The 114,495-nt window shown below is 36.8% G+C and overlaps 2 protein-coding genes across 8 annotated transcripts; both read left to right on the forward strand.

Moving 5' to 3' along the window:
* Positions 1-9,560: 9,560 nt before the first annotated feature.
* On the forward strand, positions 9,561-60,972 carry LOC117665445 (uncharacterized). Of its 3 annotated transcripts, none has more exons than XM_087877300.1 (29): positions 9,561-9,897; positions 13,762-13,819; positions 14,221-14,364; positions 15,437-15,583; positions 17,309-17,419; positions 19,743-19,910; positions 20,082-20,267; positions 20,605-20,727; positions 21,332-21,445; positions 23,194-23,515; positions 24,354-24,463; positions 25,415-25,532; positions 26,964-27,055; positions 28,910-29,060; positions 34,063-34,172; positions 34,444-34,567; positions 35,412-35,542; positions 38,059-38,168; positions 38,637-38,805; positions 39,628-39,732; positions 41,035-51,675; positions 51,922-52,073; positions 52,745-52,901; positions 54,063-54,215; positions 54,668-54,832; positions 57,011-57,108; positions 57,639-57,773; positions 59,433-59,547; positions 60,313-60,972. In XM_087877300.1, the coding sequence occupies exons 2-29, from the start codon at positions 13,775-13,777 to the stop codon at positions 60,469-60,471; spliced, it is 14,355 nt and encodes a 4,784-aa protein (XP_087733426.1). In that variant the 5' UTR covers positions 9,561-9,897; positions 13,762-13,774; the 3' UTR covers positions 60,472-60,972. The 3 variants fall into 3 exon arrangements, with proteins under 3 accessions (XP_087733426.1, XP_034273223.2, XP_087733432.1); XM_034417332.3 differs by lacking the exon at positions 9,561-9,897 and adding an exon at positions 9,952-10,108; XM_087877306.1 differs by lacking the exon at positions 9,561-9,897 and adding an exon at positions 9,992-10,191.
* A 2,508-nt stretch (positions 60,973-63,480) lies between these two features.
* Positions 63,481-85,133, forward strand: LOC117665444 (actin, alpha skeletal muscle B). 5 transcript variants are annotated; one of them, XM_034417325.2, is made up of 9 exons: positions 63,481-63,563; positions 67,249-67,391; positions 69,670-69,798; positions 76,715-76,825; positions 79,072-79,156; positions 81,218-81,379; positions 81,668-81,859; positions 82,416-82,597; positions 84,843-85,133. In XM_034417325.2, the coding sequence occupies exons 2-9, from the start codon at positions 67,263-67,265 to the stop codon at positions 84,984-84,986; spliced, it is 1,134 nt and encodes a 377-aa protein (XP_034273216.1). In that variant the 5' UTR covers positions 63,481-63,563; positions 67,249-67,262; the 3' UTR covers positions 84,987-85,133. The 5 variants fall into 5 exon arrangements, with proteins under 5 accessions (XP_034273216.1, XP_034273215.1, XP_034273217.1 ...); XM_034417324.3 differs by having other exon boundaries at positions 63,503-63,563; positions 67,254-67,391; XM_034417326.2 differs by having other exon boundaries at positions 63,537-63,552.
* The last annotated feature ends 29,362 nt before the right edge of the window (positions 85,134-114,495 follow it).

The following is a 114,495-nucleotide window of genomic DNA, read 5'->3' on the forward strand; positions in this document are numbered from 1 at the left end:
ACAAATCCATATAATAAAAAACCCACAGCTCTCTGCCCCCTCCCCCGCCCCGGCAACAACATCACAATCAGATCAGCCACTTGATCAATTCCATCTTCATTTGTGATCTGCAGGACTACTGACAAAACCATGGTTTTAGAACTTTTTGGAAAAACAACAGGGTGGGGGACAAACATACCGGGAGGGGGGAATAAAGAAGAGGCCACCACCAAGTTTTTCTGCTCAGTGTAGATTTTTTTTTTTATTTTTTTTTTTGTGAACCTGTGGTATTATATTGCCTCCACCTCAATTCACAGTAACTCTGCCAACTGAAGTGAAAGAACAGATGCCCCAAAACAGGCTGGAACAATCTAGCACATCAGTACTGCCATCTGTTGGTGATGTAATACTTTGCAGGCATTACTTTTCATACTGTATTACATTACATAAATACTGTATCTTCTTATGCAACTCCTCCTCTTCATTCTCCTTTTGAATGATATCAAATAAAGAGAGGCTGCTGAAGGAGAAGAAGCAAAGGGGAAAGGAGGCAGCAACTGAGAAAACTAGGGAGAGACGCACATTGTTTTCCTTCCCTGGAATCCATTTCCCATAGATGGAGTAAAAATTCAGCTGAGGAGGAGAAGAATTAGAGGTAGAAAGCAGAAACTTTAAAAAAGAGCTTACAGAAAATAATCAAAATAGAAAATAGTTTTATTAATAAGATTCTACAATAGTGGTGAGCATTTATAATTTACAATGATAGAAAAACAGAATAACAGAGTTGGAGGTCTTTTATTTGTAAACATTTTTTTAAAATAAAAGTCTCTCCCCCCTCCTCCCCATTCCTGTCCTGCAGTCCTTGAAGGGAGGTATAAAACACTAATCAATTGTCCTTATTTCCAATTTTTGTGTCTATTGAGTCTGGGCCAATCTGGTTGGCGATGGTTCCAAAAAAGAACCAGCAACAGAGAGGGCATCTGGCAGTTTAGCATCCAGTATCATCAGTATGCTGATGATACCCAGCTATACATCTCAGCCCTATACTGACCAAGTGATGCTGTTCAGGTGCTAGCCTGGGGCCTGGAGGCTGGATGAGGGGGAGAAACAAGTTGCAATTCCACCTTAGCAAGATAGCTGTTGGTCTTTGGCCCCCTTGAGGTCAGGAGAATTGTCTTCTCTGACTGTGAATGGGGTGGCAATAGTTTCCCAATAGTTCTGGTGCACAAGTTGGCTGGAAGAGCAGGTGGCAGCTGTGGCTGGGAAGACCTTAGCAGAAATTCACCTTGTATGCCAATTGCACCTATCCCTGGACCAGGAGGGCTCTCTTCTGGACACTCATGCCTTAGTCAACTCCCATTTGGATTACTGCAGGTTACATGTGGGATCACCTTTGCCTGAGGGTACCTGGCCATCCTACTGGATTAGATAGGGTAGGTGTGTCCCAGGTCTCCTCCCTTAAGTGTTGTCACCTGATGGGACTTTAGAGACATGCCTTCTCTGTAGCTGCCTCAGATTTTTGGAATAGCCTCCCATCTAGGATCCAAGGGATTTCTACATTTTTAGCTCCTGGAAGGCCATGAAGACCTTGCTCTTCTTTCAAGTATTGGATTAGGATAGGGTTGATTATATTAACTTGTGGTCAGTATGAGGAAGGTTGGAAGAAACTACTTTATTGTTGTCTGTTGCCTTTTTCTTTTGTACTCCCCTTTTGTTCTTTTTTTTTGCACCTTCTGAACTTTTATTCTAGTTTATTTTGTGTTAGCATTTATATCTTTATTAAAAGTTTTAATTACATTTACTCCTGTCCTTACCACTTTCTATAGAGCAGGGATGTCAAACTCGCGGCATCACAGTCATCATGTGATCTATCGTGACTTTGCTAAAACGGGGGTGGGCATGGCCAGTGCGTGACACATCCGGCCTATGGGCCACGAGTTTGAAACCCCTGCTATAGAGGAATGATCGAGAGCATCCTGTCATATTGCATTACAGTCTGGTTTGAAAGCATTACTGCTTCAGACTGGAAGGCGGTGCGGAGAGTGGTGAGGATGGCAGAGATTATTGGCAGTTCACTTCTGTCTATCCAGGACATAGCATATAAGTGATGCTTGACCAAGGTCCACAGTATTGTCTGGGACACTACACATCCTCTTCATAACTTTTTTCCTTGTTACCTTCTGGGAGAGACTTTGTGGCATCTGAAGCAGAACATCCAGATTCAGCCAGTTTTGTTCCATACAGTATCAACCTTGTGAACACTCAAGCTTCGTCTTTCTGCTACGTATTCAAGATGGACAGTGATTAATATTTATATGTATTTATATGTCAAGGTGTAGGTATATACATATATATGTATATAGCATATCTATATGTGTGTTATATATGTGTACACTTTTGACAGCAGGCAACAGAATTTCATTTTTAATGTGTGCCCACAGAAAACTATGAAAATAAAGGTTATATTAATCTTAAAGTTATACACACACACAACCACAGGCTAAGTAATGTATAAAACCAACATGCAGTTTGGCCATCCCTGACTATAAATGTATTAATAGATTACCATAATCTGTAAGGTTTTAAGTATTTGCAGCATATCAGGCTTGAGATGCCTTTATTTCTCTGTTCATTGGTATACACATAAAGGCTATAAGAAAAAAGGGGCTCCTAAAGTTGTAATTTTAAATGAAGTCTTAGTCTGAAAGTCTTAATTTAATGCCAAAAATAAACACTTTTCTGCAATTATTTTCTTCTTTGCCAGTTTCTTAATTGCATATGGAAAACAAGGAATACAGAAAGAGATCTGGTGATTACACATCATTGGAAAACTATGCAGGGAAAGAGGGAAGAGATAAAGCAATATTTGTGTTAGCATTTTTGGACTGTGCTCTTTGACACTATTTTTTGAAAACAGAATGGTTTTCAGAGGTTTGAATGAACTGCTTCAGAATCATCCCCCAAAAAAGAGAATGAGAGGGAGGGGGAAAGAGAGAGAGAGAGAAGGAGAGAGAGAGAGAGAGAGAGACAGCTACCATAGGTACGATATATAAAATTAAAAACCTAGTACAGCACAGCAGTGGTGAAATCCAATTTTTTTTACTACCGGTTTTGTGGGCGTGGCTTGGTGGGCGTGGCAGGGGAAGGATACTGCAAAATCTCCATTCCCACCCCACTCCAGGGGAAGGATACTGCAAAATCTCCATTCCCACCTCACTCTGGGAGCAGCCAGAGATGGTATTTGCTGGTTCTCCGAACTACTCAAAACGTCTGCTACCGGTTCTCTAGAACCTCTCAGAACCTGCTGGATTTCACCCCTGCAGCAGAGGTAATCCTTATTTTAGGATGTAATGAAGCCTATCAATCACAAATTGTGATGATTGTTCAGCAAGGCACCCACATGAACACCTAATTTAACAACCCCAATCCCTGTTCTCCCCATTGCAACGGTTAAGTGGAGCACAGGCTGCCTTAAGGATATAGGAGGCATTGGGAGGCCTAGCACAGGCCCAGGAACACATTACACCTACTGGGTGCCTGCAGGCCTTAGGCCTGCTTTTCTGCCACTATTGGACTGGGAAATATCCGGCTCCTCCAAAATGGTGCCCATTTATTGGAGGGCACCATGTGGCCTCCACTATATAGGGAAGTTGTGGGGTGGAGCAGTCAGCTGTCCTTTCTAAACATCTTTAAACATCGTGCTTTGGAGCGATTTGCACCCACACCATTTGTTGCTTTGCAGCCACACCATTTTGGATTGCAGCCACTCCTCAAATGGTGCCTACTTCTGAGATGGTGCTGCATGGTAGAGCAGGTGCTTCCAGAAGAGATATACCAAATGATTGAGACATGGTGAGGATGGAGAGCAGGGTATGGGATCCAGTAGGGTGAGAAGCAGGCCCAAGGCCTGTGGTGACCCAACAGGATAGGATGCGAGGTACAAAAGGCAGAGTGGCCTCTACAACATCTCTGTGGTCCATTGTTAGTGTGGGCAGATGGCAGAGTGCCTGAATTTTGTTCACATGATTGGGGAGGCACTGCAGCAGCCATAACTTTGGGCAAGGGTCATAAGTCCATGCAGCACCTTCGTAATTTCGAATGGTTGCTGACTAAATGGTTGGATCTTAAGGACTACCTGTATATAGAGGAATAAAAAGATAATTTAAAATTCTCATTCAGAAACCTGTCAACGTGAACTACAGGATAAGAAAACATGAAAATGATATACAGCTCACTCTTATTTAATTTAGAAATAGGAATGAAAGAAGGCTACTAACAGCACTAATGGATGGAATAGAACGAAGAAGCTAACATATAATCAAAATAGATAGTATTTGCTATATTTCAGTGACACAATGAACTACAAAGCACTAACTTCATTTTAGTTTACAACCTTCTGCAAACCTGGCATAAATCTTGTGCTTAGTTTTATCTTGTACTTGTGCTTCAGTACCATGCATCTCAGAAAATTGGATTAATAAATACTAGCTAAGTTAACAAATGGTAGTTCGTTGTTGGTATGCAATTTCCATATTTCTTACTCACCCTGATGGCTTGGATTACTACAAATTGGAATCTAAGTTGGATGCCATATATTCCATGTTTCTAACATATATGACTGAATCCTTAGCGGGAATACTCATGGAACCAACCTAACACAAATTTCAGTCTATGTTTAACAATCTATTTAGCCTAACTTATTTAATCATTGGTTGACTGAGTAATCTACAGTTGATTGGGGTTACATAACATATAAGTCATGAATTATAAACCAAAGTAATTGGCTTTACCGAACATTAAGCTAATCAACTACCTCATAGGCTTGATATGTTGATTGAATTCAGGTGTGGAATATAGTTGCTTTATTAATACTGCAAAATTTGTAACAAGATGTTTATCTCTAGGTGACTAAAACAGAAAAAAACTTACAAAGGTCTCTGTAAATGTGCAGGTAAGAATTGCCTTTATCAGGGTTCCTTACAATGAGTGCTGTTAGTAAACAGAAGCAAATAAACTTATGCAAACCTTTTTAGATCTCTGAGAAGAAATTGCAAAGATATAGAAGGCAACAGCCATTCATTATATGTTAAGTCAGGTATACTTTATGATCCAATCAAGAAGTGGATTAACTGGTTTTAGCAATCCATGTTCCAAGAAACCTGTTTCATATAGTGTTTTGCAATCCATTATACGTGTCACTGCCTGGAAAGAGAGCTTGAATACTTCAGCTGGAACAGAATATGACAGCAAAAATTTAATGGGAGACCAAGAAGTGTGAACATATTGTGATAGCCGCCTTGAGTCTTCGGAGAAAGGCGGCATACAAGTTGAACAAATAAATAAATAGTATTTTCACCTTTTGTTCTTTTTTTATAAATTCTGAAACCATTCCAAAGGTTTTGTACACCTTGCTTAACTATGACTAAATTAATCATGGCTTACTTAATCAAAATATCTGAATTTGCACAACACATTGAACAAGAAACTAAAGACTTGGCCCAAAGCCATACAACATCCTTGGCTAACATTGGGACGGCTAGTAATAAGAGGATGTACTGTGAAGTAGACTTACACAAACCTTTGTATTTTCATGAGATCTCCCTGCCTTTTTCAACACATTTTTTTCTTTTATCAGCAAACATAAAACACAAAACAGAAAAACAGAAAGATTGTCAAACATGCAACACTAATAACAAAAAAAAAGGGGGGATCTTGTGTACAAAAAAGAACCCACCCCCAATATTAATGAAATCTAACATTAAATATAAAAAAATCCACCCTGGCTGAACCCTGAAAGACACACCCAAAAAAATATGTTATCCTCCTCTTACATAATCAGTCTATAAATAATTATAAACTTTTCCATCTGTATTTAACAAAAATGCTATATTAGATACACAAATATCCTAGATGTGGAAATCTATTTGTTTAGTAATTAAATTGACCAGGGGCGGGTTTCAAAACCCATCACTACCGGTTCGCTTGTGGGCGCGTGTGCTCATGACACTTCTGCACATGCATAGAAGCATCCAGGTGGGTGGGCGGAGCCTCCCACCACAGCCGCTACCAGTTCACCCGATCCGGGGTGAACCGGTAGCAACCCACCACTGAAATCGACCCAACGTAAGTTCACAAGAGATTTTCCCTTTATTTACCAATACATGTTTATTCAACCAAGAATGTTTTTTCAAGTGTTCCTTCTGTATTAGTGTTTCTCAACCTCAGCTATATGTGTAAACTTTCAGGCTGGTTAGGAAATTCTGGGAATTGAAATCCACACATCGTAAAGTTGCTGAGTTTGAGAAACACTAGTCTATACTACCAGGGTAACAATAAAAGATTGGCCAGCTAACTGTCTCTTGGATATGGAGCATTTTTCTTAAATAGATGCTTGCTTTAACATCTGTAAAGCAATAAGCTACATTCATACAACATATTCTTCTACGGTTAAAATAACTTTTCTGGCATAATAAAATGAACTATACTGTAATTAACCACGCAGGCTGAATATACTGTAATTAACCACACAGGCTGAATATACATAACACCATAAACCAATGATAACCCTACCATAGTTTAGACAAGGACATTGCATGAAATTAGTCAAGTATGTTCTTACTCATTCAACTAACATATTCAGTACATTATCACCAAATATTATTAAACATCTGTAACGTTTTATAAATAGGAAATACATTAAAATTAAAGCAGGCAATTAGTGGCATTTTACAGTTACAGACAGAATTTAATTGTTATATATTTAACTGAAGAATTTTGTCTCTACAGTTTCAGTATTTTATGTTATCTATCATATTTTTAGTTTTCTATTAGAAATAATTTAATGGACCAGTTTAATGTAGGCTTACCAGAGATGTCTAGAAAAGGAATATACATCCTCCATGTCCCCCATCCGGAAAGCATAACCTTCAAATCAAATATTATTTAACTTTTGAGTACCTTGTTTATGAAAACAAATTGTTTTCATAATAGTAGCTATTCAAATCTTTGTGCATTGTGTGCTTGTAAATTGTCCATTTCTTTCTCTTGTCGATTGACAGATTCTACAGCCTAGCTTTATGTTATTACCTTACTCTAGGGTAGCAATTGGCTTCAATCAGCCCCTTCAATTGAAATCGTTCTAGTCTATGGATCACATGACTCATGCACTTTTATGGTGTAATTTGGAAAGCACATGGTTAATTCCATATTATCACTAGGATATGTTGCTGAAAATAAAAATTTGTTGAAAAAGTATTGCAATTTAGAAAAATATTTCTGATTCTGGAAAAAGTAATTTCTTATCTGTGTAAACCTAAATGCATATTTTTGTAGTTTTTCACTGTAATTTTTGTTGCAGATGCCAAGAAAGTTAAACAATTAGTATGTCTTCTTTTTCCTCATTTGATATCTAAATATCTTTTGGCTGTTTAGATATCTGGTAACCTAGATGAATGGATCAATAATATGTCTGTAGACAGAGGTGGGTTTCAAATTTTTTTACTACTGGTTCTGTGGGCATGGCTTGGTGGGCGTGGCATGGTATGGTGGGCGTGGCTTGGTGGGTGTGGCAGGGGAAGGATACTGTAAAATCTCCATTCCCTCCCCAATCCAGGCGAAGGTTACTGCAAAATCCCCATTTCTTCCCAATCAGCTGGGACTTGGGAGGCAGAGAATAGATGTGGGGCCGCGGGACCAGTCAGAAATTTTACTATCGGTTCTCCGAACTACTCAAAATTTCCACTAGTGGTTCTCCAGAACTGGTCAGAACCTGCTGAAACCCACCTCTGTCTGTAGAGCTAGTTAGGTGTGATTGTTAAGACATCAGGTTAGAAGCCAGGAGATACAAAGTTCTACTCCCACCATGAGCACCAAGACAGCTGGATGACTTTCAGTCAGTCACTTTCTCTCAGTCCTACGAAGGAGGAAATGGCAAAGCATTTGCCAAGAAAACAGCAGGAACTTGTCCAGACTCGGACATAATTGAACAAAAGAAAAAAAATACTAATAAGTGATTATTTGTAGCTCAGGGTTGACCTGAGGGGTCCTTGGTGCCCTCTGAGCTTGCCTGTTTTCTTCCAGACCAGTGGTGGGTTTCCCCCGGTTCGCACCGGTTCTATAGAACCGGTAGTAAAACCGGCGGGAGACCCCGCCCACTGACCCCAACATCATCAAAATGGCTTCTGCACTTGCGCAGAAGAGCGCGGTCCCGTTGCAAACCGGTAGTAAAGGTAAGTAGAACCCACCCCTGTTCCAGACGTTTCATTACCCAAATAGCACTAGCACTGATCAAGTTACCTAGTTTGGGTAAGGAAACATCTGCAAGCACTGCTCAGAAAAAAAAGTCTGTTCTGCATTTTAATTTGTTTTTGAAAGACTGTGAATGTATAGCAATAGCAATTTCAGTAGAATCGAAGTTTCTATCAGCGAACTGCACAATTTAGATTGCAATTTTACATACACTTATAGAACTACTTTTGAGTAAAAAAATGCGAATGCGAATAAATAGGTGCCACTTCGGTAGGAGATTAATAGTGTTCCATGAGCCTCTGCTATAATCATGCTGGCCACATGACTATGGAAATGTCTTCGGAGAAGGCTGGCACCCTCTGCTAAGAAACAGAGATGGCACACCGGCTCCTACACTTGGACACGATTGGAAAAGGGGATCCTTTACCTTTATCACCTCAATTTAGAAAGCATGAACTAAAGTGTGAGGCTGTTGGAAAATAAGGGGAGAAAAATGAGAAAATTAAAAAACACACACTAAAAAAACCCTTACTAATCAATAAAAGCTCAGCGTGCTTGAAGCATTTCGCAGTCTAAAATGAAGCACCATGGCTGTTGTTAGTTGTGAAGTGGTGTCCGACTCATCACAACCTCATGGACAACGTTCCTCCAGGCCTTACTGTCCTCTACCATCCTCTGGAGTCCATTTAAACTCACGCCAACTGCTTCAGTGACTCCATCCAGCCATGGCTGTAGAAGCTCCTTTGTTCCCTTTCTCCCTAATTACCTATCTAAAAAAAAAAAAACACTATTTCTTCCTTTCTCGAAAAAGTTCAAATACTAACCGTGTTAAAATCTGTCGTGCCACCCTAATCAGATTAATAGTCCCTTCTCCCCAAAGATCCAATAATCAGGAATTAACATTAATCCGGAAGTTTGTATTATTATTATTTTTTACATTGCCTTCTGCTGCTTTTGAAGTTATAAGCATTTAAAGGATGTCAAGCTAATGATGGGCTTTTTGACCTCTAAATCAAAGACTATTTTTCACTGTAGTGTACACCTTTAGCAGTCATTAAAAACGTTCCAACAGATTATTGCATTCATCAGGGCTTTGCGTGCACTTTTATTTATTAATAGTGGATGTCGTTCTTCTATAAACGGATCCCAGTTGGCGACGAATTAATATTGGAGGGGGGGAGAACCTCGTTGACTCGGTATATCTGATTTGCAGTAACCATCCTTTTTTTATGCCATCATAAAACAGTCAAAGCGATTAAATCGACACTGCATCTACGCGCCCCTATCGGAGCCGCTTGTTTCTGCGAGACTCGACCACCGCCAGGGGGCGCGCTCGTCCGTAAGCAGACGGCGAAAGAGCCGCCAGGGTGCCCCCAAGCCAGGCTCGCTGCTTGCTTCGCCGATTGGCTGAAAACTTGGTTGACGTCCTGACGCGAGGAAGGGGCCTCGCGCGTTCCTGCGCTGCTTGCTCTGGCCGCGGCGAAACCTGCGCCGGCACCATGGTCTTGCTCGGCTTAAGACCTGCCTGGACCGGGTCGGGCAGAGGCGGGGCTGGCGCTGCGGCTTCTGAGTAGCAGCCTCACAGCACTAAGGGCCGCTCTTGTTTAACTTTTCTCGAGGGGGCGGGAAGGGGGGGGAAGACCGTGCTCCGGGTTGGCTCCCTCCTGCCAGGTAAGCCTGTCAATCTCCTTCCGTCCTCGTTCCTCCCCCCCCCCTTAGAGAAGAGGGGGTTTTCTAACGTCCCAACCGGAAGTGTTTTCCCTGCGTCAAGCCCCGCCCCTTTGAAAGGGAGGGCTCTATAGCCCTGCCATTAATTAGCACCTGATCCGACGGGGACTCCATTGTGGGGCTTTCGGAGGTGCCGTAACGAAGCTTCCTTTAGGTTTGTTTCTCCAAGCGATGCTTTTCCAGCCGGACAGAGAGAGAGAGGCTGGCTTCGGAAAGCCGGGACCCAGGGAGAGAGAGGTTCGGTTGACTCATTTGGGTGGACTCCTTTGTAAAGCCCCGAGACTCTGTAGTGTAAAGAAAGCAGTGTCGTATAGACCAGGGGTCTCCAACCTTGGCAACTTTAAGCCTGGCGGACTTCAACTCCCAGAATCCCCCAGCCAGCTTTGCTGGCTGGGGGATTCTGGGAATTGAAGTCCGCCAGGCTTAAAGTTGCCAAGGTTGGAGACCCCTGGTATAGACATAATTATAATTATGAATACATGAGATGGATACAAATAAAAGGGGACATTAGGACAGGGACGGTAGCAGGGGTGGGTTCTACTTACCTTTACTACCAGTTCGCAATGGAGCCACGTGCATGCCTTCGCTTCGCGCATGCGCTCTTCTGTGCATGCGCAGGAGCTTCTGCACATGCGCTTAAGCATTTTGATGACATCGGGGTCAGTGGGCAGAAACTCCCACCGGTTTTACTACCAGTTCTATAGAACTGGTGTGAACCGGGGACAATCCACCACTGGATGGTAGGCACGCTGGTGCGCTTATGCACGCCCCTTTTACGGACCTCTTAGGAATGGGGTGAGGTAGACAGTCTAAGGTTAAAGTTTTGGGTTAAAGTTAAGGTTAAAGTTTTGGGGGTTTGGGGAAGAAACCACAGAGTCAGGTATTGCATTCCAGGCATTGCTGAAGTCATATTTTCTGCAAATCGAGTTTGGAGCGGTTTACCTTGAGTTTGTATCTATTATTTGTTCGTGTAATTGTTGTGGTTGAAGCTGAAGTAGTCATTGACAGGTAGGACGTTGTAGGATATTGTAACATCATACCCCACCTCCTGTATCCTTGAGCTAAAATGAATCGCACAAATGAAGCTCCTTTACAATGTTGGCCAAGTAGAATACATTGCTCAGCGAGTGTCTTCCAAGAGTACTTCATAGACAAAAGTCTGATCATCTGTCATATTTAGGTTTGCCACCTGATAGGACTTTTTGGGGGGGGGAGTGGACAGAACATTCCCTGAAAATGTCTTAAGTGTGCATGGTCTATGCGACAGCTGGAATCAATGAGACAGCTGGATTAAAAGAGAAAAAAAAGGTTTCTTCCTTGTCAGAACTGTTTTTGAGTCAATATTTGAAATCTGACCATGCAGGGTTTAATCTAATTTGTTTTTATTCTGTTAGTTCATAAAGAACTCACTTCGGTTTACAGCTTAAAATGTTAAACTCATCAACATCGCCATTAAGTTCTGTGCGGAGTACATGTGGGCAGCAAGTGCTTTCCAGTGGTTTCAATCATTTGCAGTATCTTCGGCATCATCCCAAGGGACACTGATAATTTTTATGTTCCTTAAGTGTTTGGCGCCAAGTTTTCTGAGACTGGCCTTGTTTTCCTCTTTTCTCCAGGTTCAGGAGGTATTCAGTGTAGTGCAATTTTTTAGAAGCCAGTCTTTAGGTGTATATAAGATATGGCCAACAAGCTGCATTCGACATTCATTCATTCACAATTCTCGATAGGTGTTCTAAATCTTGATCCTTGTGGTACCCCTTTACTAGTGATGTCACGATATGAGACATGGAGGATTCTTCTCAAGCAGCATTGTTAGAAAATTTTTAACCATTATGCATCAGTGTTTCAAACAAGCTTATAAGAAGGTTGGGCTACTGTACTGTTCCTTTTTACAATAAAGTATTATAACGTCAATATAATATGAAACAATAATTGCATATGTGTCTTTAACTAGTCTCAGTTGTTATAGTCATTCCACCCAGTCATTTGCCCTTCTCTGTGACACCTGTATGTGATTGATGGTAACTGATTCTACCTTAGCTTTGAAAAAAGGAATTGCTTACCTGGAAACATTTGGCTAGCTAATTAAATAAGTATTTTTATGGTTATCAGTAAAGCTGCTTATCTCAAAAATGTCAGTAGTGCTGGGTGGGTCAGGTATTTCTTTTGAGATGTTAGGTTATTTAGTAACACTTGACACTTATCATTGACACTTATGATATTATGATTATGATCATATGATTCTTGTTATTTACAAGTATTTGAACTTTCTAGTAGGAAAAGCTTAATGAACACTAACTGCAGTGGAGCTTTTAATTTTAAATCATAACATACTAAACTAGAATAAAATACTCTAGAAAATGTTGGAAGCAGCATTCAATGAGATATAAAAGAGTTGCTGTCTGCAAAATAAAAGTATCTTACTGTGTTTCTGTAGAACTATAATTAGATTTAATTATATTTAAAACTTCACTCATTAAATAGAGGGCCATTCAGCCATTTTACTGAAAGATTTACTTCCATGTGGTTACATTTAATTTGTAAGTATAGAAACAGAAGTGAGTGTGCCCTTTTTCTTTTTAAGATATTCATTGTATTAATTTCTCATTTAAGAAACAGGCCTGTATCCAATTGCTGAGGTGAAAATTGTTTTATTCATGGCCCCTAAACTTGGATGATTCTTCCAGGGACTATTTAGGGTGTAGGGGAGATAGTTGAAAGTACATAAGGCATTTTCTCTTATTATTCAGATCTGAGTCTTTAGAGTCTACAGGAGTGTTTAATTTGTAAAGTTTCAGTGTTAATTGTCCCAGGACACCATATTTTTGTGCTATGAAAAATGAACATGAAAGAAGTATGGAGATCAAATAATCTGCCTTTTCTTTCCATTTAGCAAAGTGAAGGGCTATAGCAGAAGTTAGTTTTACTTTGCCCCAAACATGTCTTGTTCTACACCACTCTTTTATGATATAAAACAACTTTATCGAGCCTAATGTTCTGCAGATATGTTAAAGTACAACTCATTTCATTCACAACCCCTGTGAGCAATTTATGTTGTTGATGATGATTGATGCTGTAGCCCAACACATTTAGCTTTATCCATGTGGTATTTAATAATTACTTTTGACATTTTATAACTAATAGCTAGACATCTAATTTCCTTAAAATATATGAGAAACATGCATTTTTTCTAACCATGATCCTAAATATTTTTAGGAACCCAGGAAATCTTTGATACTGGATTTATTATGAAATTAGTTCTCAAATGTACTACCAAGTTTTTAAAAATAAGTCTTTTCTAGATTGATATGAACATTAATTTATTATACTGAGTTATGGCAGAAACAATTGAAGTTCAGTTTTGTACTGCAACATGTATATTTTTATGTATCTGCACCTTTCATTCCTTCTTAAAAACAGGTTTACAATCTTTTAAAGCTTGCCTCATTACTTGACTATCAAGCTATGGTGGCTGTATTAATTTTTTTCATCAATGAATATTGCATAGTGTTGTGAAGAGCAAAATGAGGTTGCTTAGGGCTGCCTCATTGATGATAATTAATTGTGGAACGTACATGCTTGTTCTTCCCTTGATATCATTTTAGCAGTTCTTCTAGAACTTTTTGGTTTGTTTGTTCCACAGTAAAATTTTCTTGTTTGGCTTCAGGCATTATTATTATATAATAACATTTTAATGGATTTTTGGTTGTCTTGAATATTAAATTATTAAATTGTATTATACGGTATTTAGAATTTAGTTTGGACAGAAAATATTGCTTGAATAAACCAATGCTATTGTTTTTGTAGCCATCTTAAAATTATGTGGAGATGGGGCAGTGGAGATGATTCAGTCCCTAAATCTGAAGTAAGTATTTATTTTAAATCCTCACAATTTCTATTTTAATATTATTAATTCAAAATTTCTATATCTCAAATGTCTGACATATGGGAGATTTCAGAGTCCTTGGTGCTGCTTTTTATTCATGAGTGAAATGTAAGATTGATAAAGCAGCGGTGATCCTGTGTTTTTAGATTTAGTTTATTTTATGACTATCATGGATAAGAAATTTCAGTTATAGCATTAATGCTTGTTCAATAATTGTAACACTTATCTTTAAGAATTCATTGAATTCTTATATTCCTGTACTTAAATCCTGCTTTGGATTTGTTTTGAATAATGACAAAGTGGGATAGAAATGGTATAAATAATGTATTACAGTAACGCATACAATTTTGATATTGCAAAAATATTTTCTTTGTCACTAGGTTCATGGGTCTTCTCAAGTAGCAAGCATGTCTCTGGCTGATTTGACTGAACAGCTGGCTCAAACTAAACAATTGGTAGCACAACTCAAAGAACTTGTGAAAGAAAAAGATAATGACTTACACAAGAAAGATAAACAATTAAAGGTATGATGTGTGGGAGAGCTTCCAGTTGTTTTTGAGGCAAACTGCTTTTCTGAAATACTGTCTTAAATATTATTTTAGATTGGTATTTGAAATTGTGATAATAGTTAGGTGCTGCTTCCTTCTAATCTATTTTAGGTTTGCATAAGTTGCCACATTTGGTTGTCACTCAAAATGCAGAAATTTCTTATGTATGAACAGATGCTGTTGATGTAGTTAAAATTAGTAGTCGTTTTAACCATTCAGTTGTATCCGACTCTTGGTAATTTTATAGGCAAGCACTCTCCATGCTACTGTCAAGGACAGCTTCTTTTAGTTGTTGGATGCTCAACTTTGAATCAGCTTTGATGGTATCAAGCCAGTGAGTTCTTTGCTTGCCCCTTCCTCTTGTTCCACTAACCATTTCTAACATCATTGACTTCTCCAATGAATTTGCATGCATGACATGGTCAAAGTAAATCAGACATAATCTTGTGAGTTTGGTTTCTAGTGATGTTTTTGGTTTTATAGGATTCAGCACTTCTCTGTTGGTTCCTCTGGCTGTCCATAGTATACAAAATAATTTACGCCAGCACCCTACTTCAAAGGCATCAGTTCTTCTTCGATCAGCCATTCTTAGTGTCTAACTCTCACTCCCAAACATCATTATAGGGAAGACTATTACTCTAAAAAAGCATGTTTTTTGTATTTCTCTGCTTTTTGTATATCTCTGCTTTTCCAGATCTTATTCATGTTAACCAATGCCTAAGGTTAATGTCCATTTGATTTCAAGTATAGAATTGCCATTGTGAACAATTTTTGATCCAAGGAAGAAAAATTCTTGAACTAATTCAATTTCCTCTTTGTTGATTTTAAACATCTCATGTCCATCTGCAACTATTGCCATTATCTTTGTTTTTGCTATGGTTAAAATTATCCTCTCTAAATAGGTAGCTATAGTATATGATTTTAGCTGTCCTGAAAGTTATTTCAAAGGAAAACATACTTTTATATTTTATCTATTTAGATACTGATATACATGGTTGTAATATCTGCAAATTATATTTTGTTTTAAAACAATGTATATACTCTACAGGAAGAAAAAGAAGCTTCTGACACCAAGCTTTCCAAATTAAAACTTCAGAACAAAGCCAAAGTAGCATCATTAACTTCACAATTAGAAGAACTTAAGAAGCAAGTACCAGGAAATGCGGCACAAGATGGAAAATCTGGTCAAAAGAGAGTTAGTTCTATTTTTTAAAATAATATATATTATAAAGCAGCTTTCCCCAACAAGTTCTTCTACAGTTGGTGTATTACTTTTGTCCAGCGTGGTCATTAGGGGAAAAGGCCTGTGGAGACCCAGTGGGGGGGGGAGGGAAGGAAGGCTGTGGCACATGATGAGGTAAAGAAAAGACCAGCAGGTACCCAAAGGGAGGGAAATGGAGCATGGGGTGTCTTGAGGTGAAGGAGGCCTTTGGATGCCCAGGCAGGTGGGCCTCGGCCCGCGCTAAACCTCTCAGGGCCTCTCCCATCCCTGAGGCACCCGATGCTCTGTTTAACAACGGATGCATTTGTTTAATAGCTGCATCAGGGAGAGGTGTGTGTGTGTGTGTGCTTGTTCAGTTAGGCCATCTCATTTAATGGCTGTCATGACATATGATCATAATGTGCAGGCTCCATTACAGTTGTATGTCCAGGACTACCTGCAGTTAACTAACAACTGAAAAAAGAGATTGCTTGTTGAACTGCACGGTGGAAACTTTGTGATCCAAACTGTGAACAGAGTTATTTTGTATCTGATTTTCCAGGTGTATGTAGATGTATATATAATTTGAATCGGTACAACATAATCCTAGAAATGTCTTTTAAAAATAAGTGCCAACTTGTTTATGTATTGTCCTTTAAATGAGCTATTTGTAAATCATTTTAAGTTTTGTTTGACATATGAATATAATATCTTTTTGCACCCACCCTCAACTCTCTTACTTCATTGCAACCAGGAGAACAGTGGATGCATTCCAAAATATATATACTGAAGCAAGTCTGAAACTAGCACCACTTGAAACTGCTTTTAATTTCAGATCTAATTTAATAGCTATGTTTTGGAATTATTTTGTTAGAAATCATACTGCAATGGCAAAGGCCCTGTAAGATGGCAGCATTTAAGGAATCTGGAGTGTGTCGATCTTGTCCAAATCTTTAAAATTCAAGAAAATTTTGAATAAATCTTCCATTTCTTTGTCTCTCAAAATATGAGGTGGGATAGAACATCTTATATTTGAATTAAGAATTGCTGTTTACTGACCTCAAACAGTCAATCAGGTGCAAAACCTCATGTAGAAAGCTTCCACCATCCTAAGCCATCAAATAAGGTGACTGTGATTAACATTTTAGGATGCAAACAAGAACAGAATTAATTTTGTTCCTACTTGAAAACTGCTTTTGAACTTTTTGCTTGAGGTGAAAAAAAATTAAACTTTGATTTTAGGTTTTGCTGATTAGATAAGTTTGTTGTTATAGAAATGGCTAGTATACATTATTATATAAAAGTCGAGGTTTTATGCTATTACTTTATTCTGCACCAAAAGGAGTCAGAAGTCAACACTTTTTCTTTTCTTTTTTCTTCTGTCCTACACTTTTTTCCCGTCTCCTTTTCCTCTTATTTTCTTTCATTTTTTTGTATTTTATATTATACTTTGATAAACTAATAAAATTTTGTTTTAGGACACAAACAAAAGTATTCTGTTCTCAGTACTTTTTATTTAAACCTCAATTCTGCTCTGCATTTAAAAAAAATTGCCCTAGCCAAGTTAAAATTTAAAAAAGAACTCTGAAGCATGTTTTATTATTTTTTAATTGGAAAAAAAATATTTCTGTTATAGTACTGCCTGCTAGACATGTGGCTATTTTAAATATTTTAGTTTTTGTGTAATTTGAAGCTAAGTTTTTAAATGTATGTTTTCAGAGTGATCAAGATAGTGCTGCTGCAAATCGTGGAAAAATATTGGTACTCAGAAAGAAGGTTGAAGAACTAGAAACACAGAATGTCCAAAAAAATGAAGAGCTCCAACAAAAGGTAAATTTGTATGAGTTTATTTCTTTATCTTGAGTGTTGGCGCTACTACTTAAAGATAGCTACTACTGAAATTTGTCTAAAGTTGCTGATCACAGAGCTGAAACATTCATGTTTTCTATTGATTAAAAAAGAATAAGATGTTAGTATAATTTCTCTATATTTTAACCTAGATCTGTTATAACCCGTAAAGCAGAAAAAGTATGCTTTACATTATATATTTTGAGTAAATCCCATTCCATCAAAGTAATAATAAAACATTAAAATATTAGACGTTTAGTTATTGTGAAGCAGAATTGTATTTTTAAACACTTTAATTAGTTATGGAATATCCTTTTCTACTCTGCTGCTTGAAATGCTATAGTACTGTAAAACCTTTATTATAGTGACTGCCATTTTGGAGTCTTTGGATGGCACAGGCAAAATTTCCATCTGAGTATATCCTGAAATATTGGATAGATCTGTTACATCGATCCGCAATCTGCACGAGGCAGTTAAATTTATCTTAGTTTTAGGACAACTGCAGCAATGTGTGTCATTTGCATAATGAAGTCATTATTAATGTGTGATAAATTATGCCATTTGTGTCAATTGACATCATTTGCATAATTGATAGAAGTAACATCCTAATGTAACATTCAAGACTAGATACTCTCATAAGTATTAATATGGAAAATGAAGTATAGGTAGTACTCTTTTAACATCCAGAACTGGGACCAGGACCTCTAGTATTAAGCAAAGCGGTCGCTAAGTGGGAAATGTGACATTGCTTTCCTTTTCCCACTCTTTGGAATGCTCATCCTGGCCATGGGATAATTGGCAAGTTAGGAATTAATGTTTGTATTTACATTGGAGAGGAAGAGATTACAAGTGAGTAGGCAGACACATTATGCACATTAAATGCACATTAAAAGGAATATGTTGGTGTTGGCAGTTCTGAACATCCTTGGAGCTGGAGGTGCTACACATATAGCCAAATGTGTGCATCTGTATGCTTACTAACTTGGAATACTTTTCTCTCTAGTATCTCTGGGCAGTGAGGCGGAGAAAAAAAAATGGGTCAAGAGAGATTGTCTACAGCAGGGGTGTCAAACTCTATTTCATTGAGGGCTGCATCAGGGTTGTGTTTGATCTTGGGGGGGCGGGGTAGGCGTGGCCTGGGTGGGTGTGGCCAGCTTGATGTCACTCGTGTCGGGGGCACCTGTGATGGCCCAAATGCTCTGCCAGCAAAAGCAGAGTTTGGGAGTGCTGCCCACGGTCCTTGTGAGTTCCATTTTTGGCTGTGACCTCCTGCAACCCTCTGCCAATGAAAATGGAGCTTGGGAGGGCTGAACACATCCCTCCTGAGCTCCATTTTCACTGGCAGAGGCACTGCAGGCCAGTCCTTCGCTGTTTCCATGGCAGCCCCACAGGCCAGGTCTAAGCACCCTGTGGGCTGGATCCGGCCCCCGGGTCTTGAGTTTGACATCCCTGCTCTACAGATATTGCTTGGGGTTTTTTTTCCTCCCTTCCCCTGCTTGTATAAGCAGTATTTCTGCTTTGCAAAGGGAAGTGTTTGGACAACACTACCACATTTCCTTCTATGTGTATTATCCATTTTCTGCCTGCTTACTTTTTTGTAATCCCTTCCTCTCCAAACTCTCCTCTCTGGAAGTGGGGGAAAACAAGCAAAGGACAACAAACAGGCACATTATTAAGTGAAACAGCAATAATGTAAATGAGGGATACTGCAAAAGTAATAAATGTGAGCATTGCTCATACAGTTGTTTTTCAGTACTGTTGTAACTTCAAATGATTGCTGGAAGACAAGCAATAAGCAAGCTCTACCTGTAAGAGAAATAAATGATACTTTCTAAGTAAGAATCAGATTTCTTATAGTAGTGGCAATTTTGTTTATACGTATGTAGGTCAACCCAACTTTTGGGTGGAAAAAAAATCTGCAATTTGAGGTTTAATGGATGAAAATAAAAGGAAGAATATAATTTTAGTATGATAGGTATCTAATTAATTAAGTATTCTAGGCCATGTTTTTAGGACAAAACAAAACCTCCCAGGATGGCTTAAGTAATGAAATCATTATACCAAAATATAATCTTAATAAAATCCTCAAATATGTATAATTGAATTACTATTATAGGTCTGGCTGGAATCCAGGGCACACTTATGGGAATAAGCATATCTATTGGAGGCTCTTAGACTGGTTGCTAATTCCTTTCATATCTATTGATTGCTATGAAAAAGCTTGCTTTTTAAGGATGGAATGGTATAAAAAACAGCTGTTGATGCTAATAAAATATTTCTGATGGAATCATGGCTTTGCTTCCAGATTTCTGAATTGGATGCTGCACACCAACGGGGTGCTGAACTGGATGCCATGCTTGCGGAGAAGCAAAAGAAACTAACTGAAAAAGAAGCCTACATAATTGATTTGCAGCTAGCCTGTGGATCAAGTAATGATGCCAAAGAAATGCTAATACATAACAATGAATTAAAGGTATAACTAAACTGGGAACATATATGCGTGGCTTTATTTCCCATCAAGTTTGACAGTTTGATTAACCTTCTGAATTGACTGTACTGTTGCTTTCACAATAAACCTAAAAAATAGATGAAGAATACCAATCTTTTGTTTGTTTCCTTATTATTTTTTTCATGAACTTCAAAGAAGCAGATTTCCACAAAAGAGGCTTCATTGCAGAGCATGCAAATTCTAGTTCAGAACCTTACCAGGAAAGTTGGGGACAGTGAAGAAAGATGTAGCCTCCTCCAGGAACAAATTGCAAGTCTTAAAAGCTTTCAAAATAAAGAGAAGGAGCATTTTCAGGAAAGAGAAGCCATGTATACTCAAAATGTAAGTAGGTCTTCAGTGCAGAATAATGTATTTTCCTCACGTTGAGATGGGGGGGGGAATTAAATTTAATAATAAAAATTTAAAAATACAATTTGGGATTTGCCTGGCAGTGACAATAGGAATATGATGATTTTGACCCTTTTTCTTAGAGATTTTCTGGTATAAAGTGGGTGTTATTATTAAATTAGATGGGTGTTACTCAAGAGTTATTTCACGATCCATTTCATCCATGCTTAATTTCCACTGAAATATTATGAATCAGTAAGAACTGAATGTTAACTTATATGATTATGTGTGACTCAGCTTTATGGAAATATTTGGTCTGGTTGTTTTTTAGATTCGTATGTTTCAAAATATTATCCAGGAAAAGGAAAAAGAGTTAATGAGACTGGCCCAGAAACATGAACAAGAACTTTTTAAAGTGGCTGCCAAATCTGATGCTAGTGCTGATCTAGAACAGGTGGAGAAAATTTATTTTAATTAGTAGTATTGCGAATGGAATCCCAAATTGATTTTTGGCATCCCTAATTGTGCGGTTTTTTTGTGTGGTCACATTGCCAATTTAATTATGTCCAATCACCCTTGGCCAATAATTCTACTCTATTCTAATTTTACAAATGGGTTACATCTGAAAAAAGGTTAAATTTATTTAAAGGTATACATATTCTTCAATTGAGCTCACCTTGTGACTATATCCATGCATTTTTTTTCAGTGTTAAAAAAAAGTCTTGCTTGTGCTTTCTTCTGTTTTCCCCACACATCCCAATTTTGCAGTCTAGGCAAATTTGTATAGTATTTGTATAGTATTTAAAAGACAGCTTAAGGGAAATAAATAATTATATTTAATGATTTCTGACTTCTTTAATAGCTAATGGTTCTAGATTAGTTTGTGTACATATTGAACGGATATCTGATTCCTATGATGTCCTACAGATATGAAATTTTGTTCCTATAGAATAGGTGGCAATACAAGAAAACACTACAGGATGATGTTTTCGTTTTCAGAATAAAGTTGCTATTTTTCAATACTTAACAATGAATTTATATATATATATTTGTAATAGTTACTGAAAGCCTTAAAGCAGAAACTACATGAAAAGGAGGAAGTCATGCTTGGAAGGACACAGGTCATAGTCATGTTGCAACAAGAACTGGATGGCAAGGACCAACAACTGAAAGTAAGAAGTAGTTTACACAGTCAAACAATTTTTGTTGTGGGATAAATTGTTATAACATATTTTTTAAAAAGGTAAAGGTAAAAGTGTCCCTGCAGATTTTACTCCGCTTGTCGTTGCCAACTATAGGAGGCAGTGCTCATCTCCATTTCAAGGCCAATGAACCAGTGGTGTCTGAAAACATTTGCGTGGTCATGTGGCCAGCATAATGTCACGGAATGCTGTTACCTTCCCACTGTAGAAATGCCTGTTTATCTACTTATATTTGCATGCTTTCAAAGTGCTAGGTTGTCAGGAGCTGGAGCATGGATGGGAGTCATACTATTGTGTGGTGCTCCAGTCTCGAACCTGGTTTGCTGGCTTTCCAACCAACAACCCAGAGTCTTAACCGCTGAGTCACCACACTGCCCATTATAAAAAAAATAGAGCAGATGTAAATTAGAATGCAGTTTGTTAGTCACTTTTTATTGCATTTCCTTTCATTGCATTGATTGATCGTATGTGTCTTGTGTTGTTATGTTGTACTTTTATCCATAGTGGTTAAATGTTGAGGTAGTGCTAAAAGAAAAGGAAAACTCACGTGATTTTGATTAAAAAAAGATTAAAAATGACAAGAATAACAAGCTCTGATTTGGTAGTCAGAATCTGAACAGCTTCTACAAAAAGCTTAATTTATGGGTTTTTTTAATAATTTCCTTTTTTGAGTAGTAGTGGCTAACATTCTTACATTGCTAGTTTATGGGTGCATATCATAAAATGAACAGAACAATGATGAAAAATATCACATGGGGAGCATTTTAGATAATGTTTGTTTAACTATTTCTTAAACTTTTAATTATTTTTTTGCTATAATTTGGACGCTTATCTCTTCCCATATACTGCTGCTTTAGAAAAATGGGGGATTACTTTGGTGAGGAGGGAATCTGACCATAGTGCTTAATTTATTGTTCAAAATAACGTAGCATGTTCTTTATCCTTATTTGCAAACTTTACACAAATCAATAATAATGCATCGGTAAGAAGCAACAATACCATAAAAGATACGAAACAGAATTACTAAAAGCAGTTTAAAATGCCTGGAGATATGGATATTGTATAGTTGATATATTTTTCTTTATAATGTTTCCTTAAATATTAATTTCATTTTAAAAAATAATTCAAGAAAAAAATGACAGCGATATGTCAGTTTGATTGTGCAGTTGACATTTTTTAAAATCTCCCAATGCTAATTATAGCAAATACATAATTTTTAATTATTGCCTTCTTCTAAATGTTCTTCTCTCAAATGTAATAAATTTAATAAATATTTCGCTCAGCACAGAACAATATTTTGCTCCTTGAAAATAGTTTTTCTCCCCTTTATAATTTTGTGTATCTTACATGCTGTTTTATATATGCTATTGATTGAGTCGTTCACCTTTCCCTAGCATATTGTACAAAAGTGTTTTTATGTATTCAAATTTGTTTTAGACACCTATCTTTCAAAGTTAAGTGAGCTCTGTGCTTCATGAACTTTGAAAATACAAGAGGGGAATAGATTCCTTTCTCAGGAGCTCAGCATTTCTTATCTTCTACCAGTGAGAATCCTCAACTGAATGAAAGATTTTCCATGGGTTCGGAGAACTCTTTTTTATTTTTTAACAGAGGGTGAGGCAAGATACATTTCTCTGTGCTTGCACATGTCAAGGGAACCATTGTGCGTATAATTAAAGGAACTTGCAGTTTTATTGTCTAAACTTCTTTTAATCCAGGAAATGAACGAACAACTGAACCGCCTTGAGTCAGAGAAAGACAATCTTCAATCCAAACTGGATGCAGAAAAACACATAATGCGAGCCCAGCTGAGAGACATGATGGAGAAACATGAGAACGAAATGAGGAAAACCAGAGAGAAGTATAATGCTGATCATCAGGAGATACAAGAAATGCATGAAACAGAGCTTCAGGAAAAAGATCAAACACTGTTTCAGTTACAGAAAAAAATTGATGAATTAATTTCCAGACATGAAAGTAATTTGGAGCAAGGCATTGATTTGGATGCTATTATTAAGCAAAAATTGGAACATTTAGAAGGTAATATAATGGACAAAAACCCTTAAAACTGCTTGCTTACTACACTGAAGAGTTCATTCTGTTTTTATTAGCATTACAGTGACCTTTTGATAAAGAAAAATTGTTCTGAGAGCCACCTTTGTGGACAGATTTTACCCAGGTTTTCAGTGCAGTAGCACTAAAGATAAAGTGCTATTATCTCCTCTCCAGCATGTGTAGAGTAGATGGTTATATCTCTTTAAACAAATCTTTTAGTTTCTTAATTTCCCAGAGGGCATGATAGTGGAGCAATGATGTCAGAAGGTGACACCACTATTATATTTGGGAGAGTTGGAATTCCTTTAATGATTAATAGTTGTGTTATGTCTAATAGAGAATTAATATTTACTGTTTATTCTATAAAGCAGACTTTTTTTTGCCATAATCCTACAGTTTACTGACAAATTTAATAGTGTGATCTTGGAGGAGACCTTGGGGCTACCAAAGATGAGTTTTGGCAGGGCATATAGCTTATGGTGGAATGTAGTCTGGATTCCCAGGAGGAAGGGGCTGCTTTCTGGAGGGCAGAGAATCAGTGGAGCTTGGAAAGTTTGGTTAGCAGGAAGACAATTAAATGGCTCCTATCTAACTATCCCCAGAGTATATCTGTAGTTATGTAAATAGTTTAATCTGGCAAGATTTTGTCCCTGAGTAAAGTAAAGAACAATAAAAGAAACTATCTGGTATCTCACATTGGGCAAGTCTTAGAAAATTCTCTCCTAAGCATATGTCACTGATATGAAAACAATCTAAATAATATGTTATATTAATAGTTTTGCTGTAATTCTGAATAATGATTGAGTTTGCCTGTTTATTTAAGTGCAAGCAAAACTGAAAACAGAAGAGGCTAGCAAATCAGAAGCTAAATTCCTTAAGATGAAAGCATGGTCCAAATCCAGAATCAGACAACTTGAAGATGAACTTAAAAATGTATGTTAAATATTTACATACAATTTAATTTTATGTGCCCGCTTTAGTGATGTAGATGCTAAAGTTCTGTTTCAATGATAAGATATAAAGAAGTATTTTTCTTGGTTAAAAGTGCTTCTTCAGAATATACCCTGTTTCCCCAAAAATAAAATCTATCCAGAAAATAAGACCTAGCAGGTTTTTTCATGTGCACCTAATATAAGCCCTACCCCCAAAATAAGCCCTACTTAAGTGCCTGCACAGCTGGCCACCTGCCCATTCCGTCTGGTTGCTTGCAGTGTCACTGCTGCGAGTCAAGGGATGGTGGAGTTACCCCACATGCCCTGCATCGGCTTACCTCAGGGCCCCTCAGCCAGGCCATCCATGCCCTGATACCTGCCTCATGGCAGCAGCACCAGCAACCATGTGCAGCAGAAGCCCACATGGCCACCAGCTTACTTCTGTTTGCTCGTGGCCGCAACAGAACAGGAGGCTGAGTAATGTGCTGGTGCCACAACCGTGAGGCAGGTATTGGGGTGTGGATGGCTTGGCTGCGGGGTCCTGAGGTAAGTCGGGGCAGCTCCATCACCCCTTGCCTCATGGCGGTGGCACTGGTGCATCATGTGGCTTTCTGCCCCACCACGAGCAAGCAGAAGAAGTGAGCATCCTGTACATGGGCAAAAAATAAGACACTTCCTGAAAATAAGCCCTAGTGCTTATTTTTGGGCCCGAAAGAAAATAAGACCCGGTTTATTTTCGGGAAAACACGGGTACTATAGTTGAAAGGTTGATTAGTAAAAATAATAATTTAACTATGGAACTGATAGTATAATTCTGCTGCAACTTAAGGGATATGTTTATATTATGGGATCTCCAGAATTACACAAATGTATCAGAGACATTACCAGATTTTGCCTCATTTTGTTTTTTTACATATATGCTTAATTGTCAGAAATTGATATTTTTTTCTAGGTTACACCAATGAATAGCAGCATAACTGCTTTACAAGATCAGATTTCTGAATTAAAGAATGAAAAAGAAAAGCTGCAGTCAACACTGCACACATATTTGGAATATAAAACTCAAAATGGTAAATAATGATAAACTTTTACTGTCATTTTGAAAGATATCTACCTTAAAATGATGTAAGAAAATAATGTTTATAGTCTCAGTTTAATTGTTCATTTTGCTATTTATGAATTGCGAAGTATAAGTAAAATTTGTAGATACAATAGACACAGAAATGTTTATTGCAACAGCAAAAATAACCTTTTTCTGACTCCACATTTGAACCTGCCTTGAAGCTCAAAAGAGCATCTGAGCTTTTGCATACTATTTGCCTTAGTGAGTAGCTTGACTAGAATGCAGAATAAATAAATAATATAGACATTATACAATTCATGCCATGGCATCTGACAAACGTTACCTGAGGGAGAACAGCATTATATTACAAATTCCAACTTTCTCCTTAGCAAATCATTTAAAATCAGCAGTTAAACCTAATTAAAAAGAAAGCAATAGACTTTTTTTTTAATACCCAGGGCAGTTAATTATTGATTGTGTGCTTAACTGATTCTCCCTCATTTTTCCATTAGCTATAGTTGGTCCTGATGTTCATTAGTTACGGGAAGGGATATACCGTATTTTTTGGAGTATAAGACACATCCCCAAAAAGAGGATGAAAATCTGGGTGCGTCTTATACTCCGAATGTAGCCCCACCCAGCTTCTCAAATGGAGGTTTCAGAGGCTGAAAAAAGCATCAGAAATGAAGCTTCAGAAAAAAAGCCCCCAAACAGAGCTTCAGAAAAAAAGCTTCAGAGGCTTTTTTTTCTGAAGCTCTGTTTTGGAGGCTTTCAGAAACAGAAAAAAAAGTTTTTTCTGAAACAGGGTTTCAGAAGTTTCAGAGGCAGAAAAAAAAAGTAAAAAAAAAAGCAAGGCACAGAACTCACAACCAACGAACCTGTTGCTAAAATTCATCTCTGGGAACAGTTGATTGGGGGTATTCCGGGAGGCCAATCCACCCGCCAGTCAGCTTTTTTCTTATTTTCCTCCTCAAAAACTAAGGTGCGTCTGATACTCCGGAGCGTTTTATACTCTGAAAAATACGGCATTATTCTTTGTGATCTCAGAGTAGAGAGAGATGGATGATATTTTATTCATGCTTCCATGTTTCTGTACTTAAAGTTTGAAGTAAGACCAATGCATAATGTCTTTGATTCAGAAGGTGTTGACATTGAAAACCCCTATTTCAAGGTGTACTGTCCTTATTGATAGTGTTCTGAAGCTGTACCAACTCTTCTGGAAATAATTTGAGCTTGAGGTAGGGCTTCAATATCGACCCATTCTCAATGATGTTGGAATAGTTGTTTTTGAGTCAAAAGGAGACCTTTTTAAGCTCAACAAGTTTTGAATGTAAATGTTTTATACACCAAAACCTTGAACTTAAATTTTGTTGTCTAAACATATTACAAGAATCTGTGTATTATTGTATACTTATAATGGAAACATTTTCCATTACAGGAGAACTTTTGGCTAAACTGGAAATTTATGAAGAACAGCAGCGAAAACTTCAGGCGGATCTTGAACAAGTTACAAAGAGGGCAGCTTCTCAGGTCTGCCATGTTGGGAATATCTTTAATATAAGTATTAATTACTAATTAATTAATATATTGAATGTCTTTATAAGTGGTTAAATAACAAGAAAGAAATGGAAAGCACTTTACATTTGCCATACTGATGGGAATATTGTGTGATAAATTGTGAATCACTATGCTGCCTGTAGACATAATATTCTATACCATTCTGCAAATATTTGAACAATGGTTCTCAAAAAGGGGCGGAGGGCTAGGGTGGTTTCATGACACTTGTTTTCAAAAAACATTCTTAAAGAAAAAAAATCTTTCTTGAACTTTTATCTGCTTTTCTTTTGATCTTTCCTCTGGCTGAACAAGCTTGTTTCTAAGATCTGCCAGTTCCCTAAAGAAAGGAGTTTTGTAATAAAACAGCAAAGCTTTAACAATGGGGAACCAAACAAAGATACAAAAAGGAAACAAAAAGATCTCTCTATCCAAGGATGAGGAGGACAAATTTATGATATGTTTCAGGATAAAATATTCTCTTCGTCATAAATTTGATACACTTTGGTTGGTAGTGCTCTAAATATAAACAAGATATATATTGTATATGGAATATTGTGCAACTTCCTAAGGATTTTATTGAACTGCAAAAAAGCATATCCATAGAATTCTAGGGTCAGGATTAGTTCTCCTATAAGGAAAACTTACTTTTGGGAGGATTTTATACTTTAGGATTAGGGTCAGCATCATAAATAAAGCCACCCCAATGATGCCCTTGAAGTGATGTCCCAGTGCCTGGAGTAGGGCGGTATAGAAATCGAATAAAATAAATAAATAAATAAATAAATTATGGGAGCGACAAGGTGCTCCCATGTGACACCCCTCCTGCGCGAGCTGCACTGGCTCCCGGTGGTCTTCTGGGTGCGCTTCAAGTTGGTGACTACCTTTAAAGCGCTCCATGGCTTAGGGCCTGAGTATCTACGAGACCACCTTCTGCCGCCAATAGTCTCCCACCAGCCAATACGCTCGCACAGAGAGGGTCTCCTCAGGATGCCGTCAGCCAGACAATGTCGGCTGGCGACCCCCAGGGGGAGAGCCTTCTCTGTGGCGGCACCTGCCCTTTGGAACAACCTACCCCCAGAGATACGTACAATCCTGGATCTCCGGATTTTTCGACGGGCTTTTAAAACTCACTTATTTCATCTAGTTGGGCTGGCTTGATCCTATCTCTCGGTTTTAATTCGTAATTGATTTTATTGGGATGTTTTTAAATTGTGGGCCGAAACTATTTAATATCTTTTTAAATTGTTTTAAATTTTGAATGCTATGTTTTTACCTTGGCTGTTCACTGCCCTGAGTCCTGCTCTAGAAGGGCGGTATAAAAATCAAATAAATAAATAAATAAATAAAAATAAATGTTTATACAATTATGCATGTGTGGAAAAACTGGATTGGCAGGGGGAAAAAATCCTGTGTCACAAAACTAGAATTCAGAAGTACTGAATGAAATTAAACAGTAGGCGATTCAAAATATTTAAAAAGAATTCTACTCTATATTTGTCCAATAAAATAATCAACCATGGCACTATCTCTAAAAAGATACATTTGTATAGAATATGAATAATAATAGCAGTTAGTTATTTCAACAATATATTATTGTGATGTTTCAAGCGTGCCACTTACAAAGCTGGAAAGGTACTTCGTACACTCAATTTCTGCTTATATACTTAACATTGGCTTCTAATTGGTCAGTGTAAGAACAAAAGACCCGGAAGTTTTAATTTGGTCCAGGGCGATACTTTTTACTAGTTACTGTTTGCCAAATTATTCTGTTTATCAGTTTTATTGAACTGATTAATTATTCTCATGTCCTAACTTAATTTGGTTCAGGCTAGTGAATCGGGCAGTGCGGATGAATTGCAGAGTCCGCTTTTGGAATGGCAAGAAGCTGTATCTGAATCTGAGGATATGCACCCTGAAATCAGAGAGGAAAAAACTGCTATGGCTCTAAGAATGGCACAGATTGAGGAAGAGAGAGAAGGTGAGTTAATTTGCTTGAAATGTTACTACATCACTTGGGTGGATTGTCAAATATTGAAAGCTCAGTGACAGTTTTAGTCAATGTACTATATATGTATATGTATAAAAATATATACATGCATATATGTTTGATTTACTGTGACAATCTAGTGAAAATCATTTAATGAGACATTTTAGCAGCATCTATCTGCCTATGCCTAGTTTACCTTGCAGTCTGATTTAAAGAATTACAATTACCTGTAATTACTGCATAGCTAAAAACTAAGAAAAGCAGAGTACATGGAACAAAACTATTTGGTTTACCTGCACCAATATATCTAAAAAAATCCTAAACATTGTACAAATTGAAAAGATTTAAGTTCAAAGAATTTTTGTAGTGCCTTTTTGAAACAGCTGAGCTCATAAGAAGTCCTTTGCATCTCACTTGTGCATTGTGCAGACAAAGTATAACAAACACTAAAATAACCATAGTTTTAATCTAATACTATGTTCTTGTAGTGCTAGGAACACAAAAAGAAATTTTCTTTAAAACTTCTTTTTTTAATGTGATTTGCAATTCACATACATGGATTAAATATTAAAATTATTTAAGATATCATTGAAAGTTTTATGTAGGCAGATGATTTATCAATCATAGGTGCTCAGAATTTACAGAATTTAATTCTGTTGGAGTATTGTCTTGTTTGCATATATTTATTAAAATTGTTTTAAGCCTTATTCAACAAGCATTGGTATTGTAATAGAGATGCCCATCAACATTTGTATTTTTTTTTCTAAAATCTCTCATTATATACTTACATTAATTCAGCAAATTAACTGAAAAGTTTTATATGAGTTGATCAACATGGCATGTTATTTTGCTCTAGGTTAATTTTTAAAATGTGAATTAATATTTAAAGTGACTCCACAGTACTAATGTAAACAAAATGCTTATTACCCACATGTTGATCACTTTTTCTTAGTGTTAACTGACAAAGCTATGGAATACTTTGGTTTCAATTCCAAAAAATGCTTCAGAATGCATAGTCATTACTCTTTTATACCAAATGGTATATATAAATATGACATTTGTCTGCATCTCTTTAAAGTCTGTGAAGGGCAACTACAAAACACCAGCTACTATAAAGAGCAACAGACAAATACAGTGTTTGTTTGACTACCTGCTATAAAGTTCTATAGAATCAAACTTGAAGTGTTGTACAGCCCCTAAATCCCATTAGTTGTGTACTTGTTTTCTTTCCTATTAAATGGAATTGAAGTCTGCATTATGTCAATAGGTGAAGGAAATAGATAAAAATAAATCCTCAATGGATACAATATTTTATAGGGTAGCAAATTACATGCCATATATTCAATGTGCTAGACTTCACAAAATGTGCTTGTATGCCGAATCTTTGGCCATAACAGTTTAAGGGCAGATGAAAGACAACATTTTAAAGTTCTGTTTATATTGCATTAATATGATCAGTTATTTATCTTCCTATGTGTTTGGCTTGTAGTTAATTTTGCATTTTCTATTGGGTTAAGCATGACTTTTCTGTTTTGTTCCCCACCGTCATCCCAATGTGGTTAAACCTGATGAGCGCTTGATGTCCCTTTCCCCTCCACTCCTAACCTCCACTGCGATTTGGTCAGCCACTGAGAACATAGTTTCCCATCAGTTTTGTGCATGCAGGATTCTGCAGCCCCAGCAGCCTATAACATACTGTTGGTAGTTTTCCTCTGTAGTGTATTTTGCGGAAAATTTTCAGTAGTGTGCTATACCAGCTGTTTGTGGTGCTATTTTTTTTAATTAGCATAAGTTACAAAAGCTGTTTTTTTTAACATGCTTTCTTTCCCTTTGCAATACCTATGCCTCATTTATGTTAACATAATCATCTCATTTTTTGTACTAATAGTTGGCTCCATATTTATCTGATAAGCCATGATTTATAATAAATCATAGTTTAATATCAAAGAATGTTATTAAGCTTTCTTTACAGATTCTTTTTTTAAAAAACTTCTTTAAAATGAGTTATTGAGTCAATTGCCAGTTTGGGAAGAAGAAACTGAAACCTCTTTTAAACCATATTCATGTTTTTAAAGTGTTTTGAATCTCCAGTTTATTTTTGATTTTGTACTCTAGTGCTTAATTTTTATCTTATCCAAAGTTTGTAACAGCATGGCATCATTAGATGTGAATTATGATGTTCAGCTTTTTATCTATCACTCATTTAAATACGTTTTCCATCTGAAAATTGGAAAGATGAAAATATTCATAACTTGTACATTGTTTCTAAATTCTAAAATTTAGGTAATAATCCCACTCAATTTTTCTATAGCTATTTTATTCTATTTATTCTATTAGATATTGCATGAAGTGTTTGTTGGTACAGAATCACTGAAGTAAACAAATACTATGTTGTTATAGGATTGGGTCCAAAGTTGCATATGGTAAGAGTATTTGTAAACTGGATGATTATATAAACAGATGTAAGATTATTTTAGCTAATTCTCCATTTTGCCATATACATTCCAAAACCTTTGTTTAGATTATTGGAAAACCTTCCAGGGGAATCTATGTAACTCAGTCTACTCCACCAGTGGAAGAGATAATAATACATAACATCTATTATTTGTTAGCTGTGGAAAGAACCACCAGATGGAACCAGAGTAGTACATAACAGCGGATACAGCCATAGCATGATGCACTAGCATACATATTAGCATGATGCTAATACATAGTTGAGTAACATATCAGTGATCATAAGAGTTCACTTAACATTTGAAGAGGACAAAAATATTTCCATCTCTTTGAAATTGTATGTGTTGCTGCCTACTCCATAACCTGCACCATTTCAACTGGATGGTATTAAAAAAATCAAGATAGTGGCCACAACAGTGTGATTTAAACATTTATTTACATGCATTGGGATATATAAAAAAGGGATAAAACTTTCATCATGTCATTATGCCCTGGGAGAGCAAGGGCTACAGCAATAAAGAGAGAGAAAATAGCACTATGTGAATTGAGTTACCTCTAATAAATTTATTATTTTTTCTGATATTTTTTTGTTTTATTGGTGTGCCTGATTTTATCATAGAATTATAGAATGGTAGGGTTGGAAGAATCTTACAGGTTTTGGTCCAAGCCAAAGACAAGAATCCTTATACCATCCCAGAAAAATGGCTATCCAGTCTCCCTTGCAAACCTCCAGCAATGAAAGACCATATAAGCTGTTTTATTGCTTTACAATTCTCGTGGTTGGGAAATTCCTCCTTATTTTGAATTTGGATCTCTCTGGCATTTCCTATGTACACCTGGAGATCTCTAAGATTACAATCAGTGATTCCGAGATCGCATCTGCCACTCTTATTTAAGCATCCTAAGATATAACCCATGCAGTTCCACAGACTTGAATTAATTCAAAGCAGCTAGGTATTTTCTTACCCAACTCCTTACTTATTTTTATCCATACCCCCAACCCCAGGTATCATCATCATCTTCAGTTCATTCTGAACTTTAGGCTTCTTTCCATTTTTAAATTTGCCCTTTTTATCTTTTCGGTTATCGGAGAGCTCTTCATGCAACCATGCTGATTCCTTCAACTTCCACTTCCATTTCCTCAATATATCTAGAGCAGTGTCATTCCCTTCCCCCCATAATTTTTGTCCAGAAGCTTTCAGTGTGATTTGGTATCATGAATTTCCATGGACAATCATTTTTATGAGCCCTTTTCTAGGATTTTTTTTGGAACAAATTTAAGTACTATAATTAGTACTATGTGTAGAACTTAAACAAGTTTAGCACAGATCCTTAAGCTTTTATGTCTTCTATTTGTAGAAATGGAAAATAGGTTCATTTCCTTACCTTGAATTTTTTAGGATAAGTACGTGGTGCTGTTTCCATCAACAGAATAGGGAAGGTATAAGTTCCCTTTCTTGCCTACAGCCACCGTTCCACTTTTCAAATATTTTCTAGAGAACAAGTGATTTCTCTTCAGTAGATTAGGAAAGTCTTTGGGACTGCAGAGGTGAGGAGGGATAAAAAAGGGTTGCCATGCATAGGACTTCCTCTTTTGTAGTGTTGGATTTTTATCCATAAAATAATCTGTGAAGAAATGCAGAATATTTATTACATTACAAAAGAATCATTGACTCTCAAATTTCCAGACTCCAGTGATATTTATGAAGTCTATAAACTTGAATTTTTGTCACTTACATGTTTTTATTATTAAAAATGATAACAGTTGTTCATTTTTAGAAAAATTGAGTCAGTGCTTTCAGGAATGAGCATAATATGGAGCCAACTTTATCTTAATTCTTCCTGATTTTTGTCTGCTTTATATTAAAATTTCAAATGTTCGTTCTTTGCTAATCACACAAAACAGATGGGAATGTGCTTAAAGAATTACTCTCTGACAAGGAATGCATTTGTTTAAGTTACTGTATTATGAAATTATTGTGTGTTATTGACAAATGATTCTATTATTTTAACAATGTTATGGCTTGATGCCAGTTTGCAGTGTGTGATACAGTCTTGTGACTTCCTCATATTACTTGAAACAAGAGCTCTTTTTGGTAGTAAAAAACTAAGCAGAGCTTGTTTAGTTTTGTGAAATTATACGCGCAGATTAATAATCTTTGATTATGCATTTGTCACACACATAATCTGTATGGCAGACTTAATTTAAACATAACTTGATTATGAAAGTGGCTGCCCTTTTTGCCAGTATTCATATACAATTTTTTTGAAATCTAAAAATGATGCCCATGAAATCAGTACCCTCTGTGGCTTCTTTGGAAATAATGAAAAGCTGATTATGTATTGGTGTTCTGTAGTGGGGGAAATCACAAGGAGAATGAAGTTCTAGAGTGCATCTGTAACTTCATAAACCTATCTCTGTGTCAGTAATCCCCTTTGAATGTAGATAGGGTTTTTTTTGGTCTGATAATGTGATTGCTTTCCTGTGGCACAAAACTGATTGAGGATGACTGGTTCTTTCCTGGCTGCTCTGATCCAGCCATAGTCTCAGGGCAACAGGAGCTGGAGGAGGAATTGGCCACAGGCCAGGGGATTGGCAGGATGGCATTGGAGAGAAAGAAGACTACTCAGTCCAGCAGGAAACTCCAAGTAAGTTGACAATATATTGATATCTTAATGGGTACTAGATTTTTTTAGTGGATGTACCCTGGGGATATATGTGTTGCATTAACATGTGCAGTGACACACGGAAGGTAAATGTAAAAAAATTAATTTCAGTGCTTTTGAAATGCACGATTGCCTTATTAATTTATGGAAGGTTTCATTGGAAGTGGGAATTATATAGTAAGATGTGCACGTTAATTTTAGTGTGTGTATATTTTTCTTGCATTTAGTGTGTGTATATTTTTCTTGCATTTAGGAAGATTATGGCTTTGATGGAAAACAGTGCTATGAAGAGTTGAACATCACTTTGGATAGTACTGATTCAACTGAAGGAGAGAACATGGGAGGTTGGTGGCCAGAGTACACTTCTCCTAGTACAGGTGTGGCAAACACTAGACAGTTTATTAAAGCATGCACAATGTCTGTCCGTCTTTTTCTTTTTCAAATTCAACCAACAAACCATATTATGTTGTGTTTGTATCTATGTTGAATTTTCTTTTGGTTTGCCTTTTTGTTTCATTTTGAAGCATGTGCGTGCTGGATGAACTGTCTAGTTTTGGTTCAGAACTAGAATTCAGTGGTTGGTTGAAACATGGATACATCTTTGTGAATAAAGCTTATTGTCATTCATGGTAAGAAGGATTTATTTTTAAAAAATATTCTAGTTGGATAGTTCCAGGGATAGATGTCCCATTTTAGATAGAAAAGGCTGCAGTCGCATGCAGAGACATTTATTTTATAAACTCTGATTTAGGTTGTTGAAGTGAAGCATCTTATTTGTTTTGTCTGGCTCCCTTAAAGTTCAGTTAATTGCTAACACATTTCACCTAATAAATTTTCCTTTATAGTGCTAAAACTACAAATTCTGAAGAGAATATGTCTCTTACAATTCAAATAATTAAAAAAAAATATTTTATAATGTAATAGACATAAGAGTAAGTAAAACTTAAAATAGTTTTTATTCGTAATATTTGTGTGAAATGTTGAACAATAAAATTGAGAGTGCAGCACTTCATCAGTTATATTAATTTGTTGAAGCTTTCTAATTTAAGAAGGCTCCAGAGGTTAATCATGAAGCCGACCTTTAAAATGATTTTAATATAAGTACTTACAAAAAAGCATTATTCTCCCAGTCTGTTACATTAAATATGCATGATATTTTTATTGGATAGTTTGTGTATTTGGGTGACAACAATAACAGGAACTATTGTTTGAATTACAAAGGTTTACGGACTGTGGTGGAAGAGTTAGAATTGGAAAGAAATAATTTACAAGAACAGATTCTCTTTTTGGAGGAAAGATGTGGAGACTTGGAAGACAAATTGCAGCTCCAAGGTAGAATGGAAGCTCTGCAGGTATGTGTTAGAACTCAGGTGCCACATTCCACCACAATTTCACTGTTTTTAAGCAGTTTGCCCTAACCTAAATTCTGTGCTAAAAATGAACTGGAGTGAAATAAATGTTCTTGCCTCAACACGATACAGAAGGGTAAGGTGGAGACAGGATAATAACTAAATTCCATTCCCTGCAAGCTTTTTCTTAGGTAAGTAACACATATCCTCTTCACCATGAAATTGTATGTGAGCTACGAGCAGGTAAAATATTTGTGGCTGACCTTTTTTAAGGCTTTGTTCAGGTAGGCCTCGGGTTATGATCACTTGTTCAACGATCATTTCAAAGTTATAAAAGTACTGAATGAGGGGACTTAAACCAGTTCCCCTGGTCATGTAAGTTTCAGCTATTGTGGTGTCCCCTGGTCATGTAATCACAATTTACGACAGTCAGTGGAAAAGCTGACAAAGGCTCACAAGTCACTCCTGCTCTCACTTTTTCACTGCAGCACCCATCCACTCACATTCCATGGTATCTCCCCTCATCACCTGCTTGTGACACTCGCCCACCACAGTTCTCACCCACAGTTTTACCTGCTTGCCTGCTTCTTCATCTTCCCATATCGCAGTCATATGAGGTCCACACTTAATGATCCACACAGTCCTAGAGATACGATGACAAAGGGACTGTTGGGAGTGCCATCACTAAGCAGAGGAGTCACATAATGTACTTTACCACTTTCTGTCACTTAGCGATAGAAAATCTGGTTCCAGTTGCAGATCTAACCCAAGGGTTATCTATAAGATAGACATGCGTACCATTTAGTATGCATTGATTTGGGTTGGGTGAAAATTACCAAGTCTTGAGTCATGGAGTCATTTCCAAATACTTTCTTTAGCAAAAACATATTCTTCTTTCAGTGAGAGCCTGTTTTCCTCAACATTACTTCAGTTCTAGAATTCATAACACTACATACTTCATTTTTTTGGCATAGGGTAGGACTTTCCTTATTCACTTGGCATCTGAGAGAAAAAAAACTTCCTTTGTTTATTTTTTTATTTTAATTGTCATATTCTGTTTTTATTATGTAATATTGATGTATTAATATTAGCTTATGTATTACTAAATAGCTTTACTTACATTTTGCTTCAGGTGTGCTGAGGTGTACTACCTCAGAATAAAGACTTTTCTGAATAAAGACTAGTGAAATATTTTAAATGGCATCAAATACAAACTTCAGTATAGACAAGGAAATAGTCACACAATATAGACGGATGGACATAGATTTATTTGCAATAAAAACAACTGCATTCCATCTGAAAAAAAGAATATGCAAACTCCAACTTGTTTTTAGATCTTCAATTGCAAATTAGAAATAATTAGTTATATTAGATTTTCTGTCTTTTATTTTTTGATTTCTTGACTGGCTAATTTTTACAAGTGCACAGATTTCATGTCATTAAAATTAAGTCTTCCTAGACACTGGTTGAGCTGTAATGTTGTACAAAGTTTGCGGGATGTCTGGTATATGTATGTATGTGGATAGATATAGATGGAATAGATGCAGAGAAATGAAGAAGCAGTACTTTTATAATAAAAATAATATTTGTGCTGATAGGATCTGTAAAACTAAACCTGAAATATTTGTTGATTGTCTATTTAATTTGCATATTACATCTGTAAAGCATACTTGCTTTTCTAAGCTTCATGTGAACAGATAAAATATTGAGTGTGTTACTAATAATTCTGTTAACATACTAAGTGCACATGTGTAATACAAGACAGATTTCTCAAGCATAAAATCAGTGCATATTTGGATTGTAACAAAGCATTTCAATACAGGTGACATTTGGTGTAGAGGAAGAAGGGCAGCTATTGAGGGCTGTACAGGTGTGTCATGCCCATTCTTAAGTTATATCTTGTTTTAGAAGTGATATTTTATATAATCATCTACTTTTTTTATGGATTTTGGGTTTATGTGAGCCTTTTTCTGTTTATTGCTGATGTTTGTTTGCAGTTTAACTTTGTGCAGTAGTGCTGTGAAGTTGGGTAGACTAACCAGTTGGATAGCATACCCAGTTCTGTATGTCAGTGGAGCTTGCTTTGGTTTCAATTCCATAATTATTTCGCGGCTTAATTTTTGAAAAACACATATAAAAATCAGTGCAAGTAAAGGAAATGTATTCTAAATTAACAAGTATAAAGATGAAGCCTTATGAGTATAATATAAGTTTCAGAGGGTTTGATTTTTACGATTCCTAATTTAAAACAAGCCGCTCCTACACTGCATACACGAGCATGGTGTGTTTAATATGAATCATCAGGGTCTCTCCATTTTGATAGTCTCATAGTAAAATTACTTGGAGAACCCTTGCAAAAGGAATTTTGAGTATATACTAAGTAATATAAGTATTTCTGTGGAAGTAGTTCATTAGCTATAATTATAGAATTGTAACTTGTGTAGTTTAAAGTCTTAAATTGTGTAGTTTATGGTCTTAAATTCAGTGCAATTGTTAGTCATGTAGATAATTTTTTGCAGAATGAAAACGATCGTTTGCGGTCTCAACTTGCACAGCTTCGCAACCAGCAAACACGTGATACAGAAAAGCACCAACTTGTTCTTTCTAACTTGAATGAGCAACTTAAAGGGTAAAATAAAACATTGCACAATTTGATTTGGCTCTACCTATTAGACTTTTTAAATTTTTCTATCTGCATATAATAATTAAGAAAAACAAACTCTCTTCTCTCAGATTCTTGCTATAGAGATTGGTTTCTGGGTATTTAGAAATGCTTGATTCTTCTACAGACAGTCAGAAAGCATGATCTCCACTGGTAATCTCATCCACTACCACCTCATCACTTGAACTGTCATCTACCTAAAGGCATCTAGATTTATTCTGTCCTTTCCTCAAATCTATTGTACATGTTTATGAGATATTAGGGATCAGAATTGAAAACTGATGTAGGAAAAAAGTATAAAAGAAGGTCCTATTCTACATTACATTGGGTGTCGCATGCTCTGTTTGATATATGTGTGTATAGATAATACTTGCTGTATTATTGGTAATACAGTAAATTATTGGTAAAGCTAAAACTGAAATTATTTTGTGACAGATTAAATGAAAGAAATAGTCTATTTGAAACTTTGCTGGCAGAGAAGGAGCAAAAGCTTTCAAGTGCAGTGGAAAGATTGGAACAAATAGAAGATATAAGAAAATCACTTCAGGAAAAAGAGGTTCTGAATAAAGAATTAAGTGAAAGACTTTTGCAAAATGAACAGAAGGTAAGTTGGACTCAGCCAGATAGATAGTAAACATCTTCAAGCCCCAAGAAATCTTTAAAATCACCTGCAGGTCAAAGTGGATAGTCTTTGTTTAAAGATTTCTTGTTCAGTGACCATTTGGAGTTACGATAACGCTGAATGAGAGGGACTTTTTACCAGGCCACATAATTGTAACTGTTGCAGCATGTCTACAGTGAGATAATCACCATTTGCAACCTTCACTGCTGGCTTCTGACAAGTAGAGTTAATGGGGAAGACGGTAGAAGGTCACAAATGGTGATCATGTTACCATGGGATGTTGCAGCTGTGCAAGATTCACTTAACAGCAATTGGGACTGCCGTAAGTTTATGCAGTCATATGATGATGCACTTTGTGACTACGTTGCTTAGCGGCAGAACTCCCAGTCCCAATTACCATCAGTAAGCGAGGAATATCTGTACTTTCATTGTCTTACAATAGAGTACTAGCTATGAACAGTAGATTGTTAAAACAGACTTTCATTTGCTTGTAACCCAAATGAAGAGTATTTATTTTAACTTTATAACGATTTAGTTCTGATAATAAGGAGCTTTCTGTAAATGTATTAGCTTGGGAAAAATTAATCATTTTACTTCTTTTTAATGTCAATTATCATTTAGTTTTAGTTATATTTTGCTTTTTTTTTTTAAAGAAAAGTCAGTTTTGCAAGATTATTATATATTAATTATCATTAAATTGCATGCACCTGTAATTAACTGCACATTGCTAATAATGAAATAATTTATTTGGTTTAATTATAATTAATTATATCAAACTAAAAACTTATATTTTTATGAACCTAGCTGGAAGATGTTTTGAAGAAATGTAGTTCTTATGGAGTAGAATGTTCAGAACAGAAAATGGTTATCAATGAATTAACAGAGAAAGTGTCTGTCTTTAAAGAAAAGGTAAAAAACTACAGCATTGTTCTTTATGTAAAAATATTGTTTATGTGTGTTTAAATCTAATAATCTAGCCATATAAGTTATATATACATGCTAAAAAACCAAAACCTTTCTTAACTAGTTAGTTTAGTTAGTTTACTTTATTGTCATTTCACCTCGTACAACTAAATTAAATGCCATCTTTGGTGTACATTATACATAAAACAAAAACACACATCATTCACATTCTATACAACTGTATCTATATAACTAAAGATACAGTTGGGGAATGAATGATTATGTCCTTAATCCAGGAAATTTTAACTGTATTTTTCTTAGCTCCCTGTCTCATGCTACAACCACTTAAGCATGAGCCAGCAATGTGATTCAGCTGCCAAAAAAGCCAATGCAGTCTTAGGCTGAATCAACAGAGGGAAAGTATCAAGATCATGTGAAGTGTTACTACCACTTTATAACGCCTTGGTAAGATCACACTTGAAATACTACATCCAGTTTTGGAAGCTTATCAAGAAAGAACCAACCTGGAATTAAGGACAAATTTCCTGAGAGTGACAACAATTAATTACTGGAATGGCTTGCCTCCAGAGGTTGTGGGTGCTCCATCACTGGAGGATTTTAAGAAGAAATTGGACAGCCAGTTATCTAGAATGGTATAGAGCAGGGGTGTCAAAATCAATTTCATTGGGGGCCGCATAAGCATTATGGTTGCCCTCAAAGGGCCAGTAGCTGGGTCACCATGACTAGGTGGACATGGCTGGGTGGGCGTGGCTGGGTGAGCATGGCTGGGTCATGCCGCTCACTGGACGCAGCTGACTCAGGAAGGCTGACTTGGGATGGAACAAGTCACTAACTTGATGTGGGACAGTTTGGTGCTCCACAAGCTCCTTGCCCCTCCCCAAACTGCTGCTAGCCAAGTGCATGCACGCGCTTGGATTTGTTTTTTTCTTTTGATTGCTGGCTGGGGTGGGCCGAGGCAATGGGGACCGACCCCTCACAGTCTCCAGGGCAGCCCTGCGAACCAGATATAAACAACTTGCGGGCCAGATGTGGCCCGTGGGCCTTGAGTTTGACATGTCTGGTATAGAGTTTCCTGCTTGAACAGGGGATTGGACTAGAAAACCTCCAAGGTCCCTTCCAACTTGTTATTCTGTATTTTTAGGTGCCTGAAATAATTGTAAAAATACATTGCCATTAGAAAGAGAAGAGAGTAAAGGGAAAAGGTCTTATTTTTATATTGGTTGGGTTACACTACATGTTTTGGCCAACGATGAAGTAAATACTTAAATTTATCATTTTTGTTTCCAGACTGCAAAACAAGATGCAGACATGCAGTTGATACAACAGGACCTGGAACAGACAAACGAAGAACTTGACAGGCTGAACACAAGTCATTTAGAAGAAAGATCTCAACTTATTCAAGATCTGCAGAGACGGGAAAGAGAAATTGACAACCTTAGGGAAATGTTGATTGAAAAGGACAAAGAAATTTCTGATCTTTCTTTGAATATGTCTGAGTATTCTGAACAGATCAAATGCAAAGAAGATGAAATACGGGAAATGGAAAGAGCACTGTCCAAGGCGGAAAAGGAAGTCCAGTTGTTGAAAGATGTACAAACAACTGATATGAAAGATGCAAGCATAAAATTTTCAGAACTTAATGAGAAGTTAAGAACAATAGAATCAGAGCTGGCAATAGTAAAAGTTGAAAATGAAGCTAAAACCAAAGAAAATCTGGATCTTACTAAGCAAGTAAAAGAAGCAAGCAAATCAATTAAAGAACTCCATTCTGAAATGAAGAATCATGATATTGCATACAGTAATCAGCTTTTGGAGTGTGAGTCACAAATTAAATTGCTTAAAGAACAAATAAGTAAATCAACTGAAAAAGTGCAAGAAACAGAAATAAAATGTAGAGAGGAAATAGAGCAACTTAGAATCCAGCTTGATGAACATATCTCTGCAAAGGAGAAATTAAACGATTTGTTGCAAGAGAGAGAAAACAAAGAACAAAGTTTTGTAAATGAATTGAAATCGGTAAAAGAATTATATAATCAACTAATAGTGGAAAGTGCTAAAAAAGATGAAGAATTGTCAAATGTATCCAGACAGCTTGCTGAACATACTGAACATCTAGAAATTGCCAAGAAGTCTGTACAAGAAAAAACAGAGGTCATAATGTTATTAAAAGACAAGCTTAAAGCTATAGAGCAGCAAAATGAGGAAGAAAAACTGAAATTTCTAGGTGAACTGGATAATAAAGCAATGGAATGGAAAAAAATAAAAGATGAGCTACAAGAGAAACATGAAATAATAAATAAGCTGGAAATGGAAAAACAAGCAAACATCCTGACTAGTAAGCAGTTAGTAGCTGCAGTTGAACAGAAAGAAAAAGATTTAGCCAGTCAGATTAAAATGACTGAAGATCTTAGAAATGAGAAGCATATTATGGAGAAAGAAAAGCAACAGCTGGTCAATGAGAATGAGAGTTTGTCCAAATTATTGGATGTAAAAGAATGTGAACTGTTGAAGGGTGCTCAGTGTATAGAAGAAATGGAAAGTAAAATAATTGGCAGTGACAAGGAACATGAACAATTGATTTTGGAGATTAATCAGGATAGAAAAAAATTAAGAAATAAAGTTAAAGAACTCTCCATTTTTGTCAAAGAAAAAGAAAATTTGATTACAGAGAAAGAGAAGAAGTATGAAATGTTGGATGAACAACTCTCAGAAAAAACTGAGTTGACAAAACAATTACATCAAGAAATACTATCATTGAATACTCAGCTGAAGGTTGCTAAAGACAGAGAATTAGCAAAAGAAGAAATGTTAAGGAAGGAAGAGTCAGAATACAGTAAAATGGTCCAACAGCTTAGTTGTGAGAAAGGAAAAATACCGTCATTGCAAAAACAAGTTCAAGATTTAGAAATGGATCTTAACGAAAAATCAAAATCTCTAGAAGAAAAAGATAGGCAGTACGAAACCTTATTAAAACAAATAAAAGAAAAGCAAGCTGATATGATAGCACTGGAGAGAGAATTAGAAAAGCTTAAAGGTATTGGTCAGCAATTATCACATCAGGTTGAAGAAAAAAATGCTGCTTTATTATCTCAGGGGCTAGAGCTGGAAGAACTTCATAGGCAAATTGTTAAGAAAACTGAAGAATGTGCAGCATTGAGTGATAAATTAGCATTATTCGCCAAAGAAGGAGATATTTTGAAATATGAAAAGGAGAAAGCTTTAGCCTTATGTAGTACTAAGTCAGGTGAATGTGAAACACTTCAGCATCAGTTAATAAAACATCAGTGTGAAACAGTATCCATTAAGCATGAAGCTCATTTATTGAAATTAGAAAATGAAAAATTCAAAAGAAATATTGAAACAATTCATTCGGCATTAGTTAAAAAATGTGGAGGAGTAGCTCTTTTAAATGAACAGAATGATTATAATATTTTAGCCTTTGTAGATTATATTGATAGCTTACTAACTGAAATAGAAACATTAAAAAGTAATTTTCATGATAAAGAATCTCTTCTTTCCCAGAGAGAAGCTTTGATTCAACAGATTAAAGAAAATAAAGATTTGGAAGAAAAACAGTATTTGCAGACAATTTCAAATTTGCAAAACAAAGTCCAGACTTTAGATTGTGAAGGTGACAAATATAAGCTTGAAATACAAGAAAAGAATGAAAATTTGCAGAAACAAGCTCAGGACTTAAAATTGTTTAAAGATAAATCTGAAGAGTCTGAGTTACTTAGATTTCAACTGTCTGAGAATATGAAAATAATTTCTGACCTCCATTGTCAGCTGAAAAATATGACAGAAAAGATAGAAGAATTAAATAAATTAATTACAGAAAGGGATGCACTTTTAAAACAAAAGGAGGAAGAATATGTTAATTTACAAGCACATACCTCTGAAACTTCCTGTGTGCAGCAGAAAACTATAGAATCATTGATGAGTGAAGCAACACAGTTAAAAGCAAGTATTCTTGAAAAGGAACTGTTGGTAAATAATATTTCTTTGCTTAATAATACCTTGAATGCTGAACTTCAGGACAAAAAGGATGAATATGAGACCCTGAAGAAGCAAGCTACAAATGTAGAAGAGTTAAACTTGAGTCTCAAAAAGGAAATGTTTGTTCAGGAAAAATTAATAAATGACATTAGTCAGACATTGTCAGAGAAACAGGGTTCTGCTTTGGATAATGCTAATCTTGTGAAACAAGTAAGAGAAGAATTAAAAATAAATGAAGAAAAAAATCAGTTAATTACACAACTTCATGATCAAATTAATAAACTAACCCAACAAATTCAAAAATTACAAGCCCAAGCCCAAGAAAAAGATAATGCTTTCTTATCTTTGCAGGACAAATTTGCTACTCATTGTGAACAAAGAAGTGAACTCAGTACTGTTCTGAGTGAAAAAGAACAACTTATTGACGGTTTACGTAATTCTTTAAATGAGAAAGATGTTGATGTGCAACTAGCAGAGAGTAATGTTCAGGCTCTTAATAATGAGGTTGAACTCCTTAGAGAAGAACTAGAAAAAAGTGCTGTGTCACTAAAGAAACTTTTGGAAGAAAAAGATGAAAGCATTGCCACTAACTATAAAAAAATTAATTCTTTGTCAGTTGAATTGGAATCTGCAAAATTAGAGCACCGGAAAGCAGTGGAACAAGGTGATCAGTGGAAGCAAAAATTTGAACAGAGAGAAATGGATCTACAAATTGTACAGGAGAAACATACTGAGCAGATAAAGCATATTGAATACTTAAATTCTGAACTTAACATCATAAGTTCTAAAACCACTCAAGAATGTCACAATTATATACTTTCCATAGAAAAACTGCAACAACAGGTAGATTCTTTAACAAATGATAAAGCTGTTTTACAAGATAACTTTATTAAGTTGAGTGAAGAAAATAAAGAACTGGTTAAATGCCAGAACCAATTACAGCAGAAATCAAGCGAAATAGAGGAACTTCACAAAAAAATAGAAACCAGTGAGAATGAGTCGCAAATACATTTACATGCCATTTCTACGCAGTTGGAAAATGAGAGGGAACAGTTACTGATGCAGGTTAGTGTAAAGAATCAAGAGATCTCTGAATTAAAACTGAAAATTGAAAAGTTAGAACAAAATCTCCTTGGGTTAGAAAGTAGGCGGGTGGTAGAACTTGATAGGGCAACTCAGCAAATCAAGATTAGTCTTGAGCAAGTAAGCAGCTTGAAAGATAATATGAAATCAAAAGATACTGAAATTCAGTCTTTGCAGGAAGAACATGAGATTATTAACAAAGAGTTATTCAAATGTCTGTCTTTATTATTAAGCAGTAGGCACTTCACCAGTAACAATGATAATGAAGCTGGTCAGCAACCAACTAAAACTAAGGCTGTGTTAGAAAAAATCTTTATTCTAATAAATAGTATTCGTAGTAAAGAAGCTGAAGCAATAGAATTGCAGCAGACATTTTTAGAGAAAGAGGAAGAAATAAGTCACTTGAATGACTTATTGAAAAACATGCAATCTCTGTGGGAAGAAAAAATGATTGTACAGAAGAATGACTTTCAAAATATAAGAGATGCTCAGCAATCTGAGATTGAACTCTTAACAAATAGATTAAATACTGCTGAAGAAGCTTTAGGTAAGCAACTGTCTGTTTGTGAAGAAAATGAGTTTGCGTTAACAGAAATGAAGAAGCAGGACATTTTTCTCCAGGGAAAGATAGAAAAATTAGAAGAAGAACTTCAAGACAATTGTAAGTCCCTGAACAACAAATGTGAAAAAGTTGAAAAACTTTTAGAAGACCTTGAATGCAAAAATCAGATGATAGAAAACTTAATTTCAGAAACTACTCAGCAGAAATATTTACTTGCTACTTTAAACCAACAATTAAAAGAAAAAGATTGCTCAGTTACTCAGATAATGGAATCCATGTCGAATGAAATGGTTAAATTTTCAGAAGAAAAAAATGAACTATCTCTCAAATTGCAACAACTACAAGGCATGCAGAATAGTATGGCAGAAGAAGCAAGTGTATTATTGCAGCAGATAGAAGAATATAAGAAAAAACTAGAACTCAATCAGATTGTGTCAATCAACAAAGAAGCTACAATTAAAGATTTGTTGAATGAGAAAGAACAGACAAATGCTGCTTTAGAAAAATTAAGTCAGGAAAAGGAAACTCTGAAAAAGAAGCTTCAGGCAGCTTTGATAATAAGGAAGGATTTAACTCAGAAAATTAAGAAATTTGAAAAGAGTGATCAGGAATATTCAGAAAGGGAATATAATAAAACGCAACATTTATTGGAACAAATTGATGAATTGACACAGCACTCTAAAAATCTTGGATCTCAACTTAATGATTTGAAGGAACAATTATTAGAAAAAGATACCAGGATAGATGACATCAACAGAATGTTATCTTCTAAAACAACTTCTTTGGAGATGCTACAGAAGGAGGTTATAAGATTGAAGGAAACCGTTGCTGAACAAAAAAGGATGTCTGATCAAAATTTAATACGTCTAAATGAGAAAGATTCTTTGCTCGTAGAAATGCAATCTCTGCTGTCTGAAAAAGAGAAAACTTATGCTGAGAAATACTCTCAGCTTTTCTTAACCATAGAAAATCTCAAAATCGAAGCATCAAAGAGAGAAGAAACATGCAAGGAAATGAACAAATCAGAGGCTGGTGTAAACACTGAAGAACCTTTCCCTAGTGAAATTAATCAGCTGGAGAAAGAGAAGGAACTTTTACATAAGAAAATGCAGGTACTACTTGTAGCCCGTAAAGAAAGTACTAAAACAATTCAGAAACAAAAAGAGGAGTATGCCAAATTACTAGCAAGTTTTGATGAACTAACAAAAAGCTTTATATGCATAAATGAAGACTATAAAGCCCTCCAGATAATCCATCAAAGAAAGTGTGAAGGATTTGAATCTACTATGTCACCATTACACTCTGTGCATGAAGATTTAGAAAATGCTACAACTCTACCTGATGGTGAAAGTGCTAAACATAAAACACTTGAATCAGAAGAGATGGAGGGGAAAAGTCCTGTTATGGTAGAAAAGCCAGAAAGCTTAAGCAAGGTGGCAGTAAAAGAGGATGAGAACTATCACAGTCTTATGAAAGAAAAAGAAACATTTAAGAAAGAATTAAGACAGAAGTCACATGTACTTGATAGGAAGGAACATGAAATTATGAAACTGAAGTTCAGTGTTGAACAATTGGAACAACAGTATAAGCAAGATAATGACAGTATTGTGAATCAGAGAGATTATCTTCTACAACAATTGGAAACTTACAAAGACGAATTGACAGATGTTAGAGCTATTATTGAAACAATAAATCAAACAGCTATTTCCCATAAAATAGGTGATGGAGATGATCTGGAACAAGTTGAAAAGTTGAAGCATAATGTTCAACAAGCCAACATACAAATTTCAGAGAAGGATGAAGAAATAAAACATTTAAGTGATTCTCTTAATGATTTCATGGGCAAAATTGACCATGGAAAGGAAATAATGAAAGAAATTTCCCGAATACAACAAAATTTATTGAAAAATCAAGAAGAAGCAAAACATTTAAAATTAGTGTTTGAAGATTTGAGGCAAAAAATGGAAGACTTCACAAGCAACAGAGAAAAATCAAATGAACAATTATTCAGCATGAAAGAGGAGTTAAGAGATGTCCATGAAGAAAATAAAAAACTATTGATAGAATTAAACATGCTTCGTGAAAAGGGTTTGCCAGTTTCTAATGTAAATGAAAATATGGTACATGAAAAAAGCAGCAAGAATTCTGAAACTGCATGGTTGCATTTTGATAATGTGCAGCAAAGTAGTGATCAGGATGCAGACATCTCTAATCCATTGCTGGATGTTTCTTATGTAGAGAAAGATTCACTAGATTTTACTTGCACAACAGGAATGACGTCAGAAAGACTAAAAAATCAAGATCATCCGGCATTAGAAACAACCATGGGACAAAATGTAAATGTAGAGAGCTGTCAACTCCAGCAACAGAAGTGTGAAGAAAAAATTGGGGACCATCTTCAAAGAAAGCTGAAGGCTGCTTTAATATCACGGAAGGAAGCTCGGAAGGAAAACAAAGTTCTGAAAGATCAAACGGAGGTGCTCATGTTGGAAAACAAAGTATTAGTTAATAAGACTGATGCCCTTGAACTTCTAGTGTCTGAGTTGAGCAGAGACAAGCAAGATTTGAATGAAATTTTGTGTAAAAAGGAGGTTCTTGCAACAGAAAATGCTAGTTTACTAATTGAAAATGAAAATCTAACTGCTGCTTGTGAAAGTCTGAAGTCTACAATGGAAACTATAGTCCAGGAGAAAGAAGCCTTTTCTTTTCAATTAAATTCCTTAAAGGATTCTCAGACAGTTGAATTGACAGGTTGGAAAGCTAAACACAATGAATTAAAGGAAGAATATGAATCATTACTTCAGGCCTATGAAAATGTTAGTAGTAAAATAGCAGAAATGAGGCAGGTTATTGATGTGACTAGAAAAGAAAAACAGGAAGCTCTTCATAAAATAAGTTTGAAAGAGTCTGATAAACAAGAACTTCAGAAGTTGCTTCAAGAAGCAAGGGATGAAAATGCCATTGTGAAAGATCGGCTAGAACAACTGGTTGAATCAAAAAGCAAGGAAATCACTGAACTATATACTAAAGCAGAAGAGCAGGCTTCTAAGCACAATTTAAGTTTGGATGAACATAAAAAAATGATTGATGAATCTGCTCTTCAAAACAATAAGCTAATAGAAGAAAACAAACATTTTAAAGAAATCTGTGAAACATTAAAACAAGACCTAGAAAAAAACCAGAAAGAAAATGTATCTCTTTGGGAGGATTTTAATCTAATAAAATCTGCTCTGAAAGATCTTCAAATCCAATTGGGATTGAATACATTTGACGTATCATCTGAGTTTAGTGAAAGAGACTCCTTAGCAAAATATATTCATTTGTTAACTGAAGAGATCTTAGGGAAAAAAGAGGAAAGTATGCGTATTTTAAAACAAGAAAACAAAATTATATCAGAAAGATTAAAAGTTGATCAAGATACAGGCTATTTATTTAAGTTAGAAAATTATTCTAAAAGCTTTAATCAAGAAATAGTAAGCCTGGATGAGAAAATTAAAATATTAGAAGATGACAAATCTCTGTTACAAGAAGAATTAGAAAATGTTCAAGAAATATCTTATAAAGTAAAAAATGAAAAAGAATTTTTGGAGACCGAGTTGCTCAATCACATTAAAAAATTGGATCAAATGACAGACAGATTGAATGCCAAGGAATTACAAATAAATTTACTCACACAGCAACTAGAAGATATAGAATCAGAGAAATCTAGCACAGTTCGAGAAAAAGAAGAGCAGCAGCAAGTTATCAGAGTATTTGAAGAAAAAATAAAATCTGCTCAGAGGGACAATAATGGGACAAAGAACAAAACAAAGGAATTACAAGAGCTGCTGAAGGAAAAACAACAAGAAATTAACCAATTGCAAACGGATTCTATTAAATACCAGCTAATAATTTTAGATTTGGAAAAGTCACTGAAATGGTCACAAACAAGAAATGAAAAAACTGAAAAAGATTTAAGCAACATAGAAGAAAAACTTACTAAATCAAATGAAGAGTTGCAGAGTCTAGCTGAAAAATTCTCTTCACAGAAGACCTTGTTGGATGAAGCTAAGGCTGAAATAGAGAAACTAGCCATTGAAAACCTAAACAGTAAAAAAGAGCTTAAAAAGAAAGAGAATCAGATATTAGTTCAGAAGAGACAGTATGAAAATGGCCTTCAGAAGCTAAAAACAACTTGCCCAAAAGAATGGTCAAACTTAGAAGAAAAATTCCATATTGTTCAGCAAGAGAAAGAGGAAATCCTTGGTGAACATCATATGCAGAGAGAAGCTGACATTAGGGACTCTCAGAATAAGAACCTTCAAAATGAGTTGAATGATGACCTAGTGAGAATGGCAGCTTTTCCCTACTCTCTTCCAAGAGACAGGGACAGAGTCATTGAGAATAAACAGCAACAAGCAGAGACCAGTGATAGATTAACATCCTTACAAGAAGAAACAGAAGTAAAAATATCTCAAATTCAAGAATCGGAACTTAAAAGTTCTGTGTCAGAAGAAGCCAAGAGTGTAATGCAGGCTTCTGCGAATTCACACAATTTTAATGAGCCTTGTCAAATAAAGGCAGAGAATATCACTTTGTGGAATAAACTGCATATGTTGACAACTGCTCTGGAATCAAAAGAAGATGCTTTGCATGCATTAATTAAAGAAAACAGATCCCTTAACCACCTTATAAAAAACAATACTGTTGAAAAAGAGATGGAAGCACTGAAGAAAAATTTGACAAGAAAAGAAGAGGAAACACAACAGCTTCTGTTAGAAAAAAGTGAAATCGAAGCTGAGTTGGAAAAGCAGTTGGCTATTTCTGATCAAATGAAGATAATGCTGAATAAGAAAGACACAGAAATTTCTGTTCTGATTTCATCAAAAGACACCGACACTTCTGGCTATCTCACTCAGAGACAAACAATGCATCCACAGCAAATTTCGGAGTATGAGCAGCAGATAAAATGTCTACAGATAGCCAAAGAACAGTCGGATGAAACTTGTCAGAAGATGCAAAATGAATTAAAAAACGTACAGATGAAAGTTGACAAAGCATCTCAAGACAGGGCTGAGATTGCCAGTGAAATAGATACTTTAAAGAAGGCAATGTCATCGCTTCAGAATGACAGAGATTCCCTTTTTTCTAAGCATAAATATCTAGAGTGTGAACACAGAGATGCTTTATCTGAGAAAGAGAGGTTAATAACTGACCATGCTAATGAGACTAGGACATTGAAACAAGAAGTAAGGAAGCTCTTGAATCAAATAGATGATCTTCATTCTGAAAACGCAATGCTCACTGCACAACTCTTAAAGTACAGGGAAGACCTGAATCAAGTGTTGTCACTAAAAGATAACCAATTGAAAGAATTACTTACAGAAAAATTGGACTACATTAAGAGTCTTCAACAGGAAAAATTTGAACTTCTGAAAAAAATGAAAGAACTCCAATTGTCTATGAAAGTACAGGAGGAGATAATTGAATCTCTTAAACTGGAAAATGGAAAATTAACATCAAAAGTGTGTGACTTAGAGATTCTGATTGCTTCCATAAATAAAATGCATTTGGAAGGAACTAGACTTGATCAGAAAAAAGAACCTCATATTGATTCGGGGCCTGAAGAAAATTTAGAGCGATTACCTGCACTCCAGGAATTGACTATCAAAGAGAAAATATATAGAGACAGTGATGCTAGATTACTGGACAATGAAGCCATTGGATTACCCCAAAGGTTGCTAGAAGTCCAACTGCAGAATAAAGAACTAAGATCTGAACTTGAATCTTTTGGAAAAGCGATGACAGCTCTGCAGAGTGATAGAGAGAGATTAATGGAAGATTTCAAGGTTTTTCAAAGCAAATCTACTTCTGAACTTGCATATGAAAAAAAACAAGCTGATAAATATGAAGCTGAACTCAAAGATTTTAAATCAAATATTCTCGGTGTGATGGGGAAAAATGCCTTTTTAAGTCAGACGCTGTTAAAAACTGAAGGCAACTTCACCCTTCATCAGCTGACTGATGAATTTGAAAACTTGTGCAAGAGATTGAAAACCCAAAATCTTGAAATTAGTAGACTTTCCTCTGAGTGTGAGACTTATGTTCAACAGATGAATGCTTTTTCTAAGGCTATGGCCAGTCTTCAGGATGATCGAGATAGACTTTTGCGGGAACTTTCCAAACTGAGGGTAGCTCACGAAGCTAAACAGGGCACAAACCCAGTTTCTATACCGTACGACTGCAACAGTGAGATTAGTTCACTTAAACATAATTTGAAGAGTCTTCAAGTGGATAGGGACATACTGGTAAGTTGATGCCTTACAATATTATACAAAATAGAGGCTAAGGCTGCAATATTATGTTCACCCAGGAGTAGGTAACATCAAACATAGTGGGACTTCTTCAGAGTAGATATGTATAAAATAATTTTGTAGTATTTTTTTTCTTTCCATACATTTGAATTTACTGGTTGAAAAAAAATGTAATTATAGCAAAATATGCACAAAAAAAAAGGTTAACTTTTAAGTGTTTTCTTAATTAATCTTCCATAGGCTAAAGAAGGCACTAATTCTGCAACAACTGACATATTGAAACTGAAAGCCAAAGTAGATGAACTTGAGAGAGACTTGAACCAGACAAAAGCTTTCCAAGAAGAAGCTGAGAAAGAAAGAGCCTCCTACCAGAATGAAGTAGTTACTCTGAGGTAAAATTAATTTTAAATGTTATTTATAAAAATCTGATTACTTCTTTTTTCCTTAATGTGCAAAAGAGAACAGATCTTGTGCATTACATGTGTATTAGCTAGTATAGTATATTGGTGTGTCTGTGTGTATATGTAATTTTTTTTTATGGTTTTGAAAGCTTAAGATAGCACACTTAAAAGATCAGAAAGAGCAGATCTCATAGTAACGTGAGAAAATGTGATATAGTTGATATATTGGACTGAAGTCCGAGGACACCTTTCTGATAACATTAGGCCAATTAATGTCTGCTTGCATGGTTCATATAAGCTATCCTAAATTTCTAGGAAAAAATCAGTTAGAAATATTCTAGTTGAGACTTTTTTTCCATTGAAACAGCTGCCCTTGGATTGGATTCATATTTTTAATTAATTTTACTTTTTTGTGTATGTTTTTCTTCAAACCAGCCTCATGAAATTGAAACAAGAACAATCAGTGTTACCCTGTTTCCCCAAAAATAAGACATCCCCTGATAATAAGCCCAATCGGGCTTTTGACTGCATAGCAATAAGGCCAAGCGCTTATTTCAGGGTTCAAAAAAATATAAGACAGGGTCTTATTTTCGGGAAAACACGGTAAGATTAGGTTCATGAAGTAATCTAACTCTGTCATTACTTTAATGTTGTTGGTCTAGAAAAGAAAACCATCGTCTGCTGACAGAATCTCAAGCACTTCAAAATCAATTCCAGGCATCTCTTGTAGAAAAGGAAAAGCAGGTGGCAGAACTAAAGAAAGTGCACCACGAAGTGACTCAAAGAGCTGTATCTCCTGGTAGCAATTACTCAGTGAAGGTAAAACCACTACGCCAAACTGCATGAAACAAAATGGTCAATACATATTTTATTTGCATTTTACATTAAATTTTGAATTTATAGCCACATGAATTTCCAAGTCATAAAAACCTTGGAATAAAAATCACACATCTAAGTGCACTTCCTGGGAATAAATCAACTGAAGAGAATAAAATTTAACTGAAATGGACATAAATAGCCTAGGAAAACCACACATTGGAGTTGCCTGACCAAAATGTCAGTTTGAAACTCGGAATCACTGCATAAAGCACAGATAAAAGAATATTAAATTTCCGGTGACAAAATTGATAGATGCTGTAAGGTGTACTGCTTCAAGCCAACAATATCATAAAACCTATATTGTTCATGTATTTACCACATTGCTATTAGCAGCAGAAGCATAAATGCCACAATTTGTAGCTAGGCACTTCAGACTCCAGCACCCTATTTTCAGCCAAAGCACTGTGTTTTCTGTTGTGCAACAACTGTATTCCTATACCACCAGATGGCACTAGTGGCCAATAATATTAGCATTGCAAAGACAAGGTTTGGAACTAGGTTTTAAAAAAGACACATAACTCTCAATCCCACCACCACACCAATTTTTCCATGATGCCACTACAGATGTTTAGTGATCTTAAAAGTCTTAATGGGACAGGCTTGTATACAAGGTTTCTATGTATATTGTATTCCTGTTCTATTCAATAGTGTGACAGTATTATTACAGTAATTCCCACTTTCCAGTTCCTAAAAAAGATTTGATTCACTTCTCCAACTGGAAATAACTAACACAGCAAAACCCAATGAGTGTCAGTTCAAGCTCTCATGCATTAGTTACCAACTAATATCAACATATTAGTACATATAAATGTATATGAATAATCCAGCATGGTACAATTCTCGTAATACAATTCAGTGCAATCCTTTTTCAAGCCCAGGTTAGTCAAGAAGCTTGATGGCATGTATATTTTGGGCACATACTATCCTGGAATCTTACAGAGAATCGTCGTGATAAATTTTCATATTCGCCTTCCTGGAAATAGTGTGATAAAATGGTGGCAAGAACAGCGGGACATTCTGAATTGACATTCAGGCAATCACATTGTAGACTATGTATAGTCGATCTAAGTCACATTGTCATGCTTTTATATATTGTGCAAGGGATTAGAATCTGTTACTCTTGCTGGAAGCCCAGATGTCTCTGATCAAGTGAAGCATCTGCTGGCTGAAAGAACTCATTTGCAGAATGAACTCCAGCGTTGCTTTCAGGAGCTGCACCACAGAGAATTGAAATTCCAACAAATAAACTCAAAGGTAAGTAAGACGATACAGCAACATCGTACTTGATACTTGTATGTGGCTTGTTCCTCAGTAATTTTGCATCTTTCCATGGAAATTGAGTCATTAATACATTTCCATGAATTATACTAACTTCTGCTACAAGTTAGTTTGAAAAAAAATCAGTTGAATTTCACCGTTACCTAAATATAATAAATAAAAGTGTTCAAAATTTTAGTTTCCTTCCTGCTAATGCTTTAGCAAAAACCTAAGCTTGTAAACATCTCTATTCAGAATTTAGTAAATGGTTTGAAGTTCAGGATAGAAATAATGTGAAATTATATAAATCTATGTATATATGTATTCTTTCAAATAATTATACAAGTTGGCTGTCTAATGACAGCTGTCTAATGATAATATGTAGGTTTTATTGGCATGTCTGTGCACATTCATGAATTTAGTCATTTATCCAATCCAAATTATTGCAGGTAATGCAGTCGGTGCAAGAAAATGCTGTATTGTCTGCTCAACTAAAAATGGTGTCCCAAACTTTGCAAGATAATCAACTTCGTTATAATGATCTCCAGAATCGTCACTTGCAGCTTGAAAGGGATTATCAGCTACAAGTTACTTCTGTTCAAGATAAAACCCAGGTAAAAAGGATTGGCAATTTTGAAAAAATAGACACCGAGAAATAGTCTGCATAGAAAGTAGTCTTATCCACATAGTTAAGTTTGAATTAATTTCTGAAGATCTAGGAGTTATCAGTTTTCTGAGGTGCTGTTTATCTTTTCAAGAAGAAGCAAATCACTTAAGTCTAAGACTTTAGTTTCAGTTTGTCCAAATAGAATAAATACCGTATTTTTCAGAGTATAAGATGCACCGGAGTATAAGGCGCACTTTAGTTTTCAGAGAGGAAAATAAGAAAAAAGCTGATTGGCAGGTGGATGGCCTAATACCCCCAATCAACTGTTCCCAGAGGTGAATTTTAGCAACAGGTTCCTTGGTTGTGAGCTCTGTGCCTTGCTTTTTTTTTCTGCCTCTAAAAGCCTCCGAAACAGAGCTTCAGAAAAAAAGCCTTTGAAGCTCTGTTTGGGGGCTTCTTTTCTGATGCTTCGTTTCTGATGCTTTTTTCAGCCTCTGAAACCTCCATTTTAGAAGCTGGGCGGGGCTACATTCGGAGTATAAGACACACCCAGATTTTCACCCTCTTTTTTTGGGGAAAAAGGTGCGTCTTATACTCTGAAAAATACGGTAGTTGCAGGAAGATGAAGGGATCAAGAAATGTAATTTTCCCTGCTTTCTTCAAAGAGCATATCTCTATCTCATACTTTAAAAACCTAGAAGACAGTACATAGATATGGCAACAGCCTATTCAAGTCAGAAAGCTTTGGTGTTTGTGCCAGTGTGCATCAGCAAGCTCTTGTTGTTTGCAGGCTTACTCTAGATATGCATTGTCTTTCTTACATGCATACATAATCTTCATGCTGCTCTTTTTGGGGGAAAGAAGATTATGCCAAATGCAGAAATAGAATATTTTAAATACAGGTAGTCTTCGACTTACAACCATTCGCTTAGCAACTGTTTGAAATTGCAACAGCACTTTAAAAAAGTGACTTGTGACCAGTCATCACACTTATGACATATGCACCATCCCCAAAGTTACGTGATCAAAATGTGGGCATTTGGCAACTAGCTTGTATTTATGATGGTTACAGCATTCTAGGGTCATGTGAACACCATTTGTAATCATCCCAGCAAGCCAGCTTTCAACCAAGTCGATGTGGTAGCTGGATTCATTCAATGACCACGTGATTCACTTAATATCCACAATGATTCACTTAACAACTGTGACAAATAGGTCGTAAAATTGGGCCCAATTCACATAACAACCTCCTTGCTTAGCAGTGGAAATTTTGGTCCCAATTGTGGTAAGTAAGTAAGTAATATCTGTAAGGGAAAAAAAAAAGTAAAGGTATAAGATAAAAACAAAATAAGTACAACTAAAATCTAGCTTGCTATTTAGTATTCCTCCCCATATACTATGCCTCTATATTGTTTTTTGACAATAAAGGACAAATCATCCTTTTATCTTATCCATATACAACTTCATGCACTGCCTTTTTGTTCTTTAAAGTTTTCACTTTATTTCTTTTTGAGGGCATCAGTGGCATTTAATTCCAACCTCAGTTTCTTCCTCCTCCTTGATCTATTTACTGTCCCTTCATACATTTGTTTTGTAATCCATTACCAGAGAACTTTATGATAAATGCAAGTAAGCCTCTTATGTACAGGTAATCCTTGACTTACGACCACAATTGAGCCCAAAATTTCTGTTGTTAAGTGAAATATTTGTTTAGTGAGTTTTGCCCCATTTTATGACCTTTCTTGCCACAGTTGTTAAGTGAATCACTGCAGTTGCCACAGTTGTTAAGCGAACCTGGTTTCCCCATTGATTTTGCTTGGGAGAAGATCGTAAAAGTTGATCACATGACTTTGGGACCCAGCAACAGTCATAAATATGAACCAAATTACCAAGCATCTGAATTTTGATCACTTGATCATGAGTTGTAACTGTGAAAAATGATCATAAGTCACGTTTTTCAGTGCCATTGTATCTTTGAACAGTCACTAAATTAACTGTTGTAAGTTGAGGACTGCCTGTATTTCCTTTATTTTGGAATTAACTATAAAGAAGTGAAAGTGACTTATTTTAATAAATGTGATATAAGTTTAACTTTTGACTTTTATGAACGGTTTTCTCATAAATCGCATAACGGTATTGAACATCAACATCAATATTGAAATAACATATCATTTTACTTTTTTAGAATGATCTTCCAACTGAAGTTCCTCCAGGAGCTCCCCAAGAAAGAGCTGCAATTACTGTTGAAATAGACGATATGGAACTCGGCCAACTCAAGAAAAGGTTGCTATTTATTTATGTGGTAGTAATAGTTGTTGCACTAGGGATTTGAATAGGTGAGCTCCAGTTACTTGTCCCAGCTTCTGCCAACCTAGCAGTTTGAAAGCATGTAAAAAATGCAAGTAGAAAAATAGGGACAACCTTTGGTAGGAAGGTAACAGCGTTCCATGTGCCTTTGGCGTTTAGTCATGCTCACGGAGACGTCTTTGGACAGCGCTGGCTCTTCGGCTTTGAAACGGAGATGAACACCGGCCCCTAGAGTCGGGAATGACTAGCACATATGTGTGAGGGGAACCTTTACCTTTACCTTTAATAGTTGCAGTAGTAAAATACATTTTGTTGGGTAAGATGTAAATTACACTATGATATAATTTAAGCAAAGGGCATTGGTTTAACTTTAAATATTTAAATATTTAAATTCTTAAATTGAGTAATTTTAGTTTAGTAATTGAATAAAAGCAAAAATGAATAAAAATAAAAGTGACACTATTTTTTCTTATGTGTAACTTACTTCATGTGTGGGTTTGCACTAGACTTGTAGACCTGGAGGGACAACGTAATTCAGAACAACAGACCATAATACGACTGACTGAAAGGCTTTCAGAAGAAAGGAATAGAAGAAAAGTTGCGGAAGACGCTTTGGGACTATCTGAGGAACAGATTAAAAGGTAGACATACATAGAGAGATCTTACTGAGCTTGATTTCAAAAGGCAAACATTTATGTCATGTTTATGAAAAACATTTTGCTACAAGGCTTGGAATGTACTGACATATGTAACACTTCACAATGGACATAGCCATTTCTTTAAATTTGATGTACAACTAAGAATACTTTAAAAATGCCTTCTTGAGTTATTGACTTTGGGATTTCTGTACATTGTAAACATTCAGAAACAAAATTCAATCTTACAAATATAATATGGCTGTATAACTATGGAGGATAAGAATCTTGTAAAATCCAACATTGTCCTGAGGAGTCATGTTTCAGGAAGCAATTACTAGATAAATTTCAGAACGTTGATTCAAATGTATTATTTGAAGTGATGAAATGTGAAATGTTATTATACCTCTATAAATAAGCAAATTAATATACTATTCCATATCTCGGTTTGTTTCAGTTATTTTAACAAATAAATCTGTCTCTTCTTTATGAATAAAATTGTGATTTATTAAAATTACATATATCAACTGAGGTACTTCACTAATAATACATATTACATAAATGCATATGATTAGTTTTTTGTGCAACACAGTGTGCTAATTTTGATATGTGAAGCCCTATTTGGCTTGGTACCAAAGTTCTTGCAGGACTTTTTCTTCTAACTCATTAACCTGTCTGTGGTACTTCTGGGAGATTCAGCCATTTTCATGAGGTGAGGAGAGATGAGCTAAAAAACATGCTTTTTCTCCTACAATGGTGCCTGCTCTTTGGAACAGGGGTCGGCAACCTTAAACACTAAAGAGCCATTTGGACCCGTTTCGTAAAGAAAAGAAAACACAGGGAGCCACAAAACCTTTTCCATGCCTGACTATTTCCTGAGTGGCCACTAAACTATCATATGTAGTTGAATGAAACATTCTGTTTTCTTCTGAAACTTTTCTTTTCTTGGATTTATCCATGGTTGGCTTACCGGGAGTCGAAAAGCTCAATAAATTGTGTGCCAGCAGGTGTTGCACATTGGCGGTTGTGGTGCAAATTTTGAGTGACAGGGAGCCATAGCAGAGGGATGAAAGAGCCACATGTGGCTCCAGAGCCGCGGGTTGGTGACCCCTGCTCTAGAAACTAGACTGGTCCCTTTGGTAATATTATACTGTATAAGCCAGTGAAAGTTGAACTCTTTCAGAAGTCATATGTGATACAGTTCCTTATTACCATTCCTTCTTTTCCCCCCCTACTTTCTATTCTTCCTGCTACTTTTACTTTGGGGTTGTTTTTTTTTTAGATATTGTGGGCTGTGATGATTAGGATGATTATACTGTGGAGAAATATTTTATTGTCTGTTAATATTCTTTTCATCATAGAGACTTTATTATATTAAATTGTTAAATTTGGGGTTTTTTGTTTTTGGATGATTCTTTTATTATATTTTTGTTGTAAGCCACCAGAAATTGGAATTATTTGGCATTAAATTTAATAAGTAAAGAAAACAAAAAGGATCTTAATAAAAAAAAATTTGTCTGCTTGAAAAGTAAAAAAATCTAACAATTTGAAAAAAAAACAATTGATATTAAAAATCATGATTCAAAGAAAAGTGTACATAAATAAATAGTTGGTTATTGCTTAGAAATTTCTGGAATCTTGATCTCTATTAACTTTTCTTTCAAGGCTTGAAATGACTACTTACAGATCATCACCCAGGGATTATGCTGTTCAGATGGAGTCTGATGAAGAAAGAGAAGCTCTGGTCATCAATCCAAATGAACATATTGTAGTGCAAAAGGTAAGCTCATAAATTGAAATCTCCATTGATGTGAAAATAACTCACATCATAAAAAAAAAAACAGAGAACATAATTTCCCATTAGACTTTGTGCCTCTAGATTCTCGTTAAGTTCTTTGCTTTGCATCCAGGACTGAAATAAGTCTGGTATTTTAACAAAATTCTGGTTATACGGTTTTCTCAAATGCCACTTGATCTCACCTTTCAACAGTTGCAATATTTGAATCACTTTTAAAAAAATACATAGCTATCGAAGTGCTGCCCTTTGAAATGCCACTGAATTACTAAGATGTCTATGTTCAAGGGCAATCCTCTCTGTAAATGTGCAAATAATTGGGGAGTTTGCTTAAGACTGGAAGCTCAGTCGATCATAAAACTCAGCAGGTGTCCTTGAGCCGATAACTAGCTCTATCTCCTAAAGCTATAATAATAATTTTAAAAGCAAGTTTAGTTCTTGGAGAAAGAAATATGTCAAAGAAATAGATAAGGTAACTAGAACATAATATAATAACTTCAGATGATATATGACACTTAAATTGAGTGAATTCTTTCATTGTTTAGTTTTACTGAGTTCGCACACTGATGACATGAAAATATTTGTGCAAGCTGTCCCGACAATCAGATCAATTATTGCATTATCAAATTTATGTGCATATAAAAGTTTTTGCATCACAATTAATAACTAAGCCTGTATTTACTGAACAGATCAAATAAATGTTTGCAGTGTGTACTTTTAAACAAGGTGTATTCTTTTGGTTTTGTGCAGGTAAAAGGAGGAGCACTTTCTATTAGGAGATGGATCCGGGGACGAAGTATTTTCTGCTCCAAGTTGCTGACCTCACGGACAAAATCTCGCTATCTTTTTCTTAGTTATTTGGTGATGCTACATCTTCTAGTTGTCTTATGTCTAACAGGCGTCTTATAAATGCACTGAATTTGCTGTGTGAATTATTTTGTGTGCCAATTTGAGATAATGGACTTCTCAAAAGCTACTGTAAAGCTATGCACTGGATACAGTTTATATATTTTCTGTGTAAGGTGTGGGTTTCAACTTCATTAACAAGAAGTTTTAGATGTACATCCAGTTGTTCCAAAGTTGATTTGAGTAGCTCTATAACAATGGAATATTATATTTGCTAAGAAAAAACATTATCAAAAAAACTACTAGAAGCTGCTGCAATTGGGATGTTTAATATATTTGGGGAATATGGAATAGCTGAACACTGTCAAATCAGTTGTAAATGCTATCTTTTCTATATAAATTTATTTTAACAGAGTTGAACTATACATTTGGGGAAAACTATTCTCAACTATTGGGTTTCTTTGCTTCTTGATTATAACAAGAAGCTCACAGAGTGCAATATAGGGAGGGAAAGCTGGAATCATTATGAATTTCTCAACTTTAAATAAAATCTTAAGAACTGAACTTGTCTGTGATATGTTGAATGCTTACTATAGTCTGTACGAGGTGATTGGCAATAACTAAATCTTTTTTTTCTGATTCTATTCTATAATTTTATTTTTTGTTTCATGAGACATAACATAAGGGAAGTTTTTGTGTTGCATAAAATGAAGTTTTCCAATTCATAGAAATTATTTTAGATATAATCTAATTGTACAACACATTAAGTGTGTGGTTGATAACATTCCAGGTTTTACCATCTAGTAGTAATATCAACAATGGAGGAGAGAGTTTGTTTGTTTGTTTGTTTATTTATTTATTTATTCTCCGAAGACTCAGGGCAGCTTACAATGCACTTATAGCAATAGCCTTCATTCTTCTGTATATACCTGCTTATTAGGGCTTTTGGCCCCCCATAAGCGGTGTTTCTACAAAGTCAGTTTATTGCCCCCACAATCCAGGTCCTCCCGAGTTGGGAGAATAATAATGTTCTGTTCTCGGTAGTACTAATTTGAGAAATTTATGATCTGACTAATAATTCTGATTACCTTTCATAATGAAAGGAAAAAGTGTTTGTCATAAGAAGCAATTCTAAGTGCCGTTTTAAGTATACCTTTTTTTGCTTTATTTTTTGTAAAAAGATAATTTTCACTCCTAAAAAAGAGGGAATTTTTGCAAGGATAATTAATCACATTATCAGGAACTGGCACTGAAAAAAGACCAACATTCATAGATAGAATTCTTTCTTTGTATGGTAGATCCAGGTGTGCCAAATTATCGGTAATACCCGAAAAGTAACTAATGGGGAAAAGCCAAGGGAATACAAAGGATCATTAATGAAATCAGTTGTCTGAAAGGATCTGACAGCTAGCAAGTAACTTACAGCTAAATGAAGTGCTGCCTATTTTGAACAAAACTATAAATTGAACTAATAAGTTCTCAGATGCAAACACGGAAAAGAAAACATGTACTTAGTGTTTATTTTGAAATCTAAGTATTTTCTGTCTTTGACTAGAAAAATTAATCTTGGTAAGAGGCATGTGAGTAGTAATTTTTTTAAAAATACCATACCTGCCAAATTGTTACATGCTTTTAAGGATAACTGAATTACTGGAATGAATGATTCACTCAGAAGAAATCTTAAAAGTTATTTACTACAATGCTCTGCTCTCACGTCACACTGAAAAAGTCTGCTCCACTTTTCACACACATGAAATATTTGAAGATCACTATTATGCTTTGAATTGAAGATTAATCTCTAGAATAGAAGTACATCTCTACAATCAGGTGTATGTGCTGCAATCCCTAAGAATATTTTTTATTGATGTGCAAGAAGCTGCAATCTGCAAGGTATGAATGCTGAGCTATCTCACCTTCATGGTGAGTAAAAGTAGTTTTGCTGTAGTCATTCACAGGTATTTTGCAGAGCATGTGAATGAGGACTGCTTTTTCCAGCCTCACATACTCTAGATTTTTGAGCCAGTTCTGGAATTGGGAATTGGAATCATTTGAGGACTCTAAATCAGAAAAAAAGCTTTATGGAGGATTGGCGTAGGGCTGTGATGGCGAACCTATCCCACACAGTGCCCTCTCTGATGGCACATAAGCCGTTGCCCCAGTTCAGCTCTACTGTGCATGTGCGGGTGCCTCCTGCCAGCCAGCTGGTCTTCAGGTCTTTGCCGCGCATGCATGGGGAGTGGGGCACATGCAGGGGGCATGCACGCATGCACTGGGGGTGGGGCACATGCAGGGGGCACATGCACATTGCATTTTGGGGCAATCGCATGGACACACGCGTGCTTTGGACACTCAGTCCAGAAAAGGTTAGCCATCACTGGCATAGGGAACTGAAAATGTACCATATAACCATATAAACATAGGTTCCTTGGCTAAGTAATCATTTTAAAAGAGTTGTGGGTATAACTCGATTCTCCCAACTTAACACACTGCTTTTAGTATAGTATGCTTTATAATGGATTGGATTAAAATTAGTTATTCATAGAATAGATCTAAACCTATTCCAAGAATAACTAAGCCTCTTGAGAGGCTGGATAAAAAAAAAAGTGCTATAGGCCATGTAAACTAAACAAAGAGATAGAAGGAAATGACCAGCAATTATGAGTCAGCCACAGTTTTCAGGCATAGAGTCATCCCATCCCAAGATAAGGTAGTTATTTTATGTCTGCTTTCTTCCAAAACCTGATGACAACTTGAATGGTTCATGCCATATTATTGCACTGGTTACTTTTTTCTTTTGGAACCAAAGCCAGTTGAGTGTGAACAAAGTTTCTGACAGTTAACTAAATAATGAAGCAAATTGCTTAAGGAAACATAAAGTGAGAAAAAGGATTGGGAAGCAAAGAGGAAGCCAGTTTAACAACCTACAGTGGGAAAGTATCCAAGAGTGCCAGAAATTGTACCCTAATTTATCCAGCCTTGTAAGCTGTCAAAGTGATAAGCATACCCTGAAAAAAAATGTTTCCAAAAATGGCATGGTAGACCTGTATAGTGTAGTACATCCCACAAACTGCTATATAAATGTAACAGAAGGTGAGAGGGTTTCATTTGTTCCAAGACAGCTGTTGCATTTTTTGTTTCCTCCTTGTATCTTTTTGGTAAGTATTTAGTAAGATAACTTTTTCGCATTTGACAAAAGTAACTTTTAAAAGTTTCTGATCTATCAAAGCATATTTTAATATATTAAATATATTACATTGTTAATTAAATTTCAATAGTCTGTATAAATTCGTTAAATTGTCTGAAAACAATTTTAGCAAACACACTCAAGCTATGTTATTTAACATTTTAATTCATTTTAACAGTATAGATTGGTTTATCTTGGTTTCAGTATAATTTTGGAACTAATTCTGTTTCTGCAAGTATTCATCCACTTTTTCTGAGGAAATTTATTGACCTTTGTATAAAGAGTATGATGTTAGAATTCTTTCACATATCCACATTATCTGCTATTACAGTATTTGCTTCTTGTCTCTTTAACATCACTTTCTCTTTTTGCAATCATGTCCCCATTTTATTTGCAAATTGAAAATGCCTTTGTTTTGCATCATTCATGAAGAAATCCATTTGTTTTTGGTAGAGAAGCATGTTCTGAATTCCAAATACATTTCATAAAAACACATTTCAGCGCATCAAACTTTTATGTTCTTTTCTATTCAATTCTAGCTAATTGCACCACACCTTAAAAATGATTGAAATGTTCACTTCAACAATCTTACTAAATCACTGTTGGCTTTCTTTGAGCACCTGAACTTTATTGGATGGCTGACTTCTTAAAAAAGGAAAGATTATTGGGAATATATATCTGCAACAAGAGCATGTTGTACAATTCAATATGTCTAACAGAGATGGAGAAAAATCCAAAGTATATGGATTCTAATGGCTTCTGACAGGTACTCCATTGATTAATGCCTCCATTACAAGATGAATGGGAAAAAAAACATTTTCAGCAGTGATTTAGGTACATTGGGAAATGGGTTTCTATTTCCAGAGAAAAAAATGGGATTGTTTGTTTCTTACACCATGTTGATTATCACTATCTGGCAGAAGTGAAGGGAAAGCACCTAGCCTTACAGCTGAACTTCAGAATCTCAAGTTAAGTCTATTGTACTTGTTGTTTATGGTAAATAAACCCGGTCCTATCTCACTTCACTTCCTAGAACAGTTCTTTTGATAAGGGTTCACAATTCCCAAATACAGAATGGTTCTTGTAAGTGAGCACTTAATGGGAACAGCTGCCATTTCAAAGAATTAACCAAAGCTTTCCAGAGACGGTCTATTTTTAGATCTTTCCTGCTGAGATTGTTTACATTATGGGGTTAATTTGGGTGGGTGAGGAACATGCTGCTGCTGTAGACTAGCTTCAAATAACATACTTGCTTTATGTACAAATTGAACATAATCTAAGCCACAAGTCTTTCTTGAGTTAATTACATAATGATGTCTTCATATGAGGAAAAATAATAGGCAGGCAGCACTGCTCCCTAGACCCACCTTCCAGAATCTAGTTACTGAAGAAGGAGGTTGTAGATAGAGATATTAGGAAGCTATACAAGATGCATGAATAGGATTCTCCTGTCTGTGCTCAATATATTAGTATCAGGAGTAGGTAGGTCCTGTAGCAAGGCTCTGATACACTTTTAATCAGAAGTTAACCCAAAAAGTAGAGAGGGAAATTTTAGTATTTTCTCCAGGCAAATCTATCCTTACCTCATCCCACCCCCACTGTCTGTTTGATTAAAAGGTAGTAGTAGGAGTGAAATCCAGCAAGTTCTGACAGGTTCTGGAGAACTGGTAGCGGAAATTTTGAGTAGTTCAGAGAACTGGCAAATACCACCTCTGGCTGGTCCCAGAGTGGGGTGGGAATGGGGATTTTGCAGAATCCTCCCCCTGCCATGCCCACCAAGTCACGCCCAACTGGTAGTAAAAAAAATTGGATTTCACCACTGGGTAGTAGGGAGTAAATTTAATTAGGAAATAGTACTTCTCCCCTATTGTTCTAATAAATATTCCTGTATCTCAGAAAACTTAGCTGAACTACTCAAATTCTAAGCAAGAGTGAATTCCCTCCATTAACATTAACTTGCTCAAATTTCAATTGTTACTGAGGAATGCAAAAAAGTTAAGATCCTCAGTTTGACATTTCTCAAGAAAATTTGATAAATGTCTACCATGTTTGAAGAGATTACACCTGTATACAGAAATATGTACACATCTAAGAAATGTCTTTGGCTATACAGCTGAATAGAGATATTCAGGAGAATTAGTGCATGCTCTTAAACTGGAATATGTGGAATGAAGCTGACTTCTTTTTGTTCATTTTTTTTCACTCAACAGTCAAGAGTGTTCTATGGGAATCTTTTTAACATTGTGAATCCCCTAGAAATGGCAGCTGGATTTCAGTGTAGGCATTGCCATTTCTCCTATTCCCAGCTGTTTACCTAGTAGAATGTAAAAAATCTATATCCTTGTGCTCAGGATGCACTAATAGGTAGAGCCTAAGATTAGCCACTAGGGATGTGGTGGCTCAGTGGCTAAGATGCTGAGCTTGTCAATCAGAAGGTCAGCAGTTCAGCGGTTTAAATCCCTAACACAGCGTAATGGAGTGAGCTCCCGTTACTTGTCCCAGCTTCTGCCAACCTAGAAGTTCGAAAGCATGTAAAAAATGCAAGTAGAAAAATAGGGATCACTTTGGTGGGAATGGTAACACCGCTCCATGCGCCTTCGATGTTGAGTCATGCTAGCCACATGACCATGGAGACATCTTTGGACAGTGCTGGGTCTTCGGCTTAGAAACGGAGATGAGCACCACCCCTAGAGCCGGAAACGACTAGCATGCATGTGCGGGGGAACCTTTACTTTTAAGATTAGTAAAACATATATAAAGCATCTAAGATTATACACAACTATGCTTCAAATGGGTATTCTTTACAAGTGGAAGCCTTCCAAGATTTTTGATAATGCAGAGAGTGTTATAAAAAATTTGTATGCATGAAACCATACATACAAATTCAATGTGCATGAAATCCAGAAATAGGACTCCTATTATAATGTTATTCTATTTCTGCACATCCATGCACCTTTGAAAAATTATGAGAAGTTGTTTTTCTCTGCATCCTAAAGCTTCATCTTGATGCCATTCACACTGTTAATCATTCTTGTTTTATATATTCTGTTTAATCTTGCCCATCTGTGCTGCTTGAACCATTGAACCAGCTCTCTGTACAATAAATACCTCAAGACATTTATTTTTCACTCATCATTTTTAATTATCTCTTCCTTCTTAATATCTATTTCTGGCTATCTTTGTTCTAAGAAAAGTTTCTGTTGGTAGAAGAGTGGAATCCATTTTCATTGACTTTCCTTATAATCTCCATACTGCTTCTTTCCAACTCATGAACAGATATTCAGGGGCACAAGGTCTGTCAAGAAGAAAAAAGCTTATTCTTTTCACCCCATACATAAACATCTTGTGAGTAGTTGGAGTATTTTATTTGTACCTTAAAAAAAGCTTAAAGTTCTACTTTAAAGCCCAGAAAGAGGAACATTTAAGAAACAAACAAATGAGTCTAAAGATCTTACGACCAGTTCCTTTTCAGGTTATTTCAGCTTGAATATAATTAAAATCAGCGCTGTCATATGAATTGATTTGTGTATATGTTTTCTGAATTTATTATAAGCTATATTATATGGTTTGCTTACTGTTTGTGTAAATGATGTTTGATAGTTCAAATTATTTCCCAAACTCCAGACCTATTTTTTTTCCTTGACTTTTGCTGAAAGGATAGTGAGGAGTGATGGGTGATGATGATGAAACCACAGCTCTTGTCTGTGATAATGGTTCTGGGCTTTGTAAGGCTGGATTTGCAGGAGATGATGCTCCCCGGGCTGTCTTTCCATCTATTGTTGGGCGACCTCGGCACCAGGTCAGTTTAAATAATATAAATTTTAAAAAAACTGAAGGTTGGTGATAAATCAGTCCTTACTATTTTTAAAATCACTGCATTTGATTTGAGTACATCTCAAAAACCATCAAACATTTTTCAACAGTTTATAAAACTGGATTGCTCCAATACTTTAAAAAAAAATTCCCCATGTAGGAAATTAGTGGATTCTTAATTGAATTTTCCTTCAGCTGAGCACTACTTCTGAAGACCAATTTAGGAAACTAAAACTGGAAAGGTGGTGAGCAAAACTTTGTTGTGAATAAAAGAAAATGGCAGGAGATTCAGAGAAAAAGCAAGGAAGTTGCTATCTGGAGGAACATCAAGAAGGTGGCTTGTTCTTTTTTTACATGTTCTTTTTTTTTACATGTTTTGCGATGAGCGATGCATGTATGAAAATCAGCTTCCGTCTTGGCTTTGTTTTACCTTTCCTGCCTGGCAATTACTGTCCAACTCAGCCTCTGTTAGTTGAGGCAAATGGCTGTGCTGCCTATATCTAGTGATAGATATAGAACTTTGTACAAAATATTTCAGAATAAAATATTGTTTAATTCTCTGATGTTATCAATGTTGCATATCGATGACTAGAATATAATGTATAAAACATAGGACCGTCATTTCTCTTCACAAGATGAACGATCATCTAAGATAAATAACAACAATGTAAGTAATTTGCAATCAACTGATTAAGGCAGCCTGTAAGAAACAGAATAAAATTTATAGATTAAAAATACTTTTCGAAACATGAGTTTGTCTCTAAGAATGGTCTTCAGGGTTTTACACCTGCATGTTAAATCCTAGAATGTGCATTTTAAAAAGAAAAGCTAAATTCTGTTATGTTATATAAGATAGTTTACAAATATGGTATAGTTACAGAATTGTTTGTATATGTTGTAGTTTAATATTTTCCATGTAATCAACCCAGTTTTATAAAAAATTCAAAAGAACATCACAACATCAAATAAATCAGTATTTTAAAATATAAGCTAAAGTAAAGCAAAACAGACTTAGCAATTCTGAATGTGTATCAAGAGCAAAGATAGAATAGTTGGAAAGTAAATCACCTCTTGATGAGAGCTGCTGTGGAGTATTTGATGTATGGCATCAAATTTGGGCATAATTAAACATTAAATCTTGTTGGTTTTAGTAGGAGAGTTACAGAACAATCTTATATGCTTATTTAGCAGTGCAATCCATAATCCTCCATGGAACCTCGTCCAGACAAGTATATATATAATTGCATCAGCTGTAGTCCCCTTGCTTGAAAAAATGTATCAATAAAAGTGTGATGTAGCAGGTTATTTTTTCCCACTGAAGTAAATCAAATATTGAAACTTGAAAGTTTGAAACCCATACCTTATGGAATTTGGTCCCACACAATATAGTACAGGTAGTCCTCACTTACTTACAATATAGTACAGGTAGTCCTTACTTACTTACAATATAGTACAGGTAGTCTTCATTTGCTTACAATATTGTACAGGTAGTCCTCACTTACTTACAATATAGTACAGGTAGTCCTTACTTACTTACAATATAGTACAGGTAGTCTTCATTTGCTTACAATATTGTACAGGTAGTCCTCACTTACTTACAATATAGTACAGGTAGTCCTCACTTATTTACAGTAATTGGGACCATTGCTAAGCAACATAGATTTTTGGTGTGATGTCACATGACCACCTTAATTTATGACAGCAATTCTGGCAGTCCCATCATTAGGTAAATCCTGTAAGGTTGTAGCATCTTGCACTCACATAATCTTCATTTGCAATCTCCTGCCAGCTTCCTCATTGCCTTTTTGGGAAGATGAAAATTGCAAATAATGATCAGATGAATGCGGGAATGCTGTGACAGCCACAATTATAAGAACTTTTATAAGCAACCCTAGTTCCATAGTGTTGTTTTCCTGAATGGTTGCTGAATGAGTGGACATTAAATGAGGACTACCTATAAATTCACGTTGACTGATTTTCTACCATAATATAGCCTATGTAATGTATGATTATCAATGGTTTTATAATATTATTGTCTAGATGTTATAGATGTCTGCTTCAGGAAGAGGAGTGTTGACTTACCTATGCAGGGAAAGCTATGAAAGGAATTGTGTGGGATTGCCAAAGACATAGACTAAAGCAGAATAGAAGAATTTACCCCTCTTGTTGTTAATGCTAATGCTGAATTACACCAGACACTAGTTAGTTTATGTAATGTTTGTGATACAGTGTTAATGGTGATGTTTTCCTTTGATTGATTTCAGGGAGTTATGGTAGGGATGGGCCAGAAAGACAGCTATGTTGGGGATGAAGCACAAAGTAAACGAGGAATTCTGACCCTGAAATATCCCATTGAGCACGGTATTATCACAAACTGGGATGACATGGAAAAGGTGAGTGCTTTTTGTGACTCCCTATGATTTGCTAGTTTTGAAAATGTCAAGTAATAGTACCTGCACCAGAGAGATAGCAAATTCCTCTGCTTTGGAACCAACCATAGAGTTCTTTTATGTACAGTACAATATAAAGTCTCTTTTTTGTACCAAAACAATGGGAGGCATCCTTGCTTTTTCTTGAGGTCATGCTTTTTGTGGCTATGTTATTCCCATACACTTGTTTGTGCCACAATTTGTGTGAAGAAGCTGAAAATGCTAAGTGTGCAGGGGTGCACATTGCTGTATGTTTGCTTGTATTTCTGCTCTGTGAAGAGGGGGAGCCTATTTATGATAGGGAACAGTCGTAAGCAATAACTGAGATAAAGTTATTGCTTCCATGCTGAAACTTTTGTAGAGATCCAGACTGAATGTGTGCTCTGTTCTGGCATAAATATTTTTGTTTGTTTGCTTGCTTGATTTTATGTGATTGCTTTAGCAGAATTTTAGAAGTTGCTTAGAGAATTTGGTTTTCACATTGAAGGCCGCATCAGGGTTGTGTTTGATCTCGGGGGGCCGGGGTGGGCATGGCCAGAGTAGACATGGCCAGCTCAATATCACTTATTTGGGGGGTGCCTGTGGTGGCCCAAGTACTCTGCCAGCAAAAATGGGCTCCTGAGCTATGTTTTCAGCTGTGACGGCTGCTTACAACTCTCTGCCAGGGAAAATGGAGTTAGGGGGGCTGTGTGTGGCCCTCCCGAGCTCCGTTTTCATTGGTAGAGGCACTTGCTGTTTCCAGGGTGGCCCTGCAGGCCACATCTAAGCACCTCATGGGCCTCAAGGCCCACAGACCTTGAGTCTAACACACCCCTGCTCTATAGAAATGATGAGGCTATAATGATAATTTCTTAATTTCCTCCCCTCAGCCTTCAGAACCTGCCTCGTCCTTTCTTTGCCCCTTTAGCTGATTCTGAGAACTGCCATGCTACTATCCCAAAGTGCTTTTCCAAAAGTCAGCTAAACTTTCTTGGGTTTTTTTTCTTTGAAAACATTTTGTTTCTCATTGAAGAAGCTTCTTCAGTTATGCATAGATTCTCTCTATGGAGAATATCCATAGACATGCTGTCCTGCTTTTTTTGAGGATAGGCTGGGGGGATGGAATGACATATTGTGTCCTCTAGATGGTAGCATAGCTTTTCTATAAATAACATTTCACTTGATCCCATTCACAGCCCTAATTATTCCCACCACATCTCTGTAATTCCCCCTTTCCCCTTTCATTTCTATTTCCTGTGTTGTCAAGTAGTTCTAAAATTTAAAAGGTGGCATCTGTGATACATTCTTTGCTGTGTTTGCGCGATTCTTTGTCTCTCAAAATCCCCAGCTGTGTTTATCTAAATATGCTAAATCATTAAAAGCTCAGAAGCAGGGACGGTAGCTAGCAAGACTTCATCTCCTGACCCCAAGGTCCTCTAACAGTCACCTCTCTGCCTTCATTGGCAAGGGCTGAGGTTTGTTTCATTCATCTCCATGTTCAATAATCTGTGAAAGATTTTCTTTTTCTTTCTTATTTTATTTTAAAAATTGGCCACCCAACTTGTACCAAACATTGGGTGTCTCACAACCAAAAGATAAAACAACATCTATGTACCACAAAAAAAATATTAAAAACACAAGTATTAAAAACTAAAACAAAACCTGACACCCCAGCTAAACCTTCATATGTAGCCCACAACAAATTCATCTCTTCAATCTCACCCTGTTCCAATATAATCATATGAAAGTTTCAAAAGTCAATGAGTCCCAAAGGTGCTTTTTTTCAAGAGGCAACTGGACTTTCTGGTTTTTCTTTGAAGACGTTTCACTTCTCATCCAAGAAGCTTCTTCACTCTGCTTGGATGAGAAGCGAAATGTCTTAAAAGGAAAACCAGAAAGTCCAGTTGCCTCTTGAAAAAGCATCTTTGTTTCCTAGTATGATTTGATTGCTTATTGTACCCTATGACTGTCATTGGGTGTTGTGCCCTGTGATTCTTGATGAGTATCTTGTCTTTTTATGTACACTGAGAGCATATGCACCAAAAACAAATTCCTTGTGTGTCCAATCACACTTGGCCAATACAGAATTGTTCTATTCTATTCTTTGGGACAACCATGATCTGAATGACTGAGAATCTCCATAGACAAAAAGCAAAAGAGCTGTCCTTGAAAAAAGATAACTGAAGACTTTGGACTACTTAATGACTTCTTTTCTATGGTAGTTGAACATGAAGACAAATAATCCCAGAATTAATGTACCACTCATCCAGGTGTCTGGATTAAATGCCCTACTTTTATTACAGGTAATCCTCAATTTACGGCCACAATTGGGACCATAATTTCTGTGGCTAAGCAAGGTGGTTCTTAAGTGAGTTGCATTTGATTTTATCACCTTTATGACCTTTTTTGCCATGGCTGTTAAGTGAATCACTTAAGTTTTTAAGTGAATCTTGTGGTTATTAAATGAATCCATTCTTCTCCTACCGACTTTGTTGTAGGAAGCCAGCTGGAAAAGTAATCACATGACCCCAGGATGCTTCAGCTGTTGTAAATATATGCCGCTTGCTGAATTTTTTTCAAGTGAACATAGTAACACTGTGATGGTCATTACATGTGAGGAGTGGTAGTAATTCACTTTTTTTCAGTGCCATTGTAACTTTAAATGATCACTAAACAAATGGTTGTAAGTTAAGGACTAACTGTATTGTTTGTCTCCATAGTCATAGGCTGTAGAAATTGATTAAATAGCAATAGCGCGCGTCAATTCAGTGATGCGGTGGATGTGATGTGCCGGTGCCTGGAGGCTATGAGGGTCTGGAAGGGAGTCAATAGGCTCAGACTTAACCCAGATAAGACCTAGTGGCTGTGGGTATTGCCTCCTAAACACTATGTTGATTGTCCATCCTTGGTTCAGGGAGAAATTGTCCCCCTCAGAACGGGCTCACAATTTGGGTGTCCTCCTAGATTCACAGCTAAAATTAGAGCAACATCTGACAGCTGTGGCTAGGGGGAACTTTGCACAGATTCGCCTAGTGCACCAATTGCGACCCTACTTGGATCAGGAGGCTCTCCTCACAGTCACTCATGCCCTTGTCACCTCACGATTATATTATTGCACAACACGCTCTACATGGGGCTACCCTTGAAAAGTGTTCGGAGACTACAGTTGGTCCAGAATGCAGCTGCACGAGCTGTCGTGGGTGCACCTAGGTACACCCACATTACACCAATTCTCCGTGAGCTGCACTGGTTCCCTATTGGTCTCCGGTCACAATTCAAGGTGTTGGTTATTACCTTTAAACCCTACATGGTTTAGGGCCAGCTTATCTTCGAGACCGCCTTCTGCCGCATAGCTCCCAGCGACCGGTAAGATTCCACAGAGTTGGTCTCCTCCGGGTCCCATCAGCTAAACAATGCCGGCTGGCAGGCCCGCGGGGGAGGGCCTTCTCTGTGGCTGCCCCAGCTCTCTAGAACCAGTTACCTCCTGAGGTCCGGATCATCCCCACCCTATTGGCCTTCCGAAAAGCGGTGAAGACCTGGCTTTTCTGGCAGGCCTGGGGCCGTTGATCTTGCTCTTGTGATCTGGCAAGATCCGGCCATGAATGGTGTGAATGAGTTTTTAATGTTTTTAATTTTTAAATGTTTTTTATAATGATTTTTAAAAATGTATTGTGAGCCGCCCTGAGTCTTCGGAGAGGGGTGTCATATAAATTGAATTAATTAAATTAATTAAATTAAATTAAATAGCACTTAGACTTATATACCGCTTCACATTGCTTTATAGCTGTCTCTAAGCAGTTTACAGAGTCAGCCTATAACCCCTCAAAATCTGGGTTCTCATTTTACTCAACTTGGAAGGATGAAAGGCTGAGTCAACCTTGAGCCTGGTGAGATTTGATCTGCCAAAATGCTGGCAGCCAGTGATTAGCAGAAGTAGCTTGCAGTACTGCACTCTAATCACTGTGCTACCGTGGCTCATCATAAATAAATAAACAAACAAACAGATAAATCTTCTTCAGAGACTTTTCTTAAACTGCCTCAGCTGCAACTCAGTCCAGAAATTTAGAAACTAAGCTTATAGTTTAGTCAGAAAAAGGGGCAGGTAATAATCACCTACAAAAAATAGGCAAGGAGAAACTCTTCTTCCTAAAGAGATTTTTCCTTTTGCAAGAAATACAGAGAAATCACCTTTATGCTGAAAAAAATAAAACGACTTGGCCATTTGTTTGGTCATTTGTTTGGCAAACCAAGACTCTGGTTCAGAGGTGGGTTTCAGCAGGTTCTGAACAGTTCTGGAGAACCGGTAGCGGAAATTTTGAGTAGTTCGGAGAACCGGTAGTAAAAATTCTGACTGGCCCCGCCCCCATCTATTCTCGGCCTCTGAAGTCCCAGCTTATCGGGAGGAAGTGGGGATTTTGCAAATCCTTTTGCTGCTGATTTCCACTTGCAATCTAAAACAACATTTGACTTCTGACTTAAGCATTTAGAGTGAACAGAAATTACAGTTAGATGGCAGGAAACAGGCCAAGATCAAGATGGTATAATTCAGACAAGAATGGGAAGGTGCAATCTTAACATGTTTTTATCAGGAGGAAATAAGAATGTAGTCAGTGGGTCCTACTGTAGAGTGGACCTACCTAGGAGAGCACTGTGAAAGAACACATATAGAAATGAGTCCAAGAGGGGGCCAATGAATAAGGTGTCCTCTGGTTATATTTGGGTCCCTGCTTCTCTTCCAATTATCATCTCCAAACTGAACCATTTACTTTTTTCTTTGCCATACTTTCCCCTCTGCCTGCTATTTCTATCTCCCTACTATTTTTTCCTGTAGTACTATTTTCTCACAGAATTTGATCTCAGGAAGTCAATAGCAATAGCACTTAGCGTATACAGCTTCATAGTTTTTTTAATTTTTAATTTTTAAATTAAAGATTTAAGATTTAAGATTTTTAAGATTTTTAATTTTTAAATATCTTTTAGTATTTTATACATTCAATTTTAAATTGGTTTTAAAAGTTTGGGGTTTTAAATTTGTTGGGGCCAAAATTATTTAATTTGATTTTATTCTACTTTTAAATTTTGTATGTATGTGTTTTATTGTTTGGCTGTGCACCGCCCTGAGTCCTTCGGGAGTAGGGCGGTATAGAAATAAAATAAAATAAATAAATAAATAAAATTAATAGTGCTCTACAGCCCTCTCTAAGTGGTTTATAAAGTCTGCATATTACCCCTGATGATCTGGCTCCTCATTTTACCAACTTCAGAAGGATGGAAGGCTGAGTCAACCTTGAGCTGGTCAGAACTGAACCCCTGGCTGTGAGCAGAGTTAGCCTGTAATATAGCATTCTAACCACTGCGCCACTATGGCTCCCATAGCATAGCCCATATTCATAGAATGAAGGAGAAGGACAGAATAATAACAGAAATAACAGAGTTGGAAGGGATCTTCAAGGACATCCTTCTGCTCAAGCAGGAGACCTTATACCATTTCAGACAAATGTTTGTCCAATCTCTTCTTAAAAACTTTCAGTGATGGAGTATCTACAACTTCTGGATAATAAAATTCATGGCAAAGTTGAGTAGATTGCCTACTTCCATAGATTCAAGGTAGTTTACCTAAGTGGGTCAGCCTGCGCATGTGCACATGTGTGTATGTATATGTTTGTGCATTGCCTTCCACATTCTACCCCTGTTGCCTTTTTCCCATCATGTCCATGGTTTAGCTAACTCCAGATGGGTGGCATATAAATTTCTCAAATAAATGAAACAGCGAGAGGGATAAAATTACAGGAGCCTCACTATTTGGCTGTGTTGACTGATTTCTGAGACCCTCGACAGCACCCATCCCAGATTCCACAGCAGGAACTCTCCTCCAAATGATCTAGTTGGCAGCTTGAACTTGGATGATAGCATGCACAGAATTGAATGAAGCGGTGAGGACAGAACAACTGTTGTTAGAACAATTTTGAAACATTGCACATACATTTGTGTGCTCTGGCCAGATTTCTTGTAATAGATGTCACATGGTGCTAAATGAGTGTTGAGACATGGAATGCAAAACCATGGAGTCTAGATCTGGGTTCATCTGCTCACTCTGAGCAGATCAGAATGCAGATCAGGCATTCAACATATGTGGTGCACAAAAGAGAAAGGACAAGAACGTGGCATTGTTTCTAATCTCCATTGTTCCTTCATAGCACCTAGAAGGGAAATCAGTTTTAGCTCTTCCTTACATCTAATTTTAAAATTTGAAATGCCATTGCTGAAAACTGAATGGTTTCCCTTTAAATGTGAAAAATTAGACAAAAATAGGGGGAATCTAGTCATTATATATGAATAGAATGACAAGCCTTTGATTTCGTATGTAATATATTACACTTAAATCCCTTGGACAACTTTTTCCATTATGGACAATCCTGAAAGTCACTGTAATGAAAATTTCTGAAAAAATTTCAAAAATCCAGATTCAGGTCTCTGTAACAGAGCTTTCAAGCATGGCTGTCTGAAGCATTTGCTGCCAGAGTTTATATGAAAACATGTCCATATTATGGGAATATTAAGGAAAATCTCATGGATGTTCTGGTTATGTCTTACTCGCCTGGTGCCACTTAAATGATATCTTCCTTGTAGGGAGTTGTGCCTTAATACAACTTGCAGCAATCCTTGCTGCACAAGGATTCTTTTTTGTAGCTGTTGCAGAGCAGTGGGAGTATCTGTCATGCTCATGTGATTTGAAGGCTCTGGATATTGAATGCCTGAATATTTCATGTATGGGACTAAATGAAACATGCAGCTCCCCAATGGTACAATGCAATGGTATGAAATGTTGTAAAATTGAGTCAGCTAAAATGGGAGCATAGACCCCCCTCAGTGCAAATAAAAATTGTTTGCTATTTTTTAGATTTGGCATCATTCTTTCTACAATGAACTTCGTGTTGCCCCTGAAGAGCATCCTGTGCTGCTCACAGAAGCTCCTTTAAATCCCAAGGCTAATCGAGAGAAAATGACTCAGGTAATTATTTCAATAATGTTTCTTTTCAAATTAAGAACTACCTTTCTTCTGAGCAAGAAAACTGTCATGTCCCGGTAATAAGCACAGAAATGTCACAGTTGTGTAATAACCACAGAAATATAATTTCATAATATGCCATTAGTAGCAATATTTATTTCTGATATAAAGATCTATTAATCTATTTTCTTGATTAGTCTTAGTTCTTATTTTGTCATATTTGTGCCATTACCTCCTTAATTTAAATCCTAGCCTGAGGCAAGTTTTTAATATCCTACTTCTCTGAGTCGAACTACTTTTTCTTCACCGTTTGATAGATGAGCATTATTATATAGGATGGGCTCTGCCTATCCTTGACACAAAACAAAGATTGTTTTAATCACAGAGCAAGAAATAAGATAAGCTCTGAAAAAGAAGAATAGATGGAAACAAGGAACAAATAAAACAAATAGAAAATAAGTAATAATTTGTTAGACTGGTTGAAACAAGCCAATGTTTTTTATTTATTTTTATTTATTTGTTTATTTAGTTTGTCAAACATGTACAAGCTAACAGGTATAAGTATAAAGATGGACATGAACCAGTGGTGAAATGCTACTGGTTCGGACCGGTTCAATTGAACCGGTAACAATGGCGGCAGGTGGTTTGGAGAATCGGTAGCAATGGGAGCGTCCACCCACTCGGTCGTGATTACTTCCTGGTTTTAACCGATAAGTAACCATGACCGGTTAAAACCGGTCCAAACCAGTAGGGAAGGTAAGTAGATTTTATCCCTGACATGAACACAGGAAATGAATACAAATAAATGGGGACAGTAGGACAGGGACGGTAGGCACACTGGTGCGCTTATACAAGCCCCCTTTATGGACCTCTTAGGAATGGGGTGAGGTCCACTGGTAGACAGTTTAACGTTGAAGCTGTGAGGGTCCATAAAAGAGATCCATTAAAGACATCCACGGTTTCCATAAAAGATAAAAAGATCCATAAAAGACGTCCACTGTAGGCAGTTTAAGGTTGAAGCTGTGGGGGTCCATAAAAGAGATCCATAAAAGAGATGCTAACTGAGAATTTATATGGTAGTTTGAACACCTTATAAAGCCCCCTTCCCCTTCCCCAGTCACATTATGGCTAAACTTTACATACAATTCTTGTCCCTGCATATATAACATAGGAAATTAATCTCTTCTGATGGTATTTTATTATTGTGGAATTGATTTGCTGCCCATCTTGTATCCAATGACTCTAGGTGGCTTGCAACATGAAAACATTAAAAAAAAAACATTAAAATAATCTATTATAAAATAACACACCAGATACAGTATATCAGATATTTTATCCATGAAAATGCAGGCAAACCCTGTTGCCTCAGTATACTTTGGGAAGCAAACTATTCCTCTTTCTTGGAACCATAATGCTAGAAGAGGCTTGTGGGCCTCGATTCAATCTTTATTTTATTTGGTCATCACCTTCAGAGCGCTCCATGGCTTAGGACCTGGCTATTTACGGGACCGCCTGCTGCCACCAATAGCCTCCCACCGACCAGTACGCTCCCATAGAGAGGAGCTCCTCCGGGTGCCGTCGGCCAAACAATGTTGACTGGCGGCCCCCAGGGGGAGAGCCTTCTCTGTGGGGGCACCTACGATCTGGAACGAGCTCCCCCCGGAGATACGGAGGATTCCGGATCTGCGTACCTTCCGTCGCGCGCTTAAGACGTTCCTATTTCATCAAGCTGGCCTGACCTAAATTTTTCCTCTTTTTAAATGGAAATTTTAAATTTGGTTTTAATTTATTGGGGTTTTAAAATCAGTTCAGCCAAATTTATTTAATTAGTTTTATCTCTATTTTAAATTTTGTATCTATATGTTTTATTTTATGGCTGTTCACTGCCCTGAGTCCTTCGGGAGTAGGGCGGTATACAAATCTAATAAAGTGGGGGAAAAAAAAAACTCCTGTTCTGTGCAGGAATCCAAATGGAAGCATCCTTGTGGATAGCTGTCCAGCTTCACTAGAATACAGCTAGTGCAAGGTTTCTCACCATCTTCCTTTGAAATTAGATTTACTGTGAAATTGCTCATAGTATTAGATTTTTTTTTTTATTCCTAACTTTTATCTGGAATTTACATCCTTTAACATAATTCCAGTGTTCCAAGTTGTATGCTCTTGAGATAATTTCTGTCCCATGTCTTAGTGTAGGACTATGGCTGTTCTCTCCCCATATTTGGAGTTGCTAATAATCTTTTCATCTACAGATAATGTTTGAAACATTCAACGTACCAGCAATGTATGTGGCCATTCAAGCTGTTCTCTCCTTGTATGCATCTGGACGAACTACTGGTAAATTTGGATTGTAGTTTCTATTCCCTTTTTTTAAAAAAAATGTATTTCTATGAATTTATCTATCACCTTCCATTTTTTCTTGCATCGAGCACTGATACATAATACAATGATTAAGTTTTATCCTACCAAACTTTATGAGAAAGTACTCCTTACTGATTTCATATGGGGAAGCTTTTGTATTACGTTCCATTCCACCCTCAGTGATATTATGCTAGACAAATGTTCAGATATGGTATAATGTCTCTATTCTTGCCTGTAATGTTATACAATTAAATAAGTTTAGATTTTCAAATATGAAAAGTAATTTGAAGCATGGCTGAAACAAATGCCAAGTATAAGTATAGCATTTGAACATAGCAGAGTATCTCAACTAATTTGGCCGCAGGAAAGGATTGCACGTTATCATTTGTTCCTAAGATTACTTTAAATCATTTAACAACGATAGACAGAAATATGTATCCTTATATATAGTTGTATTAGGATATGTTGTATTTTCATACTCTGCTATATTGAATATTTGTATAAATATATTTGAATATATATATATTCAATATATAATATATATATATATATATATATATATATATATATATATATATATATATATATATATATATATATATATATATAATAATATATATCTGGTATATTTGAATTAATTTGCACATATTCAATAAAGTGTCTTTATGTCCAGGGCAAAATGGCTTATGCCATTTTGTAGCTATAGAAACAGGGATACTAGCAAACACTGTTTAGGATGTTTTATTTTCTGACAAACTAGCATCTCTACCAACTGACTCTGTGATAGCTGTTGCCAGTCCAAGGGGTTGAAACGAAATGGCGAGTTTGGCCAACAGCAGCAAAGAGACTGGTCAGTAGAGGCTACTTGACCTAAATAATTAAATCAATACTTTTATTTTTGGCCTATGGTTCCTGAGCATTTGATGCATAGCCTATATTTGAAGGGCATATCCTTTGTAACTGCAACAGCAGACTTCATTTGTTCTCTGACCCCGTCCCCTTGGCTTCTATGTACATTAAGATTTGTTGCCTTGGGAAAAGTTGCTGTGCTTTATTTTGTAAAAAGGTACAGGTTTTGAAGATCAGTCTAAATCTTGATACATCAGCATTTGGAATCTTCATGAATTGTTTGGGATCCCTTTTTTAAAATGAAAAACTATTGAAATTTAAACTCAATGCCAAGCAATCTCTGACTCATGTTTCAGGGAGAGGCAGTTGCTATTGTTATTGGTCAGCAGTTTTCTCTCCTGCAGAAGGAAAGAGCCACTTAGAATACAAATAATGGGGAGAGTTACTTGATGGTCTTTTTCCCTGCATTGAACTGAAGAGCCATTCACCCATTCCCGAATCAGCAGAGAAGCATATCAATATGATATTGATCCTATTGTTTATTTATTTGACTTACATGGCCACCATACAGTACATTGTATAACTCTGGGTGGTAACAGTCCAATAAAAGGAATCGTAAATATTTAAGAACAAGCAAAACAACTCATTTCACTAAGAATGATTCATAAGCCACACAATCATATTCCTGAACATGAGCCCACCCAGCATCTTGGCCTATCGCCCAAGGGAAGAATCAGATCTTATGAAATGCTACTAGGGATGGAGCCATCCAAATCTTGCAGCTTTGTGCTTCTGCATAAGCTGATATATATCTTGCCTCTTTGTTTTTCTTCTTAGTCACTTCCAATCACTTCACTTATCTCCAAGGAAATGAGTGACGAAGCGTAAAAGATCTTATGTTTATATCTTCAGTTTCTCTTGGAGAGTGCCAGGTTAAGGGGCTACAATTACTTTAATCCCAGTTGGCTAAAGATTATTTCAAACTGTGTTACTTATGGGCTGGGGATGAAATGAAAGCAATGTTATGGGAATATGGCAGAAAACGAATTTTCTGAGGATATGTTTGTGCCATGATTAGATGCAAGTGGGGAAAAGCCTATAATTTTTCCTTTCAGAGATAAAAATGTTAAAAAGCAAAGAGTGAATGCTGCAATGAAAAATATTGACACTCTTTTTCTGCTTTCCTAGGAATTGTTCTGGACTCTGGTGATGGCGTGACACATAATGTACCTATCTATGAAGGTTATGCCCTGCCACATGCTATCATGAGACTAGATCTGGCTGGAAGAGATCTCACTGATTATCTCATGAAAATTCTTACAGAGAGAGGATATTCTTTTGTTACTACAGGTAACCAGCACTTTTCTTAAAGCTGCTTTGTAAAAACAGCATAAAGTGCTACCTGTCTTTTCTCATCAAAAGGTTTTCATTAATCTGTATTAATACAATGTTACGGAGAAACCTAAGCATTGTTTATGTTTTAGATTAACCAAAGTTGTTCATGACCAACTTTATTCCTTTCTTTATTGCAGTTAGAGTGGCCTCATCCCTCCTTAACATTACAATAATCCTTTCATCCCCCTATTCAATCTTGTTTCAATTGTCTTCCTCGTTTAACGTTTGTTTGGCTATTTTCAGCGGAGCGTGAGATTGTGCGAGATATTAAGGAAAAGTTATGCTATGTGGCTCTGGATTTTGAGAATGAAATGGCTACTGCTGCTTCTTCATCTTCTTTGGAGAAGAGCTATGAACTTCCTGATGGCCAAGTTATCACAATTGGCAATGAAAGGTTTCGATGCCCTGAAACTCTCTTCCAGCCATCCTTCATAGGTAGGCCTGGACATGTTCCCCTTCTTTGTGTGGCTTGACTCTGCTGAACAAAGATGAAGTTATGTGGTATAAAACTCCTTATGCTTTATGGGTGCTAAAGCTCTTGTTGAATGTCTTAGTGAATGGGTGGATGTGTCTGCCTTGTGATTGTTGCATAGCTGATTTGTTTTATAGTCAGGAACAGTGTAAGAGTTTTCAAAAAATAAAAATAAAAATGCCTTTGGATATGATTTTTATATTGACATGAAGATTGGTAGATTCTCAAATTGACAGAAGACATGGAGAAATTTATTTACACGTCTACATGTAGACTGCTGGGATATAAATTCTGTGACTATTTAAACATATCAGCAGATACCTTCGAATGCCTTTCTTATAAAGTCATCAAAATAAGATCTGGATATCTTTATAAACTGGATAAAAGAAATCATGCATTTGGCTGAACAACTATCATAGATTATCAAACAATATATAATCATCTATTACATTCTTAGCAATGACTTGGAAAAGCAATCTATTTTGAAATCTTTGATCAGTTAATTTTATTTCTTTACAGGAATGGAATCTGCTGGGATCCATGAAACTACTTATAACAGCATAATGAAATGTGATATTGATATCCGTAAAGATCTTTATGCTAATAATGTGCTTTCTGGAGGAACTACCATGTACCCTGGTATTGGTGATCGTATGCAGAAAGAAATCACAGCACTGGCTCCAAGTACTATGAAAATTAAAGTAAATATTATGTTTAATATTCATCTAATAGATATTTAATAATGTATTCCTGAAATATTATCTAGGAATTTTTTTTAAGAATGCTGTTTTGACTTCTGTTCAAAGAAACAAACAAAGGTTTTATGCAGATATCAAAGATACAGAAATCAGAATCAATGGCATAGATTCTCTGGTTGAGGCCATTTTGTTTTCAATAATTGTATTTTTGATACAATAAAAAGTTTATTTACCTCACTTGCTATTCATCTTGATGATGCACTCTTATCTTTCTTGACACTGGAATACACAAATTTAGAAAATGTTCTACCTAGTTTTAAACTGTTTTTCCAAGAAGGCCACTTTTTGCTCTAGCAAGAAGTGATACTTCAAAAAAAAAAAAAAGACTTTTTGATTCTTAAAATAAAATTTCCATAACCTTTTTTTTTCCTTTCCATCTTCCTGCCATATAAGAATATATTTGGATTACAAGATAAACTTGTTGGATCCTTCCTCGAGTGAAGTGGCAGGATATGGCCATCTGTTGTTTGTGGCTTTCTGTATCATATTCTGGGTGCTGGTGCCATTTAATTAGAGAACATTGTTTTCTGGCTTATTTATAGAGATGTCTGGATGATACAATAACCTCAAGAGGTTACACGTAGTCCTCAATTTACAATCACAGTTGAGCCCCAAATATTTGTTGCTAAGCAAGACAGTTGTTAGGTGAATTTTGCCCCATTTTATGACCTTTCTTGCCACACTTATTAAGCGAATCTCACTGCAGGTGGTAAAGTCAGCGACATGGTTGTTTAGTGAATCTGCTTCCCCACTGACTTTGCTTGTCAGAAGGTCACAAAAGGTGATCACATGACTCCGGGACACTGCAACCATCATAAAGATGACCCAATTTTGATCATGGGACCACGGGGATGCTGCAAGGGTTGAAAAATGCTCATAAATCAGGGGTGAAATCCAGCAGGTTCTGACAGGTTCTGGAGAACCGGTAGCAGAAATTTTGAGTAGTTCGGAGAACCGGCAAATACTACCTCTGGCTGGCCCCAGAGTGGGATGGGAATGGAGATTTTGCAATATCCTTCCCCTGGAGTGGGGTGGGAATGGAGATTTTGTAATATCCTTCCCCTGGAGTGGGGTGGGAATGAAGATTTTGCGGTATCCTTCCTCTGCCACACCCACCAAGCCACGCCCACCAAGCCACACTACACCACTCCCACCAAGCCATGCCCACATAACCGGTAGTAAAAAAGTTTGGATTTCACCACTGTCATAAGTCACTTTTTTTCAGTGATGTTGTAACTTTGAATGGTCACTAAATGAATGGTTATAAGTTGAGGACTACCTGTACTGTGAACCAGCCATACCACTCAGGAGAAAGGATCAAAGTCTTATTGAACAACACAAGTATGATTGGTATGTTAGACTCAGATATATATGTAGATGCTGCTTTTCAAGTGGTCTTAAGCTGCTTTTATGTGACCTTCCTGAGCTTTCAGGATAGAGCAGGCTATAAATCATTCAGTTTAAACTGAGCTAAATAAATAAATAGATAAAAGACCACCACAGAATTTGTCATGAAGTAGATCAGTGTTTCCCAAAGTGTGGTACGCGTACCCCCAGGGGTACAGGAAGAGTTTGGTGGGGGTACGCGTTGCACCGGAGTTTGGTGGGGATCACATGGGAATATCCACTGCACCGTGCTTAGCTGCACCCACAGAACAAGGAAAGAAATAGGCGAGTATCGCAGTTTTTACATGGGAACTGGGGCCATCGTACATCATATCGCAACTCATTATGGCGGGAACTTCTGCGCATCCTTCGCGCAGCTTGGGTTCAGCCATTTTTAAACTGCGGGAACATTAACAGTTGACGTTGAGCCGCGGAGCTGTTTAAACACCGGAGAATTGCAGTGTTATCTAAGTGTTTCCCAAAGTGTGGTACGCATACCCCCAGGGGTACCATATGTTTTTTATGAGGGGTACTCAGCGTTACAAAAATTATAGAAGGGGTACACATATGTCAAAAGTTTGGGAAACACTGAAGTAGATGAATAATTGTTTGTTTTAAACAATTGTCTTGTTTCCATAGAACCTTATAATTATTGTAGATATTATAACTGCATGCTGCATTGTATCCATTTTCTGTAATCATTATAAATGAAATTAAATAAAGGTCTCTAACCATTATGAGTGATGTCATCGATAGATTTTTTGCACTAAACATTTCTAATTTTTTTCCTTACTTTTTCTAGATAATTGCACCTCCAGAACGTAAATACTCTGTTTGGATTGGAGGTTCTATATTAGCTTCTCTGTCAACTTTCCAGCAAATGTGGATCAGCAAAGATGAATATGAAGAAGCTGGTCCTTCCATTGTCCATCGCAAATGCTTTTGAGTATGAGTATCCATCGCAAATGCGTTTGAGTAATTTACTATAAGGGTTCCCTTGTGATTTCTCACTATTTTCTTAGGGAGAGAGGGTGTATTTTAGGGTTTTTTTTCCCACACTTCTAAAAATATAATAAATGGTTTTGCCAATTAATTAAGTCTTGTTTTCTGCTGCCTAAAATATGCATCGGATTTTTCATTCCAGTAATAAGCAAAAGGTAACTATGATAATTGGAAAGCTACGTCTTCAAACTCTATTTCCCCCCCGCCCCAAAAAACAATATGTGCATTAGGAATTTTCTCACCTCTTTTGGGCTGTGAATTCAGTATTTTGTATTTCGTAACAGTTCAGTGTACAATTAGTCCTTGATTTACAAGCTTTCGTTTAGCAACCATTCGAAGTTATAATGAAATTCGTGACTTATAACTGGTCCTGGAACTTACAGCCGTCACTGCATCCCCACAATCACATGATTGCAATTCAGGTGCTTGGCAAGCAGCATATATTTATGATGGTTGCAGTTTCCTGGGATCATGTAATCACCATTTTTAACCTTCCCACATGGCTTTTGAGAAGCAAAGTCAATGGGGGAAGCTGGATCCACTTAATGACTGCATGATTCACTTAACAATTACAGTGATTTGCTTAAAAAAAGTCATAAAATCGAATGCAACTCATTTAGTGCTTCCTGCTTAGCGACCAATGACCAATTGTGGTCATAAGTCAAGAACTATCTGTTAAGGCATCAGGCTAGAGACCATGAGTTCTAGTCCATGGCACAAAGTCTAATCTAGAATAGAATAACAGAGTTGGAAGGGACCTTGGAGGTCTTTTAGTCCCCTGCTCAGGCAGGAAACTGTATACTGTTTCAGACAAATGGTTGTCCAATCTCTTCTTAAAAACTTCCAGTGTTGTAGCATTCACAACTTCTAGAGGCAAGTTGGTTCCACTGACTAATTGTTCTAACTGCCTGGAAATTTCTTCTTAGTTCTCTCCTTGATTAGTTTCTATCCATTGCTTCTTGTCCTACCTTCAGGTACTTTGGAGAATAGCTTGACTCAGGAGTGAAATGCTCCCAGTTCGGAGCGGATTGCCCGATCCGGTAGCGATGGCGCTGGGTGGTTCGGAGAACCAGTAGCAAAAATCCCTGGGCCCCCCCCTTCATGCTCAGCTGAGTCGTATGATCATCAGAGGCTTTTTTTTTAACTTTTAAAAGCATTTTTTCTACAACCTCTTCTGACGAAAAAATGCTTTTAAAAGTTAAAAAAAAAGCCTCTGATGATCATGCGGCTCAGCTGGGATCCTCAGAGGCTTTTCAAAGCATTTTTTTCTGCAACCTCTTGGCCGAAGAGGTGGTTAAAAAATGCTTTGAAAAGTCTCTACGATCCCAGCTGAGTTGCCTGATTGGCAGAGAGGCATTTTTTAAAATGCCTCTCTGACGATCCCAGCTGAGTTGCCTAATCGGCAGAGAGGCTTTTCAAAGCATTTTTAAAAAATCCTCTCTGACAATCCCAGCTGAGTTGCCTGACCGCCAGAGGCTTTTCAAAGCATTAGAAAAAATGCTTTGAAAAGTTAAAAAAAAAAAAAGTTGGCCATGCCCACCCAGTCACATTACCACCACCACCCCACCAAGCCACACCTACATAACCGGTAGTAACACATTTTACATTTCACCCCTGGCTTGACTCCCTCTTCTTTGTGGCAACCCCTATTGAAACATCTAGGCTTAGACTAGACTAATCTAGACTTAGACTAGGCTTAGTTGAGGCACAAAGCCAGCTGGATCCAGTCATTTGCTTTCAGCCCTAGGAATGGGCAACAGAACGATTTCTGGAAAAAAAACATTGCCAAGAAAACTGCAGGGACCAATACAGGGAGTCTCTGCGAATTGGATGTGATTGAACAGAAGAAAAAACAACAGGAGGAATAAGCACAACATTTGCTCATACATGAAGAATTTTGTATAGCTGTGCAGGGGAATCTCAGTCATTATGAACTGGGCTGAGACCAGATGACTTGCCCAAGAACAGCAGGAGGGGTTATCATAGTTAAATTGATATGTCATAATGGAATGCTTGCAAACTTCTGACTGTCAGAAAAATGAATCAGAAAATTATTAATAATTAATAAATCCTGTATTAAAATGAAACTGCTTACTTAGAGAAATCACTACAGAGAGACAGCTCTGGCCGAACCATCTTCCTATGTTCTGTTCAGGGAAGGAAAATGTTTCTTGGAATTTGTGATTTTGAAAATGAATTTTTCAACAAATTTTAGCCTTGAGATCTCCAATCTAAGGATGGCAATTGGCATTTCTATAATTTACATGAATTCTGACTTGAAATAATGGATACAAAATTTCTCACTGAAGTTTTCAGAATAATTTTGCAGGACAGTATTTCATCTAAGTTCAGATATATCTTAAATTAGACCTAGCTCAGTCAATGAAATGTTTATGCTTAAAATTGCTGGTAGCCAAAATTTATTTTCTGTTCAGGAAATGTTAAACCCCCTCCTCCCCAAAGCACAAATTTCCAAAGAATTCATTAAGAACAACTGTTTTCCAAATAATATAGTTTGTTATATGATTTTGCGTTGATGTTTTATACTATCCTTCCTCCAGGAAAGACGGTTCTTAGGCTAAGATTCTCTTCTAAAAAAAATTCTAAAGTTACAGCTGGGCAGAAATTCTCTTTCGTCCTAGTCTAGGGGGATAATTAGTATAACCAGAATGGGATCATGCATTCCCAGAGATGAAGGGATCAACTTATTCACCAAAGCACCTAAGACCAGGACAAGAAATAATGGGTGGAAGAACATTGAAGAGAGAGCCAACCTAGAACTGAGAAGAAATTTCCTGACAGTGAGAACAATTAATCAGTGGAACGGCTTGCCCACAGAAATTTTGGGTGTTCCATTTTCAAGAAGAGACTGGGCAACCTTTTGTTATAACTGCCCTATACCTTTTGGAAATGGTATAGGGCAGTTATAATTAACGTTTTCCGGACTGAGTATCCAAAGCGTGCGCGTGCGCCCGAACCCCCAAAATGCAATGTGTGTGAGACCCCTGTGCATGGCCCCCACCCCTGCGAATGTGAGCGTGGCCTCAGCATGCACCCCCCGCACGTGTGCATGGCCCCCGCATGCACATGCAGCCCCCCACATGTGCCCCACCCCCATGCATGCTAACGTGGCCTCCTTGCATGTACCCCTGCATGTGTGCGCCCCCCGCCCCGTGCATGTGCACAAGCATGTGCACCCCGCACGTACCCCAACCACCCTTGCATGCACTGCAGAGACCCAATGACCAGCTGGCCTGCGGGAGGCTCACGCACATGCGTGGTAGAGCTGAACTGGGGCGACGGCTCATGTGCCCACAGAGAGGGCGCTGTGTGCCACCTGTGGCACACATGCTATAGGTTCGCCATCACGGGTATAGGGTCTCCTGCTATACAGGAAGTTGAAGTAGAAAATCTCAAAGGTCCCTAACAACCCTACTATTCTATGTTCTGTAAATCCCAGCAACTTCATGATTGGCCGTATAGCCTTGTGCTTCTGGGAATATATTTTGGTAATGTTTGGAGAGCCATACATTTCCCAGACTTGCACTGCATCATGCAGGCTACAACAATGTTCACTTTGTGGTCTCCTTTCAGCAGAGATTTATTTATTTATTTATTTATTTATTTATTTATTTATTTATTTATTTGTTTGTTTGTTTGTTTGTTTGTTTGTTTGTTTGTTTGTTTGATTTATATGCCGCCCTTCTCCGGACACTCAGGGCGGCTTACAATGCGTTAAGCAATAGCCTTCATACTTTTGTATATACCTGCTTAGTAGGGCTTTTTGCCCCCCCCCCCAAGTGGTGTTCTTTTTTATACAAAGTCAGCTTATTGCCCCCACAATCTGGGTCCTCATTTTACCGACCTAAGAAGGGTGGAAGGCTGAGTCAACCTTGAGCCTGGTGAGATTTGAACTCGCAGTAATTGCAGGCAGCTGGCAGCTAAATGCTACTTTAACAGCATTTTAGTCCGCTGCACCACCAAGGCTCTTATTAGTATGCATATTAGGTTCTTGGAACTTTATGTCTTTGCTTTGGGTTGCCATCATAAGTACCTAGTAAATGTATCTAACATACCCAGCATTTGAAGGGTAGAGACTGCAGCTTAATCTTTTGATCACCGGAGGGCCACAAGAAGTGATGATAGGAAGTCACCAAACTGTCTGACTTTTTTTAGCCTATTTATTTTAGGGGGTGTTTGGATGAGCATAAGTCATGAAAGTCTTTTAGAGGAACACAGTTTACGTTCTTAATTTGTAACCATAATGAAACCTAGAAAGACGCTGATTGAGGAGACCTTTTGGATTGTTTCATTGGCTCTTAGAAATAAGACTCTCAGAAAACAGTAGTTCCATTATTCCAATGTTTAAAGTTACCCTGAAACCTTAAGAAGTGGACTGAATCATACAGTCAGTGTTAGTCATAAGGTCTTCATGCAGGAGAGATTATATTTATGCAGAATCTTCTATTCCCCTTTCCGGTCCATTAGTGCTCTGAGCAACTTGTACCGCAATCCAATATGTGCCTATCTACTCTGAATTGTTAAATTCAAGAAGACTTACTCTCGTGCAAGTGAATACGGGATTGTGGTTTCTTGTGGGTTTTAATTCTGCTGCTGTTTTTGTTAGGCAAAAATGAAAATAATATTTCAAAATATTTTATCATAATTATTGCTGCCTTTAATGAGCATATACAGTAATTAACTATGTAATGCTAATGTGGCTTGCATTAATTGCAAAGCTTTGATTTACCTATTAAGTAGGTAGGTATAATTAAGCAACCAGATTGGTCTGGTTTAATCTGTTTATGAAAATCATTTAGATACAGTCAAAGAATGCTAATGAATTCACTTGCATTTGAGGTGAAATTTGTAGCAAACCAAAGTGAAGATAAAAATGAGAAGAAACATAAACTTTCAAGGCATAACTTTTTATGGCTCAGATGGTAACCTACCTCATTTAGTTCTCGTTATTGCAAAATTACTATTGGTAATTTCCAGCTTATTTTGCATCCAGCACACTCTAATCAAGCCCTGTATTCAGATCAGAGCAAGTATCCATGTCATTTAGTTCAGCTAGCAACAACAACAACAACAACAACAACAACCCCCTTGATGTTTATTCAGAAAATATTGGGAAACATCAGAACTGAAACTATAGACCAAAATCAAATAAAAGCAACCAGGAGAGGCATGAAGAACATATAAGAGATTCAAAAAAGGCACATTATCTATACCAAAAGACACAGTATGTTCCAGATCGTAGGAAACAATATGTCCGTAATTAGCATAGATAGTCCCATAGAAATCTTTTTATGTACATAACAGTGGCATAATAGAGAGAGAAAGTGGGACACTATGTGATTGCTCCTGTATTCTGCACCATAAAGGGAATAATTAGATGGACAGTGATATGATGTATCTAACATACATCACACAGGCAAAGGGAAAGTTTCAACAGTCTGATCCTGCAAGGGGAAGAAACACCTGTTTGTTTAGCGATAAACTGTAGTGTAGGCAATCTTCATTCTGACCTAAAGAACTCAGGTTATAGTCCTTTATTTATGGATAATTATGGATATGTTATATATAGAAAATAATAGCCACAATATCATCATTGTCAGTAATGGTGCCTGTTTCTATGGATAGAATATATCCAAAAGATGGTATTGATGAAATGATAAATGTAAAATAAATTTTATCTGATAAGATAGAAATGATATTGAAAGTGGATTTAAAACTGACAGACCAAAATAATGACTTAGAAAGGAGTGTTTCACAGTATTTACAAATGACTGATGATTTAAAATTTCAAAAGGAAATACTAATTATTAACCAAAAGATGACAATTGGACAATTATTTCAATTGGATTTACAAAAGAAGCTTGTTAAAGCCTTGAAGAACTCTATGTAATGGGGCAAAGAAGAAATGAAGAGAAATCAATATTGATGACAATCTTTGAATGAACTAAAGATTAAGACTGTTAGAAGCAAAAGAACGTATCTTTTCTTTTATATACACCGAGAGCATATGCACCAAGACAAATTCCTTGTGTGTCCAATCACACTTGACCAATAAAAAATTCTAATTCTAATTCTAATTCTAGAAGCAAAAGAAAGGAGTATAAAATTGGTTTATTTGAGCAAGGTTCAAACAAGATATGTTGTTACTTCTCACAACTCTTTGTGCACTTTCTGCTAAGACCAGGAATGAAAAGATGATGCTTTATAGATTTATTTAAAAATAGGAGATATGATATGGGCTAAAGAGATAATTCTTTGTAACCTTAGAGGAAGCGAAGAGTTACTAAATTTATTTATACTTGTGGTGAAAGTTGGAAATTCTTTCTTTATAACTTTTTTCTTTTTCTTTATTCTTACTATTCTCTTCTTTCTTTTTCTTTGCATCTTTTACTCCTTTCTTTTCTTTCCGCTTTGTTTAACTTTAGTTTGTATTATATTTTACTATTATAATGAACATTCTTAATTCTGATTGAAAACCACCTAGGGTCACTTAGGTGAGATGGGCAGTAGAGAAATATGATAGATACACATATACAAATTTATTTCTGAAACAGATTCAGTTCAATAGGTATTTTTCCTTTTAAAGTTTAAAACATTTGCTTTTTTCTAAATGAAGAATAAATAAATTATGTAGAATCCAAATTAATGTCATTTGATATGTAACCAGTGGTGGGTTGCTACCGGTTCGCCCTGGATCGGTTACGCAAGGTTACGCAACTGGCTTTGTGCCTAATGTGGAAATAGAATCTCCAGGTTTCACCAGGTAACCACCACAACATTCTCTTTGCTTTGTCAAGAATGACTAGCAAAGCTGAAAAGATGACCCAATTTACTTTGGGGGAGTTTCACATCATACTGTAGTTTCCAGCTGCTGTTAAGCTTAATTATCAGGCAGAAGAACACTATCCCTCCTGCCTCAAAAGACCACTTATCTGTGATCAGCTTCCACATGGTTTAAGAGAACATTTCAATGAATCAACAGTATAGGACAGTGATGGCTAACCTTTTTGCCATCGTGTGCCAAAAGTGTGGGGAGCGTGGGGGGGGGGTTGTGTACACTCCCACACCCATAATTCTATGTGCCCGGCTCCCTGTGCATGTGCATGTTTCCCCCCTGTGCTCCCCCCGCTTTTGGCACGGTGGACCCGTTTTTCACTTTCCCCAAGCTCCAGAGGCTTTCTAGGAGCCCGAGGAGGGCAAAAACGGCCTCCCCCACCCCCCGGAAGCCCTCCAGAGGCTGGAAACAGCCCGTTTCCTGACTTCCAGAAGTCGGCAAACTGAGCTCACGTGCCCACCGATATGGCTCCGTGTGCCACCTGTGGCACGTGTGCCATAGGTTCGCCACCACGGGTATAGGAAGTAAATAATCATAAAGGTTGTCCCCTTTCATGTCTGACCCAAATTCTCCCTGGAAAGTATGTTGCAGTTGATTTTTGCCCAAGAGATGGCGGTACATTTAAATATTGTTCCTCAGCTCAGATTTCATCGGCAGTTGACTTTCACCTGTTGTGCAAACAGAATGTAATTGATCACCATCCATACTCTGCTTAACCATGAGTAGAAGAGGATGATGGAGTGATTTCTCAGATGAAGGCAGGGGAAAGCAGGTGATAGTAAACATCTCCATTTTATACAGCATGCAAAGTTACTGTTCTGGATTTAGATTTACTAGGATGGGAAACTTTCTTGAATTTCTAAACAGGGGACACCCTGAAAGAATAAAGTTTTGTGTATTTTCCAGGAGGTAAATTAGAATTTGAGGAGCATTTGGCAAATTGGGTGTTTGGGGAGGACATGTATCAATGCCAATCAGATTTGAGCAGTGTTCAAATGATCCTTAATGTAAGCTAGAGTTTTGTCCCAGTAAAATACCTACCACAATACTATTTAATTATGCATTTATTAGGTTTATATTCTGCCTTTTCTCCAGGAAAGGTTGTGTCCATAATCATCTAGTGAGGTTCTGGAGGTATCTGTGGACCTGAACCTATATTTTCCCCATCTCTGCCTGAAGATCCAGAAATGTGGAGAAATGTGCAGTCCCTGTTCAGTAAATATTTTCATGATCTGTATGGGATTAAAAACAGAACAAGATAGATAATCGTATTCTTCAACGATGCACTACAGTATATCCCTTAAGAGATCTGCATATTGGTGTGGTATACTGTCTAGTGGCATGCAGAATAACAGAATAATAGAGTTGGAAGGGATCTTGGAGGTCTTCTAGTCCTATCACCTGCTCAGGCAGGAAACCTTATATCATTTCAGATAAATAGTTGTCCAATCTCATCTTAAAAACCTCCAGTGTTGGAGCATCCACAACTTTTAGAGGCAAGTCTTTCCACATTAACTGTTCTAACTATCAGAAAATTTCTCTTAGTTCTAGCTTCTCTCCTTGATTAGTTTCCATCCATTGCTTCTTGCCCTGCATTCAGGTGCATTGGAGAATACGTTGATTCTCTATTCTTTGTGGCAGCCCCTTAGATATTGGAACACTTAAAGTTAGACTTTAAAATTAAAAAAAATTAGGCTTTTTCCAGAAGTGCTAGATTAGAACAAGTTTTAGACGGGCAGGTAGGTTTACAAGAAGCAAAGAAAAAAGAAAAATTTTAATGATTTTTAAATATATGTATAGAAAAGTAGAAAGAAAGAAATTCTCCAAGTCCAGCATCCAGGAATGTGAAGATGAATCTGTCTGAAAGGTCACCCATTTTAGCCTTCTCTCTGGCAAAGCAACTTTTTTGTATTCAGACCTCCTTGTTTTGTAGCTATATTCATCGGACCAGCTGGAGCTAAGGTTTGAATGCTTAGAATATGAATCTACATCTGGGCAGCTGATTTCATTTTCTCTATGCAAGGACCTTGATTATGCTGTGAATATATTCCTAACTAAATCAACATGCAGAATACTATTGAAAATTAAAAGCCTGCCTGATATATTTTGAAACATGAATTAAGCCTATGCTGAGAGCAGGGCAAAAGAAAGGGAGAAGGAAATCATGGGATTCTAATCTGACAGGTCTCTTTTTCTGCTAAACATTTCTTTCCAATTTAACTTGTCCTTTGTTTATTTATTTATTTAGTTTGTCGAACATGTTTATATTCATATAAACATGAATATGAACACAGGAAATGGATACGAATAAATGGGGACAGTAGGACAGGGACTGTAGGCACGCTGGTGCTCCTATGCACGCCCCTTACAGACCTCTTGGGATTGGGTTGAGGTCAACAGTAGACAGTCTAAGGTTATAGTTATGGGGGTTTGGGGATGTAACCACAGAGTCAGGTAGTCCATTCCAGGCATTGACCACTCTGTTGCTGAAGTCATATTGCAATCGAGTTTGGAGCGGTTTACCTTGAGTTTGTATCTATTGTGTGTTCGTGTATTATTGCGGTTAAAGCTGAAGTAGTCATTGACAGGTAGGACGTTGCAGCAGATAATTTTGTGTACTACGCTTAGGTCAGACTATAGGTGGCAGATATACATTGCAGATCCCAGGCAGATGAGCTGTATTCGAGAATTGGTCTAGCAAAAGTTTTGTATGCCCCTATTAAGTGTTGTGATGTTTTTGATTTGTACATAAGGCTCCCTCCATGCCTTAAGAATTTTAGCAACAAACTGAAGCTTTACCTTGGTAAAATAATCTTGCATCCTTCGAGTACCTGTTACACCTTTTTTGCAGCCAAAGTCTTCAGCAGAATTTTAGCAGCAACCAGTAAATTATAGTGATGTTCTAACAGGCTTATAGAATTATTTTACTGGGATGGAAAATCCAAACCAAAATGATCAATGCAAAAATCAGTTAAATATATACAGTAAATAATATAAAAGTCAACCATTAAAAACAACACAATAATTAATACTTGTCACAAAAATCACAAGCATCATAATTCAGTCCAGAAAAATCACATTATGATTGCAACAAAGAAGCACTGATTGCATGAAACTGGGCATAAAGATTGTATCATGGGCACCACTGAGCATCTTAGAGATGATACCCACAAACAGGACAAGACTTTCTCTTGGCATTAACATTGCCTCATTTTGTGAGAGACCTTTCAAATGAAGATTTTAAAGTCTTGAGAAATCAATATAGCATAGGATTTTTTCCCCAATCTTTATCTAAGCCATTTAAAGTTTTTATGGTTAAAATCAGTGTTAGAAGAAATATCCTTCTAGCTACAGCTCCAAGTGGGGAAAAAGACACTGGAAACATGGAAAGTGTGTGAAAAGATGGTTTAATGGTGCACAGGATCACATGGTTTGAGTTCCTGAACAGAAAAGGGTGAGATGCTGCGACTCCCCGGGTTTTATGCCCTCTCTGGCTTTGAACTTCCTGGCCCCCCGAAAGAGTATCCTGATTGGTTGTCAGACTCCCAGGGCGTGGGGGTCTTAGTTAGCCTTGCTGGCTGATGTAATCTTCCCAGGTGCCATGTGGTGAGTTTCTGTTGCTAGATGGGTCCTATTGTGTTAGTTTCTGTTGCTAGATGGGTCCTATTGTGTTGCAGATGATGGTCCTTTGACAAAGGATTGGGTTTCTGCCTCTGGCCCATTGACAAAAGGGGTGGAGGCAGGAAGGTGGGAGCTGCTTTGTCTTTAAAACATGTTTCTCCATTTCTCATCCAGAGAAATATATTCTGCCTTTTTAATATTTTCTAAAATATTTCACTCTTCTAGGAAAGGGGTGGGTGCTAACTTCTTATACCAGCATGTGGAAATGGGTTCTGAAAAAGACTAGCAGCAAATCATTTGTGTAATTGATTGCATTGGTTAGTTGTCTTCTTCTGGATTAATTACAGTTTCTAGACCATTTTCCAAGTCAACCTTTACATAGTATTTTGCCACAGTCAAAGCATGTATCCATTAAGCAGCTCCTGTAATTGGAGACATGTCCAGAAGGTTAATAAGCAGACAGATCCTCACTTAGTCAGTTGTAGGTCTTTTAAAGTTTCAAAGATTAAGATCAATCATTTAACCTCAGTTTCATAAACAACTGGCGTGCAATTCATAGGAACAATATGATCCCAAACTTTTAATCTTATTCTTCAGAAGAGGATGAATTCTGTTGATTACCTCGAGCTGGGTCCTCTTTTGATTTGGAATCACTTCTATCAAATCTGGTCAGATCTCTATGTCTTCACTTTCACCCAACCACTGTAGAATTCAGATGATATCTCAATCCTTTCCTTAGAGTCTGGGGGGGAAATAGTGTTGAGTGATATCACAATATTGAGAAAAAAGGAAGGGAAATTTCATTCATACTGCCTACTAAACAAGCTGTCTGTCAGCCCTCCCAGGCAAATCAGACAGGAAAAACAAGATGAACTAATTCTACTTAATTGTAAGGCTACTTTAACAGAATATTGCAAGCCTGAAGGAATAAAATTTCCACCTCCATTTTTAACCAATTTATCCATTATGATGGATCTCTCCTAAGTTTCTTTCTCTGACCATTAAGTGGCTGTGGGCTCCTGTCATTCTTATCTAATTAGTTCCTAGGTGGCATTTCCCCCTCTCTTTCCCCAAGCTCTTTCATACATTCCATTATGTTACCAGTCCAAGGTGGCATGTCTGCACACATTTATCTGAAAAAGAGAAAAAAAATTGTATACAATGGACATGCAGCACAGAGTAGCCCAATCTGTTCTGTTGTCAGAGAATGAGCCTGTTGAAAGGCAGACAGAGTCCTGAGCCCCTTTCCTGCGACTTTTTTCAATCTTTTGTTGCATTGGAAAGAATAAAAGAAATCCTGTGGAAAATCAGTAGCAAAGCTCTTCTATAGTGTTGCCAAGAAAAGAACGTGGTTGTGTAGATGGATCCATGTGTATAATGTTGTGCATATTTGATTATTAGAAACTGACTGAAATTCATCAGTTTTTAAACTCCATTTAATTTTCTTGATGATGGGCTTGATGGAAGTCCCACACGTGTAAAAAAGTGGGAGAATATCCCTGATTTGTGTGTGTTTTACTGTTTAACTACGCATCCTCCCTAGAACAGTCCCTGAATCATGGTATGATTATTGCTTTTCCTTACTAAGCAATTCAGTGGCAACCCTCAGACAATTTGTGTGGCTTGCAATGACAGTCAAATCAAGATTTGTGTTACCTTGCAGATTTGAAGCACCTGGCTCTAAATTGTAATAATTTGTGCAGACAGATTGTCCATGTATCTCTGCCAGACACTATTTGCACACTGGTTCCCTTTTTTCTTTGTTTGTCATTTTCCCCAGCCCTCTTGTGAAAAGACTGTTTAATTGCATATCATATGCTAAACCAGTAGTCGGTCTCACACTCAGAGTGAGCACTGAATTAACGTGACATGACCGAGAGAGATGCAAAGGGATTTCTTTCATTACCCACATTCTCATGCAGGGGGAACATGAGCTGTTGTTTCCAGGACAACCACCAATGTGGCAAGCAGACTCAAGAACAAATTTTCTTGTGAAGGAAATTGGTTCAGACAATCTTCTTTTAAAATGCCTCCATGAAATACGAATAAAAAGAGGTGTACTTGCAGAACATTGGAAGTGCCTATAGTAGAGTCGGGTAATTCTGAAATCACCTTTAAAGACATTTCCTACTCCTCCAAACAGTTATAGCATTTAATAGCTTTCTTGTTCAAATGAAAAGAACCCTGGACAAAGTTCTTGAATGGCCACTCTCTCTGCCTACCTTTTTCATGCCTCTGCAGGTTATCTCTAAGGAACAATCATAATCCAGGTGCTTCTTAGGCTCTTCAATGTCACAATGTCACAGATGATCACCTGCAGTAAAGTCTAAACTCTCTTCTGTACAGCAAAGATCTGAACATTAAATTGTTTCTGTCATATTAATCAGGGTTGATGTTATCTGACACTTAAGAGTGACAATGTAACCTTTTTCTACTTCTTGTTAAAGGGATAATACTGTAGGTATTGACATTGTTACATCTCCAGTAAACTAAATTTACATATTTGTACTGATCAAGTTCAGTATGCGTCTGTGAGGACAGGTAATGAATTTTGTGAAAGGCTAAACTTTGTCTGTTTCTCCAGAACTCCTGAGCTAAAATACTTCTGTAATTTAAGACACTTGGAAGCACTAGCTGAGTATCTCAATAGCCATCATGGCGATGCCATCAGGTTGTTTTTTTTTTAAAACTTCACCCATTTTTGAGGATTTGAGGTTTACTTCTAATTTTTAAGAAATCTATTTTAAAAAATAGTCTCATTATTTAGTGTATAATTTGTTGGAAGGTTTTCAAGAAGCACTTTTGGGGAGTGGCATGCATTGGACAGATCATGGGAGAGGAGAGGGAGGAGGAGAAGGAGAAAGTGAAGGAGGAGAAGGAGAAGGAGAAGGAGAAGGAGAAGGAGAAGGAGAAGGAGAAGGAGAAGGAGAAGGAGAAGGAGAAATACTTTGATTAATTCCCAGAAAAACATGTCCATATAGATATACATATATCCAGGGGTGGGTTCTAACATTCTTTACTACCGGTTCTCTTTGTGCGCACGCTTTGCGTGTGATTGCTTCTTTGGTCGCGCACTTTGTGCGTGATCACCATACGCATGCTCAGTTTGCTCGCCTGCGTGCCAAACATGCGCTTTGCACAAGCGCGTTGCGAATCTGCCCAGCTTAGGTGTGGCAATCCGCTCTGCCGCACCTCTCAGCTGGGCAAAAAATGAAGAAATATAAGGTTGGCATAACACCGGGGCGGACGGGCGGGAGACAGAGAACCGGTTCGGTGACGTCATATCGTCACCGCTACCAGCTCTCACGAACCAGGCCGAACCGTGAGGAACTCATCACTGCATATATCATACATAATTTCATTTAAGAGATGAAAACACATATACCTCTTATGGTAATAATAAAGAGTTAAAAAGGGGCAGAGAATTGGAAAGAATTTGAGACGCTACAGTCTGCATGCTTTCTCTACCTTGTTTGCTTTTTTTTAAACAGGCCTGGTGGGGGGAGAGGGCAACTGGTCCGTGCAAGCGGTGGGCTGATGTGTACATGCGTGGGGGTACCAGCCTGTTGCTCATGCAAGTTGAGCTGTGCGCATTGTGCCAGCTGCTGCTTGCGCAAGCTGGCCTGCCAGCCCACTGCTCAGCCCGGTTCTGAATAAGCCATAGCCCAGTAGTGAGCTACAGCCTGGGGGTTGGGGACCCCTGTTTTAGGTAACTGAAGGAAGACCTGAATATGCCTGGTAGTTTATATGCTTTCAGTAAATTCTGAATCTGAAATTAAACAAAGGAATGTTTCTAATATTTTACCAAAAACACTATACATAGATACACCATCCCTGCTTACTTTTTCAATCTATTTTCATTCATAAATATGCAAGGCAAAACCTAAAAATAAGCTTTCAACAGTCTGATTGTTAAATTGAGGTCAGCTGTAACCTAATGAAAAAAATATACCACTCCAGTGCCATTTTGCAGGCTGTTCTGAAAAGTCCCTTAATCCTCTCAAACTGCTTTTTCATAGGCAGAAGAGGTGATGGAAGGTAAAGCAGAAAATTATGCCAATAAATGTTTGTGGTTTGCATTATTTCTTTCTTCAGGAAGACGCAGACTGAGATGTATCACTGTTGTTAAGTTTTGGGATGAAGGCTGTATCCTGAAAGCTGCCTTTTGTTCAGATGACTGATCTTATCTCTGTAGTATGAAATGACTGTCTGGATTAGGAAAACACTCTTCTTGAAGAGAGAAGATGCTTAATAATGAAGGAGGGTCAGATCCTGCCCATATGATTATGACCTAATTTTGCTTGGTTCTTTGTCAGTTTGCTTTGGTTTGCTCAGTCAGTTCAAAGACAAAGAAGGTGACAATATTTGAGGGAACTAAAAAGTGGTCTGTGTTACATAATCTGTTTATGTTACCTGCCCCAGAATTCAGCATAAAATTGGGACACAATTTTCCCAAAGTAGAACTCCTAGACAATAGAAAGTGAGCCTCCTCTGATCAGCATATGTTATACATTACCTTTAAAAACTGACATTCGATCTGATTGGTGTGGTATGATCTAACTGAATCCTATGCAATATTTCAGAATATTGCTCTCATGCTAAGTTCCAGTTTTTCTGTAAGAAACACTGCTGATGAATGAATAGTTTATTAGTTGTACATGAAAGCATTGCAGAGATAGCACTATAAATCCTGCAACCATGAATCTTTTTTATCTAGATCATGTACAAGTTATTTTGAAAATTAAAAGTATGCAGTTTGGATGACCTTTTCATAAACTGATAAAATTTGGGAAGGGTGGGGGAAATAGCAGGATCCATTCTGTTTATTCAAAAAGAATTTTTCGTCTCTTCAATGGAGCCTATTCTGAGATAAAAGTTTGCATAATTGCAGTCTTACTACTGGCAACTTTATCTGTTTTTGAGATTTTTGCGATCTTTTAATTTAGTTTCCCTGAGCCAATGAATAGAGATTGCTAATGAGAGGAATTTGACAAGAGAATTCAGTAGCAGAAAGAGGCAAAGATGACAGAAGTATGAACAGAGAAACTTTTTTAAGGACTGCATTTTCAGCTACCTAGATTAAAAAAGTGATCTGAAATTCTGAATAGCAGCTGATCGTAAGGAGGGTGTGGGTTTCTGGAGTGATTATTTCTTGTTGAGACTGTTGCAGAGAATATAGATAGAATATAAGGAATCATTATTCAAGGAGTGAATTTGTTGGGTAAATACAGAGAAATCATAGAAGTTTAGCAATGGAGTTTAAAAGTGATAAACAAATTTAAAGACTTGTCTTCTTTACATTCTTTTTTTAGGCATACTGTTAACAAATTTTAGTTCATGGTATGTCTAAAAAGAGAACAGAAAGAAGACAAATGGATCAAAAATGAAGTCATGTCCTGTAATTCTTCTAGTCTATTGGTATTGTACCCTTAGAACAAACAGTATATGCTTATGATTATTATTGTAATTATTATAAATTATAGATGATACTGAAGAATATCATGTCTGTGTGCAGTAAGACGGTGTCCATTCATGACATGGTAATGGACAACCAAATATCTAAGTGTTTATTACTGAGATCTGACTGGTGATAGGCAAAAGCATAGATTTTAATGTCCTCCATATTCCCATCTTGCCATGTATTAAACTTTTTTCTTCATTGATTTAATCTACCCAGCCAGTTTTCAGGTCCTACAATAATTTCAATGCCAAGTCAGGGAGGAGTGTTTGCCATGATGGTACATAAGTTTCTAGCAGACACGGGAAGCATTGCACTGGAGGTGACTGTATGTGAATGCCTGTTTATGAAATTGGACTGTTCTGATAAGGCTACCTTGATATTCAGTACCAATCACCTATCTGCCCAGCAGTGTTCCTTTGAAAGAACCTGGATCTTGTTTCAGGAGAGAAGTTGAGTCTTCTTTAGGTTTTAAATGTTGAATAAGTTCCAATACGGCAGTGCACTTGTCACAAGTAATCATGGCTCCAAACCACCCAGGAGAATATATTCTAGATCTGGTCAACTTCAGAACAGATGATGATGGGAATATGGAGGACATTAACATCTGTCCTATGCCACAGTCATTTCCTTGTCAAAGTGTAGATTATGAATGAACTGGATCTTCACTAGGGTAGGGAACTTATTAAAACTATCTGCTCTAAGTGCTTAATGGATCCAGAATTCTGGGTTAGGGTTAGGGTTAGGGTTAGGGTTAGGGTGGGAAGCCAACACTCCTTGAATGTATAGGTAGTACTTGACTTACAGTCATTTCTTTGACAACTGCTTGAAGTTACAACAACACTGAAAAAAAATGTCAGTTTTGACTGGTCTTCATACTTACGACCATCACAGCATCCCCATAGTCACATAATCAAAATTCGGGTGCTTGGCAACAATGCTTGCAGTATCCTAAATTCATAGGATCACCGTTTGCAACTTTCCCAGCTGGCTTCTGACAAGCAAAGTCAATGGAAGAAGCCAGATTTGCTTAATGACCATATGACTCACTTAACAACTTCAGTGATTTCATAACAACCATGGCAAAAAAGATCATAAAATTGGGCATGACTCACTTAATAACTGCTTAGCAATAGAAATTCTGGTCCCAACTCTGATTGAAAATTGTGGACTACCTATATAGCTTCATGCAAAATACTCATCTAGGATATATATGTATGTATGTATGTATGTATGTATTTGTATCCCACCTTTATTATTTTTACAAATACCTCATGGAGGCAAACATATCCAGCATACCTTCCTCCTCCTATTTTCCCACAACAACCATGTGAGGTGAGTTGGACTGAGAGACAGTGGCCCAAAACCACCCAGCTGGCTTTCATGCTTGTTATCTAGAAATGCTTGTAAAATGAGAAGACTGTCACTCAACAATTCATGAACAATTTTTCTATGACTACTTTGACAATATAAATAGTATTTTTATGCAATTTCAAATGGAGAGCTAAATTGAAAATAATACTTTCTGTGCTATTTCTATCATAACATCATCAAGATGGCTAACCATAGTGCATAGTCGATCATGAGCCATAATTAAAATATAATTGCATTCAGAGATAACATCTTTTTCAGAGTCTGAATAAGAATCCAGTATATTGCAGCTGCTTTGGAAATGGAGTTTAACTCTAAATGTGTAACTTTGGGATAGCTTTTTACATAGTGTTGAAGTCATGCTAAGTGTTCTATCAGACAGAAGATTCAAAACCTTGGCATCTAGCCATGATGATATGCACACAATGACATCATCATACAAATGCTACCCTAACATTGTGGCATCCCAACAATTAGTGCCATTATGTAGGTGATGGTATTTGCATGGTGACGTTGACATACATATTCTATCACTTGCCCCCAGCATGTTTCCTTCCTGGAGACACCCATGAAAGATGTGAATTGAGACAACACTCTAGACTTGTTTTACTGTGGATTTTTTAGGTATTGTTTTAATTGAACTACTCACATTAAAAACTCAGTAAGTATATTGAGTGTGAAAAAAGCAAACCTACTATTATATTGTGTAAAAGGTAACCTACCTTATAGATTGGTAAATTAGAAAGCAGGATAAAACTCACACATTGCAGTGCTGTCTAGATAGTTTGAGAAATGGGAACAAAGGAAAGGAACTGTATTCTCACTAGTGGTGACTTGCTACCGGTTTGCTCTGGATTGTGCAAACTGGTAGCAGTGGTGGCGGAAAGCTCCAGCCACCCACCCAGATCTCTTTGCGTATGTGGAGAAGCTTCTGCATGTGCGCAGAAGTGTTGCACGCACTCATGAGCGTGCAAGCGTCCACGAGCAAAACGGTAGTGACAGGATTTGAATCCCACTACTGATTCTCAGCATAATAATATAAAAAACCTTGATGATCTTATATCTACTGTACGTCCCCCGAGATCTATTTACATCTAGCTACTGTCACTGAATTATATAAAATAAATTTATTTTTATGTAAGAGGTATATGAAAATATATGCTTCTGTATGGGTGGGTGGGGTATCATTAAACCATGTTCCTCTAAATAAAACAATTTACACTTTCAAAATAATAAGGGTAGATGAATTCTCCCTAAACCAGCTGCCTTCCAGATGCATTGTTTACTGTGATGTCTTGGTTCAAGTAACATGTTGATTTAGTATAACACACTGAACCAGCAAACTCTTCAATAATAAATCATTCCTCCTCACTCTCTTTTGTTCAAACCTCCACCTCAAATACTGTATCCAATTCTAGACACCACGTTTTAAGAAGTATTTGGAGAAATTAGAACAGGTTCAAAAAAAGGGAATGGGAATGATCAGAGCCTTGGTGGCGCAGCAGACTAAAAACTGCTTTAAAGTAGCACTTAGCTGCCAGCTGCCTGCAATTACTGCGAGTTCAATTCTCACCAGGCTCAAGGTTGACTCAGCCTTCCATCCTTTTGAGGTAGGTAAAATGAGGACCCGGTTTTGGGGGCAATAAGCTGACTTTGTATAAAATAGAACACCGCTTGGCGGGGGGGCAAAAAAGCCCTACTAAGCAGGTATATACAAAAGTATGAAGGCTATTGCTTAATGCATCATAAGCCGCCCTGAGTCTCCGGAGAAGGGCGGCATATAAACCGAACAAACAAACAAACAAACAAACAAACAAACAAACAAATAAATAAATAAACTAGAAAGTCTTCCAAGGACTGAAGGAGAAGGTATATTCTTAGAAAGTCCTCCAAAGACAAAAGGAGAAGGGTATATTTAGTTACGAAGGGAGAAAACTTAAGCTTCAATGTTTCACTTAAATGATTTATTTACCACCAGAATTAATATTAGTAATATTTATGGATGCCAAAAACTCAATATGGAATAGAGATCTTACCAATAAGCTTCAGAAGTATGGATTAGCCATTGAGCATTGACATCAATGAGATACAAAGGTAATAATCTCTAAATAAATCACATTACCAGGCTATAGATCTGCAGAGGGAGCAGACTTTAATATATAAATACTATGGGCTGAGTGACCAATTAATTAACAAATTGTAATAGAAATACCAAAGCAGTGCAGGATATTTGCAATGATTTATTTTAATTTATTTCCTTCACTTGTTTTGGAAGTTGCATTAGTTGTACCTGCTTTAAAGAATTATGCAGTCATCCAAAAACAAATTTATTCCTAAGGAAAGCAATTAATGAAATAAATACATATTCTTCAAGCTGCTGAACAAACCAAGAATACTGTATCCACTGTACTGTGAAATGTTTGCATCTTTGATCTGAGAATTGCCAGCAGGGGAAAAAAAAACTTTGACATCTCATCTTAAGGTCAAAAGAAATATAATATACTGAATTTAAACCTCCCCTCCTTTTTTTGCTTTAATTTATATGCCGACCTTCTCCAGAGACTCAGGGCGGCTTACAATGCTTTAAGCAATAGCTTTCATACTTTTGTATATTTATACAAAGTCAGCTTATTGCCTCCACAATCTGGGTCCTCATTTCACCTACCTTTGAAAGGATGGAAGGCTGAGTCAACCTTGAGCCTAGTGAGATTTGAACTTGCAGTAATTGCAAGCAGCAATTTGACATTGATTCACCAGTAGAAAATAAAATAATTTTCAAGAACCCTGAACAGAGTTAAAATAAAACTGTTAAAATCTTCTTTATTAATAGCTTTTAGTAACTAAGTTTGCTGTAGGTAGTTTGCAACTATAACAATTCCACTACTAATAATAATTCAAGAGCTTAAGTGCAACTAATGCATCTGTGTTCTGTGCCAAACTGCAATATTCAAAAGATGTTTTAATGCAATGTGCTGTCATTTCAGTTTTAAGTAGTTTAAATACCTCCTGTAATAATGCAAATAGCTTAGAGTATGATTTTGCAATCAGCTAATTTAAAATATTTATGCCATTAGTATTACCAGCTGTGGTTTATTACATATTTTTCAATCTGGGATTATCCCAGAATACAAATTTGTCATTATGCCACTGTCCTAACATCTGCCAAATGTGTCTTGCAATCTTTGGTGCTGGAAAAATAACACCATAGCGCTAATATTAAAAGTAGAGCCAAGCCTGCCACATGAAGAAAAGGTCACAAAATATCTTTATAATTGTTCTCGTAATTGATTTTCTAATGAGCATCAGCATTCCAAAGGAAAATTGAGACCAAACTATAAATCCAGTGATAGAGCTAAAATTCTGAAAAATCAAACAATTCATAGGATAACTGTAGTTTTGATTTTTAAAAATATAAAAAAGTCTTTCCCATTAAAAATTCTTAATACTGGTATTTGATCATCTACCGAATATAAATTAAAGTATTGAAGCAAGAATAGTTTTAAAGAATGTTTACTTTAATTGCATTTCTCTTTCCCAAAAGTTCAGTGAAATATTTAACTGTCTATTTACATTTGATTTATTTGTGGTTAAAAAGAAAGTACTAATTTGAAATCATTAGTGAAGAAAGTTTCTTCAGCACAGCTATTTCTAAATATGTAATGCAATTTTTTAAAAATTAAAAAAAAACTGGTTGAATATTTTCCTTATGAATTGAGTAACAAGTAATTTTTAAAAACTGTTTTTATTAGAATTTTTCAATACAGTAAAAAAGAACAAATAAAAATATAAAAAGTAAGAAAAAAGAAGAAATGAATGAAAAAAGATACAATTATGCCTATGTAACAAGTAAATTTTTGAACTTTTGGAAAGTTTGATGTCTCTTCTTTTCCTCTCAATAGCCCAAATAAAAATATCAGACATGAAATTGACAATTTGTCAGTTTTATTCTTCTCTTCTGCAATGGACAAAGCAAAAAGACAGGCTCTCTGGGATTTCTTTTCCTTTCTTCTGGAAAACAACTACAGCAACTCAAATGAGAGCAGTGATTTTTGCTCCTTGATTTCAGGGTTTCAAGGTATAGAAATGAAATCAACCATGAATAATCTTTTGATTGCTTTTGAGAACCTAGGATATGAAAACAGAGGTAGAATAGATACATCCTTTACTATAGTATGATTTGTTTAGTTTTCTCTTAATAAAATTAGTTGCAATACTGCAAATAAATTTCCTTAAAATGTAGCTAAATACATTTCTGTTCTATTTCTAAATTCAAGCAATAGGAAATAAATAATACGGAATTCAGGAAAACATATTAATATTACATATTACCGTAAATGTATCCCATAGTTTGGGAAGAAGAGAGAAAAGTCCTTTTGCGGTGTATTCAAAAGTGCATCTCTTGCAACTTGTAGTAAATGGGATGGTTGTCCATTATGACCAACAAAAAAAAAAAAAATCACCCTAGAAATACCAACAATTGGAGAAGATCCAATGATTATTTTATCCTTTCCAAAGACAGAGGTTAAAGCTTCATTGGCCTCTTGGACCCTGTAGAACCAAAAGCAAGCACCCATATTTACATAGCTCTAATATGTAACTAGTACGGATCCAAGATAACAGATGGCAGGCATAGATATTATTCTGCATGTAATGTAGTATTCTTTGAAGTGCGATATAGCACCTTTGATATATAAGAGGCACCAAGACACTGCTATTTTAACAAACTTACTTTGTACTTAACTACAGAAAGAATAGAGAAATGAAGGCAGTCAAATCCATCCTTAAATCTGCATCTTACTAAAGTCATAAATTCTATAGATATCTTGAGGTAATTTAATTTAATTTAATTTAATTTAATTTAATTTAATTTAATTTAATTTAATTTAATTTAATTTAATTTAATTAATTTATCATATTTCTATGCTGCCCAACTCCCAAGGGACTCTGGGCGGCTTACAACAGAAATAATACAAACAGTGAACATACAATTTAAAAAAAAAGCATTATAAAAGCATTTTAAAAACATTAAAAATACATGCACACCATGGCCGGATCTCGCAAGATTGAACAGCAAGGTCAACGGCCCCAGGCCTGCCGGAAAAGCCAGGTCTTCACCGCTTTCCGGAAGGCCAATAGGGTGGGGGTAGTCCGGACCTCAGGAGGTAACTGGTTCCAGAGAGCTGGGGCAGTCACAGAAAAGGCCCTCCCCCGCAGGCCCGCCAGCCGGCATTGTTTAGCTGATGGGACCCGGAGGAGACCAACTCTGTGGGATCTTACCGGTCACTGGGAGCTATGCGGTAGAAGGCGGTCTCAAAGATAGCCTGGCCCTGAGCCATGTAGGGCTTTAAAGGTAATAACCAACACCTTGAATTGTGCTCAGAGACCAATAGGGAGCCAGTGCAGCTCGCGGAGAATTGGTGTAATGTGGTTGTATCTAGGTGTACCCACGATAGCTTGCGCAGCTGCATTCTGGACCAACTGTAGTCTCCGAACACTCTTCAAGGGTAGCCCCATGTAGAGCGCATTGCAATAATCTAACTGTGAGGTGACAAGGGCATGAGTGACTGTGAGGAGAGCCTCCTGATCCAAGTAGGGTTGCAATTAGTGCACCAGGTGAACCTTAGTGAAGAGAAGGTAATTGAGTAAACATTGACACAGCTGTAAAAATTGTATTATTCTGCAATTAAATGAGCTACTACAAGTCCATACAACAATAAAGTTTTATGGTTATAAAGCTATAACAGTTCTTGACTGCATCAACAGACAGCATCAAGATCACAGGAAGTGATAGTACTGTTTTATATTGCACTGGTGAGATCACACTTGTGTCCAGTTCTGATCACCATGATTCAAAAAAGATGCTGAGGCCTTAGAAAGAGTGCACAGAAGAGCAACAAAGAAGATAAGAGATCAGGAGGCTACATAATATGATTTGTGGCTAATAGTGATAGGTTTCAAAAATGTTTACTACTGGTTCTGTGGGTGTGGCTTGGTGGGCATGGCATGGCTTGGTGGGCGTGACTTGGTGGGCATGGCATGGGAATGATACTGTAAAATCTCCATTCCCTCTCCAGTCCAGGGAAAGGTTACTGCAAAATCCCCATTTCCTCCCGATCAGCTGGGACTCAGGAGGCAGAGTATAGATGGGTACGGGGCCAGTCAGAATTTTTACTACCAGTTCTCCGAACTACTCAAAATTTCCCCTACCGATTCTCCAGAACTGGTCAGGACCTGCTGAAACCCACCTCTGGTGGCTAAGGGAACTAGGTATGATTATCTTAGTGAAGAGAAGGCTCATCGGAGACATGATAGCAGTCTTCTAATACTTAAAGGGCTTTCGTATGGGAAAGGATGTTGATTTATTCTCCATAGCATCTGAGGGCAGGACAAGAAGCAATGGATGGAAGCTTGTCAGAGGGAGATTCAACCTGGAAATATGAGGAATTTACAGACAGTAAGAACAATTCATTAGTGGAATGGCTTACCTCCTGAGTTGTGGGTGCTTGAAGTTTTCAAGAAAAGATTGGACAACCTTTTGCCTGGGATTGTATAGGGTTTCCTTTCTTGGGCAGGTGTTGGACTAGAAGACCTACAACAGGGGTGTCAAACTGGCCGGATGTGTCATGCGCAGGCCATGCCCACCCCAGCTCAGCAAAGGGGAAAAACGTCATGAAATGTCATGTGACGGCAACATGACACGGTGAGTTTGACACCCGTGACCTACAAGGACCCAACTGTGATTCTATGACATAGGTTACATGTTATGCAGTGGTCTATTCCACATTCTAATTACCATAATTTGGATTAAATCTGCAACTAGATATTGATTATTGGACAGAAATTGTTCCACCATTTATTCCATTTTCATGGTACATTGTATAGCATTAAATAGACATTCCCTACCTTAAGGAGAAGTTTTCCAGTGCAATTACTGAAGGCCTATATTCCATTGTATTTGAAAGCAGTCAGTAATAATTATATATGAAAATATTTCCACTTTAATTGTCATCATCGTTAGATCAGGAATTTCATTCTGTGTTTTTTAGGTTTGAAATGTATATTAATTTTTTTACCCAAAGGATTTCAGACTAATCTCATTTGGTGGGTTTTGTTTTGTTTTGTTTGGGAGAGTGGATCATTGCCTGGTGTATTAAAGGATTAACGAGCAATGGTTAAATCTCTAAAAATCTCTAAAAATCAGATCTCATATGTAAACCTATAGCGGAAAAAACATCCCATCAGTTTTCCCAGTGGCATGAAAGAAGAACATCTGGTGCATAAATTAGGAGATGGAAGCCTACAGCTGTGTATCCTAAAGAACATATGCCTATAGTTTGTACATTATAATGGGTTTTTATTTATATAGCACTTGGATAAATTTGAGCATCCAAAAGTATGAGTTATAAAATGTCCTCATAACTATTTAACTAAAAAAATCTAAACATTATCCAGCAAATTATTATTATTATTATTGTAGCTTGAATCAAGAGAAGCCTAGGAATGAATAAGAATAGCACTTAACTCACTATTATAGCTATTTTGACTACTTAATTGTATTATTTTAAACATTATTTCTCTTGAGAGAGGCTGAGAATCAATCAAAGGAAAGCAGCATCACTTTTCTCACTGTAAACCCAGTATTATATCATTAAGACAGTCCCTGGAAATATTCAAAAACAATCTGCCAATTCCCTTTTTATTCAGTATTAATCATACATACTGTCTATATTCAATTCTAATTAGACTGTTTTAGAGTTTTCCCTTGACGTGAGTTTTATAGGCTCTCAGGATTTTGATCTAAAACATAGTACAACAGACTTTGCTTGTAATTTTTACTTATTTTTTATTTAGCAAACAAATGAAGAGAAGCCTTATTCTTTTTCCTGCTTCCCAGCATATTTAATAGTTGCAACAAAGCAATCATCAAAAGCCTAAATTAGATGTATATTCCCAGGCATTTTAAATCACGTTATTTCTGTAGTTGTGCAACTAAGACTTCCTGAATCTAATAAAGTAAATAGTTCTGGATAATCAATATCCAACCTTCCATTCCTGGGAAATGCTCTTAATAAAGTAGTCAGGTTGCAGCTTCTTAAAGCTTTGGAAGAAACATATTATCTGAGCCTGCTTCAGTCATGTTTCAGAAAAGATCATAGTATGAAACAGGAATTGATTGCATTTGTTGATGGCCTCCGGTAGAGCCAGTATGGTGAGGTGCATGTATTCTCGTTCTCCTTGGTTTCTCAATGGTTTTTGATACCATTGTCATGGTATCCTTTAGGACTAACTATGGGGACTAAGACTGGGAACATAGTGTTGTGGTGGTTCTCCTCCTTACCTTACTCCATGGCTGGTTACAGTCAGTGCTGATAGGGAGGAAAAAAACAAACCTTAAGTCCCTGATCTGGGGTTGTCACAGACCTTATGTACTTTATATGAAGCTATTGGATGAGGTCTTCAGTCAACACAGGTCCAGGTATCAACGTGACAATGATAGTCAGTTATTATATCTGATTTCTGGTTGACCTGATAGTGTCGAAGTCCTGTTCTAAGATCTAGAGGCTGTCAGGGTGTGGAGTGGGAGGAAAAAGCTTAATTTCAATCTTGATGAACTGAGTGGCTATGGTTCAGGGTTTTTATGATACTGGGGATTTTTTATCATTAATTCTGAACAGGATTGTATTTTTCCAAGAACTGATATATAATTTGGCGATCTCCCTGGATTCATAGTTCCTGTTCAAAAAGTGGTAGTGGTAGGAAAACTTTAGTAATAGCTGATGCACCAGTTTCCTGGACTGCAAGTTTATTCTCACAGTCACCTATCTCTTAGTCATCTTGTGTGTAGATTATTGGAATATGTTGTACGTGGGCTACTCTTGAAGACCATGCAAAAGGTGCAGCTGGTCCAGAATAGAGTGGCAAAAACAGTGATAGGAATTATTTTGTGTGCTATGTAATACCTTTGATACACAAGCTATACTGGTTACCAGTAAGCTTCTGGGCTAGTTCAAGGTAGTAAGTGTTGTCAACTATAAACTCTTCATGCCATAGAACTTGGTTATCTGAGACACTGTCTTTCCGCCATTGTTCCTGCCCATAAAATCTCTGTAAATTGTGACAGTAAACTTATTTCATGTCCAATTTTTTAAAGCAAAACCTGTTCTGTCCCCCTTCCCCACACAGGCAAACACACAACCAGGCATGCCTGCCAAGATTTTATTAAGCAATCAGACTAGAAACCCTTGCAGATAAGAGTTTTGGCAGTAAACTGCGAAATGCCTGCCAAGTCAGTTTTTACTCACAGTAAGCAAGAGAGAGTTTATCCTCAGTCTGGTTCAGTAGCAAAAAGTAATCCATGAAGCAAGAGTTAGCCAAGGTCCAATCCAAATATGCACAAGCCAGATTTCAGGTAACGCAATGTGACTCTCAGGTTTTTAACTTTGACCATCACAAAGCCTAAAGAGCAATCACACCCATTTTTATTCCTTGTGGGGTGTGGCTCAGTGCCTCAGCTCAATCTTTGGCCCTCCCACACCTCTTTCGTTGCGGCACACACTTCTCCCTCCGACACTGCCTGGGATCAAGCCAGGATTCATCATCCTCGCTCCCTATCTGTTGCTCCGATAAGCTTTCCTCCTGGCATATCCCAGGCTGTTCCTCTTGGCCTTCGGATGGAACCTGAGGCATTGCCAGAGAGGAGGGTCCTGGAGAGGGAGGCCTTGTCAGTTCCTCCCCATCACCTTCTGAGTCCTCTTCTCTGTTAGGACAGGCTCGGGAGTCGGGGTCACAACAAAAACCATCTAGTGGACCCAGGAAGTTGTTCATCACACTGCTTTCCCTCTGGAAAAGCATCTACCCAGAAATGTGAGAATCTGATTTTTTCCCCAGGCCCTTGAATAGAATAGAGTATGTGTCCCGCCAGAGTAATCTATCTGGATTTGTTTACGGTACATGTCTGTTCCCTTTGTTATTATTGGCAATGATACTTTTGGCCTAATGCTGCTCAGAATTTCTGTTGACTTGGGCAGTCTTAGAAACCTAAACAAATTAATAAACAAGTAAATATATTTGTACAATAGCCCAGGGTGTTGGCTAAATATACACATTGTTATATGCTCCAACCCTATTTACTACTTTTCCCCTCTTCCATTCAGCTGAGTCCAATTCTCAGAGGGTCGCTGCAGTTTTCTTGGCAATTCTCTTGGGCTGGGAAATGCTGTCTTTAATGACATTTTTCTTATTTCCTGCCACTACTCATGGGAAATAGATTTGTTCCAGAATGGTCCTCTTGGTCATTCAGAGGTTCTTTGTACCCTTGCCACTCACAATAACTTGAGTTTGCCCTAGCTTCTCCTTGAAAGAGCAACAAGCCTTCAACAAACAATGCTGCTAGATCTATTTTGGTTTGTGACCAATATGCCTCCATCTCCCTTCCTTCATTGCAGAATAGTTTGCATATTTACACCCTCAAATCCTAAAAGTTGAAGGTGGTATTATTTAATCAGAAATAAAATCATTTATGCCTTCTGTTAAATGCACATATTTTAATATTATTTTAATAATTACTAGGACCTGCTTCCTCAGGAGCCAAGGAGTTGATGACAGATGCTAATGAGAATGTTTGCAAGCTCTAAAACATCTTTTCCCCCTTCAAACCTGGATCATTGCACATTCCTAATAAATGTAAAAGCAATGAGATTAAAATTATAAACATACTCTATGCTGTTGCTTGCCAGCTATAATTTTAAAATTTCATTTTACTTATAATTGTAATATCTTCCATCATAACGTCTCCTATAGCCAAAACATCTGCTTTTGAGCTGTATAGCTCAAAAAGATTGCCTCAAACTGCAAGATGGCTGGCATATAAATTTAATTAATAAAATAAATAAATATAGACCAAACTCTGGTTACCTCAATATATGCTTTATGAGTAGAAATTATGTAGGTGATATGATTAATGTAGTTTTTACCAGTCAATTTTCTGGTTTCCTTGGCTGAACTTTCTAAACAGAATTATATCAAAGATATATGGAACAAATGGGAGAAAATTTAGAGATTAATCCTAATGATATATTATGTATTTCTAATGAATTATGACATAAAGTGTTGATTATTTTGAAAAAAAAGCTATTATACTAGTGTGCTTTCTACATATATATGTTCACTTATACAAAAATATTTTAAAAATAAGATTTTACTTCTACATCACACATTTTATGGAGAAATGTGCATGCAGCAATTATTTATTTTATTTAAAATTTCAGCTTTTTAAAAAGTGCAGTACTTGTGTTAAAAGAACATTATATATTTTACTTAAATTTTCAGATATCTTAAAAGTGAGGTACTTGTGTTAAAAGAACTAAATGTGTTTGCTGTTTTAATAGATATTCTTCTAGTGCTTTTATGATAGAAATATTAGTACTATGAAGAATAATTGAGAAGATTGGAATTTTGTCAGTAGCCTGTGAAAATTGAATTGTTTTTATGATGTCTACTATGGAGTACAATCGAAGAATAATGATATTTATTTCCTATAATTTTTGTGGCAGAAAATGAAGTTAAAATAATTTTAATAGGAAAAGCCTCAATAGCTCATCTATTTTTCATTTCTTGCCAGAAAAAGAAAAAAAGCAGCTATACAAAAATAAAAACTGAATTAGTGTTTATCTAAAATATTACTGAAATATTCTAAATGTGCATAAATGAAACATTATTTTACAATACAAATATATATCGACTGTGTTCGTTCTTTAGCGGTATTGCATACTGCAGCCATAAGACTCTCCTTATGAACTAAATAATAGTTTACTTATTTGAAAGATCTTGTCTTTCTCTGAGGTAAAGGTAAAGGTTCCCCTCACACATGTGCTAGTTGTTCCCAACTCTAGAGGGCAGTGCTCATCTCCATTTCAAAGCCGAAGAGCCAATGCTGAAGACGTCTCTGTGGTCATGTGGCTGGCATGGCTAAACACCAAAGGTGCATGGAACGCTGTTACCTTCCCACCAAAGGTGGTCCCTATTTTTCTATTTGCATTTTTTACGTGCTTTTGAAGTGCTAGATTGGCAGAAGCTGGGACACGTAATGGCAGCTCACTCCGTTATGCAATGCTAGGGATTCGAACCGCTTAACTGCCGACCTTTCGA

This window comes from Pantherophis guttatus, chromosome 1, assembly GCF_059756535.1.
Source record: "Pantherophis guttatus breed Tessera chromosome 1, ASM5975653v1, whole genome shotgun sequence".
In the NCBI taxonomy this organism is placed as follows: domain Eukaryota; kingdom Metazoa; phylum Chordata; class Lepidosauria; order Squamata; family Colubridae; genus Pantherophis; species Pantherophis guttatus.

What these genes read in the sequence shown, in the direction of transcription:
- LOC117665444 (XM_034417325.2), top strand. Translation starts at nt 67,263, where the DNA reads ATGGGTGATGATGATGAAACCACAGCTCTTGTCTGTGATAATGGTTCT. An exon ending in TTGGGCGACCTCGGCACCAG is followed by an intron (nt 67,392 to 69,669) that starts GTCAGTTTAAAT and finishes GATTGATTTCAG; the next exon opens with GGAGTTATGGTAGGGATGGG. An exon ending in ACTGGGATGACATGGAAAAG is followed by an intron (nt 69,799 to 76,714) that starts GTGAGTGCTTTT and finishes GCTATTTTTTAG; the next exon opens with ATTTGGCATCATTCTTTCTA.
- LOC117665445 (XM_087877300.1), top strand. Translation starts at nt 13,775, where the DNA reads ATGTGGAGATGGGGCAGTGGAGATGATTCAGTCCCTAAATCTGAA. An exon ending in AGTCCAGCAGGAAACTCCAA is followed by an intron (nt 34,173 to 34,443) that starts GTAAGTTGACAA and finishes TCTTGCATTTAG; the next exon opens with GAAGATTATGGCTTTGATGG. An exon ending in GTAGAATGGAAGCTCTGCAG is followed by an intron (nt 35,543 to 38,058) that starts GTATGTGTTAGA and finishes AATTTTTTGCAG; the next exon opens with AATGAAAACGATCGTTTGCG.